A 130,843-nucleotide genomic window follows, 5' to 3' on the forward strand; every position below is an offset into this window, starting at 1 on the left:
ACCTCTTTTGAAGTGAAGACGCGCGGTGCGTAAAAGCTTTCCATTTACGCGCGTAGGGGCATCAGCTGGATCAGCATGAGAGACACCGCACAGGGTGTGGGATGGAGAGAGAGAGTGATGGAGAGGGAGGAAGGTGGACACTATGAACCACAAGCCTCTCAACACATGCACGCCCTGCTGACTCAAGTTATATTCTGCCATGTTACAGCGATTAACTTGTCTCAGGTATTCAAACTTTACAAGGAGCCCCATAAAACTTTCTCGCCCCTTAAATCTTTTTTTTTTTCTGCCTATTTATAAAAATAATAATTGAATAATTGATTAACTACATAAGTATAATTTACTTGTACTTTATGTATATATTTCTATTTTTTACTACACTGTTAAAAATGTCCCAGTAAAATAACAGTAAAGAACTGGCAGCAGGGTTGCCTTTATGTTACTGTAAAATTAACATTATTATACTGTAGCTGAAATTTACAGCTTTGTACTGTTAATGAAAAATACAGTTGGAACTGTTTTGTTTTTTCTATTAATTTCACTGTATTTTACAGATAATTTACTGTTTAAAAATACATTATATAGCTGTTTTTCCCCTCTTTTACATTATCTTACTGATTTGTTTTAATGCACTATTTAGGTTGTATTTTTTACATATATTTGAATAAACATTATTTTTTGCCTAGATGAATAGACTTAGCAGGTTATCATGACATGCACATATTCAGTAATATAAACTAACTGGATACATCACTGATAGACTTTGCACAGATTTATTAATTAAATAAAATTACTACTCACCAAATAATCAGTAATAATCTACCGATGCGCATTCATCCCACAGAGGTTCATATGAGACAGCAGAGCAGTTACATCAAATGTCACCTTGATTAGGCTACAGTGTAAATCAACATAAGTTGAGTATAACTGAAAACATATGATTTATTTCTTCCTTTATCTTCTGGTAAATCAACATTTTCCCCATAGCTGGCAATAATGACATAGTATGACAAAAAGAGTTTTCTCCTGAAGTCTTGGCTCATTAAACTGTTTAATTAAGTGCTGACTATCTATGAGGTTATGTTCCGTGATGTCACGTCTGACGTCACGGAGGAGGTTATTGGGCGGTGCTTATGTTTCACGTCATACGTGACGTCATGTGTAACCAAAACCGAGTTTACTTATAGGACCCATTTCTCTCGTTTCTCTAACCCGGGTCTCCCATCTAGGAGACCTGGAGTGCTCTGATTCTGTCAGACGCCAGAGACTTGGTTGTCAGCCTAGGCTACACCTCGCCACGGGCACCATCCTACCTACGGGGTAGGTTTTGTTCCGTGGCGAAACTGCCAGGCATGGACGTGTGCATGGAGCTAGTGCTCCACTGGCACGTAGGCTTCAGGCCACAGCCATGTTTCAGAGTCCAGCTGCCAGGCATGGACGTGTGCATGGAGCACTAGGCTCCACTGGCAGGTGGACTCCGGGCGATATTCAGGGGTTCAGAGCAATTTTTTTTGGGGAGGGGGGTTTCTGTCTCAAATCAAATAAGCTGACACACAGATTATATCTGAACAGTATACTGTGTGTCACAGCTTCATAACTGTCAGCAGTGGTGGAATGTAACTAAGTACATTTACTCAAGTACTAATCAATTCTGAGATGTGAACAGGATTATTACTAGCAGTTCTCACTTTATGTATCATGTTGACTACACTGTAAAAAACAACAAAAAATGTTTACATTTTTTTTCAAGAAATTTTTAATTTTTTGTCTGTATTTCAAAATGACAGAATTTTTTTTTAAAAATTACATGTTTAATTTGTGATTTCTATATAAATGGTCTTAGATTTACAGTATTTTTTGTAATCACAATCGTTATTATCTGTATTTAAGCTTTTCTTGATCATTTTTAAAGATAATTATTCTGTTTTTCAGAGGTTTATGACTCTATTTTAACAATTCATTTATGTTAGAAGAAAAGGATGTCATGGAATTCTAAAAATATTTCTTGTAAAAATAAAGATTTTTTTGCAGAACTTCTGAGTTAATGTAAATATGGGCTTTTGCAACGTAAAATTACATGTTTCATTTGTAATTTACATATTTTTTTACTAATGATGCACTTTATAAAAATGAATTATTTTATACTCAAAGTATATTTTAATCCACTTTTCAGATAACTGTTAACACACTTATAGTATATAAAAAAGACATTTTAAATTCAATTAAAATGTGTGAATAATACACTTTAAACATAATTTATTACAATTGGAATGACTTTGAAGTCTACTTAAAATATAACTGAAATACAATAAAGTATATTCATAAAACGTACTGATCAGTTAAAAAGTTGTACTTAAGTATAGTGAAGTGCATCTTAATGGTGTGTCAATATAGTACACTTAAGTACACTTAAATGTATTTCAGTATACGTATCTTTAGGTCTGTAGATAGAAAGGAGGTCCTCCCCCGAGGAAATATGAGTTTTTTTTTTACTTAAAACTAGAATTTTACACCATTTTACCAGAGACTATAGCCAAAGTTAACTAACGAAGAGGAGTAGGCATAGTTTACATCAGTCTGTAATAAAACAAAATAAAAGGAAAAATAAAAAAAACTGAAACACTACTATAAGTATTTGAGATTGTATTTTAAGTGAACTAAAGTACAACTTAAAACAAACTTCCAATAGTAAAAGCAAGTTAATAGTAATAGTTAAAAAGTACTCCATGTAAGTTTACTACAATACACTTGTAGCAAAATGAATTTCATAAGTACACTAAATTACCACTATACGTATTTGAAATTTAAAACGTTTTTGTAAAGTACACTGAAATACAGCTTAAAATAAACTTACATTAAAATGCAGTTTTTGAAAGTAAAATAAAATACACCTCTAATGAAGTGAAATTAAAGTATACTTTAATAATACATACTAATAGCGTATTACAAAGAACTTGAAGATAATTATACTTTTCATAAGTACACTAAATTCCCCTATTTAGTATGCTTTTTTAAAGTATGCTGAAATACATTGCATCGATACATTACAGCCGTGCGTCGGCTCGTCCGGATGATCTCCACGTAGTTTTTACGCAGCGCAAAAACGCGCTGCAATAGCAGGAACAACTCTGATTTTAGAAAAGCAAACTTGAACATCAACATAGGATACTGTATGTCGAAGCAGCCACAACATAACCAGTCAACAACACGGAGCTAATGCATGAGAACTGCGAGGAGAGGAAGAGGGAGTGAGTTACTGAATGGATCCATAACCACGTTACTATGGTTCATAATAATGCAGGACAGTGAGGATACATCCATTTCATACAGGAGACGAGCAGGAGTCTACCGATGCGCATTCATCCCACAGAGGTTCATATGAGACAGCAGAGCAGTTACATCAAATGTCACCTTGATTAGGCTACAGTGTAAATCAACATAAGTTGAGTATAACTGAAAACATATGATTTATTTCTTCCTTTATCTTCTGGTAAATCAATATTTTCCCCATAGCTGGCAATAATGACATAGTATGACAAAAAGAGTTTTCTCCTGAAGTCTTGGCTCATTAAATTGTTTAATTAAGTGCTGACTATCTATGAGGTTATGTTCCGTGATGTCACGTCTGACGTCACAGAGGAGGTTATTGGGCGGGGCTTATGTTTCACGTCATACGTGACGTCATGTGTAACCAAAACCGAGTTTACTTATAGGACCCATTTCTCTCGTTTCTCTAACCCGGGTCTCCCATCTAGGAGACCTGGAGTGCTCTGATTCTGTCAGACGCCAGAGACTTGGTTGTCAGCCTAGGCTACACCTCGCCACGGGCACCATCCTACCTACGGGGTAGGTTTTGTTCCGTGGCGAAACTGCCAGGCATGGACGTGTGCATGGAGCTAGTGCTCCACTGGCACGTAGGCTTCAGGCCACAGCCATGTTTCAGAGTCCAGCTGCCAGGCATGGACGTGTGCATGGAGCACTAGGCTCCACTGGCAGGTGGACTCCGGGCGATATTCAGGGGTTCAGAGCAATTTTTTTTGGGGAGGGGGTTGGTTTCTGTCTCAAATCAAATAAGCTGACACACAGATTATATCTGAACAGTATACTGTGTGTCACAGCTTCATAACTGTCAGCAGTGGTGGAATGTAACTAAGTACATTTACTCAAGTACTAATCAATTCTGAGATGTGAACAGGATTATTACTAGCAGTTCTCACTTTATGTATCATGTTGACTACACTGTAAAAAACAACAAAAAAAATTTACATTTTTTTTCAAGAAATTTTTAATTTTTTGTCTGTATTTCAAAATGACAGAATTTTTTTTTAAAAATTACATGTTTAATTTGTGATTTCTATATAAATGGTCTTAGATTTACAGTATTTTTTGTAATCACAATCGTTATTATCTGTATTTAAGCTTTTCTTGATCATTTTTAAAGATAATTATTCTGTTTTTCAGAGGTTTATGACTCTATTTTAACAATTCATTTATGTTAGAAGAAAAGGATGTCATGGAATTCTAAAAATATTTCTTGTAAAAATAAAGATTTTTTTGCAGAACTTCTGAGTTAATGTAAATATGGGCTTTTGCAACGTAAAATTACATGTTTCATTTGTAATTTACATATTTTTTTACTAATGATGCACTTTATAAAAATGAATTATTTTATACTCAAAGTATATTTTAATCCACTTTTCAGATAACTGTTAACACACTTATAGTATATAAAAAAGACATTTTAAATTCAATTAAAATGTGTGAATAATACACTTTAAACATAATTTATTACAATTGGAATGACTTTGAAGTCTACTTAAAATATAACTGAAATACAATAAAGTATATTCATAAAACGTACTGATCAGTTAAAAAGTTGTACTTAAGTATAGTGAAGTGCATCTTAATGGTGTGTCAATATAGTACACTTAAGTACACTTAAATGTATTTCAGTATACGTATCTTTAGGTCTGTAGATAGAAAGGAGGTCCTCCCCCGAGGAAATATGAGGGTTTTTTTTACTTAAAACTAGAATTTTACACCATTTTACCAGAGACTATAGCCAAAGTTAACTAACGAAGAGGAGTAGGCATAGTTTACATCAGTCTGTAATAAAACAAAATAAAAGGAAAAATAAAAAAAACTGAAACACTACTATAAGTATTTGAGATTGTATTTTAAGTGAACTAAAGTACAACTTAAAACAAACTTCCAATAGTAAAAGCAAGTTAATAGTAATAGTTAAAAAGTGCTCTTCATGTAAGTTTACTACAATACACTTGTAGCAAAATGAATTTCATAAGTACACTAAATTACCACTATACGTATTTGAAATTTAAAACGTTTTTGTAAAGTACACTGAAATACAGCTTAAAATAAACTTACATTAAAATGCAGTTTTTGAAAGTAAAATAAAATACACCTCTAATGAAGTGAAATTAAAGTATACTTTAATAATACATACTAATAGCGTATTACAAAGAACTTGAAGATAATTATACTTTTCATAAGTACACTAAATTCCCCTATTTAGTATGCTTTTTTAAAGTATGCTGAAATACATTGCATCGATACATTACAGCCGTGCGTCGGCTCGTCCGGATGATCTCCACGTAGTTTTTACGCAGCGCAAAAACGCGCTGCAATAGCAGGAACAACTCTGATTTTAGAAAAGCAAACTTGAACATCAACATAGGATACTGTATGTCGAAGCAGCCACAACATAACCAGTCAACAACACGGAGCTAATGCATGAGAACTGCGAGGAGAGGAAGAGGGAGTGAGTTACTGAATGGATCCATAACCACGTTACTATGGTTCATAATAATGCAGGACAGTGAGGATACATCCATTTCATACAGGAGACGAGCAGGAGTCTACCGATGCGCATTCATCCCACAGAGGTTCATATGAGACAGCAGAGCAGTTACATCAAATGTCACCTTGATTAGGCTACAGTGTAAATCAACATAAGTTGAGTATAACTGAAAACATATGATTTATTTCTTCCTTTATCTTCTGGTAAATCAATATTTTCCCCATAGCTGGCAATAATGACATAGTATGACAAAAAGAGTTTTCTCCTGAAGTCTTGGCTCATTAAATTGTTTAATTAAGTGCTGACTATCTATGAGGTTATGTTCCGTGATGTCACGTCTGACGTCACAGAGGAGGTTATTGGGCGGGGCTTATGTTTCACGTCATACGTGACGTCATGTGTAACCAAAACCGAGTTTACTTATAGGACCCATTTCTCTCGTTTCTCTAACCCGGGTCTCCCATCTAGGAGACCTGGAGTGCTCTGATTCTGTCAGACGCCAGAGACTTGGTTGTCAGCCTAGGCTACACCTCGCCACGGGCACCATCCTACCTACGGGGTAGGTTTTGTTCCGTGGCGAAACTGCCAGGCATGGACGTGTGCATGGAGCTAGTGCTCCACTGGCACGTAGGCTTCAGGCCACAGCCATGTTTCAGAGTCCAGCTGCCAGGCATGGACGTGTGCATGGAGCACTAGGCTCCACTGGCAGGTGGACTCCAGGCGATATTCAGGGGTTCAGAGCAATTTTTTTTTTGGGAGGGGGGTTTCTGTCTCAAATCAAATAAGCTGACACACAGATTATATCTGAACAGTATACTGTGTGTCACAGCTTCATAACTGTCAGCAGTGGTGGAATGTAACTAAGTACATTTACTCAAGTACTAATCAATTCTGAGATGTGAACAGGATTATTATTAGCAGTTCTCACTTTATGTATCATGTTGACTACACTGTAAAAAAACAAACATTTTTTTAAAAATATTTTCAAGAAATTTTACATTTTTTGTCTGTATTTCAAAATGACAGAAAAAAAATGTAAAAATTACATGTTTAATTTGTGATTTCTATATAAATGGTCTTAGATTTACAGTATTTTTTGTAATCACAATCGTTATTAGAGAGAGTGAGTTACTGAATGGATCCATAACCAAGTTACTATGGTTCATAATAATGCAGGACAGTGAGGATACATCCATTTCATACAGGAGACGAGCAGGAGTCTACCGATGCGCATTCATCCCACAGAGGTTCATATGAGACAGCAGAGCAGTCACATTAATGTCACCTTGACTAGGCTACTGTGTAAATCAACATAAGTTGAGTATAACTGAAAACATATGATTTATTTCTTCCTTTATCTTCTGGTAAATCAACATTTTCCCCATAGCTGGCAATAATGACATAGTATGACAAGAAGAGTTTTCTCCTGAAGTCTTGGCTCATTAAACTGTTTAATTAAGTGCTGACTATCTATGAGGTTATGTTCCGTGATGTCACGTCTGACGTCACGGAGGAGGTTATTGGGCGGTGATGAAGAAAAGAACGGATCCAGCCTCACAGGTGCAGATCAGGTGAAATTGCTCTTCCCAGAATTAAAAAAAATACTACATAAAACTGTTACTTATGATATTTTAGACAGTTGATCAGCAGTACTGTGCTGTTTTTTAAGAATACATTATAGTTCAGTTAAAAAACGGCCAATGAGCGTAATTTAACAGATTTTCTTTTTTTTTTAACAGTAAAGCACTGTTTTTAGCAATAACAGGTTGATACTGTCGAAATCCTGCTGTAAATTAACAGCAATTGTTTACAGTGTACTTTACACATTATATATTTATTTATCAGCTTTAGTTGTTGCAGATTAAGATTTCACATGCCAAACATATTATCAAATTAGAAAATATCAGTGGTGGAAGAAGTGTTTAGAATCCCTTCTTAAGTAGCCTAAAAGTAGCTGTACTGCAATATAAAAATGTCAATATTTCAAGTAAAAGTCCTGCACTGAAAATGTCACTTATGTAAAAGTACTGTGTACTTAAATGTACTTAAAGTAAGTACTCATAATGCAAGAAAAATGGCAGTATTATATGTTAGATTATTAGGTTATTATTACTGATGCATTATGTGTAAGTAACATTTGTTGTTGCAGCTGGTGAAGGTGGGGCAAATTTTAACATAATACACAATTGGGTCGTTTAAAATTCAACAACACGTCGTACAGATACATATAGACTCATTTTGTAAAATATATCTCTAAAGCAACTAGTAACTAAATGTAGTGTTGTAAAAAGTCCAATATTTTCCTCTTAAATGTTTTGGAGTATGAATATAAAGTTGCATAAAAAGGAAATACTCAAATACTTATAATATAAGTACTTGTAATATAATAGAAGTACCTAAAATTTGTACTTGAGTAAATATACTTAGTTACATTCCTCCTCTGGAAAATCTGAGGCATGATTGCAGATTAACTACCCAACAGTATATGAAGTAGATTAATGCATCAGCAATAATAATCCAATAATATAATAATATATAAAATATGACAAAAGCGTCAGCTAAATTAATGAAAGTAATATAGCACTCAGTAGGACATTCTAATGAACACTTTTGATACTTAATTTTGCTGATAATATTTATGTACTTTTACTTTTAAGTAAAATAAAACCTGAATACTTTATTCCACCACTTCCAATCAGAGATATTTGAACATTACAGTTTTAGTCGTTCATCCACGACATCATAATGTTAATTTGGTCATTAATCACTTGGATATACTTTTAACATATGGATAAGGCAACGTTTCATTAATGATGATTAAATCCCAATCATCCATATTAGGTGGAAATAATCCAGTCTGACTTTATTTCCCTCACTATTCTTCAGTGAAACAAGGCTCGATGGCACCCTCAACCATGTTTCAACTTTAATTTTGCAGATTATCACGCCATCTAGTGGTGATTTTGGGGAAGCTGCACAAAAGACCCTGAAATTTGTAGGTTTAAAAATGCAGCAACCCTCCAGTTTCAGATTATTTTCCTTAATTTACAGATATCTGACCATAATGTCCCAATAATCAGTGTAAGATAAATATTCATATCTATTATCTATTCAGTTTTCTGATGTGTTTTTTTCTTGGCGCTACAAACCAACAAAGCTCAATCAGATCTGTAAAAACAATGCTGAATGCACTCGAAAATTACAAGCATTTCATTTGACAAATATGATGATAGGGTTTTATATGATTTTATAAACTGATTGACGACACAGGATTGACACAAAATGCTTCTTTTATTAAACCAATTCAGCTAAAGGTATTAAATTAACCTGCTGCGGATGCCAAATAAACTAAGAAATGAATATTGGTCCGTTATAAAGATTATTTTACATCCAATAAATTCCATTGAAGCAGTCAGTGATGCATTTATTCCCTGACGGACATTTTCACCCTCTGGTTAATTCACATCTTATATGCAACAACACTCTAAATGGATTCATACAGTCCTGACTAAATGTCAGCTTGTTGACTTCTTAATGTGAGAACAAACACCACTTTCACAAGTAGTTGCAGATCTGAGGACAGTTTTACATTTAAAGAGCATCTCAATTTACTCTGATCCTTCTTGCTCCCCTTTAGTGGGATCACCAGAGACTTGAAAGTTAAAAGGGATGAGTGTGACACAGTTTGACACGTAAATCTATTGTGTTCCTCTTTGTGTGGTTATTTTTGGACAAGAGAGCCTTCGGTGCTGGAATGCGTTTTATTGTTCACAGTGTGTAGTTTTGTCCACAACAATAAACCTGAAGTCTGAGAAAATATTTAGTTCTTTATTGTAAGAAAAAATAGACACATCATAGGCAAAATGTAAGCAGGGAGAAAGTGAGAAAACGATCACAACTAAACATTCTGTATTACCTAAAGTAAAATATACATTACACGTGATTAAAAACAGGATTATAAACAATAGTGGTTATAAAGTCCAGTCTGACTGAGCGTGTGAAACACCGCCTTCCTCAGTCTTCTTCCCAGCAACCCCCATCCGCTTCCTCTTCTTGAATCATCCGGGGCAGGGCTGACCAGAGCAGTTCTTCAGCTGGCAGCTTTAGCATGTGTACAGGAACATAAAGCTTGCCAGTGAAGAACTGCTGTGTGTCAGCCATTTCGGGCTAAGGGTGAGGGAGCGCTGGGAGTCAGCCAGAGAGCGTGAGAGTTCAAACCAGACAGCCTGGAGTGACGGACAGCCCGCTCACTCCTTCTCCTTCTCCTTTCCTTTTGTCTGCTTTAGGTGCACATACTCCTGCGGAAAGAGAAGAAGAGATTGTTTTAACTTCCCCTCTAAACTCCCTGCTCCGGTAGCGTGGGTATGAGGTGGCCTGCAGCCAGTCACACACGTACAGTAAGTGGGTGCAGTCGAGCCACAGAGTGTGCGATCAGCTGTGAGTAAGTGGGTGAAATGAGCTGATATGTAAGAACGACTGGGGAGATGCACACAAGATCATGCCTCAGATTACCAGGAGGGATACACGCATCAGCTGCTCGGCTCTGCCTCTGCACATTAAGACAGTGCCAGCAAGAAATTTATATTATAATATTCTCTTAGTTATGATGCTCAAAATCACAGGCCGGCCTTTTTTTTTTTATTTCAGTTACCGTGGTTACAAAGCATGAGCGAGAGGCGATGAAGAGGAGTAGACAGCCTCTACATGAAAGCAGAGCTCTTGGACTCCTTGCAGAAGTCATAAGGCCTATTTGGTTTTGAAGTCCTAATTAATAAAGTGAATGTTTGGGTGTTTCCTAGAGAGAAAAACCTGTACCTGATCTATGTTGTCTACATGTTGAAGCTGCTAAATGGTCCAAAAACACACTTTGCATAAAGTCTGACTAAGTTTACATGTGAAAAAAGTAGAATAGCTACTAGTAGCTATAGAGGAGCTAGTTTCTAGCAGCTTAATCTGAAGTTTGGGGGTGTGTTTAGTTCTGTTTTAGACAGGCAGCTTTCTCCAACTGAACGTGATGTTCACATCAAAACGATAATTAAATATATGTAAGATGAATTGTGTCTAAATTAAAGCATCTATATATTGTTGGAGCTGAAACAGTTCCCTGATAACTGCATGTGGAAAAATAAATAAAACGTGCAGAGTGAGATTAAACATAGGCTGGCTAAAAGTTTAAAAAGTGACCACAACCAAAAGCTAAAGCAGGCCTGTGCTCTTCTTGCCTTCAAAAGAATGTAATCTTGTGGTGATCTTGAGATATTGAGGACGTGCTCCACTTCATCTGGTTGACGATGAGTAACACATGCAGTGCATTCCTGCAGTAAGGAGAACCAGAATAATCTCAGGTATTTGAGTGTCCCACGGCTGGTAGACTGTGCACAGCAGGGGAGGGGGGGGGGGTGCGGTCAACAAGACTTATGAACATTTCAGACACCGCTGCAGGCACAAATCATTTGGATTTTACTTTCAGAATCATTCTGAGAGGACAAAGAGTCATTTTCTATTCAGACATATAACTCATCACTATGGAAAATACGCAGGTTGTACATGGAAAAACACTAATGAGATTTTCCTCCACCTCCTGGCAAATGTATCTACATGACAAACGTCAGTGTGAGTAAGCATGCGGAGGCCTGTTCAGACTTGTGACGCACTGAAAAAAAAACATCCATAGTCAAATCTACTACTCTTATCTTTTTTTAAAACCACTTCAAGAAATACTGGGCCGTTTACACTTGTTCTCAAGGTCTCAAATTTTCTACAATCAAGTGTTTATGTTTTTAATTAGTGAGTCGTGTAACCGATTACTGGACTAAAAAATTGCGCCCATTAATTCCAATGAAAGTTGTTGTTCCGTCCCTTCTGCTCTGCCTGCAGGATTTCACCTCGCCTCTCTTCAAGGAGTCCCAGCTGAGGCTCGTTATGTTCGTTATGTTAGCCCAGTGTGCTGGTACGTCGACCAGGCCTGTTGAAGCCAGCCTGCTCTCTCTCCTACGGGCTCTACATCCCTAGTATTTGGTTTGTTTCACATTTTTGCTGCTTTACACTAGTGAAGCAGCCGACCTCCACACCCCATGCTTATCTTTTGTAAATAGTTAAGTTTGTTTATTTAAAAAGGCAACGTACATTGGCACTTAAACTTGGCTGGTGCCACGCACTTTGAGCCGCTTTCTCGAAGTTACTCACCGGTGAGTATGGCAAAGGGTTTGTCTTTTCCTGGTTTGCTTCCACTTTTCGTGGCCCGCTGCACATGTGTATTATAGTGTCTCGTCTCAAGGAGTCATAATAGGTAAAGGTAGGTAAGTCTTGACTTTTTGAAAAGTTTTACAAATATTAAAATTCATAATGTGATGTGTAGTACATGAGGGGAATGGAGGATTTTTAATTGTTGCAGTACCGCTGCTGACCACCAGGAAACAAGATTAAAGAGAGTCTGTAGCCACGCTAGCGCCTCTGTGAGGCTGTTGCTATACACTACAGCGTTGGAGGCGGGCGCACATTCATTACTATTGAGAGTTGATCAGTGGAGCACGAAGCCAAAATGGTTCAACTGCCGAGTGATAAAGTACCCGGATCATCCGGCGATCCTACGCATCCATTGGGCCCATAGAGAAGGCGCAGTAGTGTTTCCTTTAACCCCGCCTCCCAGCCCTATGTCTGGGTCTCATTCACATGAACGGAGGAAGGGAAATAACTCTGGATTCGGCTATTAATGCATTTTACAGTATTTAGGACCTAATTATTTAAATAAGGGCTATTAAAGTGTTCATACTGGGAAGTTGACTTACCTCAAAATAAAAGTATCCGCTGAGTTACAGACGTCTTTTTCCCAATTTAAGTCTATGGGAAAAAGTATTTTTGGGCCAAATGGCATCACGTGACGGACACGGAAGTTGTAGTACCGACGTTTGGCCACTACGAAAATTCGCTTCAAAGCCCGGAGCCCTTCCTGAGAGCTTGCTACTTACGCACAGCGGTAATAAGAGCTAAATGCTGATGTCAAATAAGAAATAATAAGACACACACACACCAGTGTCCGATAGGATGGGTGCTAGGTCAAAGAAATATCTTGCAGAATTAAAACGGATAGATCTGCATACCAAGTAGCTCCCGTTGGAAGGATTGTTATTTGCTGTGTAATGCATTGGGCCCATAGAGCAGTCGAGCCATTTTGGCTTCATGCGCCACTGATCAACTCTCATAGTGGGAGCCCGTCTACAACGCTGTATCCAGTTCTCTTTATACATCCATGGCTTGCATACGGCAAAATGTGACCGGATGTAGTAGGATATCCTGGTATTTTTGGCACACTGCTTTTGACATACTAAGTATTGGGACATACTAAATGTATTTCTGGCACACTAAACAGTATGGTACTACGGGTATTGGAACTCAGTTTCTTTTGTAGTGTGCATTGCGAGAAAAAAAAAAGTAGATCTTTAGCAAAAGAAGGTATCATAAAGTGAACCACCGTCATCCTCCCCCACACAGGCCTGCACACTGCCAGTGTTGGTCTGAATGAAGTCAGGGAGGAGGACGTACAGTACAAGTCCTCGGGCCACACACAGGACCGCTGACTGTCATAACTATGGCTGCCACAACCTCAAACTGCAGCTGAATAAGTTATTTGTTCCATAGCGTGCCACTCCTTCCACAAACAGTGACTCTGTATCTTTATGTTCACAATGACGGGTAGTGTGTTGAGCCCCCGACTCTTTTGCTGTGCCACTCTTTCCCATATCTCTTCTTCTTTTTCTTCCTGATTCGTCTGTCCTCTCCACCCTCTCTCTCTCTCTCTCTCTCTCTCTCTTGGTCAGATCAGACTGTCCTGCATTCCTGACATTCCTGCTGCGTATGTTAGAAATTCCATCCGGCTGCTGTGGGCTCGCACAGTCTCTTCCACTCCTCCTTTTCCATCCCTCTATCCTTCACCTCCTCTCTATCTACTCGTCTACATCTGGTCTGCACCGGACGAGGCAGACGTGGCTTCACTGTCAGGTTCACCCTCACCTCCCCTCTGCCTTTTTCTACCTCCTTCTCTTTCTTTCTCTGGCTTTATCCGAGCGAGGGAGTCAGACTGAGCCACATGACAGCCAGTGTGGAAGGCCTTGAGACAGGCTTTTATACACGGGGCGACGGTGTAAAAAGAGATAACACACAGTCTAATACACAAAAGACTGAGCTTATCTGGGACGTGCATTCTCTGCCACAACAGGGAGGATAAGAAAAGAGGAAAGACGCGGAGGAGTTGAGCGGGCAGGATGTGCGTGTCAGAGAGAAATAGGTACGACGGTGTGCAAACAGGAGGGTATGAATGCGCAACGCAAAGAGGAATTATTGACATTATTGAGCCTTAGCTGCAAGTGCAAGAGCAGATTTATTCATCTACAGAGCTTGAATATTACAGAAAAAAGATGAATAATAAAAGACGGATGCGATGCGAACAGGTAGAAGCAGCACTTCTGTTGAACAGAAAATAAAAAAGGGCGTTAAGTTAAGACGGAGAGTCTCCCCATGCTACGAGCCCACTCATTGGACCTTTTCATACGTGCCGTTGTGCGAGAATCCCACATGAAGTGACGAGATACGATACCTCAGCGATGAAACTGCGCATGAAAATATGTGAAGAATTGCAAAAAAAAGAGCACATGAAATGACAAGCGTTAACAGCATTTGCATACTGCTGCTACAGCTCTGTGGAAGATAATTAAATGTTTTACATATATCACTCCAGGTGCATTCCTCCGCTGTGGGTGTGGCCCAGTTGGAGAGCGTTTACTGCCCCAGATTGTAGTCTGCAATATAGACTGATCATTTCAGACTGGGAATCGGGACAAAGACAGGGAAAGGGCGGTGGCTTTGGCAACACACTGATCATAGTGCAGAGAGCCTCTTCTTATGCTCTGCTGCTCGCTGTTTGCAGGACTTTAAAGGCTATCTGACTTTAACCCTGAGATTAGTACAAAATAAAGGGCGTGGGATGTTTTACTTGCTAAGAGGAATAGCTGAATGCCATTCTGAATTCATGACATCTGGGAGATGGTAATGTGCGGTATGAGGCCTGTAAGCCTGTCCTCAGGCAGTCCGTGCCATTTTGTTTGAAAGAACTGGATTTTTTTTTTTTTCTAAATGAAACCTACATAACACATCCCTTCTTGCCCCATCCTCCCTTGACAAGGCACGCAATAGGAATGAAGGGTGTAACCCAAGTTGAGCAAGATGGCTTCACTTCTGCAAATGTAGGCAATAAACCCCAGCACTGCTTTTTTTTTTTGCCTGGATGCAGGGCAAACAGCACATGTAAGTCAAGATGAGTCGCTTTTTAACAGACACCCTGTCATTGCCATGTGATCCTCATTGACAGGGCGGCTTATGTCACGCTCCGGGTGTGCAATGGCACAAATGCAGCTCGTGACACAGCCTATTGCGCATTCCTACCGGCACACTGAACTCTGGCTGTACAATTATGTAAGACCATCGATATACACTACAGCAAGCTTTCCCCTCCTAACGTTATCCCAGAGAAACACTACTTATACTATACATGACTGCACTTTGCTTTTAAAATGTTTTATGTAGAAGCGTAAAAGACTATAAAGTATAGCATATAAATTAGTTGAGGAGGACATGGAGGCCTAAATACTTTGTTACGTCACATGCTTTAGGAATGTTTTACTGGTCCTGTAATATAATTGTGTTTATATCTTTAATCTGAAGAAAGATATTGCCAGATGAGTTCTGGTGTCACTGCATTTCTGAGAAGCGACTCAGCCCCAGTCATCTTCCTGATTTTCACCTATCCCCTACTTGAGCACAGGCTTTTTCCTTGGCCTGTTATGAACTCAGCAAATTTTGAAGGGGCTGACACTTTTAAACCCATTTGGATTAAATAAATGCAGATTTCACGTCTCCCTATAGCTTATAATACAACATTTGACAGTTAAGTGCTTACAAATGATTAAATTAATGCAGGCTGGAGCACAAGTTTCCTGATTTTCTAAAATGTACTAGTCATTACACTTAATAGGTTTAAATATAATGTAATAAGACATCTGTACATCTTTAAGCACTGATAACACGCTGTCTGTGTGTTTTCTGTCCCCTTCTGTGTTCATTTAGACATAATTCTGACTTTTTCTTAGCACACTTCAAGCATCATTTAGCTGCTATATCACCCTGCAATGTGCAGATACTCCATACTGTGTCAACCATCTAAATGTTGATTACATGTTTGCAGGGAGCTGGTGGAGGTTGTGGTCAGATTTCTATATGGTTGCCCATAATAATTCATATCAGCTCCTCTGGTGTCAGTGGGCCTGGACATGGATATGATATGTGACACACACACAGACAGGCCTTCAAGCCAGAACTCCTATAACATGAAATCTGACGACGCCTAGATTGTGCAGAAAGCTGCAGAAACCAGACCTTTGGAGAGGTGAATTTAACTTGGAATAATGTTAAAGGCTGGGTAAAGGCTTAAACTGGGTCATCAAGCCGCCACGGGCTAAATCAGGCTGACAGGAAGAAGCGTTTAGCCAGCAGAAACACACACAGACAGACAGACATACAGACTCACAGCCAGTAACACGCCCCACCTTGATGACCGCCGGCCGGCCGGGTCGCTCCTTTGCTCGGCCTGACTGACCCATCTGGAGGTCTCCAGCTCCAGCTCCAGCTCCAGCTCCAGCGGAGTTCAGGCTGCCTCGCCCACACTGCTGCTCCGGCTCCGGCGGAGTCCTGGACACCTTCACCGGCTGGGTGTGTCGTTGTCTGTTTGTTTTACATCCGTGATATAAAACGGTTTAGCAGCATTTATATATCTGGAGGTGGAGGTGGAGGTGGAGGAGGACTACTTTTCTTAGTAGCAGCAGCAGCAGTGGAGGACGCAGCAGCAGGACTTCAGCCCCTTTTACAGAAACTCTCCTGCCCCAGTCCTCCCCCTCTCTCTCTCTCTCTTTCTCTGTCTCTCTCTCTCTCTCTCTCTACACACACCCGGTTTCCCACTCCGATCAGCTGGCTGCGTGATGACGTAGAAGCCACGAGAAGCGGCGGACGTCAGGATCTGCACGGATCTGACGTGTGCACGCTGTGTGCACGCAGCAGGCAGATTAACCTGTTAATAATAATAATAATAATCACAAAGAGAAAAGAGTTTTTATTTATTAGCAGCAGCAGGACGTGTCTGTCTGTCTTTTAAGGTTTTCACTTAAAGTATCTTGAAAAAAAATAGTTTATGAGATTAAGAAACTGCAGGATAGTGAGGTTTTGAAAAGAAACGCTATAGGATATAGCATCACAAACATCTCAAATATGGTAAACATGGTAATGTGTCTGTCTATATGAACAGGTTTTTATTATGAATATATGGGTCATTTCTAAACTTTTAAAGGGACTGTTTGTAAGAATCAGAAATTGGTTGTAACAGCGACACCTGTGGCCGTTAAGTCAACGAAAGTCAGCGTCCTGTTGCTTGTTTGTGTTGGAGTCTGAGTCTGAACAGCGTAGCCATATGCGATCGTGCATGGGACACCGACCCAGATTGATTTATACGTGTAAGAAGTTACAGTTTAAAACGAGAAACAGTTCAGTACATTAAAGCTGCACTGGGTAGAAATGGAGCATCTATGATTTTAAAAAGTTATTTTTATAAAACGGTCACTATATCCTGACAGTAGTGAATGAGACAGGTAATCTAAAAAAAAAGTCATGTGCCTCTGTGTCCTCCGGTGCTCCTAATGGCATCTGCGAGATTTCACAGATCGGAGGAAAACAACCGATCAGAGCCGAGCTGGAGCCTTGCCGTCTCTGAGCAGCTGTCAATCACTCGTGAACTCTGATCAAACGGTCAAACTAGGCAGCGCTGATCAAATATTAATCAATATTCTGTTACTGTAATGCCTATTTCTCGCCTTAGATGTTTTCAGAAACATCTTGTAGTGCACTGTTTAGCTGTAAAATGAGAAAGATGGTGACCCGGCAGCCATGTCGAGATCAGTTGAGGAAATACCAAGCCCCCCATCCGGAGCACAGCCAATAGGAACGCCCTCTCTGAAATGACCTGTGATTGGTCAAAGTCTCCCGTCATGGGAGAGCAGAGCCATGAGGAGGTACAGAAGTCTATTTTTCTCTTAGAGCACTTGAATTACAATATGCTGAAAGGTTATTATGGAATTTTTGCCCAATGAAGCCAAAAATATTCTGCCTACTGAAGCTTTAAGTTTGGCCAAATAGCTCACTCATTTGTTTTGCTTTCATGCACGTTACAACACTCACCCTCTCACATTCTTCACGCATGCATCACCCACACTACCGCTGATTTCCACACCCCTACTTTAACATTCAGTTACCTCTTTAATTTGGTTTAATTAGTTAATTAAAGCTGATTTCCACACCCGTACTTTGACATTCAGTTACCTCTTTAATGTGGTTTAATTAGTTAATTAAAGCTTCTTTTGTTAAATGTGCATATGGTGTGTCTCCCTTTTTTCATTATGGCCACTTCAACCGTCGTACACCCTCTGTGCCAAAACCTAGTTTTAAGGCTTTCATTATTTCAGTTTTGTGCTTTTGAATCGATGTGTTTAATCAGCCCGTTCTCATTCCCAGGGCATCAAATACAGAGGCTTTGTCACGGCCGTCAGCATTTGATACCGCCGCACAAGGCACCCCTTAGCGCCGCTATGAAACGCACCGGGCATTCCATTAACAACAATGTAGACCCGCCGGGATTGCAGTGATGTAGTTTAAAGAGCAAAAAGACATAATAAGGGCGGGTGGAAGGTAGATGGGTCCAACAAACACAAGACTGTCTTCCAGGTGACCGCTGTTTGTGTCCCGTGCGTCACGTTACAATCAGCTGTTCGTTTGTGTCCTGTGTTCACAACAGTCATTTTCACTGTACAAACGTAGTAGTTTTAAAACCAACTATGTAGTTTTGTTGCCTAAACCTAAAGTGAGTCCATAGGGCCAGAGGCCACGGGGCATGAGGCCCGGGACGTGAGGCCAAGAGGTGTGACAAAGCGGCGATATTTGATGAGTTTGGCTGAGAACGTGTTGGTTTAATTCATTTTTGCATGTGTTTATGTGAGCTCCGGGGGCCCCCCACCATATTTATCTAGCCATGTTCACAAACCTGGATGACCTGGTCAACATCCATGTTAGATATTACATGTGCAGCTTAAATGCTACTCTGCCTCTGACTTCTTCTCAGGGAGAATTAAAATCATGAATTGTCAACATTTAAAAGATTCAGGATGAGTTTTCCGCGTTAAGGTTTCAGTTTGAACCTGCAGCTAACCGCACAAACATTACGTTGTGTTAATGAGTCTGTGAACGGCCTCCAGAGACATCAGCAGGTCAAGATGGACGTGTTACCCTCTTAACACTGATGCACACGGACAGTCACGCAGCAAAGACTGTGAGGCCGGTCTCCTTTGTTCTGTCTCTCTCTCTTCTCTGTGAACGTGCAGCTTGTCACTCTGCAGCTTTAAGGTTTGCTGCAGTTTGAGAAGCTGCTTCTTTACTGTCACCTGACACACTGAGCACACACAGCAAATCCTCACGAGACCAAAACTGCTGTGTCATTCTCCTTCCTCTGCCTGTTTTGTAACTACTTTACTACTACTATTTATTTCTCAAAGAATATATGAGATTTTGAATATGATTTAGTGGAAACCACCAGTCTGACGGATGTGGATGCTAATTTGTCAATCCATTTTCACTAACCTTCATTGCCTTCTGATTCAACCACTATGTCCTTTTTAGGTTCTTGTTGAGGTGGAAGTCATTATGAATCAGTGATCATCCTTATAGCTCTAATAGGCAACATTATGTAGGCTCAGTATTGAAAATAAAGGAAAGACAAATCATCATATCACTCAGTGTTGTTTTGTATGCATATAGCTTGTTGCCTATAAAAATGTGCCCTTTACTTTTTCACATAGCCTGCTGTGTACATGTTTGTGAACCTTTTTTTAAGAGCTCACCAGTCAAATAGTTGGTTAGGACACTGGTTCCCAACCTGGGGGTCCCGCCCCCCATTAGGGGTCGCCAAAGCTTCACGGGGGGTCGCGAGGCCTTATGATTTTAAGGAGTGTAGGACTAATTTTTTTTTTTTTTAAATATACAGTTGTCTTTTATCTCAGTATTTCATTGCCTTCTGTGAAGAAAACTAAATGAAATTGTTATTTTTAAAGTTTGGATTATTATTTAAGATATAAACAGGATAAGGGGACAGTGGAGACCTGAACACAAGACCCTCTCTGCTAAACAGCCTACATTAGAAAAGTATGCAGTTATTGGCCAAGCGGAGAAGAAAACACTGAAGAGGCCAACTAAGTGTGACTGATTGTTAAAAAAAAAAACATTATACAGAGAATTGTATTAAAAGTTCCTAGGAATAACAGGGAAATTCTTTTTTGTTGCAATATTTACAGGAAATAATCTGCTCAAAATGAATCAAAATCGCATGTGCATCTCATTGTGGACTTTGTCACTGCTGCGAATGTGACGTTCCTCTCTGACTCAGCATCATGGTTTTTCTTCCTGTAGTTCTTACGGGAAGAGCTCAGATATGTGGGGAGGAAATGCAGAAGCAGGACCGACTTGTTTGAGCTCAAAGATTGAGACTATTCGTAGCACTGGTGGGTGTATGTTTTAATAGCATACAGAGCAGATCATCCAACTTTAGTAGCCTGGTAATTATTAGAAAGGTTACATTGAGTTTAATTCTTTAAAAGGGTTTCTGCTTCAAAGGGCCAGATATATTAATGTTGTTTCTGTGTGTACATGCATGTGACTTAGTGCTGAGGAACCAGTGGGGGACTGGATTCTATGGGACAGGAATAGGATGGAAACTCCCCGGGAAATACCAGGCTGCGTGCTGTGCATGTTGTCAGAGGCGACATATAAAATCCCCATGCAGCAATTTAAAAGGACATGGTTTCACAAATAGCATTAAGTTCCTTGAACATCAGTAACACACGTTAGCACATAGCCTTTCTTCCCCTTCAACAAATCAGTGCAGATGTTTTTTTTTTCTTTTGATACAAAAACAAAGATACTAATTCCTAATAATAAAGAGATTAAACAGTCCGTCAACAGTACAAGGTTTAGCAATACTTTCTAAAAATGAGGGTGGTATATACTGTATGCCATGAAATTGCTTTTAAAGCTGCTATAATCAATATTTTTATATTAACAATGGATCATGTGACTACGTGTATGCCAAAAAGGGTCGCTCGTAGTGACTAACCAAGATTATTTATCACCCGACTTTACAGTTGTCCTCAGCTCTCTTCTTGTGAGTTTCAGCTTGTTTTTGGTTTTCTGGCCGAAAACTTTACTGTTTTGGTTCACTCTCACTGCTCTCATAGTGTCGCTTTCAGCTGCAGAAGACAGCTCTAAAAACACACTATTCACTACCTGCTCAGCACCAAATATCAGACAGACACAGTCAGGAACTAGCTGGTAAACGTATTGGAGCATTTAGCAGCCAGATATTTGCCTCTGGAGCTGGTGGACCAGAATAGAGCGAAAAGGAGAGGGAATATCGAACTTAAATTCATCAGGTGGCCAGAAACATGACTCCAAATGTATGCTCAATTTGTTCCGTATCTGATGGATCTGTAAATAGGCAACAGTTAATAGGTTACGGTAGGTCACTATTGCTTTTACAGTTTGTTTTTACTGCACCCAAGTGGCCAAAGAATCAGCTATTGCAGGTTTAAATGTGATTAAAAGTGAATAAAAGTGTTTACGTGTGGTTATTGTGACCAGGCCGGCTTAAGGCATAGGCCATATAGGTGCTCACCTAGGGCGCCACCTTCTGGGGGGTGCTGGTTGCCCTCTAAAAAAAATAATAATAATAATAATAAAAAAATAAAATGTCCACGCTTCCCATTCATCATTTATGTAAGCAGCCAAGCAATGCATTCTGGTAGCGTAAAGGCGCGATTCGAAAGACAGACCATCACGTCGGCCGCTTCTTATTTGCCTTAAGTTGAGGTGCAGGCTACTTTATGCAAATCAAGGGCGTCCGACGTGACTTGCCGCCTCTGGAAACTCCCAAGAAATATTTAAACTAAACGTTGTCGATCCAAAATAAAGCAACTGCATGGCTTTCTTATCACGTAAAATGTTTTCAGAAACACACACCGGTGAACTATTTTCGTGATATAAGAGAAGAAAGTTTCCAAACGAGCCGCCATGTTGGTTCCGATTCGAAAGCTGGGAGTAGCAGCCCATGAGGGAAAGTGTTCGTCCAATCAGGTGCCTTGTGTCTAGTGGCAGCCGATCAAGCGTCCAATGTTGGGAAGTGAGGTGATCCCAATATCAGGGACCCATTGTTTATTTATATTATAATAAATACAGTTATTTATGAAAATACAAATCTTAAAGGTCCCATATTATAAAAAAGTGAGATTTTCATGTTTTTCTATTATAATGCAGGCTTAAGTCCTATATAAATACTGTGAAAGTATCGAAACACTCAATCCACAGGGAAATACACACAGCCCGTATTCAAAAACTCTGCATTTGAAACAAGCTGTCAGGATTTCTGCCCATTCGTGATGTCACAAATATACATTATTTAGACCCTTTACACAATTTTAAATGTAAACATTCTAAATGTGTCCCAGTTTATTACTGGTTGCAGTGTATGTGAATGTCATCAGCTGACAGGAAGTACACATGGACCCAAGCTGTTGCCAAGCAACGCAATTCTGTTGCAATTTCGTCAAAATGCGCTAAAATGGAGCATTTCAGACAGAGGGTAAATACAGGCATATTCAGGCCGACAGTATGAGGAAAAAGAAAGGATTTTTTGAAAATGACAGCATGTAAACATGTTCTAGTAGAAACTCAAAATACAAGTATGAACCTGAAAATGAGCATAATATCGGACCTTTAAATTTTGTCTTAAAACCATTGTAATGTGTGCATTTCTCTCTCTCTCTCTCTCTCTCTCTCTCTCTCTCACTCTCTCTCACTCCCTCTCTATCTTTCTATCCCCCCAGCCGGTCTCGGCAGATGGCCGCCCGCCCTGAGCCCGGTTCTGCTCCAGGTTTCTTCCCAGTAATCGGGGAGTTTTTCCTGGCCACAGCGCGCTTGGTGGATCTTGTTGGGTCTCTAAACTATGGTGTACGGTCTAAGACCTGCTCTATATATAAAGCGTCTTGAAATAACTTCTGTTGTGATTTGACGCTATACAAAAATAAATTGAATTGAATTGAATTGAATTGAATTGAATTAAGAAGGCTATCCAAATCTGGATGTCACCTAGGGCACCAAAAAGGGTATGGTCGGTCCTGATTTTATTATTTGCACAGGACCTCGTGGCGCAACGGTAGCGCGTCTGACTCCAGATCAGAAGGTTGCGTGTTCAAATCACGTCGGGGTCAAGTCTTTACTTTGACCTGATATACAGCGGGGATGGATAATAGGCAATATCCCTGCATTGTATACCACAAAGGATGTTGCTGTTATTGTGTCCAAATTAGGTATTTGCTCAACCTGTTAAGCCATCTTTCCTAAAAGTGCAGAAATTCGTACAGACTAACCATTGCTATAGTTTGTAAAGCGGCTTCCGATTATCTAAAGTGGTCTTGTGTTTGCTTTTATCCGTCTCTAAACATTTAATCTGAACTAGACTTCTGTCTGTGCTTGCCAATTTACACTGGCTGCCCGTTACGTTCAGAATTGATTTTAAAATTTGAATGATCACTTTTAAAGCATTAAACGGCCTTGCCCCAAATTACATCAAGGATCTATTGACCCCCTACGAGCCTGGGCGTTCCCTTAGTCCCTTCTAAAAGGTGGAATTTCATTCATTCATTCATTTTCACTGTGCAATATCATTTTCCACTTGTGCAATTTTGTTAATAGACTGTTTATTGTCAATACTGTATATACTGCTCCTATTTTTATACTTCCTTCTATTTAAATGGTTCATATTTTGTTACACTTTGTTTAGTTCTTTTTTTTACTGTGTTAGCTGATGCATCTTGTTTTTTGCACTATCCCCAATGCTGCTGTACACTGCAAATGTCCCCACTGCGGGACTAATAAAGGAATATCTTATCTTATCTTAAAAACGTTCTTTTATAGGAAAGTGTTTTTGAGTGATTAATATGATGCTGGCTTTTATCATCCCTCTCAGCCATTTTATTTTGCTTTCTAAATTGTATTTCCCCCCAGATATTTCTTGTTTTTTATGATCCCTCTGTTGATTGTATTTTATTCTTTGCTGATTTATTGGGGTTTTTTTCGGTTTTTTTCTGAAAAGCACTTTGTAACCTTGTTTAGAAAAGTGCTATATAAATAAAGTTTATTAAAGTTTATTTGTCTGAAGAGTTAGTCAGGACATTCACAACCTTTGTATACTTACTTTATTTACCAGGAAACAAAACACCCTCAGAGATTTGTAAAACTCTTAAGAAAAGTGAGAGTTACCCGGATGTAAAAGTGAGAGTTACCCGGATGTAAATCTTCATATTTTGAGGAGGTGGGTCCTGTTGTCATGGAGATGCGTCACCGGGCAACACGGCGGTGAAGCGTGTGGAAATGCTCTCAAAGGTAGTTTAGCAATGTAGTATCCAGCATTTCACCACTTCATGCTGCCCTTTTTGTGCAACCATAAAAAGTGTGAAACCACGGATAATAAAGCAGCTTCTCCCCGGGAATAAAGCTGTCCATACTCTACTGTAACAGCCCTGCTTCTTGTGAGTAAACAGACCTGTTCATCAGCAGTGTGTGTACCCAGACTATACAGTACACCATGCCAGAAGACAAACAGTGTAAGCTGCTGCAGCCATCCAGGACCTCTGACAAGAAAAAGAACAAGAACAAGAAGAAGAAAAGAAAAAAAGCCACTCCAGCCTCCTCCACCACTCCTCCAGAGAGTTCAGGTAAATACACCTTTAGATCCATTACTTCAGTACAAGTACACACCTATATGTGAAAAATAACATATAGCATATAGAAGTAAAAGTCTGGCATTCAACATAGTAGATAGATAGATAGATAGATAGAGAGATAGAGAGATAGAGAGATAGAGAGATAGATAGATAGATAGATAGATAGATAGATAGAGAGATAGAGAGATAGAGAGAGAGATAGAGAGATAGAGAGATAGAGAGATAGATAGATAGATAGATAGATAGATAGATAGAGAGATAGAGAGATAGATAGATAGATAGATAGATAGATAGATAGAGAGATAGAGAGATAGAGAGATAGATAGATAGATGGATGGATAGATAGATAGATAGATAGATAGAGAGATAGAGAGATAGAGAGATAGATGGATAGATAGATAGAGAGATAGAGAGATAGAGAGATAGATAGATAGATGGATGGATAGATAGATAGATAGAGAGATAGAGAGATAGAGAGATAGAGAGATAGATGGATGGATAGATAGATAGATAGATAGATAGAGAGATAGAGAGATAGAGAGATAGATAGATAGATGGATGGATAGATAGATAGATAGATAGATAGATAGATAGATAGATAGAGAGATAGTAACTTTATTAATCCCGAGGGAAATTCAAGTTTCCAGCATCACAGTTCCATAGTGCAAAACATGTTAGTAAAAAGGCAGTAAAAAAGTTAGTAGTGCAAAGTACAAAGTACAACAAAATATACCAGATATAAAAATACCAGGAGATGAAGAAAAATGTTAAAACTGAAAAAGTGAATATAGTGCAGAAGAGATCTCTTCTGCACTATATTCACTTTTTTTAATAGTCGTGTATCACAGCTGTTACCCTGCACTATATTCAGTTTTAACAGTTTTCTTCATCTCCTTGTATTTTTATATCTGGTATATTTTGTTGTACTTTGTACTTTGCACTACTAACGTTTTTACTGCCTTTTTACTAACATGTTTTGCACTATGGAACTGTGATGCTATAAACTTGAAATTTCCCTCGGGATCAATAAAGTTACTATCTATCTATCTATCTATCTATCTATAAATACAATGATTGAGATACTGAAATGAGTAGTGATTAATTGATTAGTCAATTGGCAGAAAAGTAATCTGCAACCAATTTGATATCAATTGAATTATTTTGACATTTGGAACTAAACCTGTGATTTTCCATTATTTCCTGACATTTTAAAAACTGAGAGGTTCATTGATTGATCAAGAAATAATCAACAGATTTACCAATGATGAAAAGAATTATTAGTTGCTGTCCTAAATGGCACTTCTTCCAAGTATTTCCATTTATACTTTCAGAGAAATATTGTTGTTTATATCCCTATTATACATGCAAAACATACTGTACAACTCATAAATAACATGATGCTTGAATAGGTTTAAAATACCCAACAGCATGGCCAACTCAAGTACCAATCTGCCGAGGTATCGACAATAATTAGCAATAAAAAAAGGGATGATTCTTCAAAATTAATTACTTTTCAGAGCCTGCAAAAGGACATTTTAATGGTCTGTAAAAGTAAAAATTTGAATGCAGGAATATTATCTTTAATGGTGTATTTATACTTTTTTTGTGTATTATACTGAAGTATAGTAAAGGAAGTAGAATTTATTTATTTATTTAATTTAATTGTATTTAATTTTATTTAATGGTATTTAATTGTATTTATTTTCCTCATGCATGCCCCTCACAAAAATGGAGGATTGAAAAATAGATTTGGGACTTGAGGCTTTGTTACAGTAAAGAAAGTCATATTATTGTGCCAAATTCTTTATCAAAAACAGATCATAAGCAGACCATGAAATACATATTAATACACATAATGATAAACCCTCCCAAATCCTTCTCACAGCATGCATTTATAATTAGTCATACTACAGAGTCAAGGAACATCGACTGAACAAAGTTGGAGTTGGAAAAACAATCATTTGAACTGATCCTGATGTGTCATTACCTTCGCAGTTCAAACCAAGGTCACTGTAACTGTACACAATGTAAACACAAGTATAAGGATCATGTGGTGGTGGTAGAGGATCCCTACAGGGTTGAATAGGTCAATAGAGAATAGGCCCCCAGTGTCGCTTCCCATCACTGGCGTATTATAGCTCATTACTGTAAACCAAGCCATTAGCCCTCCAACTCCAGAGGGAGTCATTAGTAATCTAAACCCTCAGCTTTGTTTGACAGTGTGCATGAGCCTACATGTTTATGTTGCCCCCCTACAGAGACACCTCCGGCTGTATCTTTGCCCCCTGAGACCTCGCCTGTGTCCCTGCTGCCCCCACAGAGTCCAGGCCAGCCTAGAGCCCAGCTGCCCAAGCTCAGAGCTCCCAGTAAGAAGGACAGAAAGCGGCTCGCTGGCAGCGGCAAGGGGAGCAAAAAACACCCCAAGGATTCCACGCCCCTGCTGACAGCGACCATCAAACCCAGTGGTGGTGGAGAGCTCAATGCCCAGGCCAGGGAGAGCCTAAGGTGGGAGGGAGTGCTGGAGGACCCCCAGGCTGAGGAGAAGAGGTTGGAGCTGTACAGGGTCAACAGGCGGCAGCGTTACATTACACACAGAGACGCTCTGGTAAAAGAAACCAAGGGTGCTTTGAGACAGACTTTTCCTAAAGAGAGCAAAGAGAAAAAGGCTGAATCTGACCAACGGGAGTCATTACTGCATTTGAGCACAGACTGAAGTAAAGAAGCAAGTGAGAGGTGTTCATCTCAGGCTGTATTTGTGGACAGTTTTAAAACAGACTGTGAGCCACAGAGTGAAGGTCTTCGGGCGCCGTTAAGACGTTGGACTGAGGAGAAACTGAGCATGTTGCCAATTCAATACCCGTTAAAGCATCAGATAGAAATGCTTTCAATGTCAGGTACAAAACAAACACATATCCAAAGTGCCATGACTGTCCGTGGACGAAGACAGGACCATAGACTGTATATAAATATGGACGACATGACAGCTCCCCAAAAGTGAGGCGAAAACATCTGGATTGCCCCCTGATGGCTGGCTGCAGTATAGGGCATAAATCCCGCCTCCTCCATGTTAGTGGATGGGACATGAGACAAACTAAAAAGTCAAAGTAAACGTCAAATAACTTTTTCCCAAAGATGGTTTCTGTCATTTTAGGTGGTTCTTATCATGCTGATGTATGTTCAAGTGTTATTTTTCTAATAAATTTGGTTTTATTTAGTTATTTGATGCTATAAAAATGGGGTTAGACGTCATGATTGGCAGCTGTGAGTCTCTCTCGCTGACAAGCTATGGCCGTGCTCGGCTCGCAATTGGTTCAGACGAGTGACCTCGATACTGCGGCTGCACCGCTCGATCACTACTGCGCAGACTCTGGCGCCAAATGACGTCAAAATCTCAAGTTGGCATCTCCCGTATCCAGGATATTTTGGATTCTCCTCTACAGTGGGAGTAAGTCGAGACGCGACGTCTATCTTTATATACAATCTGTTGACAGGACCTGCTCCTGGTCGATGGGCCTGTTAGAAACTTAAAGGAACAGTGTGTAGGATTTGGCGGCATCTAGCGGTGAGGTTGCAGATTACAACCAATAATTATCAATAAGACCTTTAGCTACATCTTCGAAAAGACTAAAAACTACATTTTATAAACACTACATTACCACAGCTGGATGCTAGATGGCAGAAAAGTCATGATGTCTCTGAGCGAATCAGATGCTCCAACACTGATAAGTCAATGAATGCAAAAAGAGACGGTACTGTTGTGCCTGAGATTTTTTTTTAATGCATGAACAAAGTGAAACACAAGACAAGAAAAAGTTAAAATGACAAGTACATCCCTGTTATGTCTCCCTAGGCATCAGGGTTCACTTTGCACTGATAACAAAGCTGTTACTAACAAGAGGACTGATATTCAGCATCGAGGCAAAGAACATCTTTCACTTAAAATCCTAAGGAGAACAAAGGTGATATTTTTCTTACCTCAAGAATACATAATATGCTATATTACTTATTGTAGCAATTTGTTTGGGTGCAAAGTGAGGCTTCCAGCTGTTCCTGGTAGCGTTAACATTTTAAGCTGTTACTTATAGTACAATTTTGATATGATTTGCAATATTAGAGGAAATTATCATTTTTAAATAAATATTCTAATTTTCGTTGAAAAACACATTAAAATGATTATGGTCTGATTTTTGCAGGGATCTGTACCAAACAAAGATGTTTTCCTAAGTTTGTCGAATATGATGTGTAGGCCAACGAGGGTGAAAAGAAGAAATGTCACGCTTCATCAACGCATCATATCTTTGGGGTACAAAAACATGCGCAGTAAAATCTGGTCGGTACTCGCCGAAATTGAGCCAATTGCAACTCAGCTCCAGTTACACTGCGCATGTGTTATACCCCATACCCCAAGACCCGTGTCCCAGCCTATTTCAATAGGCCTTGGTGTAGGCCGGGACATCTCTGCAGCACCACAATACTTAATTTAAAATGGTATTTTGACACACATTTCACCTTTAACAAATATCGCAATTTCCTCCTCATCCTGCAATTAGAAAATTGCAGTAGGCCATATTGCGATTATGATACAATTTTGATTAATTATGCATTCCTATACGGTATTGGCCTTGAAAAGTGTGCACCTTGGATACAATGAACCGAGGCATGCTGTTGACAGGAAGGGAGAGTGAAGCTAAAAGGAAATGTGGAGGTGTGAAGTAAAGACGGTGATAAACCAGCAGAGAGACAGACGGGGGGGAAGAGAGAGAGAAAAACGCAGCATTTCTTTTGTGAAGGTTTTGTCACACTGCATTTGCGTGCTGTTTGTCGAGGGCCTATTGTTCCCTGTTGGTGTGTTTATTGTTACCGTTGCCTATTTCAGCATCTCTGCTTCAAAGAGCCGAGCACTCCCCCTCTGTTCTCATAATCCCCCCTCCGACTCACTGACTGGACCACGCACATGGCCGTGGCGGGCACCAATGCCGCTTTCTAGCAGCCCCATCCAAGTAAAAGGCATCGTACACCGCCTTTTAGAGATTAACAGCAGAGAATATACCGAGACATCTTAAATGTGATATCTCTGAAATACCCCTTGAGACATAAAGCCATGAAATAAAATTTAAAAAAACTCTAAAGAAATAATAAAACATATTGAGATTATAAAAGAAGTCCCTAAAGCTGCATTTATCTGAGGTATCTGTTGTTTGCATGGTGGAGTCCCCCTCACCTGAACACTAAGTGTATGACATACAGTTTAAATTCCAACACTGTAAATACAAATTTCACTGTGGATTGTGTGAAATCTGTCTCTTCTGAATCAAACACTTTAATCCAAGTTTCCAAACTCTCTGTCCTGGGTGAGAGAGGTGGTGACGAAGACACAGATGAATGACATCCATGGCTGCATGTCAACATTGTACAGGTGACGCGTTGAGAGTGGAGGAAAGTGTCGACCGGGGCAACTTCAGCCAGCTCAGGTCATCGGATCTGTCAGGGAGAGGAAAAAGAGAGGACACGCTTTTATATGGAGCCCCAGTTTGTTCCTCTCGTGTATTGCCATTACATTCGAGTCACAGAGTGAAGAATCCGATTGTCTGAAATATAGTTACCAGACGGGCAATTTCACCTTCAATAACTGATTTCATAGCCACTTGGGGGCAGCGGAAACACTGTGAGAGGTCCATGAACAATATAAAGCCAGGTATCCACCAAAACCTCTGGGACTTTTAGTCTCTCTTTAGTCTCTCTCTTTCTCTCTGTCAGAGCAGAGCCTAACTTTACTTTCAATGATATCAAAGAAAGAGAAATGTACCCTCCTCATCCTAAAATGGTCCTAAATCGATACTTAGTTCTTCCTTGTTTATGAATGAAGCGGTACACGAGTTGAAGCCGTTGAAGCAGTGGCGCTGTGTGTGTTTCACCAACCAGCGAAGGTCATCCCTGCAAACTCCACCCTGAAAGTTCTGGTACTTTCAGAAAGTACTACCCCCTGACCAGGGCATTTTTTTGGGGGGGTAAAAAGGACCCGTAAAATGTCCCCAGAACTTAATTTAGACCCTGGTCCCTGCAGTCGAAACGCAAAGAGTTCCTCAAAAAGTTCTTAGTTCCGGTGGAAACGGGGCATAAGATGCTTTGTTCCCCTTTGTTTGTTCACTGTAAATAAAACTCGACATCTCTGCGATCATACCCAGTCATCCGTCATTTAGATGATGTTATTATCCAAAGATAAAAAGAAAGAAGAACAGAAAGATTTTGCGTACTCAGCCTCTTTCTTCGTAATGACTTTTCCTGCTGCGAACCTCTCAGCCACTGCAGACACCGCTGGGTCGTAGTTTAGGCTCGCTGCTGCTATGACCTCATCATTCCTACAGGTTAAATGTTTATTTATTTTTTTAAATCAAACATACATATTTGAACATATATTCATTAAAGGAGTTACATGTTTCTCAACTTACTTGATGTAAAATGCCAGGAACTTCTTGTCTTCAAACTTTCCTTTCACTACAATGTCAGTGTATCCCTCCCCATAGCCTGCACACAACCACAATAAAAACACGATTACACTTAATGGTTATAAAATCGGAAATGTATCAGTATAGTTTGTAGGGGTGTAACGACACATTGGATCGATATATCGATTCAATGATCAACGATCCAATATCATCGATGCAAAGTTAAAACACTGATACGTATACGTCCTTATTTAGAATTTCTTAACTGATAAAAAACATTTGTGCTTAAACATGAGAAAATGTAATTGTCAAATCATAATGTAGTCGCTTTTTGTAAGTTGATATAAATGTAAATGTCTGTAAATATATATGAAATGTGATATTGTCTCATATCGATCGCAGGCCCCTGAATTGAATCGGATCAAAATCCTATCATAGCAGACTTTGTGATATTAGCATTATTACACGGCTTTGTTGAATACTCGATTCTGATTGGTCAATCACGGTGTTCTATGGTCTGTTATGTCTTCATAACAGACCGTTGCTATGGGCGCAGTTCTGATGTCGGACTCTGGCGGACCGTTTTTCTGTCAAATTTATGATTTCTTAAGTAAGTAGCCGTGTAATAAGCGGGATAATGTACAGCTAGCAGCTAGCTTCGTGTCAGGGTCTTGCATCGCCCTGAAGGGGTTTATTTCACAATAATGACCAGCTCGCTGTACATTATCCCTTACATATCGTATCGTCCAAAGAATCACTATAATATCGTATCGTGATGAAACTGGTGATTTACAACCCTAATAGTTTGTGCATACAGTGGGATTGTCACTGTTGCTCTTTTATTAAAGGGTCCAGTTAGTGAGTTAATTCTTGACTTAAATATTAAAATGCAAACATATAAAAAACATAACATGATACATACTTTTTCTTTTTGAATTAGGTCCAAACAATACTAAGAACTACATCTGGTGTTCTACGTGTGTGTGTGTGTGTGTGTGTGTGTGTGTGTGTGTGTGTGTGTGTGTGTGTGTGTGTGCGCGCACCTGCATATCGGATGGTTTTACCCAGTAGGACGGTCCAGTAGAAAGGAACTGAGCTGAGTTCAGTCGCTTTTCCCAGCATGTTCAGAGCTGCTATCCTCCCTAAACAACAATAAAAAAATGTTTTTAGATTTAACTGGAAATAAAAAAAATATTGTCTGTTCTTCTAGTGACTAAATATACATTGTTACAACATTACCGTGTGCTTGTGCCATCTGCCAGTGTCCGATGTTGACCAGCTGGTATTTGGCCATCGCCAGGGGGAAGGTGGTCAGGTCGCCCCCACAGTACACACCGGGGACACTGGTGCACATGTACTGCAAGAGGGAGATACTGTCATGTCCTGCTCTGCTCTAAGGTTCGGTTTTCCTTGTTTCCAATTATTATTTCCTGTTTTATTTTGGTAAACTCACATTTGTCTCTCAGTTCAGATACTTCACTTCCTGCCCCGCCCTGATTGTTTTCACCTGTCCCTGGTTATCACCCTCCTTTCATTGTGTATTAGTCTGTATGCTCCCCTTTGTCTGGGCCTGTTCCCTTTTTCTGTTATAGTGAGCGTTGCACCTTTTTTGTTCCTAGTGATTTCCCAGTGTTTTTCAGACCAATCTTCAGTAGTGTTTTTGGATACCTTTGCCTGTTTCTGGACTGACTTCCCGTGTAACAAACCCTTGACTAACTAAAACAAACAAAAACATATGTGGATGAGCTATAAAAAGGCTTGCCTATAAAGATGGGGTTTTGTTTCTTAAAGCAGTCCAAAGATTCAGCAGCTCTGATAGATTGGGGAGGTGATTCCAGAGGGTTGGGTCTAATGGTACTGACACACCAAGCCGACGGTCGGCCGTCGGACAGTTTAGGGCTGTCGGTGAACGTCTGCCAGCCTAGTTTTTTGCGGTGTGTCCTGCACCGTCTGCTCTAGTCTGCCCGTGTTGGAGGTTTTTTGGCCGATTCAGCATGTTGTGTTGCTAAGTAGTGAGTGAGAGTGGTGTGAAAATGGCCGGCAAACGCCGCTTTGTTTCATGTACGTATCATAACATCAGGTTGTATATCCGCAGTCCTCGGTTTTCCCCTCTTTGAATGACGAATACAGACTTCCGCCGCCTGCTGGTGTGGAGAGTTATTTCATCTCACACAGGCGCAGGATGTATGTGGTAGTTTGCCGTAGGCTGTTATCTTTGTGGTGTGTTCGAGTGCAGTTTTTTGGCCAAGACACAGGCGACGTGAGGCGACATAACGGTCGGCCTTCATCGCCGCTAGTTCTTCGATGTTGGTTTGGTGTGTCTGGCCCTTGAGACAGAAAAGGCCCAATCACCTTTTGTTTTGCAGTTAGAGCGGTGAATGGATAAAAGGCCGGGATTTTGAGGATCAGAGTGGTCGAGAGGTAGAATATGGAACAAGAAGATCAGAAATGTAACTGGGGGTGAGGTCATGCAGTGCCTTATATGTAATTAACAAGATCTTATAGTTTATTATGAATTTTAAAGGAAGCCAATGGAGGGATGCCAGAACAGGGGTAACGTGAGATTGACGGCCAGTTCTGGTTAATAACCTGGCAGCTGCATTTTGAACCAACTGTAGGCTGTATTTATTTACTGTATTCAAAGCAGTTTGACTGAGACAGGTGTAGAGTAAAGACTTCTCATTCTACCTGCTCTGTGTTTTCAAGTCTTGCATTTGAATCCATATTCTGTTTGTACCAACTGTGATAGATACAGGCAGAGAACTGGTGAGTAATGGTGCACAATATACAGATTAACATGGATTAACAGGAGGCACATGTTTATTACCACTACTGGTATGTTTGGGGTCCTGGAAAACTTGTGAGAGTCTGTGAGACCCCAAACAATGAGGTTTAAGAGTCGATGAGAGGTTATGTGTTGAGAATGAAGGCAGAGAATGAGCTCTAGATAATCAGGTGAAAAGCTGGTTATTAGCTCACCTTGTCGACTGTTACAAAGTTTTTTGAGTCCATCAGTATTTTGCTGCCCCGCAGGAACTCCGAGTTCGGTTTGATGCCTGGTGGGAGAAAGAGGACAAAAATGTTTTGTTAGTGTTGTTGAGTTGTTTATTTCTCTGAAAACATAAAATCTATCAGAGCTGTTTGTGTGTCATTAAGAAATATAATTCAAAAGTTTGACTTTTGGGGAAATACACTTGTTTTTTTTCTCGTGGAAAGTTAGAAAAGAAGGCCGATACCTCTCTCATATCTGTCCAGAAACTACAGCCGATTAGCTTAGCTCAGCACAAAGACTGGAAACAGTGTTAAACAGCTAGCCTGGCTCTGTCCAGACTCAGAGGTAACAAAATCTGCCTACCAGCACCTCAAATATAATTACTGAATTAACATACAGTTTACTGGTAATATAATTTACTATAAGAATTGTGTTTTTAATCACAAATTAATCGCACATTTTTTATCTGTTCAAAATGTACCTTAAAGGGAGATTTGTCAAATACTTAATAGTCTAATCAACATGGGAGTGGGCAAATATGCTGCTTAATGTAAATGTATGTATATATTGATTATTGGAAATCAATTAACAACACAAAACAAAGAAAAATATTGTCCAGAAACCCTCCCAGGTACTGCATTTAGCATAAAAAATATGCTCAAATCATAACATGGCAAACTGCAGCCCAACAGACAACAACAGCTGTCAGTGTGTCAGTGTGCTGACTTGACTATGACTTGCCCCAAACTGCATGTGATTATCATAAAGTGTGCATGTCTGTAAAGGGGAGACTCGTTGGTACCAGTAGAACCATTTTCATTCACATATCTTGAGGTCAGAGGTCAAAGGACCCCTTTGAAAATGGCCAGTTTGGTGTTTTATTTAACCTTCTTTCTGACAACTATATAACATGGTTGGTACCAATGGATTCCTTAGGTTTCGTAGTTTCATATGATACCAGTATCTCACTCTAGCTTTAAAACTATAAAAGTAATCGCGTTATATTTGACAGTCTAATTTGTATTAATGTGTTACGGCGTTAACTTTAACAGCCTTAATTTTTATATGAAGTGTGCATTAAAGAAATGTCTGATAATGTAAAGATGTTCAAGAGTTATAAAGGGAATGAGTAGAAACCTGAATACATATATTGTATGGAGATGTGTATAAATGTCTGCAGTGCACTCACCAATACCAACAATCAAAACATCCGCTGGGATGACTTTTCCACTCTTAAGCACAACCTCCTTCACCTTGAGGAAGAACGGACAATGAGACAGAGGACAGGAAGAACTGAGTGTTTATATTTTCATATGTCACTCTGTTAACTAATGTTCTAGTATGAATTTGAAGTGATTAAACAAAATGTCCCACTGTACCTTGCCATCTACACCTTTGACCTCCGTCACATTATCATTCATGTAGAATTTCACATTTTTCTCTGACAGCATCTGCAACAGAATAACAGAGTTTAAACTACAAGTAGCTGGAAGGAGAAATCATGTGAGGATACAAACAGGACTCTCTCTCTCTGTCTTTCTTACCTTCATGGTGATTTTGCCAATTTCCCGACCCAGTGTGTTCTGGTACGGCAGCTCACTGCTGCCGATCACTGTGATACTGGAGGCTTTGCCTATCAAATAAGATGCTACTTCCATACCTGAAAACATAATGTGTTAATGAAGGTGCATGAAATAAAGAATATTCAAATGAGAATAACTAGAAGGGTATGGAGCCCCAAAACTGACAAAAAACTCTTAACACAGTACCAACAAAAGAGGTTCCCACAAGGACGACGTTGCAGCCCAGACAGGCTGTGTGAATTTGCCGGGCGTCCTCTGGTGTCTCCAGCATCCTGACGTTGTCCAACTTCATGCCGGGCATATCCAGTCCCTTCGCTCTAAAGGACACGACATGACTCTGTTTAGAAGCAATGCAGTGCAGTGTAGTGTCGCTGCAACAACGACCACTCTCCTTGTTATAGTACAGTTATCACATCTGCTGTCGGTCGTCGTTGATTGAGTAAAATATTTTGGCCGAAATTGTTGCAGTCAAGAATGAAAGATTTTGTAATTTCTTCATTACATGTTTACCAAAGCAGCATTGAAGAGCGAGTGCACACCGTTATGAGCCCCTTAACTCTCTGTAAGCTGTCATGTGCTATATATTAAAAATATATCACAATGCGTAAGTATTGTAATAGACAGAAATGTTTCATACTTGGAGTTGTTCAGCTTGAAAAGTAAGCTTAATGTGCAGTAAACCGTCTCCGGCTTTACAATTCATGTTAGAAGAAGCTGCTCGGCGCCCCTCAGCCACAAGGGGGCCCCCAAACAAATTGCAACTGTGAACTCTGTTTTTCTTTCTGTTCATGTTTTTGTTATTATTCAAATATTTAATGATACACTCCTGGAATTTTGTTTAAACGCCACTAATTTCTTTGACGCATTAACAAAACTTGTGATATTGATCTTTCGGAGGTTGTAGCAGGCTCAGTTTTAAAGCTAGAAGATGATTATATATTTGTTATTAATTTTTTATTTGTTAGTTTTTTTATTATAGTGATTTTAATTGTCCTAAATTCTACTTAATTATTGGTGTGCACATTTGTGCGATAACTGCCTGGGGGCCCCAGAAAGGCCTGATCTGGCCCTGGTTACCTCTGCCTAGGAAGGAGGTTATGTTTTCACCGGCGTTGGTTTGTTGGTTTATCTGTTAGCAGGATTACTCCAAAAGTCCGTGATGGATTTGAATGACATTTTGTGAAGGGGTGGGGTGTGACACAATGAACAAGCCATTAGATTTTGGTGGCGATCATTATCTGGTTTTGGGAATTTTTTTCATAACTCCGCTCAGCCTGTGCATTAACACCACAGGCTTCAAGACATGCGCAGTGTAACTGATGACGCGTTCATGACATGTCACCCTGCCTCTTTCCGTCTGCCAGAAGAGAGAGGGACAGAGAGAGAGCTGCGGAGGTCGAGGGAGAGGGGGGACACCTGTAGATTCGGCGTTTTTTCACATTCAAATTGGTGAAATTACAGTTGAGTTCGACCACAGCACATTTGGTGACTGTTGGAAAGAGTAACGATGACGGTTTAGGTGAGTTCTCAACATAAACAAAAATACACGTGGATGATGGTGCAAGCTGCACGGAGAGGGGGGCAGAGGTCTGCGCTCTCCAAGTGCCATTCTAGTTTCAAATGAAATGCTTGCACACATACATACAGTGTGTGTTTGTGTGTGTTTGTACCTGCAGCCGGTTGAGATGAGGAGATGGTCATAGCTCTGGACTGAACCATCATCAAATGTGACAGTCTTCTTGTCCGTGTCCACAGACACCACCTGTAATGTGTTGTACAGTTCAAAATACCACAAGTATCAAGAGTAGACTGTAGTCGCAAGTAAGCTGATGAAGTATACAACAAAACTGAAGACGTAAACTCACTTCTTTCCTGAGCCACACCTCGATGTCGTGCTCATGGAAGAACTCCATCCTCCTCAGCAGAATAGTGTCGCTCTCCACATTCATTACCTGTAAGATGGGTGACGGCAACAGTTAAAACACATATTCATCACTAAAATGTTCATGTTCTAATCGTGTCATTTACTCCGCGGCACCTTGCTGAGTCGTGTTTTGTCGTAAGGTAAAAGTTCATCTCTGGTGACCATGATGATTCTGCCGCCGAAGTGTTCCTGCCGCAGAGTCTCGGCACAGATCAGCGACGCAGCTCCTGCGCTTACAGAGAGTTAACACACCATCACACACCCTGAGAAAACACATTACTGACATACATTAATCCATGACATCTGTTATATTATTTATTTAGTTCATCCAGTGATGTTTCCTATCCACCTGCACGTTCAAATTACAACCATAACTATGAATTTCTGTTTATTCTTCATATTATCTTACTGTTGATCTATGTAGTATACCCAATAGTTGTACATACATTACTGTATTTTACATATTTGTACATAACTATATGTATATATACTGTAGATGCTTTGTAAAGTTATTCCCAATGCACCTCACTATATCAATTCAAGACAACATCTACCCGACGTGCACTTACTACATCCATAATATTAACATAATTATATATATTTACAGTTATAGTACGGTCCTAGTTTCTAGGTTTACTCCAGTTTGTAGTTATTTATGCTTATGAAAAGTTAATAAAGTGGTATAACCCAAACCTATAAACACTTTACAATTTCCCAGAGGTCAAAGCAACGTCTTCAAATGTCTTGTTTTATCCAACCAACAGTCCAAAACCCCAAAATACTCAATTTACAACGAAATGAAGAAGCAAATCCTGGCATTTTAGCCTCGAAAGTGATTTAAACGTTTATATTATCAAAATAGTTGCTGATTAAATTCTGGTCGGTTCATTCATCGATTAATAAACTAATTGTTTCAGTTTTAAATGACACTATCACACACTCATCAGACATATAGAGAGGTCCACACTCACCTCCTCCCAGCAGCAGTATAGTGTGAGTAACTCCTGGTACTGCAGCTCCCATACGCTTTACTCTCTTTTCCTCACTCAGAGTCTGAATCATGTAGAAAACACAAAACATCATAAAAACTCATCAACAGAAAGAATTAAAGAATTATAAATTATTTATTTCAGAGGGGAATTTTGATAGCAGCTGATGATCTAAAATGTTTTAGAGGACTTGTCTTGAACCAGTCTATATTATTGAATACAAACACTAAATTAAATTCAATAAAATACACAAATATTAACCCTCACAAAGCCATTTATCAAATGTGCTTATTTCCACACTGAGCAGAGTTTTAATTCACAATGATGTGATGAGACAGGAAACACAATGACATCAACTGAAAGAGAGAAGTTTAACTTACTTACCTTTTTGTTTACAGACACGTACACTTTGTTGTTTTGAACTTTGACCTTCAAAAGAGAAGAAGACAAATTACATTAAAATTAGAGTAAATGACAGTGAACATCTGTCTGTCTCTCTGTCTGTCTGGTTTGTACCTTGTGGCAGGGTAAACAATCCATGCCGGGGAACTCCTCCAGATCTCCCGTATGGACGTTGAAACAGGCGCCGTGCCACGGGCAGCGCACTGTGTGGCCTGAAATAACCCCTGAACACACACACATCTTATTTACATACTCGATGCTAGTGTTAAGAAAGGAAGTAATAATTTAAGACAAACTATTAAACTGCAGAACATATTGAAAAAGCTGTATTTCCATGAAACCATTTCCATATTTCAAACTATGTGTACTACAGCTTTACATTAAAGCTGTTTCATCTTCTTAAATGACAACGTATAGTTTCAACAGATGAAAGCATCCCGACTCGTTGTGTTTGTCCAAATGTTGAATGAAGTTGTGTCACTTTTTTCCTCAGAAAACAGCAGTGTGATGGATAAACTCTTTACCTTTGCTGAGTGGAGCTCCATAGTGTGTACACTGGTTACCAATGGCACTGTATTTGCCCTCACTGCGTGCCAACAGCACACTGTGATGTCCCACTTCAACCTCCATCATCCTGAGGTAACACACACACACACACATACAGATACTGCAATAAGTTTTACACCCAAATGATATTTTTATTCCTGTGGATTTTTATATTACTCAAAACATTTTGTACCTGTGATCTTTGTTTCGTAAAACTGTGCATTAGATTTGTACCTGTGAACTGTATTTAAAGCTTTTATCCATGCTAGAATCATCATGTCTCAAGGGATTTGAATGTCGGTCCGTCTGTCGGTCCGTCTGTCGGTCAGTCCACCACTTTGGTCCAGACTGAAATATCTTAACAACTATTGCATGGATTGGCATGAAATTTTGTACAGACATTGCAGCACGTTCTCATCCCAACTCGTCACATACTGACGCATTGTCAGACCGCTCGGCGTCACTTTTTCCATTGCACTGCACACATGCTTCACGACCTGTTCTGCGTCACTTTTCGGTCGCAGTAAATACATGCTGTATTTTTTTTACAGTGCAAATGTGACCTGACATTGTGAACACGGGACATGACAGCTGTTTGTCATGTTAAAGTGAAACGTAACACACGGGACACGAACAATGGTCTCCTGGATGAAAGACAGCACTTTCCCTGAGCGTTTGTTGCCGCGGATGGGTTTACATTGTAGTTATAATGGAAGGCACGGTGCGTCCCCTACCACCGCGAATGGGGGGCCTTGTACGTCTGTATCGTGATCAGAATGAGAACGGGCTGGACATTCATGTCCCACTAAGGATGAATCCTACTGACACCAAAGAACGTATGATGCCAAGAATTGTTGGTTCCATTGCAACATCAGCGCCAAGCAGCGAAGCTACACTTCACTGCGTCATTTTGGAATGAAAGCGACTACCGGACGCGAGTAAAACATCCGCCTAAAAAGTGGCGTACAAAAGTAAAACAAAATTACATCTATTCTATGGTCATATTCTACCGAAATGGCCTGTGCTGAACAATAAAATATTATAAATGCTAAAGCATTTTCAGTGGCTGTTGTCAAAAAAACATAGAACACCGGATTTTCGTCTTTTTGCTTCTACACTCTTTACACCGGAGAATCCCTGACTTTTCCACTTTTCCATTTGGCATCATAGAGCTGCTAGCATGGCTTAAGACTTAACCATGATTTTATCAACAATAGGTAATAATGTGTGAATTAAAACCAGGTTGTCGGGTTGTTTTGTTTGTCAGAGAGACTAGTTAGTCTACATATTTGTGTGGATGTCATAATTTGTTGATTAGAGGGGCATAAATCATTTTATTTTATTTTATTTGAATAAAGTAGGCCTACTAATGTATGAATAAAAACAGATGTTAGGTTGCCAGGTTGTGAACACCTCCCCTCCTCCTTACTGTCCATCCTGCAGGTCTGACTCCAGACACACCACCTCCGTCAGCTCCTCTGGCGACTCCTCTGGGTCAGGGTCCGGAAACTCCTCATGGGCTGAACACATGCACGAATATGCACACCCATGAGCGCGCACGTATGCACACACATTTCAAAGGAATTAAACAAACTACATCAGTAGTTTTAATGTAGTTTTCCTCAACACAGATCATTACTTGCATTTCAGACACTCATAAAGCACACAGCTGCTGTTGGGTTCAGTGAAATAGCGATAAAATATTTGCAATCATTAAGTATTCAGTCAGGTTACTCACATGGTTTGGTCCCAGACATGTCTCTGATTCAGCTGTAACAACACAAAGATACACAAAACCTCCAGAAACATTCAAAGTTAGTCAGATGCTCCGTTGGGAGAAGTTTTTCAACAGTCCAGTGTTCCCAGTTAGTTTTCTGCTCATCAGCTCAATGATGGGATAGGGGTCCATTTCCACGGTAACAGGTCCATCCCCAACCCTCATCCCTTGATCCTGGGAGACAAAGTGAAAAAGTGGAAGTTTCTGGGGGGGTTATATGATAAGACGAGCAAAAATCAAGCAAAAAGTTTTCTTTTGGGACTCCGGTGAGTGAACAGTTTGAGTGATGTCAGTGGTCATGTTCAGCCCCGTTATTGTTCCAGAGAAAGGCGATGGTGGTCTTTTGTGTTACACAACGGCAGCATAGAGAAAGGCTGACGAGGCAGCAGCAGCACACACTGAATGGACAGGCGACAAAGCACAACTTACAAAACCGGAGGTACTATTCACATATCGTTTCAAGTTTCAAGATTCATCACTGCAAAGCTCAAGGATTTAAAATCACTCACTTATTTAATGCAAAGAAAACTGAGACTATTAATGGGCAGTGGTGGAAGAAATAGCCTACTCACATCTTTTACTTAAAGGTCTTATTGATAACAATTTTTATTAGGGCTGACAATCGATTAAAACATTTAATCGCATGATTGTCCATAATATATCACGATTAATCCCAAATTAATTGCACTATTTTATCTGTTCAAAATGTACCTTAAAGGGAGATTTGAAAAGTGTATTTCTTTATTTATTTGTTTATTTGTAACCTCAATGCAGAAAATGAGGAAGGGCACCCACCAGCATTTTTTAAATTTTTTTATTATTTTGTTATATCTTTTTTATAGGGCGACCTGCGCCCCCTAAAAGGTGGCGCCCTAGGCGACCGCCTATATGGCCTAAGCCGTAAGCCGACCCTGTGTCTAACTGTTAACCATGTTGCTTTACTTTCCACTTGTTGTCACCTGTGGCTGTTTACTCCATTTTCTCCTGAATATGAACACATAGTTGCTTTAAAGGCTTTTATGACCAGACAACTGTTTCTTATTGTCATCGTATTGATGCTTATTTTATGCTGAGTGAAGCAACAGTGAATGTCAAATAAACAGTGTGGTTTCTTTGCCAGAAAGGGAACCATATCATGATGACATGTCATGTTATCATGTGACCGTGACCCTTTACCCTTTACCCTTTACCCTTTACCCGTGCTCAGTGATCAGTTTGTCACTTAAAGTGAGGGGAGGTCTGTGTGTTAAAGGGCAGGGATCGTGTGTTTAAGAGAGTTCATTTCTCTCGATCCTCGAAACGTGCCCTGAACACAGGAGGAGCACATGGGATCTGAAGTGAACTCAGGGCACCAGGCTCTGTGGAAAAGATTATGGATTTAAAGTCAACACTTCTAGTGGTTGGAGGATCTGCGTGCTCTTTCAAACTGCTGAACACGATCATCAGATTCCTTCCAACACCAGAGCTGGCATGCAAGAAACCCTGGAGGTGGAGGAATATCTGCACTTCTTTAGCTCACAGCTCGCTGACCGGAGCATGGGCTGTTTTATGGTGCGTAAAGACACAGGAATCAGGGTTGGTGTTGTTATTTATTTTCATTTTTTACTCTCTCTTTCTATCTCATGCTACGCAGTTTCTACCTTCAACCTCAGATGTTGGAGGACCTGATCTCCTCTCACTCCTTGCTCTCCCACAGTCTCGTAGCTGTGTCTTCAGGTGACGACCTCGCACACAACACACAGACAGTCACACGTTTACACATTAGCAGAAGGCAGCCATTAGGGTTTGAGATCAACTGTCATTGTCACCCACCAAAACCCCCTTTCTGCAAGAATTAATAAACGGTTTGAACTAGGGTCATCAAAGTTAACATAATAATAACGCGTTAATCCACGCCACTAATTTTTTTAATTAATTACGATTAAATATTTTAATTAATTGACAGCCCTAGTTTGAACAAACTTTAACCAGAACAGTGAACTATTTAGACATTTCGTGATGTTTTGTGTATTAATGTAGGCTATACAGTGTTGCATGCTTTCATACAGCTCGTGTGCTTTCTCCTCTATAGGTTATTTTATCCATGACTTCTTGGACGTGGCCTTGAACCAGCCATGTAAACAGTCCTGGGAGGTGCTCCTCCACCACTCTGTGGTAGTAAACTTTACACCTCGTGTTTGTGTGTGTACATGTGTGTATAGTACGGTGGCCGAGAGATAGCTCAACACACTGCAAATACATAAAACACAAGAAAATTCATCAGTTTTTAATGTCCCACTGGAAACTGCTTGTGTTTTCTGTATTTGCAGTGCATATCGTAACGTCTGTGCTGTCAATTTGTGTTTTATTTATTTGCATTTTTTTTTTTAATGTGACATATTTGTTGTATTCTTTATTTGCTTGTGTTTTGTCTATTTGTATATGTTCTCTTAAGATGAAGTGTGCTGAGGTCTAAGGGCCCACCACATATAAGATGTGTGTGTGTGTGTGTGTGTGTGTGTGTGTGTGTGTGTGTGTGTGTGTGTGTGTGTGTGTGTGTGTGTGTGTGTGTGTGTGTGTGTGTGTGTGTGTCTGTGTGTGTGTGTGTGTGTGTGTGTGTGTGTGTGTGTGTGTGTGTGTGTGCACGTGCGTGCTTATGGCTGTGCAGCTCTTTTAAGTTGCTGATTTAACAGGAGACGTAGTAAAACATCTATCTCTACATGCTGAACACCACTATTTCCTCATGGCTCAAGGTCTGCTCTAATAAAGCATAAGACTTTATGGTTGCCAGATTACAATCAAGATATCCTCCTCCAACATGTCTTTTTTTTTAATCTAGATTTTTATTTCATCAGGACAACACCTCAAATGGAGAGTTTGATCACTTACCTTTTACACAACATCTGTACCAAAATCTACTTATCAGTTTATTAACATTTTCAACTGCAGAAGACTTCCTGATGAATAAAAGAGATCAAATATGAAACAAGTTATACTGGAGGACATTATACATACATTTACATAACAAACATATTTGCCCAATCCCATGTTGATAATAGTAAGAAATCTCCCTTTAAGGTACAGTTTGAACAGATAAGAAATGTGTGATTAATTTGCGATAAATCATGATTAACTATGGACAATCATGCAATTAATCATGATTAAATATTTATTTTATTTAATTCAATTTGAATGTGTGATTGAGAGTGTGAATGGACCTTTGCTGCATGTTTCTGCTTGTGTGTGTTAACCTTTTATTCTTCTGTTCATCTCTCAGGTGCTCTCCTGCTTCAGTCTGGCGGTAACGTCCCGCCTTTATGTGGGCTACTCTGTGGTGTCTTTGCTGGTTGAGATCAACTCCGTTTTCCTTCACATCAGACAGCTCCTCCTCCTGTCAGGACGGAGGAACAGGCCGGGGAATGACATCACAGCCCCTCACCCCTCTGTGACCTTCAGCGTGACCAGCTGGCTCAACCTGGGAACGTAGGTGGCGCGCTGATTCTCCTCTGGAGGTTTCACACATGTGAAAATCAATAGTCCTACTGCCTCTTGGACAAGAAAGTGTTCATATGTGAGCGTGTGAAAGTTTCCTAACCATATCAAATGTCCCACTTTTATACGCCTATTTGTCTGTAGATGTTTAGTTTAGATTTAAGGTTATTGAAGGTTGAAAAGTGAAAGTTTAGTAGACGTCTAGTCTTAACCGAGGTGTTGTTTCAATCTGTGAATCTGTGACCAAAAAAAACAGTTATACTGTAAATGCCGCTGATTGTTTTTATGCATTTTCAAAATGGTGTTTTTAAAATATAGTCTAAAACTGGGCTATATGTAGCCAATAAATCCTGTGGTAAATATCAGGGCTAAAGCATAGAGGCGATGTTGAAAAGACGTCTATTGCTCAGTGGGGTGACCTATGCATGTGTGTATTTTCACACAAAGAACATCATGAGAATCACATTTTATGTTGATTTTCATTATAGGTTAAATGTCATATGCTGCTAGAGTATGTATTTACATGAATGATTCATTTATGAATCTTTCCTCAACCTACCTTAATAAGCTGCTAGTTCATCTAGAAGAAGTTTAAAGGAATAGTTAGACATTTTAGGAAATAAGCTTATTTATTATAGATTCAGATGAAAAGATCGATATCATATCAGTCAGTTCAATATGAAAGCTGGAGCCAGGAGACTGACAGCTAGCCTGGCTATGTTCAACAATAATTACATCTGCCTTTCAGCACCTTTAAAAAGCACTAACTTCACTAATTATACCTTTTATTCAAAAGTATTTTGGTCTTCACACTGGTTTTCTGTCTGGCCTGCAGGTTATTGGTGTTTCGGGTCTGCACGCTGGCTTGGATGACGCGCTGGCTGGCAGCTCACAGTGAATGTATACCTCGCTACGTGCTGATGATGGGGACGGTAGGCCTGAGTCTCGTCTCCATTATGAACATGGTGCTGTTTTACAGGCTGCTCAGGGCAGACATCCTCAGCAGCACACAAAACACCATCAGAGACCACTAGAGCAGGGGTTCCCAACCTGGAGGGGTCGCGAAGCCTTTCTTGATTTGAATTTTTTTTTTTTTTTTAAATATACCGTTGGCTGATATCTCAGTATTTCATTCATTTCTGTGAAGGAAACTAAATGAAATTTTTATTTTTAAAGTTTGGATTATTATTTAAGATATAAACAGGATAATGGCACAGTGAAAACCTGAACACAAGTTATATTCACAGAGCCTTCCCTCTCTGCTAAACAGCCTATATGTCACAAAAGAAGCCTATTAAGTATGTATGATTGTTAAAAAATAATGCATAATACAAAGAATTGTATTAAAAGTCCCTAAAAATAACTTGCATCTAACAATAACTCATCTCTGATGCAATATTCACAAGAAATAATTTGCTCAAAATTCATCCAAATTGCTCATTTTACACAAACGTCCTGCAGTTATTGCGTTCACTATTTTTTATTAATTGTACAGTTTATCAGGTGTTCTGTACTGTTATTGTTATGCATTGAATATAATAATGACATATCCATAAAATCTGTCACTTAGTCAGGGGTCGTCAGTTTACTCAATGATAGAAAAGGGGGTCCCTAAGGAAAAAGGTTGGGAACTACTGCACTAGAGGAAGCCAGTTTCTCCTGGTCAAAAATGACTCCACTGGTCCAGTTGAACACTGGTTGAAGAACCTGAGGACCACTGTAACTTATAGTGTTTGTTTGAAGCACTGTTATTTTGATGCTTGGGCTACATGTTGCCTAGCGTCTGCGTCGGAAAATTCTCCTATCACACAAGGGCAGCTTTCACCTCCAATATAAGCTGTGTTTATCTACGAAGTAATTTACACATCTTCATTTTCTATGTAACACCAACTATTTAATATCATATTGTCAGTTCAACTTAATAACTTCACTGTTGTGTGAAATAATACACTACTTGTCAAAGGGACACTGTTGAAAACTCAAGTATTTATTCATGTTGTTTTATTGTAAAAAGTTATATTCAGTTTCTACAAAGACAATTAGTGACTGCATTTCAGATGTAAAGATGCTCCTTATTTGTTCTTAATTAATTAAAGTAATTAAATCACTCTGGTTTCACTTCGTTTTTTTTGTTTTTCATGGCTTTTTTTCTCCTTTATTTTTAACTGACTGTGGACGTCAGGAACAGTCAACAAGAGAGCAACATGCAACTAGCTCCCTATTTTATAAAAACAGATTAAAGCAGCATACGCTACATCATGATCCTCTTCTGCTGGAACAAGGTGACCAGAGTGGGGCCTTTGCAGCTTGTCTTGGTTCGGACTTCTTCCTCTCTGATACGCGGCAGACAAATCTTCTCTGTCCTGGACTGTGTCTCATAGCAGGGACACACCTTTAGGTGCTCTGACATGGACGGCACGTTTCGGAAGCACCAAGCGTCCACGGGAGAGAACAAATTGCTGAACTGCCATACCTGAAGTCACAGAGAAGAGAGAAATGAATATTCAGTCCTGATTTCCACAGGAGATGAGGAGATGAGGAGACATTGTCATTGTCATATCCCTATTTTATATTTTCAGCTTGATTTACTCACTAAAAACTCTCTAAGCAGTATCTGTTAACTGTCCAACTGATGAGAGAAGTTGAAGAAGTTGAAAGCCTACACTCTTACTTGATTCTATCTTGCATTGTACTGTACTCTCACCTTAATTTGACCTTCTTTTCTTCTATTAAAGGTCAATTTATTTATAGCCTACATGACATACTTTACATGACATACCTACCCCCTACCCTCCAGATGATTTATGAGCAGTCTGTCATCAGACAGGCACAGAAAATTTGTCAGACCCAACTCACATCTTACACCAGGAGTACCAACTTTTACCTTCCAGTAGGAGATATAGAGTCCCACGGTGCAGATTGAACTGTTACAAACATTCTCGCCGATGTCTATTAAACTTCTCAACAAATCGTAACATAAAGCTATCATAAGGACAGTGCAATATGTTAAATTGGGACAGTGCAATATGTTGCATCTGTGTAATATGTGGCTATTGTCTGTGCAATATGGGCAAGACGGTAGACGGTGCAGTGCACTACCTGGGTGCAATACCTGCCATGGTGTGTGTGATAGTATGTGCCATTATGTACGTGGTCTGTGTGTGCCATTATGTACGTGGTCTGTGTATGTGTTGAAACATCTGTTTCTGTGAAACTGTTTCCCTGTCTTGTGTGTAATCGTTTATGTCCCACAGGGACAATAAAAATATATCTTATCTTTTAACTGCCCAGATGTTGCTGATGAAAGCTCAAATATACAGAATATACTCTATATAATCCACTGACAGACTTCTCTTACCGCCTGCTTCACCCTCCACTTGGCTCCTCCATGTGAGTAGGTCTTCCTCTCCCAGTGGAGGCTGACCATCCCTCTCTCCTGCAGCAGAGAGGAGCACACCTGCCTCATCAGCTGGGACACCAGAGCCAGCTGGGACAGGGACAGACTGTCCAGGAAACTGGCCATGTGGCACAGCACCTCGTAGGGCAGCGAGCTCAGAGAGTCCTCCCCTCCTCTGGCCAGACGTCCTCTCTTCCTCTGAGCAGTGGAGGAGTCCTCTGAGCTCCTGGACGGCTGGGAGGCCTCACTCAGAGGGATAGGGATGGTGGGATGCAGGCTAAAGCAGCCCAGATCCTCACTGAAAGCAAAGTTGAAACTGTGGTCTTTAAGGGTGCATTAGATTTTTACTGCGTTGCATGACTTTAATTTATCTGCAGCTTGTTGAACAATAACAGTAAAAGTAAAGACATTAAAACAAGTTAGTTCCTAATAAAGTTGGATGACCCTTATGAAAAAGTAGTATACTTCAAGTTTATTTTATGAAGTAAAATTAAGTTCAAGTATATTTCCCAAATATACTTTATGTAATACTACTATCATTGTACTGGTAGTATACTTTAAAGTGTACTACTTCAATACTTTTTGGGACTAAATTGGCCCACTTTTTAGTTTATAAAAGTATAATTTTAGGTGTACTTTAAGTGTAAGAATAGTAAACTTTGAGTACACAACTAGTTTACATCTAAGTTGTATTTTGTACTGCAACTACAGTATATTATGAAGTGAACTATACTACAAGCGATCTTATAGGTATGCTGTTAGTTTACTAGTTATGTACTTGTAGCCCACTTTTTACTTTATATGAAAGTACACTTTAAAGTATACTCTCAGTAAACTACTATTTTATTCATTTTTCTGCAAGTATAGTTGTAAGTTTTTTTTAACTTATAGTACTTAGTCAATTTATGCATTACATAAAGAGACTTTTGCTATTTGACTTGATTTTGTGACAAGATAAAAAAAAAAGTCTATCAAAAAGTAAGCATAAGCCAAATATACTTTTCTGTATACTTGTCAGTAGAAGCCAAGTATACTTAAGAATAGTAGTAGTAGTAGTATAGTAGTATTTGTTAAGTATATCTCTGATAAGTACATAAAAAGTAAACTAAAGCATACTCTCTTATTTTAAGTTTAAAAGAAGTATACTGATAGCACCAAAGGAAACCAAACCCAAACAGCCCATCATTCCAGTCTAAAGTTAGTTATATCAACTAGTATCGGGGTGCTACAAAAGAAAGAAAGGTGCATCAGTACCACACAATAATAAAGATGAACTGCTAGTATTATCTTACTTGTAGGAGACAGTGGCTTCATGTGTGGAGGGCTGCAACCTTTTCTGGCTGTAGGTGCATCCCAGGTACGCCAGGGGGCATCTCTGCTCAAACCATCCATTTACAGCCATCTGGATGTCACTGTGGATGTTCCTGCATGTGAGAGCATATTGATTATTAGAAAATAAAATGTGATTTTGTGCATTTAATTGGCACAATACAATAATTTAACATTAAACCAGAGCATACTATTGACATGAAGGTTTGTTTTGATTTAGTGCATTAGGACAAATCAGATTAGGTCAATGAATTCCTACAGAATAGATTAAAATAAATGGCTGAATTTCAGTTACTACAGCTCTGCTAACTGATTCATCCTGGCAAAGTAGTCTCTTCTGGTGGCGGGGAGGACGAAAAGAAAATATGAGTCGATTTAATCCAATAAACAGTGGCCCAGTAAACACAATATAGGCCAACGCCACACATAAAGATTATAAGATAGCAGTGTTATTTTGAATGTCTCCCAGAGTTTCAGCAGTTAGTTCAAATTTTGCGTATTCTTGCCCTGCCGTTAATTAGTAGTTGGCTTCTTTTTTAATTATTATATAACCGATGACTGTAAATTAAGATTGTGGACCCAGTGGTACAGGTGAAATGCTGACCCCTTATTTGTTTGTGGCCATATCTTACACATTGCACCTTTTAAAACTATGAAGAAACTAAATATTGTGTGACTTTGATGGAATTTGTTATCTCCTTGCAGGCAGGAATTTAAGAAATATGGATTCCAAAGGATATTTGGATTGAAAAAAAACAAAAAACAATCAAAACGGTAAACCTACTTATAATGTTTGCCATATTCTCTGCGCTGGAAGGTGTGTCCACAGAGGAAGGTGAAGGCAGAGCTGGCCTTGTGGTGCCGGCTGGTGACGCTCTCCACCTGCAGCTGAAGGTGGAGCTCCAGCGGTTTTGCAGCGGTCAGGTCAGCCAGCGAGGTTTTTCTCCGGAAAGGAGCGTACAGGAAGTTGTAGGTCTGTGTGCCTTCATCTTGTAACAGACAATCTGTGGACACGCTCTCTGCAATGAGGTGACCCCTCAGCTCCTTCTCCAGGGAGCACAGCAGAGAGGCCTGAGAGACACATCAAACACACCATGTGATAAAGATTCAGTATATCTGTGCTCACTTTCTTCAGGCCTTATTAAGAGTGAAACATTATGTTTCTGCTGCACCTAAAAGTAGACCAAAAGGAGGACATAGATTTAAAAGATTATAAGGAGGATGAATTTGTCTCTCTCACCTGGACTTCCTCCCACACTGGCATGTCCTCTGGCCCCACCCCCAGGTCACTGGTATCCACAGCTCGATTCTCCCTCTTGTAGAAACCGGGGTTGCGGATGCGGCCCTGCCTGGCATGGAAGCTGGTCGGGGTTTTAAAGGGACGCACAGTGATAATCTTCATCGGCTCCACATGTCCGGACACAAATTCCTTCTTCACTTTCCCAGCGAGACAAGAGGAGGAGGATGTGGTGGAAGCACTGCTCCCCTGTTGGCAGGTGTTTGATGCTGTGGCACCCATACAGGTATCTGCTGCATCTTCCTCTGTCAGAGTGCCCAGGTTTTTTCCTCTCCCTTTAGCCAGTCCCTGGCCTCGGCCTGCCACAGCTTCCTCTCCAGCTTCCCTGCAGCCACCCATCTCCATAGTGAACATGCGCTCCCAGGCGTTGTAGTTTTCTAACATATCAGCATGCACTTGTGTGTCCCAGGCAATAGCCTCTCTCTCCTCCTGGGTTAGCTCCTGCTCATATTCAACCTCATCTTCATCCTCATCTTCTTTTTCATGAGGGTTATGTTCAAGTATGCTAAACACGTTAAAGGACTCCCGGGTGCGATTGGCCAACTTTGCAGATGCCTTTTTTGCTGCCTCCTTTTTCTGCTTCTGCCGCTCCTTCCTCTTCTCCTCCTCCCTCCTCTCTTCCTCTTTCTCCTCCTCCTCCACACTCTGGATCAGCTCTGGGAACAGTTTCTTCATCTTCATGGAGTGAAACAGGAGGTCCTGGTCTTTCAGGGCCATGGCCAGGTCCAGACATCCTCCCTGCTCTCTTTCCCTGATCAGGTTTTCATGCAGCTCTGTGTTCGGATAAGAATGGGCGTCATTGGTCGGCCATCGGTTCCACTCCATGGAGCAACACACCACGCTGGCCGGACACACCTGGAGGTGAGCTGCCTGCGAGGAGCGAGGCAGGTGGAGCGGGCAGCCGTACTCGGCGTTGAGGCAGGGTACCCTCACGTTAGGGCAGAGCAGCAGGTGATCCTCCTCTTTGCACAGGTGGAAGAGAGCTCCACAGAGCAGGCGGCAGGGGATGACGGCACAGCACACAGAGACCTCCACCCGAGCCCTGCAGCGCCGGCTGTAGCAGGAATCACAGTGGACATGCTGTCGCACTTTGGAGGCTCGAGGACGCTGACTCTGAAAAGAATCAGAATCAAGCAAAGTCACTAAATCAGCATTTTTTTTTTCATTTAAAAGCATCATGAGGCTTTAACCTCTATTTACCCCAATGACCCCAACAAGTGCTGTGGGGGTCAAACTTGTGCTGTGCAGCCAACCATTGTTCAAACCAACTGAACTTTATTCTTAATTCTGGAGGATACCAAATATGATGCAAAAACTTCTAAAATATTTCTTTTAACACCCTCAAAGGTACTTAAGGGGAAATACATGTGGAAAACTGAATCTTAGAGTTGCAAAATAAAACCATACCATGCTTCAGATCCTCTGGCACCAGTTTTGTATCTGAAGCTGTACGTCAGTCCTGCAAACAAAGAGGAAACTATGAATCTCGAAGTCTCCCATGTAAACACACAATGAGAGCAGCAGTGTCCTGTTGCATTACAGTCAATGGGAACAGTGAAGTAGAGACTTTAGCCTACCGCTGTTAGAGAATGGAAAGGAGAGGAACATACTGTACTCCGTCTTTCAAGACCAAGTGTCTCTGTGAGTGTGTGTGTCTGTGCTATATGTGTGTGTGTGTGTTATTAATAGAGCTGAGCACTGACTGAGAAATGTTACACAGGTGGTCATAAACATGGTTTGGGTTACCAGCCCCCTCAGAGACTTACATGAGGAAATCTCTCTCACCTTCTTCCCTCTGATTCATAATGTGGTGCTGCGTGCAATTGATTTCTACCTGCAGAGAGCAAAATGAGTCTTATTAAATATCCAAACAGTGTCCTCTAGTGGAGATTTAATCAAAACATTGCCGGTGTGTATTTTATTTCAGTCATTCCAGCAGAAGATTAACTATTTATTCTGTACTGGAAACAGGTGCAAATTGATTCGACCCCAGAATGAAGAGATAGAAAGTATTTAATAAAGTTTGGTGGCTGTGACTTGAATCCACTGCAGAAACTGAGGGGGGAGTTATTCCTCCTGCTGAACCTGCTTGTTTCTCCTTGGCTAATTTTAACCTGGCAGTGCCAAGAGCACAGGGGCCGAAAGCAACGTTATAAAACGAGGAGGAAGCAACACATTGGCGTTTCGGTAAGACCTTTCACTAGATAAAGTTTGATCACGTTGTGAATGTGTTGAAATACTTTGGTAAATATCTATTTTTGTTGATCTTAGAAGCAGTACAGTGAAACTACTCAGACAAGTTATAAAACCGTAGAAGTTAAACATGACAGTTGCTTTTAGAGCTCGATCATTTACTTTGAATATCAGCTCTTCATTTAGACAGAACACGAACATGGAATAAGTACACTTTAATGCATTTTTGTGTGCTGAGTGCTTTGTAGCCAAGCTTAGTGCATGAAGAACAAAAGTTGTTTAATCAATGAGAGATGCTTCCCATAACTGTCTTTTTGTGCTGTTGATTTGTTGTGTGTTTGTTGTTTTCCAGTATGACATTGGTTCCCAACTTGAAAGGTTAATAAATCTGAGGGGTCATGAGATAACCAGATAGAAAAACAAAAAAACAAAACCATTAATGCTTTCTAAAACTATTGAGAATCACTGTTTGGTTGACCTGGTCATAATAACATGACATAATGCGACTGGTGATGATGGATCACAAACAAACATTGCTTTGTTTTCAGGTGTCACAAGCCCAAAAGGTTGAGGATCGCTGACATATTTGATTCACTATTTAGGGCGGATGTTACAGATTAAAGTCTGTGCATCAATTTTCTGTATTTTTCTTGCAGGATTAGAAATCCTCTGATTCAACGTCCTGTAGATATGGTGAGTCACAGATTTTCCAGATATAATTCTTGTTGAATTAAAACTTTACATCCTTGATGCACCATGTTTAATATGCAGTATTCCTATGTTGCAAATCTTCATCTTTCACCCTCTCTTTTTCTCTCTCATCAATCAGAGTCAGCGTTCTCGAGCCTCCAAGGTTCGACAGCATGTCCACTGTGATTCCTGCTACAGCCGGCGCTGCAGGGCTCGGGTGGAGGTCTCTGTGTGCTGTGCCGTCATCCCCTGCCGCCTGCTCTGTGGAGCTCTCTTCCACCTGTGCAAAGAGGAGGATCACCTGCTGCTCTGCCCTAACGTGAGGGTGCCCTGCCTCAACGCCCAGTATGGCTGCCCTTTACACCTACTTCGCTCCTCACGGGCAGCTCACCTCCAGGTGTGTCCGGCCAGCTTGGTGTGTTGCTCCATGGAGTGGCTCCGGTGGCCGACTGATGAGACAAACCCAAACGACAACTTAGCCCTGCAGGAGAACGTGCTGAAGGAAAATGAGGGTCAGGAGGAGCCTCTGGATCTCGCCATGGCCCTGGTGGATCAGTCCGACCTTTATGACCGCCTGAAAATGAAGCCTATCTTTCCAGAGCTGATCAAAGAAGAAGAGGAGGAAATAAAGAATGAGAAGAAAGAGGAGACGGCAATGGGAGGGTTTGTCAATGGTGTCGCAGACAAAGGTAAAACATATCTATATTTTAAACGCAAAATAATGTGTTGTGTTTCTGGTCTTTTTCTGTCCTTGTCTGTTGTCTTTACATTTCTCCTGTTGGTCTCCACACATCTGTTCCTGCAGAAAACAGCTTGTGTGAGACTAGTGTTGTTGAAGGGGCTGTAGAGAACAGTGTGGGGCAAAGCTCAGGCATCGACGTAGGGAAATACAACATGTGGGAGAAGATGTTCAGCATGGAGAAAGGTGGCTGTGATGCTGCTCAGGCAAACCAAGACAATCCCAAACAAAATCCAAAGCTCGATGAGAAGGTGAAGGACAAAGACACAGGGAAAGATGATGCGGCTGCAGACACAAGTGAGACCGGTCTGGCCCCGTGGCACGAGGGGGTGCTGGAGCGTCTGGGGCAGCAGCTCACCCCGCAGGAGTACAACATGTATGTGGCGCATCACGGGCGCATGCTGCTCACTTTCGGCCACATACAGGCCTGTACGCCGAGGGAGTTGGATTTTGTCTACGGCAGCTTGGAACCTATCCCAGTCCAGACTCTGCACTCTTTCAAGGTGATGACTTCAAGCTACCTTTATTTACTTTTAACAGTTTTATCAACCTTATAAGGCGTCAGTGTGCATCAACCGGAGTGATGAACTAGTTCATACCAGGCCTTAAATCTCACAGTGGGCTCTAGCAGTAGCATAACTCCAAATGTTTAGACTAGGGGTATAATAGTTGACAAAATTCATGGTTCGGCATGTTTTCGGTAGAGCAGGGAAAACAAAAAAGTATAAAAAATATATTTTTTCATTTATTTAAAAAAAATGTAAACATTCAACGGTGGCTCATTGGCCATAATTCTTACTGTAAAGAGTGAAGGAAGTGAACAGGAAGTGAAAAATCATATACAGAGGGAGCTAATACAAACTACAGCAGTTAGGAAGCGCTCCATCCAGATAAAAACTGCACTCAACTTCATTAAAGCCCAAAGTTGCCTAATACAGCTTTAAAATAAAGATAAACAAAACATACTGCTGTCAACCTGACCTAATAATATTTTACAAAAGATGTATTAAATGTACTCTCTTGGCTTCTCTTATTTATTTCTTCCCGTAAGGTCCCTGTCAGCTATCACTACAGCGGGCGTCGGATTCATCACTACGACACAACTCGACCTCCGAGCGAGCCTCGCAGTGTGGACACATCCGACCTCGTCGTCAACGAAGAGGACTGGTTCGGTGATGAAGCAGCAGCCACCCTGCTGGGCTATGCTGAGGAGGAGGTCAGGGGTCACAAGGTCAGTCAGATATATATGACAGAATAATTTAAATATATAAACATGATGGTTTATAAGCTAAATAAAATAATAACAGTAACAGCCACGATATTTATGCTCTTGATAAAAAAATTATCTTAATTTTAAAAAGTTTTTTTTACTAAACCAGTTTCATGTTACTGCAAGTTGATTTTCACATCATGTGGAAAAGTGATAAATCAGCTCCTGCATACTGTTAACACTTTGTAAGGCGTCATAGAAATGAGTGGAAAATAATGGCCTCATGCTTTAACTAGAATTAATCAGGTGTTGTGATTGATCGGTTTCCATGCAGATCAGTGAGTCTGTTGCATCCGATGGGCTTTACGTCGACGTGGGAACACAGACGCACTCGTTCCGCACGGCTCCGTTTAAAGCGAAGACGACCCTGGCGGAGGTGATGGTGGACAGACCACTGAAGATTCGTCTTCAGCTACAGTCAGAGAGAGTGAACAGCAGGAACACCAGAGCCAACTGCGTCTTCACCTTCCTCTGCGGTCACACCTTCCACCGCAAAGAGTTTGCCGCACATTTCAGGTGTCTGTGAATACTACTGACGTGGGTGTGTTTGACTGAGTTTGTGGTGTGACCCCCGCTGACCTCCTCTTATATCACATTTGTTGTTTTTCAGCAGTTTGTCTCTCTTATGGCAAAGAACTAACATTAAATGTTGATTTGTCATCTCCCTTCCAGGAACGTCCACAGTGACATCCAGACGAGTCTGAGTGGATGGTTCGAGCAGAGATGCCCCCTATCATATCTGGGATGCACCTACAGCCAGAGGAGGTTTCAGCCCTCCACACATAAAGCGACCGTCTCCTACAAGTGAGCACATTTCACATTCAACGGTCCAGATTCCAGTATTTGGGTCAACCATTTGTTTTTTAATTTTTTCATGAATCTTTAAAGGGGCCATTTGTTTAAGAGAATAAAAACCTATATTTTCTTCCCTACAGTCAGCACCTGAGGATTTTCAACTTGCGTCCAACACTTGAAGCCTCAGTAGTTGACGCCTCCCAGCCGTCCAGGAGCTCAGAGGACTCCTCCACCGCTCAGAGGAAGAGAGGACGTCTGGCCAGAGGAGGGGAGGACTCTCTGAGCTTGCTGCCCTACGAGGTGCTGTGCCACATGGCCAGTTTCCTGGACAGTCTGTCCCTGTCCCAGCTGGCTCTGGTGTCCCAGCTGATGAGGCAGGTGTGCTCCTCTCTGCTGCAGGCGAGAGGGATGGTCACCCTCTGCTGGGAGAAGAAGACCTACTCACATGGAGGAGCCAAGTGGAGGGCCAAACCTGTGAGATATACATACTACATCATCCAATCCATCATTTTAGTGTTTTACTACCTGTGATCCATATTTTCCTCCTGTTTCTCTCCAGGTGTGGGAGTTCAGTCACCTCTTCTCCTCAGTGGATTCGTGGCATATGTCAGACGTCCCTCCCATATCCACTCATTTAAAAGTCTGTCCTTACTACGAGACCTCTCTGCACAGTGAGCGTGTTGCCCTCCCCAGCATGGCTGACACACAGGAGTGCAGCCAGGAGAGGCTCAGCCTCATCAACCAATTCACAAGAAATAGATGTCAGCAATGAAAAAAAATCTTTTAATTCTACCTGCTGTGTCAGTATGTATTTGTGTATTATTGAAACTGATGGCAGATTACATTGCACAAGAATAGGAATGATGTCTTAAAATCGGTATGTCACTAAGTACTAAACAAAGCAAATAAAATCAACCTGAACTTGTGCAGTTGTTCTTCTGTTTAATCTATCTAATATTCAATATTAGGGAATTAATGGTTTATGTATCCCGCTTTAATTTATTTACTGTAATATTTTATATGAAAAAAAAGATAAATGATTCTATTTTTAAAAAGATATGACAGAATTAGTGCTGCAACGATTAATCAATTTGTTGATAGACTGATGACACTACAACTTCCCAACTCCGCTCCACCTCACAAGAAATATTGTACTTTTTACTCAACTACATTTATTTGACAGCTATAGTTACAAGTTACTTTGTAAATTATTACATTTACATACAAAATCTATAATCACTTTATAAAATAGAGTGAATCATTATTGATTGAAATACCAAAATATATAAGTAGTTAAAACTGGCCCACCTTAAAATGCTGTTAATACTTAATAACATACTAATTTTTAACACTGCAATGGGCCACTCTTCATAATGAGTAGGTTACTTCTACTTCTGATGTTTTTAAACACACAATATGTAATTTTTTTTCCGCTAGGTGGCTCTCAATCAAAATAACAAAAGGAGTAGTTTGATGACGTTGTGAAGTAGCATGGGATCATGGGAGTTGCCGTGTTTTTGTAGAAAAAAAATCTATCTGATATGACTCAGGCAGAAATCATGTTCACAGACAAGGGTATAAAAGTTTTATTCATGTTACGTTTATTCACATTATGAATCTATTGGCATCAACCATGTCATACTAGCTTGTCACGAAGGAGGTTAAATAACGCTACAAACTCGCGCTAAATTTTGGCGAGGAAAAACTGGCATGGCCATTTTCAAAGGGGTCCCTTGACCTCTGACCTCAAGATATGTGATGAGAATGGGTTCTATTGGTACCCACGAGTCTCCCCTTTACAGACATGCCCACTTTATGATAATCACATGCAGTTTGGGGCAAGTCATAGATAAGTCAGCACACTGAAACACTGACAGCTGTGTCCTAACGGCATCTGCAAGATTTCATAGAACGGAGGAAAACAACCAGTCAGAGCTGATCTGACGTCTGCTGTCCAGCTGCCGTCTATGAGACCCAGCTGTCACTCGCGAACTCCGACCAAACAGTCAAACTAGGCAGCGCTGAACAAATATTAATCAATATTCAGTTGCTGTAATGCTTATTTCTCGCTTCAAATGTTTTCACAATCATCTTGTAGTGAACAGTTTAGCTGAAAAATAAGAAAGTTTGTGACGCCGCCGTCATTGCGAAAATCTGGTAAAGGAACGGCAAGTTCCGGTCACATGACCGGAGCACAGCCAATAGAAACGCTCTCTCAATGAAATGACCTGTGATTGGTCAAAGTCTCCCGTCACGGGCTAGATTTTTTAAAGCCTGAAAACAGAACCATGATGAGGTGCAGAAGTCTAGTTATCTCTTAGAACACTTGAATTACAATATGATGAAGGGTTATTATGGAATATCCAATGATGCCAAAAACATATTGCTTACTGCCCCTTTAAGGTACTTTCTGAGCAGATAAAAAATGTGCAATTAATTTGCGATTAATCGTGAGCAACTATGGACCATCATGCCATTAATCGCAATTAAATATTTTAATTGATTGACAGACAGTATTTTAACATTATTTTTTACATCATTTTCAGTACTTTTACGTAAAGCATCAGAATTATTCTGCCAATGAAAATATATGAATATCCTTGTGATGCAAAAGCTTTTCCAAAAGATTGATAAAAAACAAATCTAGGCTTTATATTGTCGCCCAGAGGTGGGATGATATGATACTTTAGCTGTCTATCATTTTAAGGAATTAAAACTATTATCCTTTCTTGTTTGCAGCAGCTGGTAGCATCACTTCCATGGAGCTCCTCCTCCTCCTCCTGCTGCTGCTGCTTGGTGGCACTGATCACCCCTCATACAGGGCTGCTTTGTTGTGAATAGCCTACAGCAGAGGCACCGCACTGGCACGTACAACCAGAAGGTTATGAGGAGGTTATTTCCACTCAGACTGCAGCAGGATTCATTCATCACTGCAAGGAAAACTGCTGGCCTGCTGCAGCAACAGTGAAACGGCTCACCTGAGAGCGCAGAGAGAAACGCGTCAAGTGTGCGTTTTTGCACGCTGAACGTGTTTGCACGGCTCTTTTGTTTTTCTCCATCTCTGCTGCATCAAAGACAGAGATAGCACGGCGATACGAGGATCCATGAGAGACGCTTTGAATAGGATACCGCCTCAGTATCACGGTAGGCCAGAGGATGCATGTTACAGGTAGACACTATAGTGAGCACTATAGTGAGCAACGGTGCAGAAACCAGAGAGCCTTTATGGGGCCACAAATCAAACTAAATGAGATTAAATAAGAGTGTAGACATTTTGCATGAAAGAATTACCTAATAAATCTCTTAAATGTTGCAGAAAATCTCTCTAAGAGAGAATATTGATTGGAATAACATCACTCTATCTTAATAAATGAAATATTTGTTTGCCATTATATATATCCAAGCATTGCATTCTATCAGATCTCAAATTGGGACCCTAAACACCCCTTATCCTAAGACATACAGCTACCTGCATGTGTGTGTGTGTGCAGGTTGTGTGGGGGTGCAGCCATGGATGCTGGGAAGCTGGAGCAGCAGGTGGCCAGTGTGGAGAGAGGCATCACCTTCCTGAAGCAGGAGCACCTGGCCATGCTGACAGGTCTGCAGCTGGAGATCACACACCTGAAGAGGCGCTGTCATGGTCAGTCTATACCGGTGTGACCTGCTGCTCTCCATCTCTTTCTGTGTCACTGAAGTGTCACTTGACTACCCGTCTATCTGTCTGTCTGTCACCTTGTCTTATCTTTCTCTGTCTTGTCTGCCTGCCTGTTCTGCTTCTACTCCTCTTGGCTGCAGAACTAAGCTGTGAGCTGGACTCCAGGTTTCCTGACAGAAGCACAGAAGGTAAGACATTACAACTCCTTGCTGACAAAGGTGGCATTTACCTTTTGATATGTTTGCATTACTATAAACTTCATTTATAATAATGTAACAGATTTTAAATTTGGGAAAAGAGACTTTGTATTGGCACATTCCCTGATTTCAGGTATATATGAGAGAGAGAAAGATACATAAAAACTTAGATATAGCAACACTTTTCAAAGTCTTCCTACAGCACTGCACATGTATTTCGTTTTGCATATTTTTGTTCAGAGTGGCGTGTATTGCAAGCGATATTGATTCATCCATGTCTGTAAAAAGCTTTAGTCCAGAAAGTCCTTGGTAAAATCAACTAGAGACCATCTTACGATGGGATCACACCAGCCGCGACGCCAAATCGGACCAGAGGTGTAATGTGGTTGGGGCCAATGGCCCCTTCCCAGTGGGCTACCTCCGGGTCTGAGAAGTGAAGTCAATGCCGAAGTGCCTTAAACTTGCATTCTTTCTAATAGCCAGCAGGGAACGACTCCTCTGGTTGCAAAAAGAAGTCAGATTGTATAGAAGTCTATGAGAAAATGACCCTACTTCTCACTTGATTTATTACCTTAGTAAACATTGTAAACATGAGTTTATGGTCTCAATCGCTAGTTTCAAGTCTTCTTCAATACAGCATGATGTTCATTTAGTAAATTATGGTCCCATTCAAAGTCAAATAGACCATAAAGCAGGGGATGCTTTAGGGCGTGGCTACCTTGTGATTGACAAGTCGCTACTGTGGCGTTGTCCGGTCTGGGAGTTGTCCGTGTTTTCATCTTACAACTTTAACCCTTTCACAGTTTGTTTTCAGTTCATGAAAGTTAATTATAAATTTTGGGTTGCACTTAGCTCCACCCTCTCGTGTCACTTCTGGTTGCAAAAAAACAAGATGGCAACAGCCAAAATGCCAAACTCGAGGCTCCACAAACCAACGGGTGACGTCACGGTGACTACGTCCACTTCTTATACAGTATACACTCTATGACCCTTCCTCACTTCCTACCCCTCTACTTCTGCCCCCCTTGCTCGGACCACACCCATCTTCAAACTCGGTCTTCATTTTGATTTCAACTGCACACCTGTAAAGTTTTGTGACTGCATCTTGCAGCTGTGATGCTATTGCTGGGACAAAATCGGTCTACAGACATGTAAACACCAAAGTACTCAAAACCTCTTCTGTGGTAGCTCCCGCTACAGTAGGCGTCTCCAGGACCACATTTTGCCATGATGACACACTCACAAGGTAAAAGTAGCACTACATGAGGCCTTCGTTTTATGAGAATATTCAAGCACTTTGATCTCGAACTCATTCTGCAACAGACTTGTTCTAAATCATACAGAACAATGGTGGTTCTAAAGCGGGGCCAGTACCCCGTAATATTAAACCTGAACCCCCCTCTGGCCCTCCTAACTAAGATTTTCATACATGTTTCATCCCACATCTATGCTCAGAGAGGGGAGATTGTAATTATTCACGGGAAGTGATAAATAAATGTATGTTAACGCTGAATGAGTATTCTTGTGTTTATTGTTATATGTGTATCATTAGTCATTAGGAGAACCAAACCTATAGGGGTGGTGGTGGTGGTATGTAACAGTTGTGCTTCATATATTTGGTACCCATAAAATAAACCCTGACGCTAAGCTTGCATCGCGTCAGGTTTCTTTCACAACAATGACACGCTAGCTGTACATTATCCCGCTCATTATGTAGCTAATTACTTAAAGGGACTATTTATAACTTTCAGAAATGCTTGTTAACAGCGACACCTGTGGCTGTGAAATCAACGAAAGTCAGCATCGGGCTCGCGCTTGCTCGCTCTAAATATACCTGAACGAGCATTGCTCAAAACAGTGAGGCGACACACGTCAGCTAAAAGCACAATATCACTCTATATTTCAGCTGCTTGGCAGTAATGTTAGCTGACCAGACGAAGGTCTCTCCATGAACATGATTTAGATCTGATCCTAGGGTTGGCTTTTCCTGCATCAGCGCAGGATGAGGCAGCGGGGCTCTGCAGCATGTCTCCCTGCTCTCTCCGCCCGCAGCCAGAGAGAGCAGGAAGACACCGGCACCCGGTCGGTAACGAGACAAGAATGTAACTCGTTGCAGAGCGCCATCACTTCACAAGACACGGGAAACCTCTGTTGGTCTGGAGGAGCTGCAGCATTTATTTCTGCCCAAACGTCCACTTCACTAGATATTCTCAGAGCTAAACTAACTCTTCTGCAGTGTGGAGTGAGCGCGCGTTCACGTCTAGAGGTGGAGCGAGCTGAGCGAGAACGCACGCTCTGTCTGAGTGAAGGCGAGCAGGCAGAGGAGGAGAGACAGCGGCTACACGCGAACGTGCATATGCGAGTGCGCATGTGTTCCAACACGGTACATTTATATGCTTAAAAAGTTACAAACAGTCCCTTTAAGAAATCAATAATTTGACACAAAAAAGGTCCGCCAGAGTCCGACATCAGAACTGCGCCCATAGCAACGGTCTGCTATAAAGAAATAACACACCGTAGAACGCCGTGATTGACCAATCAGAATCGAGTATTCAACAGAGCCCTTTAATAAGTAAAATGACTGTATATTTGTACATTATTTATTTATCCAGCCAGGTTGCATTGAGTGATAAAGCAAGTGAAAAGCAAAGTAAAAAGAAAAATGAATTATGAGGAAAAAAATGATCAAGCAGATGAAATGAAAGTGTATCTATATGTATTTCAGTCCATACTGTGTGTTTATGTTTCTCAGAGCAGGAAGCAGATCTGGCAGCACGCTTTGATGCTGCAGAGCGTCTCCTAGAGGATCAACAGTGCATTATGGTCGCTGCACGCGGTGAGCTGCGGGCCGGCCGGGCACGGGCATCAGCTCTGGGAAGGAGCCTCAGGGAAGAAGAGCGGCACTTCCTGGAGGAACTGAAACGCCGCAGCCACAAGATCACGCTGCTGAGTCGCGAGCTGCAACGCCAAAATGTCACCACGACGACCCTCTGCCACGAGCTCCACGCCGCACGCTTAAAACTGTTCCAGCAGCGACAGAGCACAGAGTCTGGTGCAGAGGGAGAGGAGCAGCCCAGAGGAAAGGAGGAAGAAGAAGAAGAGGATGATGATGAAGAAGAAGGTGAGGATGATGAAGATTATGAAGGGGAGGGCTCAGATTGGCTTCTGTCTCCACCTCCTCCAGCCTCTCCCAGCCAACCAGAAGCGAGACACAAGAGGCGTGTCAGCGTGAGGGAGGAGAGGGTCAGAGCTTGTGTCCCCCAGGAGAGGGTGACATCACCGCAGCGGCCACACCCCATGCCTGACCCCGCCCTCTTCTTGGTGCCGCTTAGGTACCGCCTCCTTCGCTTGAACCAACCAATCAGAACGCAGGATGGAGAGGGGCTGGAGGACGAGTGGGAGGATATAGAGGACAGCAAGGTGCACAGGAGGGTGGACATGGGAGCAGGAGAGGGAGAAACTGCTCTGTGATGAAGATATAAAAGACAAAGTTGTCTTCCAGCAGGTCTCAGCCACGATCAACCAACATCAGTTATTCTAGAAAAGGCTCAAGACGAGAGAGAGAGATGTAACCTTGTGATTGTCTGTAGATTTCGGGAAGTGAGTTAGATATTTAGAAGTTAGCTGCACAAGAGCGCGTGATCAAACCTACACAACAACATATTACACATTGATGGTACAACAATGGTCAATGTGCTTTGAAAATGTGAAGTGGGTTTAAAAAAAAAGACTGAGTAGTGGTACTGTTTCATATGGATGCCTTTTGATTTTAACACTGATGATCACGGCTTTTGCCTGTAATTAGTAGCCTTGCCTCGTCGTCTGTGAACACTTTTACACCGTGCTGTTCAACGTGGCAACCTGCTTTATCACTGCACTAGCTGCATTCCAGGTTTCGGAAAGTCACTCTAGAAGGCTTAGGGACATTTTGTATGATTTGCACTTTATTAAATTCATGCAATGTGCCTAGTAATGGCAGAGAAGTATTTCTGGTGTCTTCTTGTCTGTTTTCAGACATCACTTCTGGCTTTAGAAAATTGTGCTAGGCATTATTTTTAAACTAATTTTCGATGTTTTATAGATCGATTAATCAAGAATAATCTGCCCTTAATTGTACATACTACAAACATTAACCAGTATTAAATATCAGCATTAACCCTGTCTGAATGGTTCACAGCCCATATCTGGATCTCGCGTTTTATGTCAAGTCCTACACTGGGTTCGCCTGGTTCCAGTCCTTTGAATCCACCCACTCCACGGAGCCAAACACTGGGTGGCAGTACAACCAAAACCTTGACTAGGATTAAAATAAGGGCAGATCTGTGTGCGTTGCTGAAGGTGCCAAAGAAGTAAAACACCTACACATAGAGTACAAAAACACACTGAATCTTCTAGGCTTGTATTAAACACTGAAAGAGAGAGGGGGGTGGAGAGTTGAGAGGTCTCTGAGGAGGTGTGCAGGAAGATTGTGATGACTCACAGTCTCACTGTCCTTCATCTGCAATCTGCATCCTTTTTCTACTATACAGATTTATTCGCAACATGCCATAGCAGCCCACTGAAGGATGCAGACATTTGTGGAGGTGAACACACACAAACAAGGCCAAATGAAAGCTGTAATTATTATTATTATTAACATGGGCCGCTAGTTTTCCTGTGATCAAATGTAGTGGCCTAAGCTGAAAATGTAAATGATACAGTGAACTAATGAATCTAAATGACCCCCCCCATGCAAAAAAGGTTAAAAATGAATAAAATTGATAATAATAAATAAAATCAACTTTAATGACAGTAATAGCAATTATAAGATAGATACAAAAATACAAATAAAAAAGTTTGGACAACTTCACATCACATACTCAGTGCTCCAAACAAGATGCATTCAGTCATAAAGGACATAAAGCACCTTGTACATGTGAACTGTTAGTAGTCATTTCTGTTTATATAGTCACACTTTATGCTGTCATACATTTTAGCAATTAAAATGAAAACATAATGCAAGTGCTCTTAATCGTAGAGAAGCACATTCATTTTTGATTGATTAGTTTATTGACAATCATAAGGCGATATTGAGTCATTCAACTACTACAAACGACTCTTTTTTTCATAATTTATTTAGAAAGTTCAATAGTAATTACATATACATGTTCAGATTTTCCATTACAAAAATATATATTTCACAGTATAAAAATAATGTAAAAATAACAAAAATTATAAAACAAATGAAATGTAAGGAAAGGAAAAGATGTATAAAAAGAAAAAAAACTATCTTGGTCTGTTAAACAACTGGAATAAATTTTAAATGTCTAAATAATCTAATAGTTTTTGCCAATTTAGCTTTTTTGACTTTTCAATAGTAGTCAAATATGTTTTAAAGTCAGTGTCTTTAAAAGTATAAAAGGATGGTATTATTTTAAGCCACATCATTTTATGGACACAATATTTTGCTAAGATATTAATCAAATTAATTATGTAAATTGCATCTGCCGAAAAACTTGGAATTGTTAAAAGTGAGTAATATCTCAATCTTTGTTAGTGTGATATCTTTTTCAAAATGTTTTGAAAAGTTCTTCTGTAAATTAAATCAAAAAGAAGTAGCATTAAAACAATCTACAAACACGTTAACATGTTTTAACATTTTTAAATGATTTATTTATTGACAGTCATGAGGAGATATTGAGTCATTCAATCGCTGCAAACGACGGTATCTTTATTTTTTTCATACTTTATTTAGAAAGTTCAACACAGTAGTTACATATACATGTTCAGAAGAATATATTTCACAGTTTAAAAATAAAATAAATTATAAAACAAATAAAATGTAAGGAAAGGAAAAGATTAATAAAAAGAAAAATAAATAAATAATCTAATAGTTTTTGCCAATTTAGCTTTTTGAGTTTTAAGTTTTCAATTGTAGGCAAATATGTTTTAAAATCCGTATCTTCAAAAGTATAAAAGGATGGTATTATTTTAAGCTACATCATTTTATGGATATAATATTTTGCTAAGATATTAATCAAATTAATTGATTATGTTAACATGTTGTGATTGATTAATTTATTGACAATCATGAGGAGATATTGAGTCATTCAACCGCTACAAACGACTGTATCGCTCACATGGTAATGTCAGTCGGTGTAACTTGTCTCCTAGCAAACGTCCCGTTCTAGAATGTTCCCACAGTTGTCTTGGAGACCGTGCTCAGAATGTTAATGTCTCCCTGCAGCGCTGCCATGGCAACCAGAGGGCTGCGTTCAGAGAGCTTCTGTGTGAAGAGGAGCAGAGACAAAATACTGGAGGCTTGTTTTTGTGTTTTTGGGGGAGAGGTTTGCTGTGTCATGCTTTGTGTTTAGTTTCCAAAAAATAAAGAGGAGCCTCGTCCTGATGCTGCTTATTTATACACCTCCTGCACGTGCTCACATTCAAGGTTGATAGAGAGTGCATGGACCGGTCTGAATACAGGAAGTTACATCATGAACGGCAGAGAGGTTGCCCTCTTCTGGACTTGGATGGGTACTAGTCTGTGGGTGTGCATGTGTGTGTGAATAGAGGGGCCTACATGCTCTCTCTCACAGCTCCTCTCCACCCATGAAGGACACACACACACATAACACACAGTTTGTGTAACGTGTTTTTCGCAGCAAGGACGGGGGAGCATCCTGCTGTAGAGGAAAGACTGGGAGCTCTCTGATTTCAGCAGGATGAACAGCAGAGGAGTCTGGAGAAGATGACACAGACTGGCAGCCTCTCCCTCTCTCTACACTGGCTGGTAGGGCCCATAGACTGATTACACTAATGTCATATCCATGCTGTTTTATTCTTCTGTTGTTTGAGATGCATGCACATGTTTCCTGCTTCACCTTTGTGTTCTCATGAGCTTGAATAAGATGCATTACTTTTATAAAAACTCTTAATTAGGATTAGGATTCACTACATCAAGTCTATTTAGAATATCCTGCTGTTTTGATTTAGACACTTTTATGTAGCCAAACAACTTATAGGCATTTAAATTGTGCTCAGCGTTCCCTCTCCTCTGTGTTCCAGGATTCCCACACATCCAACATCATTCCAGGGTTCATCTGATGAGATTTAGCCGCCGAGGTTTTTCAGTCCTCTCCTCTGTAAGGTGACACCACTGCAGGAACACTTCATAATCTCCCTGTCATCAGCTTTTGTCTAAGGCTCTTAGCTGCTTGTTCTCACACATGCAAACACAAACAGGCACACACATGTGACAGTGACAAACTTAAAGGGGCACTACGTAAGAATCAGAAATTGCTTAACAGTGACACCTGTGGCCGTTAAGTCAACGACAGTCAGCGTCCTGTTGCTCGCGCTTGTGCTCGCACTACGTAGACGAGAGCAAGCATCGGTCAAAACAGTGAGGCGACACACACGAGACTGAACGTTATTGACAGCTAAAACCAGAATATCACTATATATTACACATGCGCACACGTGGGTCAAGTGCAGGTTAACCTCTCACCGTCTTTACTACGCTATGCCCAACGGAGAAAATTGCGAGTCACCGCAAAGTCACAAGCTATGCAGATTTAGGTGGAATATGATGGAAACTACCACAAAGAAAAGGAAGAGCAGCTACAACAAAGACTGTGAAACTACTTATAAGTATTTATAAGCCGGTGGAAGGCCATTCTCAGAGTTCTTTGTGAAATTTGCCAGTTATTTTTCTATTTCACACAGGGGGAATACGACATGAGAAGCATAGAGATGTTACAAGACAAGGGGCAGAATAGAAATGTTTATTTCAGTTTATTGGGATCTGGTCACCCTACTGTTGTGGTGGGGGCTGGTCATTTGTTGGCATTAGCGGACTCCATTTCTAACCGAACGTTAGCTATCGTTTCACACTGTGATGTCATGACGTAACGTTCGTTGGATTTTCCTGGTAATAACGGCCTGCATTCTTTACATAAAAAGCAGTCTACAGGCTGATAGAGGAAACCCAGAAAGTCGCAGAAGGTCTCATTTTTTAGGTTAGGTTACAACCTGCTCACACATACTGTATGCAATAAAAAAAAAAATTGAAACATGTTTTTACATGTAAAAACGTACATACAGTCCCTTTAAACTTAAACTTTGTTTATTTATATAGCGCCTTTTGTGCAAAATTACAATACAAGGTGCTTAACAGTACAATGAAAATACAACAATACAATGAACATAACACAGTAAGAAAGGGTAAATACAGAAAGCTTAAATGTCTAAATGTGTTTTTAATGGATTAAGAGAATGTTAAACTATAGAGATATGTTTTACGATTTATTTTAAAGGTCAAAGCCTTTTGCAGTTTATACTTAGCAGCCTTTAATATTTAACGAGTAAATTAACATCAGGCTGGAAAGCAGAATTTCATTGCAAATCATTTGGCAAAACTTAAATTATAACCAATAGAACCGCTGGCTGAAGCTGCAAAAATAAAACCCATTTTTGATTCATCAACTGTGGTCTTTTCTCCCTTAGGCCACCTGCACAGTTGTATTGCTGTTTTGGTGCACTGAGGCATCATGGGAAACATAGTCCAGTGCTGTCACACACTGTCAAACTACTTCAAGTGTAAGGATACACCGGTCCAGGGTGAGGCGGAAAGATCCCCTCTGCTATCCAGCGAAGAGAGTGAATGCGAATCACCGAGCCTGCCGGACGACTCAGAGGACGATCTGTCAACCGTCTCCAACGGCGTGACAAACCCCACCCTCGAACCAGAGCACTTCCTGTTTCCTGACATCATCCTAAGCAGCAACCCGGGAGGAGAAGTGACTCTGGTGGAGCCGATGGTGTGTCTGCTGGTGTCTGAGGAGGATGAGGGAGCGAGGGCGGATGAGCTAGGAGATGAAGGGAGCAACAGGTGGAGGTTTAGGGGGTTTTCAGAGGTGGAGACGCAGACCGAAATGGAGACACACATGGGGGTGCAGACTCAGACAGAGTCACAGGCAGAAGTTCAGGCACGAGCAGAAATACTTGAGACTGTGGAGAGAGAAGTAAACTCACTAACAAATGCTGGCACTACTAAAGAGATGGTTGTGGAAGAACGTGAAATACTAAGAGAGGTGGATGTGCTCTTGGAGGCACAAACATCACGAGAGAGACACTCTGGGACCTGGGCTGAAGTTTCTGAGAGACAGACAGAGAAAAACAAACTGTCCTTCAGAGACAGAGACAAGCAAGCTGAACCGGAAGAACTGAAAGGGAATCACATCCATGAGGAACCGACCACCAAGTCAACGAAACATACATTTCAAACCGAACAAAATGCAGAGCTAATAGAGGAGCTAAACACTGATGAAGAGAAACAGAATACTGCTCAGGAAAATACAGACTTTGCCTGGACAGAGCCGATACAGGACAAAGAGCAAAACACTGAGTGCACCTCAGTGATGCAGACTCAACACAACAATATGGATGAGAAGTCACAGAAGGACGTTCAGCTGACAAAATGCAGCATCAACAGCACTGCAGTTGTGGAGACCTTTGACCCTGCTGAGTGTCGTGTGGACCTGACACACCAGAGTAATCAGGATAATGAGCAGATGGGACAGGCCACTGTGGTGTCACATCAGAATGTAAATGAAAAGGGCACAAAAACAAACACAAATCTGTCTGAGGACCATATAAATGGAGATCACATTCAATGCCAGGACCCAGCAAAGATGGAGGAGAACGACAACAAGACAGCTGTGCCACATGTGGAGGAGGAAGAGGCTGAGATGAAGCAAACCTTGTTTTTAGTGGACAGGCTGTTTCTGGCAGCACCAAATGTCAAAGGTGAGTGTTATTTGAGGTTAGCTTTGCTTTTATTTTCTTTGTCCAAAATAATTTAAATAAGTGAAAAATAAATATAAATATAAATACGTTTATTTAAAAGTTAATAACAAATAATACATGAATAAATTTGTACAATTTAATGATGAATGAATGAATTTAAAATTTATTTAAGAAATGCATAAATTAATTAACTTTAAAAGTTAATAAAAAAAATGCTTTCAATTTGAGCATTTTCCATTTAAGGGATGGAAATTTCACTTTTATTTTTCAAATAGTCATTTATTAATATACATTTATCATGTCAGTATACCGTTTCCATTTCTTTTTAACATTTAATTATCGCATGATTATCCTGCATTGAAATACAATAATAGTTTATTTTCCATTTTCCCTTTTAATTTCTATTCTGGGGAAAATGATCCTCCATATCACGCAGCCAGTTTTGATCTTCACGCCTTTATTTTGTCTCTCTTCTGTTGGCAACAGCGCCTCCGAGTCAAATTGAGGATGATCGCCAACAGGAGTCTGATGCTGAAAAGAGGAAACTCAGTGACGTAGTTGATCTCCAAGAGACCGACTTCACTGTCAGAATTCAGCCTCCTGGAACAGAAAGTTTTGAGCTTCAGGTTCTGTGTACCTCTGTCTCATTATTTTCTCAAAGATACTTCACTGTATCGTCATGTCTTTCTGAATCACTCCAATCCAACTCTCCTCCGCTCTCAGGTGTCGGGCCAGATGTTGGTGGCGGAGCTGCACCAGGTGCTGATGGAGCATGAGATCACCTGCCACCGCACATGCTTCTCCCTCCAGCTGGGAGGCATCGCACTCGACAGCCTCACAGACCTGAGCGCCATCCTGGGCATCCGGGATGGAGCGCCGATCAAGGTGGTGGAGGGTAACTGCCTCGTCCTTTTCTTTCTTCATTAGATCTTGCCTTTTTGTGATAACTAAGTGTGTTGTTCACTTGTGACATATTATCACAGGAAGGCCCTTTTTAGCCTGATGTTGACCTCTCATCCACATAGTGATTAACGTACTAGGAGGTAGGCTCTCAGAGCCTAAAAACCTTACCTGTTGGTGTCCCTCAAAGAAACATAATTGGTCCTTTATTGTTTTTAATGTATATAAATGACATGGAGGCAGCTTGCTCATGTCCTATATTTTTGTATGCAGATGATTCAGCTTTGTTAGTAAGTGGAGAGTACTTCGAAACAGTTAGAATATCACTTGGTAAAGAGCTCCACAAAGTAAGCAGCTGGTTATGAATTACAGGGAGAAGCACATTTCTCTCCACAGGATGGGAATAAAATCCCAAACGAAATTTAATCTGTTTAAAAAAAACAGCTGAAAAAATGGATGCTGAATAAGTTATTATAGAGGAACATCTTATCCAGGACTGTTTTAAGCTTTGGTCTGTTTTCTGAATTTGTTTCCTTTTTAAATAATTTTTTAGGTGTATTACCATAAAATAGGATATTGTTAGTAGCATATACACATCATCCCCTTCCCTTGCCTGCCTCCTAGCCTGATTACAGGACCACAGTGGAAATAAGTCCTGTGACTTAATTGAGAAATCCTGATGAATTATGAAATAGTACTGAATGCACATTTTTGTACTGTATTTGAATTCATTAAATAGAATCAATCAGTCGATCTCTTTATGTCTCAAAACTGCACACTCTCATCAATCAAAAACTTTCTAAGCATCTCTTCTGATCTTGTTGCAGGTTCTTACACGGTGCGTGATGCTCGTCTTCATCTCAGACACGTTCGTGATCTTCTGAGGAGCCTCGACCCCGCAGACGCATTCAATGGAGTGAACTGCAGCTCACTCTCTTACCTCACCTTTTACACCAGAGGAGACAAAGGTAATAATGCTCTCTCATTTACCTCCTTAGGTTTGGTCTGAGCATTTCTGCCAGTAATCGTTCAACCCTTTAACCTCTATTATCATCCCTTTAGACGGTGAAAGTGTGGGGAACAGGCGAGCTTCTGAAAAGGAGTCTGTTGACTGCAGCCCTCCAGAATACGTCCTCCCTGGATGTAAGGACCGACCACTAACTCCACTGCAGCCACTCAGAGATGACTGGAAGGTGAGAGATCAGCTTTTGTAATTGGAGATATGAGCAACATTCAATGAAATGTGTATTAATTATTGTGAAGCAACAGTGGCACTTTATCATTACAGCCATTACAGTGCCTGCGGGTTCTGACCATGAGCAGCTGGAACCCTCCTCCAGGAAACAGGAAGATGCATGGGGACTTGATGTACCTCAATGCCCTGACCATGGAGGACAGAGAAGTCAACATTACATCCTCTACACGCGGTTTCTACCTCAACCAGTGAGTGCTAAACTGTTTGCAAGTTTGCTAAGCTATGAAAATTTGAGAGTTTGTGGCAATGTCAGTCGGTTAGTCCACCACTTTTGTCCAGACTGAAATATCTCAACAACTATTGGAGGGATTGCAATGAAATTTAGTTCGAACATTTTGGTGCGTTCAAATGGAGTTGTGTTTACCGTGTTCATGAGAAGAGTCCATATGAACCCCCCCCTGCCCCCCCCCCTCTTGTGGTATTCACAACCTCGTAAGTGGAAAGTTTCTGAAAGCTCCTAGTTCACGAGTTGCGACATGTTTATTGGCGTCAGAAATGGCGGAGGCCTTGGAAGTTAATTTTTTCGGTACATAATTAGTGAAAATATTGTAATTTTAGTCGCATATTGTTTTTCGTCTTAATTTTATAGTATGTCTGAGGAAAATGTTGACATTCCCAACAGCCTCATCTTTCTCCTCTGTCATTATGCCTTTGCATTTCCTGCATTATGTTACCCGCTTGCTAGCTTGCTAAATTGTTAGCCTCTGTGGCTTCTAGACGCCGACAGTAACGTTAATATTGCCGTTGCTTAACCACTTGAACGCCAAGCATGCTGTGTATATACCTTCTTATACCGGCTGTGCTGCAGCATCTCTTTTCACCATCTGTCTGAAACGCTCAACGTCTGCTGTGATTGGTCAACCGAACCAAACTCTTCGGACTCTGCTCCAGCTCCTCTCTAACTAGCTTTGTTTGAGGGCGTGCCAAGCTAGCCATTAAGACAATGTGTTACTTGGTGACATCACCACGTAACGGAAAGAAAAGGCGGGACTTCAAGCGAGGCGTTTCAGGCAGTTCAGAAGCAATGTTTCTGTGGGGGAGAGTAACTCCCTTTGGCCTGGACATTGGGTTTTGTAACTTTGCAGACCTTTTACACGCACAAAAAAACTATATAACACACTAAAGGAAAGTGAAAAAGCACAGAAGCATCATAGGTCCTCTTTAACATTGTGAGGATGTTAGGTGCTGTGCCTAAGTACAGCCTCACCGAGCCGCTGGCATGGCTCTAGACTCTCGGTTTCCCTCTCATGTTGTATTTTTTCCAAGCTCCACAACTAAGCAAGTGCAACACCGACCCCAGAGAGCAGTAAAACGACATCAATTATGTACACTGAGGACAGTAGAAACTTACCTGGATTCAACTTGTGTTATGCTCTGCTCCAGGTCAACTGCCTTCAACTTCAACCCTAAACCTGCACTTCCCAAAATCCTTTGCCACTCTCTAGTTGAGCTGCTGAGTCAAGTCAGCCCTGCTTTCAGGAAAACCTTCAGTGCCCTGCAGAAGAAGAGGTGAGTAAACTGTCTGTAATCAAGCTGGGGACTACATGATAATACAAGAAGTGACATGTGACACTGTTCATGTTACAGTAGGCCGAACGTCAGTCATCTAAACTTCTTCGAGTTTACATTAGGCTTAGTAATACCTTGATAAAAACCTTACTAATAGAAAAATGTTTTCTGTCACTTGCTGTGAACCAGAGTCCAGCAACACCCTTATGAGCGGATCAGAGCACCTTTCCAGGTGTTCACCTGGACCGCCCGTCATAGAGACCACACCCTCGACTGTGTCAGAGCGGAGGAGACGCACACCAGTCGCATGGGCCAGGACGAGCACACAGCTGGGCAGGTTGCAGACATGAAATAGGAAAATATAACATTCCAGTAAACTTATGGCAGATGCATGTATATACATGGTGACGGTGGTGCATCTGAAGCTGACTGACGTTGATGCTGATGCTGATTTGTGTGTCATGACCACAGAGTCGGGACTGGAATGAGGAGCTGCAGGGATGCAGGGAACTCAGCAGGAACTCCCTTCAGGAGCGCCTACAAAGAGAGAGGAGCATATTCAAGGTGAGACCACAGATTTCTTAACATCTTCTCTCTCTGATTAATGGTTAGAGAAGCAGACTTGTGACTGTGAGACCATCCCTGAAGCAGTGACCCGGAGTACAGATGTGTAAGATCTCTTGTCCTGCTGTTCCTCTTAAAATCAAGGACTGTGTTATTTAATCCTCCATCCAGACAAACAGTGACTTTGTTGCCGCTGCAACACGAGGCGCCGTTGCCGTTATCGACGGTAACATCATGGCTTTGAACCCGGGGGAGGCGCCTCATATGCAGATGTTCATCTGGAATAACCTGTTCTTCAGCCTGGGGTTCGATATATCTGAGCACTACCAGCCACTAGGGGGCAACGCTGCTGCTCATGCTGCTGCCATCTGTGACCTGAGGGGAGCACAGGTAGATCCTCACAGCAATACCTGAATGAGTTGTGAGGTGTTTTGCAATGCATTTACTGTTTCATCTGTCCCGTTTGAAAATATATTTGTTCCAGAAAGGACAGTGTTACATTCAATAGTTCTGTAAGGGTACGATTGTGTGGACTTTGCATTTTTTTTCAATTGCTAACACACTAAAATGACACATAAAGCACAATTATTGAAACTGACACTCAGAGAACAAAAACCTCAGCTCAAGTCTCCAAAACTCGAAACACATTTTCTGCTTTGCATCCAATTTGAAATTCAACACTTTTTGCAAAACACTACACACGGTTCTCTACATAAGACACAGGAATCTGACATCAAATCACTTGTTTGCCATTTCAAAACACTGCCATTCAAAATGCCACACCCACGGACCAATAAGCCAATACACAAACCAACTGGCTTAACATCTAAATACTTGATTGTCAAATCATCAATCAGGATCTAAGCACTATATATCCTCTTGCATTTTCTCTTTCAAATATACTGTATGTAATTTAACCCCTTCATGTTCTTGCCATCAAAACAAAAATACCTCTGCTACAGGCATACGCATCTGTGGACATAGAGGGGCTTCACACACTTGGAACAGCCGTGGTGGATTATCGTGGCATCCGTGTTATCGCTCAGACCATCGTTCCTGGAATACTGGAGAAAAATCAGGAGCAGAGTGTAGTCTACGGCTCTAATGACTATGGAAGAACTGTTTCCACACACCCCAGGTAAAAATATATATATATATATTTTAGGTATTTAGAGTAGAATAAAGTATTAAACATGCAACAATCTTTCATTTTCTCAACATTGTTCCAGGTTTCTGGAGCTTCTGGATAAAACCAGTAAACCGCTAAGAATCCAGCGTCACCAGGTGCTCGACCTCAGCAACAGCCCAGTGGAGCTCTACTCTGGCATCGAGACCAAAGGGATCCTGGGTAATGACGGACGACCCTACATCTTGGACCTCCTCCGGACCTTCCCCCCCGACCTTAACTATCAGTTCTCTGAGACAGAGGAGAGGAGGAGGGAGGCGCCGAAGGAGTGTCAGAGCTTTGGTTACCCACGGCGACACCATCACAGACTGGCCAGCCTGAGACCAGAGCTGATAGAGGCCTTCGTCCAGCACAGGTGAGGAAGAGGAGATGTGGAGTATGAATGCAGCCACCATGAAACTGTATCTAATTCCTTTGACCTTGTGTATTCTGTTGCAGGTATGAACTTTATGTCAAGATGGTGTCCCAGGGGCTCGTCCAACCGGAAGAGCAAGACAACGTCACGGAGCAGAGTGAAGACCCGGTCTGTGAGCCGAGAACTGGAGACGGTGAGACCAGCTAAATGAAGTCGCATGATAAACCAGGAGATTTTGTGTTACTGCAAAGAGAAATCAGCTATAGGCAGTTTGCAAATTAAGATTTTACACGCAAAACATGAGATGAGTTCTTAAAATGGGATGCTTTGTTATAAATTAAACTACCCAACAGTGTAAAACCTCATTAGTATTTGTTCCACCTCAACTAACTACAACATGAAAATGCTGCTTACACGTTAATGCATCAATAATAATGAACCAGTGACATAATAAATACTAATATAACTCTGACAGGGATCATTCTGCTGCATAATGGCTTTTCATACTTTAAGTACATTTTGCTTAATTATATACTTGTTGCACTTAAGTAAGATTTTGAATGCAGTACTTTTAGTTTTAAGTGAGTGAACAGTTGAGAAAACAATCTCACCACATGTTCATCCATTTAGTAGCTGCAAATAAACTTTAAACCTCAGTTTTTAAGCCAACGTTGACGACCTTCAAATGAGGCCAAGGAAAGTTTGATTGTGCCGATTAATAATGCATTCATGTTTTCATTTTGTAGAATTTCAGAGAAGAAATGTGATAATGAAAGCTTGTGAGGCTGTCGGATCAGTAAGTGACTCCTGCTTTGACATCCGCTTCAACCCTGATGTTTGCTCTCCAGGTACTGAACACATACACACACACACACACACACACACACACACACACACACACACACACACACACACACGGTCATGTATATAGAGTTTTTTAAAAAATCAACTGTGTGTCTTTGCTGCAGGTGTTCGTTTCCCCTCTGAGTGTGTCGAGGAGGTTCAGAGGCAGAGACAGCTGTTATGGGACGCGGCTGCTTTTCTGCTGACCAATCAGATTCCCGCAGTGGTGAGTCTTATGTGGATCAATAACGTTCTGATCCGACATATGCATGAAGTTTAATATAATATCTATAATTCTATTGCTGCTCCTGTGTGTGTGTGTGTGTGTGTGTGTGTGTGTGTGTGTGTGTGGTAGCTGAGGGACTGTCTCGACCACGCAGCGGTGCCGATGGATGGAGCGACCCTGACCTCGGTGCTACACCAGCGGGGTGTGAACGTGCGATACCTGGGCATCCTACTGAAGGAGCTGGACAGGGAGGAGGAGAGAGGAAGACTCAGCCACATACAGGTACTTAATACAGCTGTTATTAACCACACGACGAAAAAGAATAGTCTTTGGTGATCTTTCTTCTGGATGATGGTGGAGTTTCAGGGAGGACATTGTAGTGCCCATTGTGGTGCACTCTCTTTACCGCCTGGTTGTTGACGACCAGCAGTAGTAGCTCTCCCTGGTTTCTACGGGGAGTCCACCACAAGTTCCTTTGTTTTGTTGATGTTAAGTTCCATATTGTTATTGCTGCACCAGTCGACCAGAGAGGAGACCTCATTCCTTTAAGCTGTCTCATCATTACAGGAAATCAGTCCCACCAGAGTTGTATCATCAGCAACCCTAGTCGTCTTTACAGTGTCAGGGTGGGAAATGCAGTCATTGGTGTATAATGAGTAGAGCAGTGGTGAGAGGACACACGTAGAAAACAACTTTGTGAACATGAAAAAAATAAAGGATGCCAACTGTCTGTCTTCCTGATCACATAACTGATCAAATGTTCCCTCACAGAGAATTTCTATCGGTGAAGTCATCATCAGAAGTGCAAAACACATTTTCAGGACCTTTCTACAGGTGGAGTGCTCAAATAATGTTATTAAGTAAAATATTAAAATAACATTTTGCAATCTAGCATACAATTTCTAATATCAACATATATCTTATTTACTCCCAGGATGTGGAAGCAGCAGCTTTCTCCGCTGCTGTCAGTCACTTCCTAAACTGCCTCCTGAGCTCCTCCTCCTCCTGTTTCCCCGACTCCTGCTCCGATGAGCTTCTCTCTCGCCGCAGGAGCCGGCGGCGACGGAGCCACGGGGGTCGAGTCGCCTTGTTGACAGACAGTGTGTGGGCCAGACTGACCCCCAGTGAGCTGTGGGGCCGGATCAGGACTGAAGCTGGAGATTATTACCACTACACAATAGACAGGTATGTGTGTGTGTCTGTGTTTGTGGTTGAATATGTGCTACAGGATTTGACTCTGCCATCCTCTCTGTGTCCAGTGAAAGTATAGATGAAGTAATAGAAAAGCACAGCCTTCAGAGGATCTCCCTGCTGAGAGAGATGGCCATCAAGACGGGCATCCAGGTCAGACATCTACCATGCTTCTCTTCACAACACATTTACCTATGAAATTAAATTCATTCTGTCTGTTTCGAAGCTGCACTAGACAATAATTGTAGGTGAAACCAAACATTTTGTATCATTAAAAATCATATCTTGAGCTGGAAGAGTTAAACGTTGAGCAATAAGGACTAGAGAGAGAAATCAAAAATGTTCTTCTACACAACAGATTCTCTCTTGATTGAAAACTGGGCTCACCAATAATCTTTTTTCTACCATTTCACCCCTTCCAGAAGCCAAGATCACATTTAGGTATATTTTGGCCACATATTTGTCTCATATTTGATGCTTAATAAAACAACATCTGGCTACATAAGTTCAGGGCCAACACTATACTACAGGATTTGTGGATACTGAAGTCCAACAAGTCCTTAAAGGCGTAGTGTTTAGGATTTGGCGGCGTCTAGTGGTGTGGTTGCAGATTGCAACCAACTAAGTACCCCCCCGCTCAGTCCTCCCTTTCTAAGACTGCGGTAACGTGAGCAGCTGAGTGAAAAACCGTGGCAACGCCGTTCACACTGTTCTTTTACAAATGGAAATTATCTCCAGCACTGACTTGGGGGCAGCCAAAATGCAAAGTTATCTAGTACAGCTGCTCCTCTTCTTCCTTTTCTCCGTGTTTAGGTGCAGCTGAGGGAGTATGTGTTTGAGTCTCGACACAGGCCAGTGTTCAGTGAGGAAGATGTTGTCAACATGTTCCCCGTGGTCAAACATCTCAAACCTACAGCAACGGATGCCACGTGGCTCGTGCAACACGCACAGGTGGCGATGCAGCAGGGTGAGAGACACGGACATGAATATAAACACTTAAAATACAGTTTAGAGTAGCGTGTGACTGACCATTACCCGGAGACAACCATCTGGATTCAGTGTACTTCATGTGAAGAGCAGATGTTATTATTTTTTGCACATTCAAGGCTCATTGGTAGTGTCCTATGATTGCTTTTAGGGCTTCTCAAAGATGGCTATGAGTTGATTAGCCAGGCCCTGACTCTGTTCAGCAGCGTATGTGGGGTCCTGCACGATGACGTGTGCATGTGCCTGCGTCTCCTGGGACGGATCTGCTACATCCTGGGGGAATATGCAGATGTAAATATGCATTAAGATTCATTTCCACCATGACCTTTTAGCTAGCCTGGATCCAGACTTCTGAATCATCATCTGCAACAATTTGTGAGCTTTCATAAAGTAATGTCTCCCTCATTTCTCCCTCTCTCACAGGCCCTCAGCCACCAGGAAAAGGCTGTTATGAGTAGTGAGAGAATCCAAGGTATAGACCATCCACAGACCATACAAGACTATGTGAGTTCCTTTACCTTTTCATCGATCCACAAACAGATTGTTGGACCACACTGTGTTAACCCTGTTGTTCTCTTAAAAACACCTTACTCAACTCTATTAATGTCATATTTCTATCAATGATTCAGACTTTCCTGGCCCTGTACTGCTTTGCTGGAGGCCGAATTTCGACCTCCCTGCAGCTGCTGTATCGCGCCCGGTACCTCGCCCTGCTGGTGAGCGGAGAAGACCATCCACAAGTGGCACTGCTGGATGTAAGTGGGACCTCACCTGCCACGTGTTGCTCTCTGTCTTTCTACTTTATTTTGCACAAAAAGCATCTATTTAGATATTATCTATCTATTTTAGACATTAAAGGTAGTTTTTACATATTCATTAGATGCAAAGGATAACCTTTTACTGCAACCTCTCCCTCCAGAGGCACACTGCCATCAGTTGCAACCCATTTCAAAATAATGGAATAATAATAATGGAAATATTCTTTTCAGAAAAAAGAACTTCAGGTAGATACTGAGAAATGCAAACAGGCAATGGCATCTTGAAGCCTTGCCAGATCGTAAGAAAATACTGAACGCATCCTGAGAAAGCGACTTGATAACTAGTTGGTATTCGGACAAGGCTTCTGTTAATATCCCTGTTGTGCTCCACTACATTAGAGTATGCTGGGTCTAGTACTTCATGGACTGATGGAGTATGACCTTTCCCTGAAGTTCCTAAAGAATGCCTTAATTTCAACCTCAAAATATCACGGTGCCACGTCACTGAAGCACGCACACAGGTAAGACAGATTGTCGTCATGTTCCTCTGTTTTCTTACATTCTTCTATTCAGAAGCAGACGGAAAGACAACAGATTGCAACACATTACAATGACCTTTTCATTATGACGAAATAAAATGTGAAAATGCTAGATATCTGTGCCTCTTGACATCTGTCCATCTAACGATCTTACATCCTGACCCGTACTCAGGTGCATGGCACGGCGTGCAAGAGAGAAAGAGCTACAGGGGTGAAAAGTGTATTTATTTATTTATTTATTTATGTGTTCATTTGTTAACCGTAATGCAGAAAAGGAGGGGTCCAGCGGCGTTTTTTTTAGAGGGCGACCAGCGTCCCCCAGAAGGTGGCACCCTTGGCATCCGCCTTTATGGCCTATGCCTTGAACCGGACGTGAATTACAGAAAATCTGAGAAAATGATAGACATGCTTTGAATTTACTGTGGTCATCCTATACTGCTCCCTTCTTCCATCACCATTATTTCAAAGTTTTCATTACCTCGCTGCCTCTCTGTGTCTATTTTCTGTGCAGTCACCATCTGCTCGCCACTGTGTACGAGAGTAAAGGAGAGTTTCGATCCGCTCTGCAACACGAGAAAGAGGCATATTCGCTATATAAGAGCCAGGTATGCTTTAAAATACTGTTGTTATTTGTATGTCATATGCTCATAATTTTAACTGAGAGACTTCACTGTTGCACATGTGAAGGTTGGGGAGAACCACGATAGTACGAAGGAAAGCTCCGAGTACCTGAAGAGCCTCACTCAGCAGGCTGTGATCCTTCAGAAAGCCATCAACCATATCTACAGTAACACACCTAGTGCCTGTATTCCACCTCCAAAGGTTTGTACAGTTTTGCAGCACATGAACACATGAATACAAGGGTGTACAATTTCCAATTTATTTCATCTGCGTTTCTCTCCAGTTTGCCACACCGAGCCTTCCCAGAATCCTTCAGCAGCTCAACCTGACATGTGGAATCATTCTCATTCCCCTCAGGTGAACGCTGTTATGGTATCAAAAATAAAAAACGCTAATGTGTTGGTTGTAATGTTCATCTCACTTATTGTGTCTTTCTAGTGAAAAAGAAATTGCAGACCTGAGGACTGAATTGAAAGGAAACGTAAAAGTTCAAATGGAAGAGCTGGAAAAAAAGACTTAAGAACTGCAGACTACAACCCTGAACTATGGACCAAACGGACAGTTACGATAGAACATCTGTGTAGTCAGTCAGACTCCTGAAAATGGCTGCAGACAATGTGCAACTTGCAAATTGCTGGTGATGACAAGTAGGTCAGCCTACTTTGGACAACAAATCCAAGTAACAGACAGGTGCAGCCATCTCCTTTTGGGAGAGGAGTTTGTTCTGCTGTTGTCTGTAGAGGAATACTGGATGTTGAAGAGAGCCTTATCTTATGACAAAGCTCTTTTTAAAATATATGGGATCCATGAATAAACTCTGCAGGTTCTAACTTTGATGGCAAATATGTATAACTCTCCTCCTTTTTTCAGATACATGTATAAACCTTACAAATTAAATAAAAGTATACTGCTAGATGAAAATACAAGCACAGTATGTCTAGGCCTACTTCTACTGAGAACAAAAAAATACAGCAAAAGTGTACTAAAAATCCAAATTTCTTAGATTTTTAAATGACATCTTGCAGTCCCCTGTGTGTCCACTGGGTTTCACACTTGTGCCATGGACACTTTTCACAACATGATATTCCTGAATATTTAAAAAAACTCTTTATGATTGTTTTGGATGTGTATAAGCTGATATCATTTAATCCACATTGTTGTTTATTAATATCCAGGTGATTGTAGAGAAATAAATATCTGAGCGTCTTATGTCTTCAATCTACCAGAACAAGTCACATAAGTGTGCTGGAAATGAGAGCATTACACTTTATAAACTGGTATTGTTGTCAAGTGAAATTTACTTTTACTGGCACCAAATTTTATTGACTGAGATTAATGAATTAAATTTGAGATATTACCCCCAAATAACTGCTATTTCATTACATGGCTTACAACTTTTAATCTGAAAATGTACCCATAAAGTAAGTGTAAATTATTATAGTTTTTGTTTTTTTTAACAATGTCTTTATTGTTTTTTTTGTTAAACAAACATCAGCATTGTTATGCAATATATTCAATACAGGATTTACTTTAACAAACATAACATACCCCACACACCCACCCCGTTCTCTCTTAACCTTTCCCTTTCTTACAGGGCCAAAATCAATATACAGCTTCACAGTATCAATCATACAATTATACAGTTAAATGGCACCTCTAACAAAATGAAGATACACATAAACAGAAAATAAATAATAAATAAAATAAAAAGATTTTCAAAAACAAGAATCCATTCTCTTCTGAGGGTCTACCACTATTGTGAATTTTTACGTATATAGTTTTTTTGTTATAGTTTCCTGGGCGTTGTTCCATTATTCACCATCTATGGAGCTGCATGATTTGTCTCAAATAAGTGACATGTTCAGTACAGTCTGTCCTTCTGCTGCTCATCTCAATGAGAAACTTGTTTACAGTTCAAATTAACACTTGGATGTACATAATAATAATAATAAATAAAGTATAACTAATTTATGGTGTGTTTTCCCTTTAATTATAAGAGTGACAGACAGTGCACGCTGCGCGTCTCCGCTCACCTCGACGTGCGCGCCGCCGATATCCGAATCGCGACCGTTAGCTGTGTGTCCGGCTGAACGCTGCGCTGCGGTGAGGAGGTACCAAAGAGGAGAACGATCTGACCGAGAGACCGGCTGCCGGCTGATGCGAGAAAAGTCACAATACCACATCAAAAACAAGCTGTCCCGTCGTGTGTTTGGACCAGTCAAGGAGATATGAGAATGAGCATTTGTCAGAGGGTAAGTTAGTGGTTTTAACACGCCTCTACATGTATGTTTTGTCACTTAACAATACTTGTTATTTTTGACGACTGCGCTTTCACCGTTCCGATCTCAAAATGGCGGAGAGGCCGAAAGCTAAGCTAAGCTAAGTGGCAACATTCACAAAAGCATCGATTTAACTGACTCGAACGTCAAGATTAATGTAGCTGTGGTATTATTGAACTGTGCTGTCATCTTAAAACCAGTTGGGCGCTTATCAGTCAACGCGTGATTTGTATGGAGACACTTGTTGTGAACATTTGGCTAAACGTTAGCGACGTCTATTTATGGGAGTTCTTTGGGGGATGATGAGCAAGGCCTATGGAAGAAGGCTAAGAAACGCGTCATATATGTAGGGGCTACCGCGCATGCGCAGTAGAATCTGGTCTGAAATTGAGCCAATCAAAACGCAGGACTGCAGCTTCAGTCACACTGCGCATGCGTTACACCCCACACCACTAAGACCCTTTCCCTATCCTCCTTCCATAGGCCTTGGTGGATGAGCTAACGTGGTAGGTTAGCCGGCTAAGCTAACTTAGGTTGCTGTCAGCTTGCTGCCATATTTTTCTACCGCCCCGGTGCAAACATCCTGATGTTGCTAGAAAAATGCATTAATGCTTTAATTTGAAACCTTCTTATATAGTGTGAATAACACAGTGTTGTCTTGTACTTGGGGAATAACAGCTAATGGCTCCTATAATGGGTAAACTTGGGTTACATATCACATTTAACTGTTATTTTATTTTCAGCAAAGGGACTATGTAGCTGAGCTGTTTGTTGGCGTAGACCAACGCCCTTTGTGTGTGTGTTTTGGTCTGGTGGCAGTGTGGTAGTGTACATCTAGTCTGCTCAGACTGACAGCTCCAGTTATAACAGTCTACGTTGTCGTGCTAAGCTAACGTTAGCTGGAAAGGGCGTTGCTGTGCTGAGCCATTGCTGCAACTTTGCCCTTGTGGCCATCGAAGCTTGGAAAGACGTCACTCGAGCCAGATTTTGAACTGAGCACTGTTCTCTAAAATATTAAAGCAGTCTTTAGCCAATTTGGGGTTATTTTCCACATATAATGCAAGTTCCCTAAAGACAATATACTCTGAGGAATCCCAATCAGGATGGAGACTAAAAGAAGGATCAGGAAATCTGATAATCAACAAGGCTGTACAGATTTCATTTGAGATGTACGTTACTGTCTCATGAGCTGAATTTCACTACCCAATTGATGCCTTCTTCAGTAGCTGCTATGGCATAGCATTAAATGTAAGGGCCTATGCCTGTAGAGTAGGTTATGAAGTACTCCAGTATCATAAGGTTTTTGAACTGAGAACTGCTCTCTAAAATATTAAAGCAGTCTTGGGTTGTTTTCACATATAATGCAAGTTCCCCTAAAGACAATATACTAAGGTCTGAGGAATCCCAATCAGGGTGGAGACTAAAAAAAGGATCAGGAAATCTGATAATCAACAAGGCTGTACAGATTTCACTTGAGATGTACGTAACTGTCTCATGAGCTGAACTTCACTACCTAATTGACGCCTTAGTAATTCTTCAGTAGCTGCTGTGGGCATAGCATTAAATGTAAGGGCCTATGCCTGTAGAGTAGGTTATGAAAGTACTCCAGTATCATAAGGTTTTACCTATTACATGTTTTAAATTCAAGTAGGTGATAAGGTGTTTTTGAATATATATTTTAATTCTGCTAAATTTCATCCTGTAGGCCCTATCCCCACTTATTGATTTTGTCCTTGGTATGAGAAGAATTACACTTATTAAAGTACAATACTTATTAATTAAGTGGAAAATCAAAGATTATTGGTATTATGTTTTGATCTATTTCTATTGTTTTGATAATCCGTCAAAATGTTTAGATACTCTGTCACTGTCTTGTAGGGGTGAGAGAAAAAAATGAATTTTTAATTATTTTTTTTTAATCGATTTTTTTAATGTCAGAATCAATATATTTGCTTCATTTGAGTCTATGCGGAGGTAGAAGGAAGTTACTGTTATTGTTGTAGTCTGAATAACTTGACGTCATATCCGTTCCGTATCCGTCAACCAAAACAAACAGCAGTGAGCCGAAACAAGAAAGTAGAAAACGGCGGAGGGTCCGCGTGGATATAACCTGCAACTTCAAATTTGAAATTCAAAGCCTACGCATACAGTAAAGTATGGAAACACTGTGGGCTTCACACATTGCCAGGAAAAGCAGAGCTAGACTTCATGGCTAAAGCTGCATGCTAACTGATGGACAGGAAATGTTATCGTATTGCAGTAAGGTGCGGTCAAGCCAGCCACCACTCTCATCTCCGTGGTCCAATCAGCCGACACTACAACTGCAGAGCACCCATATACTGACATTTATGTTAAATACAGTCAAACGGCCCCGATGGAGCTGACCATGGATGTATAAAGAGAACAGAGCTGACATGACGATGGTTTTGGCGAAGTTAGCGGAAGTATACACGTGTGATTACGTCCGTTTTTCCAAATAATGTGTTAACAAAGGGAACTGTATAAACAAAATACATATATGGAAATAACATTGATTGGATTTTATTCACCAGAAGTATCAAACACCACATTTCTCTTATAAATAAATAAAAAATACCCTTAATTTGTGAGAGAAATTTCTTTATATTTCTTTGATTTTTGGTTTGCAGGAAAATATGTAATCAATAATGCCTGACAATTAGTGATATATTTGACTTCAGAACATCTCTGACTACATATATGCTGAAAATCAAACATTTTTACTGTATTAATTTAGATATTTTCAAAAGTAAAAGTCCCTAGAAGTGTATGATTCAACTTTTTCCCATGGACTAGTGTTAAAAAAAGTGAACAAAAATCATAATAATTCGCAATAAATCGCAATATCGAATCGAAAACTTAAAAATCGCAATATATATCGAATTGGCACCCAAGTATCGTGATAGTTTCGAATCAGGCGATAGGTGTATCGTCCTAGGCCTACTGTCTTGTCATATTTAAATATTGGACTGTTGACGTTGATAACACATGCAGTATGTTTTAGATAAAGGTTGAGTAACGTTTGAACTGTGTGTTTTAATTGTAGGGCAGTAGACTTACATTACTGTGAATCCTGCTATAATCAAACATTGCCTTGTGGTTCAGTTTGTGCCAGCAGGGACTTGTTTGGCTTGAAGGTCACCAGTAAGGAGGGGCATTGTACAACAGCATGACACAAACAGAGCATGATGACTGAAAGCTGGATATGCGACCAGAATTAATGCCTGTGGCTGGTTTCATTGCCTTTTGGGTTTGTTAGATTGACATTAATTCTCTCTGCTTTTTTGGTAATCACTCCTGCTTTTAAAAATAACATTGAAATTGCTAGGGCTGTCCGGCATGCCATTTTTTGGGCTTCGAAGCTTCGGTGAGAAATAGTCGAAGCTTCACGGAGCAGTGCGGTGCAGCATCCTGACCATGTCAGTGACGCTGCCGCGCTACTGTACACACACATCTACACATACCAAACAGCGATATCCATCTGAGAATAACTAATAATAATTCATTTTGAATAAGAATAATGAATAATGATGTGGGATTATTCCTTATTTCATGGTCTGTTTTGGATTTATACATTTATTATTTCTGTAATATTATTTATTCTTACATACTTGTATATGAAAAATGTAAAACGAAGCATTCGAATAGTGATTTGGATGTCGAATGCCGTGGCAACAGTCGAAGCTTTGAAGCATTCGGGTCAGCCCTAGAAATTGTAAACAATTATGTTATTCATTAAGGCAGGATTGACTTGAGATTTGATTTTCATAAAAGCGAGTCAGGACATGTTTACCTCCTGACTATATGTAAAAATGGTTTCCCCACCCAAGGGGCTAAAACTATTATTTAAATTATCAATGTATATGGCATTAAGTGCCCATAGAACAATTATTTGATTGACAGAAAATAAATCAACAGTTTTAAGTAATCAATTGTTTAATTATCAAGCGAGAATGACAACCATTCTCTGGTTCCAGCTTCTCCAGTGTGAGAATTTGCTGCTTTTTCTGTTTATACAGTGTCTATTGAATATCTTTGGGTTTTGGATTGTTACTGGGACAAAACAACCTTGGGCTTTAGGAAAGTGTGATGGATATATTTCAATATTTTCTGACATTTTATAGACTAATCGATTAATTGAAAGTTTATATAATTTCTAGTTGTTGTTGACAAAGTGTCCATCTTATACCATAGCCCAAAGAGATGTTGTACCACTTGCTTCATGTTACTAATCGTCAAAACACCCAAATACAGTTTATAAGGATATGTAACTCAGGAAGGAAGTCTTGAGCCCATCATGATCAAAAATCCCGATGGAGAGCCCGGTAGATGGAGTCAAATTGTCCTCATGTCATAAAAGGATCACACCATTACACTTAGTAAATATATTTTTACATAGATTTAGAGAATGCTTCATTTATAGCAGGATAGAAAATGTTGTTCATTTGGAGAAGAGAGGTAAAGTCTGTGTCACATCACAGCTGGACATGGCTCAAATTTTGATTGCTCTGAGAAAGACAAATGACATAAACTGATATCATAGTCGGATATTGTAGCTCAATGGAAGCTTAATCAGGTCATTCATTCACTTTTTTACATTTCACTGTTTAAACCAAGAAGTTATGGTCTGGTAACATTTGGTAGTTCTTGAGAGAGCAAAGAGGCATTTAAGTTATTATGTCTGTGTTGTGATTATGAGTGGATGCTGAGAGATGGAAGGCTGCTCCATCTCCCAGTGAAGTCCTAATTTTCTTCAGTGGCAGATAAATTAAATGTGGTCGTCATGCTGCCTATGCACTTAGTGGCCTCCACATGGACACGTGTACCTGACATGTACACCTGTCCCTGATCCAGATCGGAGTCCTTAACTATCTGCTTTGACCGGTCTTATTATTTACCTAAATGTTGATTGAATATCTATATTCTCTCCCTGCCACTAGACCATCATTTTATAGAGGGTCTATTTTGGAGACACTTGTCAGGCATTTATGAACATATTTTAGCCCATTAAAAACTTAACACAGGATCAATATCCGTGATGTTGTCAAAAGGCACCTCTTGTGATAGAGAGGTGAAAGTTGTGACTTTGTTCTGAAATAATAAAGCTTATCTAGAGGTTGAAGTCCTAAGGAAAAATATTTGTTTATTTATCACCAGGAAATGACCACAGGCGGTGTCCACACATGAACAGATGCATAATTTGTATTATAACATTGCAAACCTTTTGTTTTTTGTCTTCCTTTGGTAGAATCTGTATGCAAATACATTCAAATCATCAATCGTTTTAAGAGAAATGGAGTGTTTAGATATTCGCACAGGCTGTAACAAATCCCTTCTACATATTGATAAGCCTGATACATAGACAGGACCTTGAACCCTTCCTCTTGATTTATGACTCTGATCATGTTCTCACTGTGTAGCACTAACCCTAGATAACTGTACATTTGCCTCTCAAAGCGATACTGAAAGACTCATGCAAGAGTTAAATACTTTTTGCTGACTGAAACCAGGTCTCATACTATCACGTGTTTATTTGTGTTCCTTTAAAACATTTCTCTCGGATGCAGATGCTCATTTCTCTCAGATACAGTCTCAGGCAGGTGCATAAGCTACAGACATTGTCTTTGTTACGTAATAGTTTGGAGGTTGGTCTGTTTGGTCAAATGGCTATTTTTGAACCGCACTGAGTTTGCTGTTCAACTAAAATCATTAGCTCGGCCCTGTCAGCTCAGAGCGCTCATCTTGTTTGCAGGCAGGAAAGAAGAGTTCTTTCTAGGACACTTCAGACGCATCCCTAGGTATATGTTTTGTTTTCTGCTGCGGGTGCCATGCTTTCACTGCAGCGAAATGCTCAAAAGCTCATCTATAAAATACAGATGTTTGCAACAAAAAGTCTGAATGTTATGACCAGTTTCCAATTGAGCATCATTCAATTGTATATTGTCTTGAAGGAGTCTTTTGTGTTTAGAAGCAGCAACGGACGGTGAAACAGACAATAATGATACACCAGACAATAATGTAGCTGAGGACGGCTTGTTGTCAAGGTCCTCTCTCTGTGTCGGGGGTTAATCCTGTTAGCCACCGTCCCGTCCCTTCTTTACATTGCACTGTCAGCTGTATGGAGGACTTGTGGTCTCTATCACTTAGAAACACGCACACACACACACCCGCACACACACGCACACACATACACTCTAGGTTGTCTGGTCTAGCTGCTAAGCAGCTTAGTGCTATTGTGGCCCCAGGTGCCAGCAGTTGAAGCTCAGGAAGTCTTCTTAGCTTCAGAATCACTGAATGGTGTGTTTTGATTTGTCAGCATGTGCTGTTGATCTGTGCTCTTCTATTGGGATGGTCACATTGACAATTAACATATACCGTAGATCTGTGACAGAGCAGCAAGACCGCTCCTGTCTATATCTTTAACTCACACACTCACTTATGTCAGTTTTTTTTTACCATTGCTAAGCAAATGTACACAGTATGATAACCGGCAACTTTATACCAGGGTATACCTTTATACCGATATACCGTTACAACCCTATAGTCCAGTCTTAAGTTGTACAATACATATTTTTTCTCAATAAATTTGGACATTGATGGAACATAGTAAAGTTTGTGGCAACAATGAAGGGTCTGAAGATATATGTATCAATGCATAAAAAAACGGGGTACAACAATGAGCCCCGAAGATTCTGTTTTTAATAATTTCTTGAGTATATATATTTTAAATGACTTGTCTTGTAACCTAGTTATACGGGTAGCTGTCAACCAATTGTACTCAATAATTTCTCTTTCAATCCTAGAATATATATATATATATGCTTTTCTTTTACTGGCCATCAGTTATTTTTTACCCATTTCTTTTTCCCTTCTCTCTTCATCAGGTGATGGGCACGTCTGATTAGCGAGTAAGATTTGGGCCAGTGAACACTCGTGGAGCCTTGTCCCGACAGTTGACTGACAGCAGCACCTCCAGTTCACCTCCCTCTGCGTGGCACTCTGTTCGCCACCTCCGAGTCTCTGAAGGAAGAACACCGCTGAGGGATTTGACACCACACCGCCACACACGTTTCCCAGCCAGACACCCCCAGAACATCACCTCGCCCTCGCCTCCCCCGAGAGGGAGAGAACAGCAGCCACCATGGTGCTGTCACAGAGACAAAGAGATGAACTGTGAGTGCCTGGATGTAAATGTGTGTGTGCAGGTTTCATTACACGTGCAAACAAGAACAGACATGTAGACGAACACGCATGAAGTGCACGTACATGTAGGCTTTTTAGCAATACCTCGAAGTGTGACCACAGGATGTATGTCACATGATTTCCTCTCTTAATAGAAAGCAGTGGAATATGTTTAGCTGTTTGGGCTAAGTCATCCGGAAGAGGTTAATGCAGATGTTGTTAGGAAGTGCATATTCCTTTACAAGAATGTGTAATCCTTGAGGAAATGTGAATAGATGTGAGCTTCAAGGTGCTTCATTTGATAGCTGCTTAGTGAATATTTCATAACCCGCATGACAGGGGCAAAGAAGTGAGGGGGATGGTGGAGGAACTTATGTGAGCAGCTCTGTGCCTGGCTGATCATACGGTATGCACCCCAATCCAGACAGCACAAAACAGCAGATATTTTATTTTATCATCATGGTTTAACTGTTATTGGCCAAGCAAATCTGGATTGTTTATGTTCTGATGAGTTTAAAAAAAAAGGATTTGATTGGGATAATTTAGGGGAAATCCTTCTGCCAGTGATGGCCTAGTGTTCAAACAGGCCGTTGAATCAGGGTTACAATTATCAGTCGTTCAAAGTGGCCCTGAAGCTGCAGCCTAAATTTAGCACCGTTACTCATGAAATATTCACCCTTCATCTCATAAAAGAGCTGTCCCACTCATTTATATAACTGTGTGTGTGTGTATTTGTGTGTGAGTCTATACCAAAGTTGTGTTTCCATGTGCTTGTGGTTGCCCTGTCCTTGCGTTGTCCATAATCAGTGTTCTGTCTTTGTGGCAAGTCTCTGGTTTCCATAGCAGCACAAAACACAGTTTCCCAGTGATTCGGTCTTTATATTTTGTTTTCTTCACTGGAGGATTGTGGCACTTACTCAGATTTGCTGACATTTAAGGTGGAACTGTGGAACTTGAATCCCACTGCTCCCATCTGTTAGACAGGGTGTGGTCTCCTCTCTTTTTAAGGAGGAACCAGCATTTCTAATATTTAATAAATGACAACCTCACTTTTTGGCATGTAATTCATTTAGCACAATTTTATGCATAATCTAAATGAAACTGCACCGATACCGGCAACCAGTATAATATGCTACAATTTCCTAAAAAACAATGTATAAATTGAAACAAAAATAATCCCTCTGAAGCTTCACTTATGCCCCACTAGAAGTCTGTGATGTGTCTGTTTCTGCAGAGACCCTGCAGCTCTCTGCCTGTATTTTCTTTTTTCCTCTTATTTGATTTACTTGGGACGCTTCTGGGCGTCTGTAAACAGCCTTTGGGGCCCCATGTGGGGGTGTATCCCCCAGTCAATAACAGCGGGCCGGGTGTGCAGCCCGTTCAGGTGGTCAAATACTGCCGCTTCGTCACTCCCCTCGGCTTGTGATACCAAGGCATAAGCATTATTGATGGCCACAAGTGCCCCTTTAGATGCTTTACGGCCGTATTTGACGAATGAGAACGGGTTTGTTACATCGCTGTGAGTTCCCCCGCTCCTCTGTCTCTCCTCTGCTGTGTGCTGCTATCGGTGTGTCAGCTTGGCCAAGTCACACACACACCAGGCAGAGAGGACAGCTCGCCTTTCGGCTGCAAAATCCCTGCAGGGTTGTGTGGAGGTGTTTGGAGTTAGTTGTGTGTTTATTTGTGTTTTAGAACGTAACCGCTGTGAAACAATAAAAAAATAACGTTTTATTTCTCTACACTGCTTTGTTCCCACTTACACCACTCTCTTTCCGTTCGATCTATAGCTCGCTCGACCACCGCTGCTCTCTCTCTCCCTCTCGCTAGTTGAGCTGAGGAGGAGTGGCCAACTTTGAATGCGGTGTTTACAAACACCGACCAACAATTGTTGCATATTATACCTTTTAAGATTAGCATCTGAGGATCAAATCTGTGATTGATAAGTTAACACCTGAAATCAATCTTATTTTATTCCACTTTTTCACAGAAACCGGGCTATAGCCGACTATCTCCGTTCCAATGGATACGAGGAGGCCTATTCCACCTTCAAGAAAGAGGCAGAGATAGATATGGTAAGGAGAGACGGGTGCACAAAAATGACGAAACAAATTTTTACTAAGAAGAATGTGGATCCCTTTCTCAGTGCCTTGTCTTTTCTCCATTCACAGAATGAAGAGGTAGATAAAAAGTATGCAGGGCTTTTGGAAAAGAAATGGACTTCAGTCATCAGATTACAGAAGAAGGTAAGGAATATTTGCAGTAGCTCATAGTGTATTTGAAATTTCCCTGAGATGTTTGATAAAATGCTATACACCTACCTAGAAAAATGTAAATACAACAATAACTTTATTTCAGCTTTTTAGAAATCTAAACTACCAGATGCACAGCATGATAATATAAAATTGTTGCCCGTCTTCTGACTCCTCTTCTCCTTGACTCGCCGTTCTGCCTCAGGTGATGGAGTTGGAGTCGAAGCTGAATGAGGCGAAGGAGGAGATGACACATGGAGGAGGACCTGTGGGTCAGAAGAGAGACCCCAAGGAGTGGATCCCCCGTCCACCAGAGAGATACGCCCTGAGCGGGCACCGCGCTCCGGTCACACGTGTCATATTCCACCCTGTCTTCTCTGTCATGGTCACAGCCTCCGAGGATGCTACCATCAAGGTGTGTGTGTGTGTGTGTTTAGAAACAGGGTCTACACACTAGGCTGCAAGTTTATAAGGTACAGCTGGCTAAATCTGATCTGATTCAATCCAGTACAACATGCCATAAATCTTCACTTTATGAATCTTTTCATATTCAGTTTTTGTTGAAACTGTTTGTCTACAGGGGGATGACAAAGTATTAAAGACACCATTCAATCTATTTTAATATAATCCGCATCAATACACCCTCCAGACTGATCAATGCTTTAGACACAGTGTCAACGAACACTGGGGTTTATTGTGGGGCTGTTATATTAGATTGTGTTGCCCTTAGCTTGGTACACCAAGCAGTACAACTGGCAACCCCTTAACAAATGGGTCAAAGTACACTGGGAGAAATTATTGCATAATAATGTGATAGCATAACATTGATAATTTAGAAAGAGCACGATCTTGACCTACTTTAATAGTGCCCTAAAAAGAGTTATTTTATATCAATCACTGTCAAGAAGTGACAGCATTATCACACCGATGTATTATGCATCAAGAGGTCCCATGTGTACTCGCTGGAACTCCTCTTCTTATGTTCACACAATGTAATATCTTTGAGATGTTGTTTCTAAGGAGAACACTGCTTTGAAAATGTGTCTCCAGCGTGAATATTAAAGTGATGGCTGCATGCAGCAGCATTTATAAGCAAAATCAGTGAGCGTTTCAGCTCACCACAACATAGCCTCTGCAACTCTGACCCTTCAGATCAAAGCTGTACTGCAGATCTGAGCCTGTTCTCCCTTTTTATCCTCACTGCTTCTGCTTCAACACGCTTTTCACCCCCCTGCCTCCTCCCTTTATCCTCCTCCTCCTCCCTCCCTCCCTCCCTGCTTCCCTTCCTTCCTCTCTGTTTCTTTTTTCTGCTTTGTCACTGCTCATCTATGTGGAGATGGGCTGATGCTCGTGTTGTTAGAGGCAACACTCCCAGAGCACAGCACCTTGGGAAACATGCAAATCTGTTTCTCTTTCAACTCGGCCTTCTTTCCTTTTCAGGCTCTTTATTGATAAAATAAACAGTGTCAGCAGATTGTTTAATTTATATTACGGGATTGTAGCTGAAAGGATATTCTCAGCTATTTAAACTGACCTACATGTCTTTAATGTCAAAACACATAACATGCACCACCTACATGTCTTTAATGTCAAAACACATTATCTAACAACCTGCACCCCATCCTGCCTGTTGAATGCTGCAAAAGAGCATTTGTCATTTGATTTTACAGCCACGAAAACTTGACCCATCACTGACTTCCCGTGACTCGACATGGGACTTGACATTCAATTATGTCAATATAGCAGTTTTCTCTGTTAGGCCACTTAATTAAAATGACCAAAATCAGCACTATCATAGTCATATGTAATTTTTGGTAAGATATTCATCTCTGTTTGATAATTGAGTCACACTGAGTGACTGACTATTGCTGTCTGTGTCTGTGATTTTAGGTGTGGGACTATGAGGCGGGGGACTTTGAGCGAACCCTGAAGGGCCACACAGACTCTGTGCAGGACATCTCCTTTGACCAGACGGGAAAGCTGCTGGCTTCATGTTCAGCTGACATGAGCATCAAACTTTGGGACTTTCAGGGGTTTGAGTGCATCCGAACAATGCATGGTAAGAGAGATTTACAGAAACAACAATGCTTACAGTACAGGAGCACTTGTAAAAGTGGTGTAGCTAATACACAGACACAACTTTTGCTATATGTAATCTAATTTAGAAATATTACGATTTCTTAACAACTCAATTGAAATGTTTGATACGGTGTAGTTATGCAAAATTCTTTTTTTTACAAATGGACCCAGCAAATTATTGTAATTGGGTTCCCGCACATTGTAGTTTCACTTCACTAAAGATAAACTTTGGTCACATCTGGCTTGGTGGTTTAAGTATTAAGATGAACTTTGAACATTTACACAACTAAACTCTTGACTGTGTCGTCCAGGCCACGATCACAACGTGTCGTCTGTAGCCATCATGCCAAATGGTGACCACATAGTGTCTGCCTCCAGAGACAAGACCATCAAGATGTGGGAGGTAGCCACTGGGTGAGTATTACAACTCTCACTATCACAAGCTCTTATATACTGACTTAGATTGACATCATTTTTCTTTTCTTTTTTCCCCCATATTTTCCATCTTCCTTCCCATGCTCTTAATTTTATCCCTGATGATATTGCATTAAGCTGCTCTTTCATAATCTAACTTGAAATATTTCCATCCACAGGTACTGTGTGAAGACATTTGCAGGCCACAGGGAGTGGGTGAGGATGGTGCGTCCCAACCAGGACGGCTCGTTGATTGCCAGCTGCTCCAACGACCAGACGGTGCGTGTCTGGGTGGTCGCCTCGAAGGAGTGCAAAGCTGAGTTGCGGGAGCATGAACACGTGGTAGAGTGTATCGCCTGGGCCCCTGACAGTGCTCACCCCACCATCCTGGAGGCCACAGGCTCGGAGGTATGTACAGCTGCCGCAGGATCTGACATTTACCTACAGAGGATGTTTGTGTATGTTTGGTTCGGCTGGAGGGTTTCCCACAGTTGTTTATAGCATGTGCATTGAAGTAATGACTGCCTCATAAGACATTAATGCACCTTTATTGAATATAACTGAAACATAACAGAAGAAGCACTATTTCAGTGAAGCCAGTGAGGCTTTTTTGAAGACGGTCGTCTAACTAGTAATTGAGTTTATCACAAAAGATTAGATTCCGTCAAGGTCTTTCAGCATGTTACAGCAACTGGTCAGGTTTTCACATCACATGTTTGCTTGCTTTACGGTTATTAAAACACAACGTGACAAAGTTGGAAAGTTTGGAGGCAAACTGATCAGTCTGTCACAAACAGTTGGGGATGTGTGAAGAAGAACTCGTCACACTTATATTTATCTTATCTTGTGAGCTTTTTAAAAACATGGTATTTACATATCTGCATTTATGTTTATAGCCTAGTCTACAGACAGGCTAGCGGCCCTGTGAGGCTGTACTTGGGCACAACGGTGCTATGAGCTAAATGCTAACATCAGCATGCTAATATGCTCACTATGACAATGCAAACATGCTATTCAGCAGGTATAATGTTTACCATCTTCACAATCTTTGTTTAATGTGTTGAGCATGCTAACATTTGCTAATCATCAGTAAATACAAAGTACAGCTGAGGCTGATGTGACTATCCATTTCATGTAAGTAATTAGTCATAAAGCAAAGTATTGGACAGATTAAGATTTGAACCTGATGTTGGTGCTCCATGAAAAGTCAGGGAATTCATCTGGACTGACTGACGTTGCCATCCATAGAGAGCCATCCCTGGAGCCAATGCTGAAAGTGACCTCTTCATACCTAAGAAGCATCTTTTTGATGACAAACTGTTGTATTGTCTTTCATGTAGCCAGTCACTGTTTCTTACATCTTCCGTGTGTCTCTGTTGTGCAGAGCAAGAAGAGTGGGAAGCCTGGCCCCTTCCTTCTCTCCGGATCCAGAGATAAAACGATTAAGATGTGGGACGTCAGCATTGGCATTTGCCTTATGACTCTGGTGAGTCTAAGCGATGATTTCTACGACCTTCTCTGTGTTGCAGTTCATGAATGAGGGGAGTGGTGGGTAATCAGTCTTGTCTCTCTTCAGGTGGGACATGACAACTGGGTGCGTGGGGTATTGGTTCATCCTGGAGGAAGATTCATAGTGAGCTGTGCCGATGACAAAACCATTAGGATCTGGGACTACAAGAACAAACGCTGCATGAAGACCCTGTGTGCCCATGAACACTTTGTTACCTCTCTGGGTAAGACACAGCGATCAATGGGATTAATAACAATATCCTGCACTGAACCTGTAAAGATACAGAACCTAAACCCAAGCTGAAAATGCTCACTTTGTACGTCAGATTCAACTTATTTCAGCCTTGTGGTTTACATTATTGAGCAGCGTACCTGAACAAATGTTTACCTCTCTTGCAGATTTCCACAAGACTGCTCCCTACGTGGTGACAGGCAGCGTCGATCAGACAGTCAAAGTCTGGGAGTGCCGCTGAGACTCTCTCCATCTCTTGCCCTGTCCTGCCCCCTTCCCCAACTCCAAAAGCAGCCCCACCCTATCCCACCTCTCTCCTGCACCTCAGCCCTCTTCCTTTTGTCCCGACACCCAGCCCAGACCCTCACCTCTCGCACTCCAAACCATAGTTGACCATGGCGCTTTACCTTCTCCCCGTCCGCTCCCCTCTCCTCCCCTACATCGGTCCAGCCCTATTAAGATGACTATTGTCCTTTTATGTAAATTATTCTGGATGTAGGGTACGCTTAATAAATGTCACGCAATCTCTGACACATAAACACACTCAAAAGATAAGAAGTATTCCTTGCATGGTGAATCAAACAAAAAAAAAAAATTGTATACTGTTAAATTTGCCGAATTTGCATACTGTTGTCATGACTTCCTGTCAGGTCAAAGGGTAAATATCCTTGTGTGCTGGCGCAGGTGGATTCCAGTTAACTGACAGTGCACGAAAACCAATGGCACCCCTTGTTGCGGGTGTTTTAGTTTTGTTTCACTCCATGCTTCCATTGTTGTGGTCTGTCACTGCGTGGATGGCGATAGAGAAGGTGTGAGGAAAGTAAAGCATAAAAAGAAGGAGAATGAGCGGAAGCTGTCCAGGAGAAGATGATAACAAGTCGATGAAGAAATTAAGCAGGATGCAGCTCCCTAGTTGAATCACACGAGGTTCTGTGGGTGAGTGTACATGTGTGTATACATTGTGCGATTGTGTGCGTGTGTTTGTATATTATGACAGGAGAATCTCTCCGCCGTCTCTGCTCTGATGCTCAGAGGAGAGAGAGGAGGCAAAGCTTCTCACCCACTGTGTTCATTCATACTACTTCATCTCTTTTAACAAACTTGCTTTCTAGTAGACACTCACAGGACCTTAACGATCCCTACGCTGCTGAGAGCACAGGCACACGCCCCACAGCAAAAGTGTGTTTTACAGAGGAAAAAAAGTCTGCTCACCTTTTTATGAGGTTTGTGTGTGTGTGTGTATGTCGCCCCAGAGAATCGCCCAGTGCCCTCTTGCTCGCTATCTCTGCCTTGTTAACCCATTGAGGGCCCCCTCACACGGGATTTTCATTCTGCTTTCTGTGGTCTCACTGCTCTCTTTACACACACACATACACATACACTCACAAATGCACATACACGCACAGTAAAAGTTGTGTATCAATATATCTGGATGTCATTGTTTGCAACATAATGAAATAAAATTCTGTAAATATAAGTTATCTATTTGTATGCTTTCTTTGAGGAAAGGAAGTGAAGGAAAGCTTCGGGGAGTCTCACCGAGTTTACCACTGCTGCAGTGTTTCATAGTGAGGTCAGATACTGCAGCACACCTTCCAGTTAATCCCACATTAAATACATGATATGTACCTATTATATGCTTCTCATTCTATTGTTCTTTTAGCTGTAAGCATATTCTCAACCATTTAATCAGTCAATGTAAGATGTTGTGGTGCTGTGATAGTAGATAATACTACATTTTTGAATTAGGAACGGTACTATTTGGTTCAATCAGACAAATATTGTTTTGGGTCATGGAGACCCACAAAATTAAAGGGGCTCTATGTAAGAATCAGAAATTGCTTGTTGACAGTGACACCTGTGGCCGTTAAGTCATCGAGAGTCAGCGTCATGTTGCTCGCGCTTGTGCTCGCACTACGTAGACGTGAGCAAGCATCGGTCAAAACAGTGAGACAACACACACCAGACTGAACGTGATTGACAGCTAAAACCACAATATCACCATATATTACACATGCTTGGCAGTAATGTTAGCTGACCTATCCAATAGAACAGCTCAGAATCTGTTTTAATACCCAAAACCAAACCAAACGAAAGTCGCAGAATATCTAATTTTTTAGGTTAGGTTACAGCCTGTTCACACATCGGCAATAAAAAATATCCAAAAAATCTATGTGTAAAAACTTACTTACAGTCCCTCTAAGTGTTGATTTTAATAAAACAGTTTGGTCTGATAAATTTATAACATCATAGTAAAGCGTTTGGAAATAAATGGGTCACTAGACAAAAACTGGAAAACTGCTGCTCTAGACAGCGAATATTATTTATGTATAACTATCTGGCTCTGGTGCACAGATGTTGGTCTGGTACTACACTGTGGCCTCTTGGCACCTTTAGGTAACTTCCATCTGAGCCGGGGTCAGAAGCTGACCTCCATTGCTGTTATTAATTCAGATAATGGATGAATAAATCAGTCCTGACCTGTTGTAGTATTTCTTTTTTTTTTTTTTTTAAATGAAAGATGAGTTGGGAGATGGCGAGGATGTGGTTGAAGATGTTAAGCGTGATGTGGAGAGAACGGCATAATAAGTTTTGACATTTATTCCTCAGGTACAGCGCGGTTACTTCCACTGTAAGCTCAGACTGGAGAGGCAAAGACATCAGGAGGCAACAGGGACAGTTCAGGCCCCCTTATCAATTATGTACGGTACCCCAGCCTACTTCTGTGCTCGCACACACACCTGCTCACTCACCCACACAGCAATTACTCTTTCTCTGTGCTCTGCGGTATCCTGGCAACAGTTGCCAGCAGGATGGCAAGTGTGCAAGCACCACACCTTCCTCTGTCCTGCAGGTCTGAGGGTGGAGAGGTGGAGTAAAGAAGGATGCAGATGCAAGTTATTACAGCACAATGTTCGTAGTAGTACAGAGTATGGTGGACTGAAACTGGTGAGCTAGATGTGTGTGGCTTCATAGGACTTAATGAAAGGATAATGAACCTGTCTCAGTCTGAAACTCCTGTTTCTCAACAGAGGCACTGGAGTAGAAACATTGGCCTACATCCACCCGCCACCACTCACTCATGCCTTGCACACACTTTCCCCCCTCATGCAAGCTAAAGGCATCAAAACAGGGAAGAAACGGCTCACTTTCTCATTTATAGTTCTTCTAGGTCAGCCGTTTCTCTCCATCATCTCTCCATCTCTCTCATCGATACAGATTTATAGCAAAGAGAGACCGTGAAAGGAGCGACAGACAGGTATAATATAAGCCAGCATTGATTCCGATAAGCTGGCGCGATATGGAGGTGTTGAGAGGTTTCACGGTCAGTGTATACAACAGGCCTGTCTCTGTCAAATGCAGCAGTATTGATTCTCTCAGAGACGATTGATCAATTTAATACACCAGGCTGGATTTTCTTTAACATATGCAAGCAGTAGTTTCAAGTGCAGACCGAGGCACAGACAGCTGCAGGGTCTGTGTTAATATGTAGGTTTGTGTGTCATCCCAGTATAGCGTACGTGAGTCTCACTATAGTTAACGTGACCGGCGTTCTAATCCCTGCAAAGCTTGAGGAGGACGATGGGGATGAGGGTTGGAGCAGCTTTGGACGAGGTATTTTTTTTTACAGGATGTGGCGCTCTCTAGTGGTAACATGTGTTGAGAGGTCCATGTCCCTATAAGGCCCAATAACTGCCTCTTCCCCTGCACTGTGTACAAGTGAGCAGTGGTCACATGGATGTCATGGAAAAGATAATAAATCTGAGCACCTTGTGTCTCAGAGGAGGAACATTTATGTGAATTTGTTTTTGTATCTATTATGTCTTCACAATGACGCTAAGGTCTATAAAAACACTCGTGATGCCATTTTTGTTTGACTCAGTCATGTTTTCCAATTCCAGGACTAGGGTTGCAATTTAAACCTGCAGTAGGCAGAATATTTTTGGCATCATTGGGCAAAAATTCCATAATAACCTTTCAGCATATTGTAATTCAAGTGTTCTGAGAGATGACTAGACTTCTACACCTACTCATGGCTCTGTTTTCAGGCTTTAAAAAAAATCAAATCTTGCCCGTGACGGGAGACTTTGACCAATCACAGGTCATTTCAGAGAGAGAGCGTTCCTATTGGCCGTGCTCCGGCTGGTGGGCGGTGTTCGGTATTTCCTCAACTGATCTCAACATGGCTGCCAGGTCATAATCTTCTCATTTTACAGCTAAACAGTACACTACAAGATGCTTCTAAAAACTTTTGAGGCGAGAAATAGGCATTACAGTAACAGCTTACACTTTTCATCCAAAGGAAATTGACCAAAGAAACAGGCTAGCGGTGACCATATCTACGAAGTTTAGAGTTTGGGATATGGTCACGGTAATGATTAGGTTTGGGGTTATGGAAATAAGGTCCTCCCTATTTTGTGTGTGAGAAATGTTAGAACCATCTGCTAATATTTGTTTACACATTCATCACTTACAATACAAGAAACAAATCCTCAAGTTCAATCAAAGCCAAACAATCAAGGTATTCTTTGTATTCCCCGCCCCCCCTCTTTTCTAAATCCACTTGATCTTTGAACCCTTTCTCTGTTTAAAGTCTCCTGTATTGCTTTGCTGCCTCTTTGTCTCTCCTCTGTAGATCCACTGGTGATGCAGCACTTCTAACTGGGTCAGCCCCGTTCCTGCCTCTCATCCCTCCCACCCTCCCTGTCTCTCCAAGCCACCCCCTCCTCCTTCCCCTTTTCCTCTGTATATGCATAACATCCCTATGGACTTTTTTTTTCATGCAGATCATGTGCTTACCATGTGCAGCAGCTCTCTCTTCCCTATTCTCTCCCTCCTCCCCCTTTTCTTAATTTGCTGTCATCCATCCTGCCTTACAGCCTGTTGCAAAGTGACTCACACACACACACATTTCTCTCCTATAGCCTTGCATCACACTTTTTTTTTTTTTTAGACAAACCTGATCAGCTAATTTGTGGCTTGACAGTCTAAATAGTAATGGTGATAGTAGGTGTGTATGTGCAGGCAGGACGCATGGCCTGGCGGAGGCAGGTCTTATGTACATCTGGGCTGCTGTTTTGATTGGCTGAGACAGTCTGACCCTGTGGTGTGGTAAACGATATATAAGACTGAGCGGTGTCCAATCAAAGACTGTTACCATGCAGCAACGCACACACTACATACATGCATCTGTATGCAATATATGGACAAACAACACTGTGACATAAACCATTAATCATAACACTTAAACAAGACCTCGAGGGAGATATATTGCATATACCACCACTGCTGTTGCGTCACATGTTAAATACTGTATAATCACATCACATATAACGACATTAGTCACAGCATACAATACGCGATATGCAACATAAGAAGTAGACCGCATGCACCATACCATCTGGAAATAATGAGCGAGAAAGAGAAAATCCTTGTGATGCAAAAGATTTTTTTTCAGTGGGTGTAAGATGAAAAAAATCTGGAAAAGAGACGCAGTAAACTGGCAAGAAGGGAAGTGAAATAAAAGAGGGATAATGGTAAAATAATAAATAAGAAACTGCAAGACTTTTAATCAGTTAATACAGTAAATTTATTAGACATATCCGTAAGGTCTTTTGGCTGCCAATTAATATGAATTATTAAATGTAACAATTAATTTATCTATTTGCTTATAGTTTATAATTTTCCATAAAGTGCCAATGACAATTTGGTTGGGGGAAAAAATATATATATATTTTTTAAACATATATTTATTGATTTTATACATGTAACACATTGTACATACAACACAGAACCTTCCCCCAAATTGAACATTTGGCAGTGTATAAAATAATAATAAAAACAAATCTTACTTGAAAGTAAATAGCTTAACATGAAGTTAAAAGGATATATATTTACAATGAAAATATAAAGAAGCTTGCTTGTAGTAGACAACAAAAATATATCGACTTTATGTTTTGTGAATACAGCAGACTATAATCTCATAATAGTTGTTCATCTAAATGTTAATCTCAATATGTGCTTCCAACACATTATCTGTGATAATTCAATAAAATAACTTTATTGTCATTACCCAACACGCCATTTTAATTGTAATAATGCAGTACCTACGGTGTAAAATAAATCCTCATTTGTATTTAATCTATTTAATTAACAGAGGTACAAACAGATACAGTACATAGAGAATTGAAAATAATAATAATAAAAAAAAATAATTACACATACATCCATCTCAGCACTGGAGAGCTCCTTCAGCGACAGGCCGCTCCACCCAAAGTGTGTGAAGGAGCGCTATCGCAGGTCCTTCCTTCCTGCAGCTGTCAGACTCCACAACCAGCACTGCTCCCAGTAGACCACTTACACACCTAAATACTGACAATAACCTGATATTAGTTTATATGCATCATATTATATTCATTTAATAACTTAAAGGTCCTGATTGCTTTTTTGTTTTTAACATTGGGTAAGATGGTGCTAAATTGTCTGAATTCATGAATAAAGTGCAGCGAAAGGATAATAACTGTGGACAAATGTTTGAATCGGGGACAGTGGACATGAATCCGATCCACATACACAATTATTGACTTCATTCGTCATTTAATTCCAAGTGCATTGCCTCAATTTTATTTATGCTTTATCTTTTTTTTAAATGTATTTTCCTTCTTCTTTCTCTTTTATGGACCAGTCTTGTAACGTTATTGTATCATTGCATTGTGGTTTGTATGTTTGTTTGTGTTTGTGTTTAAAATAAAAAGTAAAAAAAAAAAAGTGCAGTGAAAGTTGTCTTGGTTCTTGACCCTTTTTTCTTATGTATATAGAATTTCCCTAAAATAATAAATAATTGTATGATATACAGCATGTTATCTTGACTAAATACATAGCTGCTTGTCCTCAGCATTCACCCTCTCAGACACTACTAAACCCCGCCCCCTATGTCGTTTGATTGACAGCTCCTGATCCCGAGACAGCAGGGTGGCCAGTCACGCTCTCGACATGCAAATGAGGCTTGCTCAGGCCGGGCGGGTGCCCATGTGGACCAGCACCATGCCTTGTTGTTCTGAGCGCTGATTGGCTCCCCGGCGCCTGATTGTTCTTCATGCGCTGCGGGCCAGCGGCGGGAGAGAAAACACGACGGGGATCTAGGTAACACTGGAAGGGACTTCCCTTTTTCCTTTTCCCTGCTTCCCCACAGAGATACCGTCAATACACCGTGAGTACAAGAATACACCGTGAGCCCGTTTGCCTCTGGGAGTTTTTAAAAAAAGACATGATAATTTGAATGTCAAAATTATGATTTGGGAGGGAGTGATGTGTCGGTCGCGAACGAGTCTATTCAATGAGCCGGCTCTTTTAAGTGAACGATAATGGCGCGTGTCCAGAGGGGCGTTTTTTATCGTGAGGGGACGCGACGCTTCCCAACATTGGACGCTTGGTGGTCGTGTCGCTAGGCGGTGACACGTTAGATGATTGACCAATACTAGGCGGTGACGTTTTCCCGGCTTTATTTCAAATACTTCCGGCTGCACCGGATTGGACAAACGCTTTCCCTTGTGGGCTGTCCTCTCCCGGATTTCAAATCAGACCAACATGGAGGCTCGTTTGGAAACTTTCTCTTATTTCACGAAAATAGTTCACCGAAATGTGTTTCTGAAAACATTTGAGGCGAGAAATAAGCCATGCAGTTGCTGAATCTCTCTTTATTTTCGATCAACAACTTTTATTTTAAAAGATTCTCGGGAGTTTCGAGAGGCGGCGAGTCGCGTCGGACGCCCTTGATTTACATAAAGTAGACTAGACCTCAACTATATGCAAATGAGGAGCGGGCGTCGTGACGCTCCGTTTCTCGAATCGCGACGCCACGCTACCAGAATGCATTGCGCGGCTGCTTACATTGATAATGAAAGGGGGGCGTGGAAAGCACGGAGCCTGTGGACACGTACCATTAGAGTCGGCTCCCGTCCGAGAGACGTTTTTTTTTCTTTAATTAATTCAAGGCAGAATGTTAGGACGATGTTCTCCGCACCACGGGCACTCCATGCACTGACTGTGACTGAATGTTGTGTTAATGACGTCCGTGCGACCAATCAGGTGATGACAGACATCAGGTGTAGACTGACAGTCTACAGGTACAGAGTAGGACGAAGAGGAGGAGAGAAAGAGAGAGAAGAGTGCGGTGCGGTGCATGGCGTTGCAGTGCGATGCGTTGCATTGCGTTGAGGTGCGTTGCGGTGTGGTGCAGTGCGATGCGTTGCGGTGCGCTAAGGTGCGGTGCCGTGCGGTGAGGTGCAGTGAGGTGTGGTGCGGTGCGGTGCTCGAATAGCAGAGAAGATGAGTGACAGTCGGAAACGAAACAGCATGAAAAATTATGATATTCTGGAAAGTATAATTATATTGAATAATTTAAGTGATATATGTGCACACATACTAATCATAGGTCAAAACAGCGCTAAATTTGGCTGAATTATAAAAGGCAGAAGTGGTCAAACGAAGAGCCGTTTGGGAGCTGAAAGAGCCGGCTCTTCTTTGGTGAGCTGAGCTTAAATGATCCGGCTCACTAAAAAGAGCCTGAATCCCCCTCACTAGGTGGAAGAGGGAGTGATGCGGTCTCCGGGTTTTACCGGAGCCCGTAGTAACAGGGCGGGGTCATGAATCCGGGAGGGCGGGTCTTAACGAGAACACGACTCGCCTTGTTGTGTGTGTGTGTGTGTGTGTGTGTGTATTCCCGTGCTCTCGCATCGCCATCTTGTTGCAATCCTATTTTTTTTTTTGCGAGGATCTACTTTCCTTTTCGGGCGGATTAAAAATTGCTTCTTTCAGGGACAAAACACACAGGGAGGAGCGGTGTGAACCGTCACCGTCACACACCGGGAACACTACCTACCTACCTACCGACCAGCCTCTCGGTCTCTTCTTTTCCTCCTTCCGTCCCGGGCCACCGGGTCGCCCTGTCTTGAGAGGTTTTTTTACGCGCAATGAGCATCGATACTCTCCTGGAGGCGGCCAGATATCTGGAATGGCAGGCAGCCCAGCAACAACAGATCACACGTGGTGAGTTCAACAGAGCAGAAGCCTGCTGCAGCAGAGGATAACACTGTGTGTGTGTGTGTGTGTGTGTGTGTGTGTGTGTGTGTGCTATACATCCTCTAATGCATTTATTATCACGTTACTGGGCTTTACATGTTTCAACCAACCCGCCTATGATGATGAACGGAAGTTTGTTTATCACCCTGAGTGGGTTCATGCAGGAAAAGGAGGATGAAGTCACTGCAAAACTATCAAGTAAATGTTGCACTAAATGGTGTCTTCCTTTAATGCGGAAACGGGCAAAGTTGTTTCCAGAACTACTTTGCTTTGCGCGCTCTCTCAGTGTGTGTGTGACAGTTTCAACACGGTAGTGACTCCCTCTACATGTGTGTGTGCATAGCAGAGGAGTTCCTGTCTGTCACTAACCCGTGGTGCATTTACGTGTTGTATCTTTTGTTAGGAAGTAACAAGTGTGCAGCTTTATTGCAGTATATATACACCCTAAAAATGCTCAAATAATGCAGCTTTATTGCAGTATATATATATATATATACACCTAAAAAGCTAAAATATATATATAAATATATATTTTTTTTCTAAATTCGGTTATTTACAACAAGAGTTGCATATCTTGTTATAAAATCTGCTCTTTAAGAATCGATTTGCCCCAGTTTTTGTTTGTGTCCGTCGAGCATACCGGGCAGGCAGGGCGGTGGCGAGCAGAGCAGAGAGGAGGCTGCTCTTTACATAATACCCTGACATTGCTCTCAGATATCTCATGACACACACACTGCTGCTGCTGGGGCGTGTTCCTCACGCACTCACCCTGCCTGGCCTTTCTGTTGTGTTGCATACACAATATGTGTGTTTCTAATATTTAAAAAAAAGTTGTCAATCGACATGATGAATCTGTGACTTTGGTAAAAGCAGCTTTTTGTGTGTTTCTCCTCTCTGATGACGTGTCAGACAAATCAACCCCCTCCCCCCTGCATACTTACCCTACCGCGTGCTAGGATCCGCCCACAACTACCACGTGCACACAATCCCCCCCCCCCCCCTCCTTCTCCTGGATACACACCTACGCACACACACAGACGCGCACTCCTCGTCCCCGCCCTTCCCATTCAGAGTCCTGACAGTGGCGGGTCAGAGAGAGAGAGAGGAAGAAAGGGGGGGAAGTAGGGCAACCTCCCTGCTCACCCCCCCTCCACCACCCAAACCCAGCCTCTCTCTCAATGCACGAGTTATGTAATTTACGTTTGCATGCACTTGACTATCCGGAGCATGTGGATTGTGCTACAAAAGCTAAAGAAGAAACGTTGGGATACACCAATATGTCAAGGATAGGAAAACATGCACATTCTCAAAATTGTTTGTGGTGCTGGGAGTAGATCTCCTCCAATATGTACTTTTTCAAAAAATGACTTGTTCCCGCACACACTTTTCTCTGCTTTATTAGTCAACGTTTCGGTCAACAAGGACCTTCATCAGGACATTAAATATACACCAATATGTCAACATATTTTCAGCTCATATCAACTTATAGGTCTGATTGTCAGACATCATTTTTACTTTTGCTGTCTGCTCTGTGGAATTTTGTAATTTGTAATTTTGTTTGTGTCATATTGGCAAAAAAAAAAAAATATATATAACATCAGTGCATCCTTAAAACTAGGGCTGAGCAATATACAGTATTTGTAATTATAATCACGATATTATAAAGGACATTTTCCTAATATTTATAAATATCAACATATGGCTCATATGTATGCAAAATCTAAAGCAATGAACAGTGTCCGTCTGGTATACATGGTTGAAGACCAAACTGGTCATAATTGTAAAACAGAAACTTTAATAACTATTTTGGTTTCTGTCTTCCATACTAACATGCTATTTAGTACGCTAAAACAGTATGTGAGATATTTTAGTATGAAACCAATACTACTATACTATTTCCGGTGAAATATTACAGTATGTAACGCTGGACACTACTGCGGCATAAATATCCCACATGGCAATGCGGTAGTGACAACAACGTCCATGACAGACGTTGACGGATAGTTATGTAACATCGATAACGCTTCAATTTAACTGTAAGTATAAGATTTCACTTTGCTAGGTGTAATATATATTTTTTAATTAATTCACACTTTGTTTCTCACAAACCGTTGTTTTCGTCACATGAGGTTGTCACGGGTTACCATGGTTACACATCTCCAACCATCAAGGAGGCTCTCAGGGAGTGACAATGTAAATTGCAGCTCAGTGCGTCCGAAAAGATACACACTACTGTTTATTCACACAAAAGTATGTTGAACGATAGTACACATATTGAGTATGTAGTGCACAGTGTGATTTCGGAAAGTAAAAAAGGCATGATTCATTTAACAATAAAAGCATGTTTCATTTCAAAACATGTCATTCTTTTTTGTACATTACCATAAAAAAAATGAGTATAAATACATATTGTTTTTATCTTTCAACCCTTTCTTTTTCAACCACAGTTCCCAGTACTGAGTCACTGTATCACACTGAAGCGATAGATTTAAATAGAGCTTTACTAGACTAGAGCCCAGCCTGGATGAAATAAATATCTGGAATGACACAATAAGGGCTGCAATAAATGATTTTTTCTCGATTTAATTGAGTCATTGTTTTTTATAAAATGTCAGAAAATAGTGAAATATGTCCACAATTTATCAGAGCCCAAGATGATTGAACAATAGTCCAACAACATTAATTTGGCTATTATATATATCACAAATCCTCACTAGGGCTGCAGCTAACAATTATTTTCATTGTTGATTATTTTCTCCATTAATCATAAATTGTTTGGTCTATAAATGTATGAAAATGGTGAAAAACGTCGATTTAACAAAGCCCAAGATGACGTCCTCAAATGTCTTGTTTTGTCCACAACTCTAATATATTCAGCTTACTGTTTTTTCTTAAAAATTACTCAAACCGATTAATCGATTATCAAATTAGTTGGTGATTAATTTATATGTTGAAGTAATCGATTAAGCGATTAATCGTTGCAGCTGTTGTCCTCACACTGGAGAATCTGAAACCTCAGAATGACTTGCTTTTTTTAAGCTCTAGATCAGGGGTGTCAAACTCATTTTAGCTCAGGGGCCACATGGAGAAAAATCTATTCTCAAGTGGGCCGGACCGGTAAAATCATGGCATAATAACTTAAAAATAACGACAACTTCAGATTGTTTTCTTTGTTTTACTTTGGTCCAAAATAGTACAAGCACATTCTGAAAATGTACACATCACAAATAATCCTCTTGACAAAACACTTCAAGTTAGTTGAAAATTCTGAGGAAAAAATTGGTGCAATTTCAAGAACACAATGCCTCAGTGATTGGAACTTAAACTTCGTCTCAGTGTATCTACAAAGCCATTAAACTTTAAGTCACAGCCTATCTGGGATTGAACAAAATACGAAATAAATAATAAATAAATAAAACAACTCTTCTAGGTATCAAATACCTCATTTGTCATTTCCACATATTAATCCTGTGCTAACTCAACAAACCATACAAACTGAGGTAGAAACTATTCAAGAGGGTTGAGTTACTCCCTGCCTTGTAGGCTAAACTATTTATTGATAGAAAAATAAAAGCTGTGCAATGCATGAACAATTTCAACAAACCAAACTTATGAATTGAAGTGACTGACATTATTACAGTAAATCACACACTGTTCACTTTCTTTAAATTTCCACAGAAGACAATCATTTTCACAGAACTATATCAGGGTGCAGTGTCTCATGCAGCATTTTAAGTGGGATTACCCATTGTTTATTTCACTCCTGAAACCTGGCATCTTTTAGCTTTCACAAGTGCATCAATATCAGGCGTCACATCCTGAGTGGCAGCCAATTTCAGGATGTTATTCAAGTGCTTGTTCGTGAGCCTTGAGCGCAGATTTGTTTTATTGATGCTCATTGCAGAGAAAACTTGCTCACAAAGATATGTGGTTCCAAACATGCACAACACTTTTGCAGCAAGGGCTGTCAAGTTGGGGTAACGTGGCAAGAGATACTGATAAAATGTGTCCAAGCCAGCTGCAGTAAATTTGCCCTTCAAATCTGAGTCACACTGCAAGTCTATTATTTCAAGTTGGATGTTGACGGGCAGATCAGAGGCATTCGCGGTGAATGGCGAGCAAAAAACTTTGAAGTCTTTCTCCAGTTCACCAAAAATCTGAAAACGTTGCTCAAACTCCCGCAATAGTCCCGTTATTTTATCTTTGAACCGCTTCATGTCTGCGGCATGTTGGGTCGCGCACACATCTTTCAGACAAGGAAAGTGAGCTGCATCACCACCTGCGAGTTGCGTCTCCCACAATGACAGCTTCAACTTGAACGCACATATGCTGTCATAATACTGCGTGACAACTTTGTTGCGCCCTTGCAGCATTTTGTTCAAGTTATTCAAGTGCTCTGTAACATCCACCATAAATGCAAGGTCCTGCATCCATTCTGTGGACTGAAATTCTAACACTGGTTTGCCCTTTTTTTCCATGAACTGTTCAATTTCCTCTCGTAATTCAAAGAAACGCCTCAGCACAGCACCTCGGCTTAACCATCTTACCTCGGTGTGGTATGGCACCCCATAGTTGTGGCCTTTCTCTCTGAAAAGGCTGTCAAACTGACGGTAATTCAGGCCTCTGGATCGGATGAAATTAACAGTTTGGACGACCACCTTCATGACGTTATCCATCTTTAATGACTTGCAACACAAAGCCTCCAGATGCAAAATACAGTGAAAAGTCCAAAAATCACATTCTCCATTTGCAGTCTGCACTTTCTCTCTGAACTTTGTCACAACACCTGCTTTTTTCCCGATCATTGAGGGCGCACCATCTGTAGCCAGGCTGACAGCGCGGGACCAGTCCACTCCGACCCTGTCCAGGGCGCCGACGAGTGCGGTGAAAATATCAGCTGCTGTTGTGGTATCCGTCATTGGCACCAACTCCACGAACTCCTCGGTGACGGTCAAAGTGTCATCAACTCCGCGGATGAATATGGCCAGTTGCGCAACATCTGTAATGTCAGTGCTTTCGTCAATTGCAACTGAAAACGCAATAAATGACTTTACTTTGCGCTTCAATTGGCTGTCCAAATCGCCGAAAGATCAGAAATCCTGTCTGCAACTGTGTTTCTTGTCAGGCTGATATTTGAAAAAGCCTGGTGCTTTTCAGGGCACACAATCTCCGCAGCCTTCAGCATGCATGTTTTCACAAATTCCCCCTCACTAAATGGCTTTGAAGCCACTGCAATTTCATTAGCAATAAGGTAGCTGGCTTTCACTGCAGCGTCACTGATTTCTCGGCTATGAGTAAACACAGACTGCTGTTTCTTCAGACCCGCCAACAATTCATTCACCTTCTCTCTTCTCTGTTGTCCTTGAAAGTTGTTGTATTTGTCGGCATGAAGAGTCTCATAGTGGCGACGAACGTTATATTCTTTCAGCACTGAAACTTGCTGTAAACACAACAAACACACAGCTTTCCCATTCACTTCCGTGAATAAATAGAAGGATGACCATTTTTCTTGGAACAGTCTGCACTCTGCGTCCACTTTTCTCTTTTTTGACAGAGACATTTTGGGGCAATGAGGGTGCCAAAGCACGTAATGTTCAAATCGGGCAGGCAGAATGACAAGCTAGCTCCGGACTAGCTGTAGCCTACTTCCTTAGCCCCGGTATAAACAGTTTGCTTGCTTAACAGAATTGGGATAAAATTGGTTATTTGTCCCCCATAAAAAATTAACAAAAATCAAAATTAAAAGCTGTATTTATTCTTAATCAACTGAATTAAATCATAAAATGCATTTTTTTTAACTCTTTTTGAAATTAAATTCATCAATATATTCATCAACAAAATCGCTTATATTGGTTCCTCTACGCTTGGTCCATTTTTCAAGACATTCCATGTGCTTTCAATACTTTGTGTATGTACTTCTGGGTTGTTTGGATCTACAAAGTTTTTAGAGTGATTTATTGTCCTGTGTATGTACCCCATTTTTTTTAATATTGAAGTAAGATTTCCAGCAATCAGAAATGATTATTGAACCAGGAGCAATATGTTTCTCAATTAAATCCAACAAAGTTTGTTCTTTTCTATCAGGTACATGGACTAAAAATCTCTTTTTTGTTTCCCTGCAAACCCCACCAAACATCCACTCCGTTTTTAGTATTTATCCTCTGTTATACTTTCTACGCGATATAACAGTTTCATCGATCTCGATCCTTGCTGCAGCGGCCCAGGGTTCGAATCCGACCTGTGGCCCTTTCTGCATTGTCATCCCCTCTATCCCCCCTTTCACCACTATCACTGTCAAAATGAAAAAGACCAAAAAAAATAATCTTAAAAAAAAAAAAAAAAAAAATTTTTTTTTTCCTTTTTATGCTTTGCAAAATCATCTCGCGGGCCGGATTAAACCCGTTCGCGGGCCGGGCCGTACGTTTGACACCCCTGCTCTAGATACTATGATAATATCCAGTGCAGTCCTACTTTAAACCAAGCTTAATGCTCGCAATGAAAGAGGCAGTTGTACGTCTTCCTTCCTCTGCTCCGCACGAGTTAGAAGAGATGTGAGCACATGAATAATTGAGGAATAACATTGTTACTCCGAGATAGAACTATTAATAGACAATTGCATTGTCGTTGTCAAATTCCACAAATTCAAATATAATGATTCCAAAAGTGCAGCGAAATATGTTGTCGTCATATTCAGCAGTGCAGGCCTTCTCTGAGGTCAACTGCTAGGTGAGAGGAAATTGCGTCATAAGGGGTTTGCAGTTTCACGTGGAGAAGAAAATGAAAGTGTTACTTAATCGTCAGCCAGGCATGTTGGCATGCGGTGTCTCTATTTTCTCTTATAACGATGGAGATAGCTGAGCTGTGTGTTGGCGGCGTTGTGCAGGTTTGAGGAATCCCTGGGATCTTCTGCTTCTAATGTTGCTGTTTCCATGGTGACGGAGGGCTTTCCACATCGCTTTGAGTCTGCCTGCCACTGTGTGCAATGACTACTCACTCATAACATTTAGTGTGTGTGTGTGCGTCTGAGCACAGCGTGGGAACATTCCCGTCCTACGATGTGGTTTTTTTTAAATGAACATTTTTCGTTTGCAATACAGCGTTGCTTCATTTTAAATGTTGTCATGGTGAAAACTGTGGTTGACCCAGCAGAGTGGCTCCTTGACAACAGTTCGCTGCTGTTGGTCAGACGGCGCTGACGTAACCCAGCATGCTCTGTGCTGGAACGGTCCAATCGCAGCGCAGACAGAGGGGGGTTCTCTCCAGTCAGGAAACGGATGCAGACATGATTTCTGCGATTATTCCCCCCCTCCTCCTCCCTACGACCTGATTCCCTGATGACATCATTCTTAGTGTGTGTTTGTGTGCACGTAGTGTTGAGATGTTCTCTATACAAAAAGAGAGACAACCACTCTGACAAAGCTGATTACCTGAAGGGAACTTACATCATTTGTTGGATGTTGGTTGATAAATTACAAGTTATTAAAGATTTCCAAACTGGAATATGATTAATAAATAACGTTGTGGGATTATTCCTTACTTCATGGGCTATTTTGAGATTTATACTTTATTATTAAATACTTATATAAAAAAACAAAGCATTCAATACTGATTTGGATATTGATTACCGTGGCAACGGCCGAAGCTTCGAGGCATTTGGGTCAGCCATAGTGTTGTCACATACCATATGTTAGGTAGGGCTGCACAATTAATCGAATATCAATCGGGATCACGATTTGGGCTTCCCACAATTAAATGAACATGATCGACTGTGATATTGACGTTTATAATGTGTGCTCCGCTCGTAGAAAACTCTGCTGCATATCAAATTAAGCGCTTCTTAAACTAACAGCGAGCTAACTTCCTGGTTGGCCTACAAAAATACACCATCCCTGGAGCACTCTATATACTGTATATTACTCGTTTTGCCTGTCGAAACGAAAATGCACCGAATGCAGGTGAAGAAGAACCTTATTTTTAGTCTTATTTTGATGGAAAGATTTGTACGTTAGCAGGAATTTAGCAAAATATGGAAGTGAAAGCAGGGATCTGTTTGTTTAAATGTGAAAGTGCGATAAAATGATTTTGTCCCTAAAATCGATGAATATTCGTGATAAATAATCTCTCAATATTGATATAAATAATCGTGTTCATCATTTAGGCCAAAATCGTGCAGCACTAACGTTAGTGAACGAAAGGCAGATTTAACCACCGGAAATTGTCAATCATGAGTTTTCCTCAAATCTGAACCAAGGGCAGGTTGTCCGGTGTTCGACTCTCCCATTTGTCTCGTCTTACATCCACTCTTATCCTCTGTCCCGTTCATCCATTATTTTCCATCGCTCACTCATTTGTGCATCTTCTTTTCCTACCTCCTACAGAAGAGGAGCGCAAAGACAAGGAGCTCATCAGCAGGGAGGCGGAGTCGAGACGTGTGGAACTTGTGGCCTCGTTGTCTCAGCCAATCAGAGCCAACCACGTCACCTGGGGCGATGACACTCACCGTCAACAGCCGCATCACCCTCCGCCCCCCTTTCTCCAACACCCTCAAGTCCCCATCGCCGTCATCCCAATGGTCCCGGTTGTCACCGCGACGCCCTCGGTCCCGCCCCTTCCGCTCACGACGCAGATCGCCGCGGCGGCAACGTTGCTCAACGGTTCGCCACAAGTCAAGAGCGCTTCCTCCCCTCCACAGCAGCAGCAGCCGGTCTCTCCTCACCTGTTGTGCACTCACCAGATTAAGGTAGAGACTAGTCCGCAGCTGATAAGTGTAAAGCCCAGCCAATCACAGCCTCAGGTTCAGATTCAGTACTCAACCTCCATCAGCACTAATGGCTCCGGCTCTCAACATGCACTGGTTCCACATCAAGCGTCACCTTCATCTCAGCCGCGGCCTAATGGAGTGACGATGGAAGACCTGAGGGGGATGGAAGGGAAGAGGAGACCTGGAGGGTCAGTTCATATGTGTGTTAAAGTTGATATAAGAGTGTCGATGGGTTGACGGTTGTATCTGATCATTTATTTTGTGTTTCCAGAGCGGGGACCAGAGAGGTGCACAATAAACTGGAGAAGAACAGGTTAGTCATAATAAACTTCTCATTGTTGTAGTTGGTGTCAACCACAGACTGTATATAAAGATGGACGACGTGTCTCCACTTCCTCCCACTGTACAAAAGTGAAGCCACAGTATCCAAGATACGGGAGCTGCCATCCTGAGATTTTGACGTCATTTGCAGCCAGAGTCTGCACAGTAGTGATCGGGGGGGGGCTGGAGCCAGGTATCGAGGTCCCGCCCACACACCTGCCCGAGCCAATCACGATCAGAGTACTGCTGCAGCTTGTTAGCGTGAGCCACCTAGCTGCTACGTTAGCACCACGGTAGCTGTTTGGCTACAAAGACACAACAACTAACCATTATATCTCTATAACTACATTCATGATCAGATTGACACACGTTCTATTGCACAAACTGGTGACGGGTTATGGAAAGTTAAAGTTACATCTCCCTCTCTTGTACATTTCCTGAGCCTCCGGCGACGACTGCTTCACTCAGAGCAGCTGTCAATCATGACGTCTCGCCTCCTTTTTATAGCATCAAATAACCTATTGGAACCAAACTTATCAGAAAAATGAACACTTCAACAAACAACAGCGTGAAAAGAACTATCTAAAATTACAGAAAAACATCTTTTGGAAAATGATTTGACGTGTTCTTTGACATTTTAGTTTTAGCTCATGTCCGAATCCGCTAACATGGAGGGGTGTGGCGTTTATGACCTATACTGCAGCCAGCCACCAGGGGGCGATCTAGATGTCATGTTCATCTTTATATACAGTCTACGTTGTCAACACATCAGAAATTAAGGAAAGCAGCCCTGTTTGTTTTTAGCTTGACCACCACATACACACAAAGTTTTGTATTTCAGTAAGTACAGTATGTCGTGATAGAGTTTCCTCAGCCTAAATGTCATGTCATTTCCTCAACCTATACAAAACCATGAAATCTTTCCCAAGCGTGCAAAATTGGAGTCATGAGGTCTCCTTAAATGACCACAACTTGTTAAACCTCTCAAACAAATGATCGACTAATAAATGGTAAATATTCTCCAACCGTATCTAAAGTGTGACCCTTTCTCGTTTATGACTCTTGGCCCTTCAGGCGAGCGCACCTCAAAGAGTGTTTTGAGACGCTGAAGAAGAACGTTCCAAATGTTGACGAGAAGAAAACCTCCAACCTCAGTGTCCTCCGCAGCGCTCTGCGTTACATACAGGTAGAGTTTTTTTAATTCATTTTTCTCAGCCTTTCTCTTCCTTAACATACTGGTTTGGCCTTGGGCACTACTCACTTCTTGTTTTTTCATCTTGTAGTTTTCATCCTTCTCCGGGTCTTGAATCGATCGGTTCAGCTCTGGGAACAGCACAGGCTTTGGTCCAGTGTAATTGATATACAATGGCTGTTTGTTGGCCATTTAGCCCTGTTGTGTTGGTTAGTCTTTTGTGACTGTGATATGGCATCTGCCATATACTGTAATGGTGAATCAGCCTATAAGAAAGTGGTGAATAAATCCTATGTTTTCAAAGGGGTTCCTTGACCTCTGACCTCAAGATATGTGAATGAAAATGGGTTCTATGGGTACCCACGAGTCTCCCCTTTACAGACATGCCCACTTTATGATAATCACAAGCAGTTTGGGGCAAGTCATAGTCAAGTCAGCACACTGACACACTGACAGCTGTTGTTGCCTGTTGGGCTGCAGTTTGCCATGTTATGATTTGAGCATATTTTTTATGCTAAATGCAGTACCTGTGAGGGTTTCTGGGCAATACTTGCCATTGTTTTGCTCAGACGCACAGAACAATTGTGAGGTTCTCATCCAGTGTTGTTGTGTAACTCCATCCTGTAGTCATGCAGTGTCTTGAAGTATGTTGTAGAAAAGGAAAAAGAGCTGGTTGTCCTAAGATCTAAATGACTGTAAAGGATGAGAGAGCAACATGTTTGTGGGGAAAGAATTGCAACATATTGTAGTTGTGTAGAGAAGTGCGTTGCTGAGGGGTGGTGTGGGGGAGGGAACTGTGTAGCCTGAAGAGGTGAGTTTTCCGTCTACTAAAGTAGACAGACGAGGGAGGATTTCTGTGGCAGAAATGAATTCCAGCCTGGAGCTAGTTGCACTGGTTCCTTTTTTTTTGTGGAGTAGAAGCTTCATGGTTTTCAGTTCAGTAGAATATGCAACGGGGAGTTGGTGGAAGGGAGCTAGATTAGGCTGCGAGATGGAAGAACCTGTTCAAAACAAGACTGGCTGCAAGATCTTGGGGCCAGCCTTCGGGGGAGCACAACATTCAGGGATTTGAAGCAGTCTTTGACACGAAAGGATGATGGTTTCGATATGAAGCAGAGCCGAGCTGCCGCTGGGGAAATCCCTACTGCACAGCTTACTTAAAACTTTACATGTTTTCAAACACAAATGCCAACAGTAAATATCATGATAGTAGCTACTAGTGCTGACACAGTCAATCAATTAGTCGGTCAACAGAAAGTTAATCAACAACAAATTTGATAACCGATTAATGCTTCATCATCATAATGTCAAAATATTCAGTTTTGGCCTGTCTAAATCGATTAAAATATTTAATCGTGATTAATCGCATGATAATGTCCAGAGTTAATCACGATTAATCGCACATTTTTTTAATATCTGTTCAAGTTGCGTTAACGCGTTATTATCGCGTTAACTTTGACAGCCCTAATTCAGTTACAACAACTCAAATGTGAGGACTCGCTGCTTTTCTTTAGTTTGTATATGTTTGTTAATTGAATCTCTAACGATGCTCCTTCGGGCTCTGGGAATTTATCAAGTGCATTTTTCACTATTTTCTGTGTTTTTATAGACTCAACAATTTATTGATTGATCAAAAATATAATCAGCAGAATAATCGATAGTGCAAAAATAGTTATTAGATGCAGTCCTAGTAGCCACACAGCTACCAGTAGATACTTTCACCCCGGGCCCTTTCTGTGCACCGCCGCAGAGGAAATGCACCTGGCGAGGGCCAGCCAGCCCCACCCGTTTAGAAGTGTAAAAATATCTGAAACCGTTGCGGGACAAATTAGACTAAGGCGAGCCGTCACAGTGTAGGTAATTAATGGGAAACACTGCATATATAATCAGTCTGTTTTATTGTAGACGAGTGCTCCCTCTTTTCCCCTGCCTTCTCTCTCGGTAGCTCTCCTCGTGTAAACCCGCTCAGTCTCTCTCTCTCTCTCTCTCCCTGAGCCATGTGAGATCTGAGCACATGGCTAGCGCAAGCCTGGTGACGTCACCGTAGCTCACCCACTCCGATCTGCTCTGCACCTCTAGACTGCAGAGAGACAGCGATAGGTACCGGGTGCAGCTGTGTTACCATGGTTATAACAGTGGAATAGGTGCAGATTTGCAACAGCTGCATCTTTGTCTTTTAACCCCCGTCTGTTTCGACCTTTTCTTCTCTTCATTCCTGTCCGTCTCACCCTGAGTCTCCCTGCTGTCTCTCGGTAACCATAGCAACAGGCGGCAGGTGGCCAGGGCACTGTAGTCCGTTCCTGTGTGCGTGTGTGTTTATTGGTCTTTTTATCAATGGTTATGGATGATGGAGCACCGATGTGAGCTTTCAGTACTTTCAGCGTGTCCTTTCACTCCTATCACAGAGATCACCTCGTCCTCATATCAACCTTGTGAAGATCACATGTCCGCAGACACATTGTGTGATTACGGCAAAGACACCTGTCAGGCCAAATGTCGTCACACTTTTTCACCTTTTTTCTTAGAGAGGACATCTTGAAAGAGGAAGGATAAAGGAGGCATAGATGAAGCAGAGGAGGAGGAGGAGGAGGGGAAAAGGGGGGGAAGGGTGTCGAGGGAGCGATGGATGCAGGAGTAGGAGAGGGTGTGTGGGATGGAAGTGTAGGGGAGGAGGAGGGGGTTGGGAGTGATCTGAAGCACCCGACTGGCAACCATCCAGTCACATCACTCCTTATATGTAATTACCTCCATGCTTCACCCAATTAGATTGCTCCTTATGTTTTTTACAAACTGCTGCTCAAGCAGCCAAATCCTCACCGATGAGGTTGCCAAGGCAACTGCTATGGGTGACAGCTGTTTCCTTGGTGATTTGCTGCAGGCCTAATGGTGTCTGGGTTTGAAGACCTTGAAGTGATGTTCATGGTTGCACATGCGCAACATACACAAGCAGTTGTAGTTCCTCTGTGGCCACCGGTTTGAGCATAGCAAACGTCCGTTTCAAAGAACGTCTGTCGGCTTGTATGTGTGTGTCAGCAGTGTCACGCTTTGTCTTGATGTAGAGGGAGTATATTCAGTGAGTTTGCATACAATATATGTTATAGTCAGACTTGAAATAACAGACATGAAGCAGCTGGAATAACTTTTCTAGTTAAGACAGAAATGAACAGAAATGTTACAAGGTCTTGATCTGATTTGCTGTCATTTCCAAATCCACCTCCTTTTCACCAGTGTAAATTTGGCAGCTATTTTAGTTTTAGTCTTAGACTTAAAGTGAAAATGCTTATTAGTTTAAGTCACATTTTAGTCATTTTTATCTTTCATAATTTTAGTCTAGTTTTAGTTTAATTTAATCTTATCATTATCTGATGAAAAACACAGGTTGAATGATTTAAGAATGCAGCTTTGCAGTTAGTTTGAGTTCTCCTGACTGCACTCATTAATGATAAGCGGTTCAGTCGCACCCACCGGTCTGTTATGAAGGTCAATCCGCCCACCCAACATGTAAAAATATGCGTTACTCAACCATCCGAACCCCTCCCGCAAACCACCAACTTTATGCATTATAGTAGCACAATTGTCAGGATTGAGATGTGAGACAAGAAGGACAGAGACGGACTGAGCACCGCCGCCGTAGAGCGTTGTGTGTGTGTGAAGAAGAGAAGGTGACAGAAATAAAGTTTTAATGTATTTAAACTACATTTTAGTCTCGTCTTTTTTCGTCATCGGTGTTGCATGTTTGATATCGTCACCGTTGGTGTGTAATGACGTCGATGCTGTCTCATCATCGTCTCGTCTTAATCATGGAAAAAAAGGTTGTTGTCGTCATAGTTATCGAAATTAACACTATTCTTCACTCGTGACCTCTAAAAGTTGTCCCTACAATTATGGCAAAAGGCTGCATGTGTGGAAGCACAAAGTGTTGGTTGGATGTTGAGCAGTTACAAGAAGGCAAAGTTCACCAGGTCTAGACTGGTAGCTGTTGCAAACAGAGCGGTGAATGTGGATGGGAGCGGCATCACATGCCTGCAGAGAGTAAACAGCTTTGCTCACTGAAGTGAGTTTCCTGTAGTAGGATCATGTGTCCCCATGTGCTTTTGCACTCTTTTGCCCTCTCTCTTGTATTTCCATCCTTATTTTCTCCTTTTGGTTGCACCAGTAGGACAGGAAACAGTTTTCTGCCAGTTCTTTTTTTTTTTTCTTTCAGAATTTATGTCAACTATTCAACAAGTCAGCTGGAGTTTTAGGCTACATCCACACTAATACGTTTTAGTTTTAAAACGGCATTTTAAAATGAAAACGAATTTTTGTCCAGGCGAGCGTTTTAGGGCTGTTTCAGAATTATTCTCCATCACGCCTGAAAACACATATCACATAACCATTCACGTACACTGGGCATGTGCGTTGCCGGTGTAAACAGGAAGCAGCGCTGGACACGATGTAAAGTGCTCGAACAATAGCTTTCCTCTTGCTCAGTAGTAGCATTATGAAATGCAGAATTTAACTGCACAACAGCTGCTAGCACGGACAGCAAAAAGGTCAGCAGCGCTTGTAACTCATTATCCATCTTGAAATGAACCACTAACCGCTGGTGGTCGAGGCTGATGTTGTTTGTTTTCTTCCGGAAAAGGTTCATGTGATGAATCAGGGAAGGTCACGTCATGACTGATAAGACCCGATCGAGAAGCGAACGTGGGTCTCTCCGTTTCTGTCCGTCCACCACCCCGGAGTTTTAAAACTAAAACGAGTCAGCAGTGTATTCAAACGTCTCCATTTTTAGGGGCTAGAACACGCCGGAGTAGTGTAGATGTATTAGTGTGTATGTAGCCCTAGTTTCCAGTAATGTAATGACATAACCAGCAGAAACGTATCAACATTTGACTGGTTTCTGTTTCTGGTTACCAACATAATCCTATACCCCCCCCCCCACACCAGTTTCTCTTTACCCACCCATTTCCTCCTGTACCTCCCCTCCCTCCTCCCTCCTCTCCCTCTCCCTCATTCCTCCCTAGTAATCTGTTAATGTCCTTAGTCTGTCATACTGTTTGGTGATCACGCGACCCACGCAGAAACTGGGTCACAGAGACGGCATGGTGGTGGGGCTGGAAAAAAGCTCTTTCTTTTTTCTTTTTATGTCTTCCTGCTGTGTTTCTCTTCCTTGTTTCATTTTGTAGATCTACAAAACACACATGCAGCTCAGCGCATGATGACAGTACCGTGCTCAGAATTAATACAGTCTCATGTGACAGTCTGCACTGTTCAGGCCGCAGTAATCCATTAACATCAGAATTGCTGGGATGATGGTGAACTTTGAGCGATTGGTGGAAATAAAACACCGCAGGACGTTTACTCCCACTCTGACCCCGTTGTCTCGAAAAACAAGCAGGATATCCAGGAAATAGGAGGAGCTTAAGTAGATGACGGCAACGAAAGCAGTGTGAACATGCTTGAATTTGCATACCTGCTGGTGTATGAAACGGAGAGAGCACGGGGAACATTTTGTTTCAGGATTGTGCAATCTGGGAGAAATGTGGGAGTGGCAAAATCTGCACAGAGGAAAAAAAAAAGCTGGTCTTAATTCCCTTTTCTATCGCAATGCCAGTTCTTTGAATGATTTAAAGCTAATTCTAGCTTCATAGCCGGTACATAAGGTATATTCTAGTAGTAAGAGTGGCCGGAGACGGAACACGTTCTTTGTTTCTGTTTCCCCCTGTTTTTAAAAGTATATTTTATTACCCTGTTTCCCTGTTTTTATGATCTGCTCCTGTTTTCCGTGTTAATTTGCTGGTGTTAGTGCAAACTCACACTAATATTCTAACACTTCCTCCATCTGTTTCATATTAACACATGCCCCGTAAGTCAGGGGACATAATCCCTCTACTTCCCTCAAAAGCTTTTGTTGAAAACTTATACAAACTTCTTTAACATCAGCTTAACACAGGAGGAAAAAAAACAACAAAGCTGAATTAATCAGAACAAATTACGTAAGTGAGGATAATATTTATTGTTAAAGAGAAACCCAGAGCGACCGAGGTCGACTATTGAATGACTGACTATTGTTGTACTAGAGCTGCAACAATGAATCGATTAACTGCTTATATGGATCAAAAAGCTTGGGACAGAAAGAATCATTCCTATACAAACGCTGTTTAAATAATTCACTTATAGTAATCGAGTAGTCGGCTTACAGTGTTCATTTTGGGTCTTTTCATACATGATAAGACTAATGTTAATTGAATTTTAGTTTTTTTACTTTACTCTCTTACTGTGCCTCGTGGACCGCCTGCTTTCCGGCTGGATACCTGAGGCTGAGGCTGATGCTGCGTGCATATTGATATCGTGACAGGAAAAGGAGAGTTGTCTCTTAATGAAAAAGGAATGCGCATGGGGAAAGCGCCCTTGTCAAGGAGATTGGTCACGTAACGCCCCCCAGAGTGAAACCTTTTCCGATCCTCAACTGGCGAGGGCCCCAGTAAAGGGGCGCCATTCACCTGTCTGCACAGAGTGCTGCAGAGAGTGCTTTGCATGAGAAATGATGCACAACAACAAAGATTCGGTTATAATAATCATCCGCTCACAGTGATAAATTTGACCCGGACAGACGTGATCACTGTAAGCGGTTTCCACTGTATTAAATTAATCACCAACTATTTTGATAACCAATTAATCGGATGAGTACCATTCACAATTTTTTAATTATACTGTGATAGTCTGTTCTAAGTATTTTCCAGTGTTTTTAGATGTACTAGTAGTGACCCTCATCTACTCTGCTGTCTGTGTCTCCCTCTGAAGACTCTGAAGCGTAAGGAGAAGGAGTTTGAACACGAGATGGAGCGTTTGGCCAGAGAGAAGATCACTACGCAGCAGCGGCTGGCCGAGCTGAAGAACGAGCTCAGCCAGTGCATGGACGTCATCGAGATCGACAGAGTCCTCCGACAGACCATCCAGCCGGAGGACGACCAGGCCTCCACGTCCACCGCCTCAGGTACAGGGATGAGATGCAACAACTTGCGGTAGAGATGCACCGTTCGGTCGTCCACTGGTAGAAACCGGCAGATCAGCTTCGTATATAAATTTACACGCGTGCTGCATGATAGTTTTACGTCGGCACAGACCGTAACGTCGCAGCCACAACATGTTGTTGGTGAGGAAGTTCTTCAGCGTGAGGGAAGAAGATATAAAGCAAATCGTAACCGCTGCATTTCAAAATAAGCCGTGGAGGAAGAACCTTCAAAACAAGGCTTTGACAACAAGAATGTCCTATAACTTGGCGCAGTTTATTATGAACATGTGGACTTTATACTTACTTATTACACGGGTTTGTTGAATACTCTATTCTGATTGGTCAATCACAGCGTTCTATGGTCTGTTATTTCTTTATAGTAGACCGTTGCTATGTACAAAAGACCATTGCTATGGACGCAGTTCTGATGTTGGACTCTGCTGGACCATTTTTGTATCAAATTATTGATTTCTTAAGTAAGTAGCCGTGTAATAAGCGGGATAATGTACAGCTAGCGGGTCATTGTTGTGGAATAAACCCCTTCAGGGCGATGCAAGACACGGTCGGTGTTTATTTATCCCAACAACCGGCTCGCTGTACATTATCCCTTATGTAAGCATTTACACACAGAGTACATACACTTGGCAGTGTTTCTTGGATCGTATCATGATGACTAACTGGTTCCTCTCTGTTACACAGAAGGAGAAGACAACTTTGAGCAGGACATTGACGAGGACGTCCTCACTCCTCCTGCTCTCACGTCCCTCCCCAAACCAACACCTCCCATCTTACAAGCCCAGCCGCTCCTCAGCCCTCACCTGTCAATCCAGCACGCCACCCTGCCTCTTTCTGGAATCTTGACCACGTCCTCTCCCTGCGCTCCTCCTCACGCCATCGCGCCAGCTCCGGCGCCAGGTCCGCCCCTTCCGCAGCCCGCCCATCACATTCAGCCGCCGGCGATGCAGGTCCAGCCCACCGTCATCGCTCACGCCGCCGTCTCCCACCCTTCAGTCATCCAGGCGGTCAATCACGGCCTGCCAGGAAATCACAAGCACCTAACGCACATCGCCCCGTCACCTGGCCCCATCTCCTCCATCCCTCAGTCGATCGCGGCGGCACCAGTTGCCGCCACTCACCAGCCGATGGCCGCCCAGCCCATCGGACACATCACCGTCCACCCGGTGGCTCACCTGGGAGGTCCCCTGGCATCCCACCTCCCGACTCTCTACCCACAGGGCGTGTCTGTCTCCCAGCCCACCATGGTGGGCCACATCACCCACACCTTCACCCATCACGCCCTGCCGCACGTCCAGGCCAATCCTCAAGTTAACACTAACGGAGCCCAGGTGAACAGCGCAGCCGTCATCAGTCAGGGGAGCCCGTCGCTAGGGAAACCCACAGCGGTGCTGGCCCCCCACCCTCAGCTGGTTGGACAGGCTACCGTCCTCAACCCTGTCACAATGGTGACGGTCCCAACTTTCCCCGTCGGCACACTCAAACTGGCCTGAAAGCGTTCAGAAAAAAAGGACGGATGGAAGTCAGTTGAAGGAGAGAAAGATTCAGAGCTTCTGGATGAGTTTTCACACTCCTATCAATAATCAATAGCAGAGAATCTCTGACAGACAAAAATTTACAATAAAAACATCAACTGTTTTTTTGGGACAACATGTGATGAATATCTCCAGAGATAATTCGGTCACAGCTCTGTTAGTTTGTGAACAAGAACATTAAAGCAGAGTCAGTGGGTCAGGCCGTTGATTGTGAAAATAAGACTGTGACATTCGTCTGCGCTGCAAAGACAGTAACTTTACCTTCCTTCCTCTCCTTCCTTCCTCTCCTTCCTCCTTTCCTTCCTCCTTTCCTTTACAACCAGAAGCACTAACATAATAAGCTCAGTTCACACTCAGGCATCAAGGATTTACCTTAACTATTCATCCACTCATTGAGGGAAAAAAACGCACGAGAGAGAGAGAGAGAGAGAGAGTTGTTTGTCGTTAGGCTGTTGCCGTGGTGATACAGTACGTGCCCGTTTTTGTATGCATATAATCATGATGTCACGTGGGACAATAATGTCACGGATGTGTTTGAGAGCGGGAGGAGGGAGCTCGGTGGTCTCACTGATCCAAATGAATTCCAGACAGGTGTGAAGTAGATCACATCTACTGAGTAGAGCTAAAGCGTTCATGCAGTTCTTCACTTTTTCACGACAGGAACACCGACAGGAACGTTGCTCATTATATTGCCTCCAGTTTTTTTGCCTCCGATCTTGCTCCATGAAGTGACCTTTGAGCCAACTTCCTCCAAATGAAGGTTCCTCGCCACTGCACTTGGCACCAAACACCTGATAGAACAGCACACTAATAAGACCAGATCCAATCTGCAGTAAAAAAAAAAAAAAAGAAACAACCTCATCGTCTTTGGTGTTCCATTCAACAGTGGCGTTATTTTATCCACTTTTTAAAATGCGGAGCAACTCCAGAAATGTGGGGGCAGGGTTAAAGAGCAACGATTGCTTGGTTTGCTTAACATACAGAAGCATCTGTTTTTACTGGCCTTGTGGAGAAGCCTAGAGACAACATAACCTTTGCCAAGTCCACCAAATTACAGATTTAAAGGTAGAGCAACAAGTTTGAGATAATCAGTCAGAACGTCCTGAAAAAAGACTTAAAGGTCCAGACACACCAACCCGACGTCAGAGAACTAGTGGCGACGAAGGCCGCCTGTTGAGTCGCCTCACGTTGCACTCGAACACACCGCAAAAACAGCCGACCTCCAACTACCACGTACGTTCTACGACTGCATGAGAGGAAATAACTCTCCACACCAGCAGGCGGTGGCAGTCTGTATTTGTCATTCAAAAAAGGGAAACCGGAAAACCGAGGACTGCGGATATACAAGCCGTTGTTATGATACGTACATGAAACAAAGCAGCGTTTGATGACCATCTTCACACCACTCTTACTCACCACTTAGCTTCATTCCAGATGGCCATGTCGCTGTGAAAATATCCGTGTATTAGAATGATCAGATGAGATGAAGATGGAAAATGAAATATGTTTTTTCCTCTTGACTTTACTCGTTGGCTTACTTTCCTCACGTTCGTTTTCTCTTCTTGTGCACTAATTCATTTAAGCTGAACAGCCAATCAGAGTGATTTCTCTCACCGACGAGCGCGGGTGCCGATTCAACACGCTGAATCGGCCGAAAAAACCTCCGACACGGGCAGACTAGAACCGACGGTTCGGGACACACCAAAAAAACTAGGCCGATGGACGCTCACCGACGGCCCCGAACTGTCTGACCGCTGGCTTGGTGTATCGGGGCCTAAAGAGTTAAATTGGGAAACCAAATTAGGATTACAAATGTTTTGAGTGCAGTCAGTTGAAAGTTTAAAGATGGTGCACTTCACTTTGATCAGCTGCCCCACAGAGAAAGGCTTGGCCAGAATGAAATGTCATGTTTTCAAACCAATCAAAGCCTGTTTGGATATCTTGCTGAACAAGAATCTACATTATCGCAAATGCCTGAAATTTGTGTGGTGAATTTAACTTGTAACGTCAGAAAAGATCCCGTGCAACTGCTCTCAAAAACATCCAGTGACGGTTTTTCCTCTGTAGGGCTACACAGGTTGCCCCCCCCCCCCCCTTCTTCACTCTAATGCAACAGCTCCCTCTGCTGCCTCATCCAAGACCTCATACTGATGTTACTCACACACACACAAACAACACTGGGGCCACAACACTAACTTCCTGCACAGAAAATTGGGAAAAAACAATGAGAGACATGTTGAGTGTAAAAGTTCACTCTTGACCTTGTAGGGCTGATACTACGAAGCTTCAACCGTTGTCATGGTAATCAACCTCCAAATCAGTATTCAAATGCTTTGTTTTTTTTCATATACAAGTATGTTATAATAATGTATAAATCCCCAAATACCTCATGAAATAAGGAATAATCTGACATTATTCATATTCAACATTAATTACTATTAGTTATTCTCAGACGGATATCGCTGTTGGTTGTGTGTAGAGGTGTGTATGGGTGTTCAGTAGTGCGGCAGCGGCATTGAAACGAGATGCAGACAGACAGAAGAACATGCGCCGCGCCACGAAGCTTCAAATACCTGAGAATAACTCATATTATTACACGGCTTTGTTGACTACTCAATTCTGATTGGTCAATCACGGCGTTCTCCGGGTCATTGTTGTGAAATAAACGCCTTCAGGGCGATGAGAGACACTGTTGGGGGTTTATTTCACAATAACCGGTCCGCGTTGGGGTTTATTTCACAACAATGACTGTTTCGCCTTACATAATTCATGTTGAATATGAATAGTGAATAATATTGTGGGATTATTCCTTATTTAATGGGCTATTTGGGGATTTATACCTTATTTTTACATACTTATATATATATATATTAAAAAAACGAAGCATTCGAATACTGATTTAGAGATCGATAACAATGGCAACGGTTGAAGCTTCAAAACACAAAACCTGGTATTCAGGACAGCCCTATGACCTTGAAAACAAAAACTCTTAACTCAAGAAACAGCGTCCTGCATTATATTACATATAAGTATGGGACTGTGGTCATGTGACAACCTCAAACTGCTGAGAAGATTGTGAGCTGTGGATGAAAAGCTCTAGAAAAGCTAGTAAGTGGACCTTGAGTTACTATGAGATAACATTTTTCTCATTTAAAAAAGGTCTTGAAAAGTTTAGATATTGCACAAAAATATTGTCAGAAATATTGTTTAGGCCTAAGATTAGTTTACATTTTATTGCAGTTTTGTGAATTTGGCAGCGACGTGACCTTTTTTTTATTTACAACAAAAAGCGCGCCAAAATCCTCTTCTACTCCAGTCCAGCAATCGGTTTCAAAATGTGTTGTGACGCCCACTTTGTTTTGTGTGTGTGTCTTCTGTGTGCGTACAGTATGTCTGCGTGTGTTTACGTGCACACGCTCATTCATGGCTTCACAGCCTTTCTTGCCAGCCTATACATGTCACACCATGAAATCTCCCATCGTCGTATGTAGTCAGTGTGGCGTGGATGTGCTCCTCGCCTCTTCTGCTGTTTTCCGTATGTTATGTCTGTATACGTGACTGTATTCAATATGTTTTATATTCTGTACTATAGTTAATCCTACTGTACCTGTAGCATGGCTGTTTTTTGGTTTGCCCTGTGCATGATGGAGCGTGTGTGTGTGTGTGAATGTGTGTGCGTGTGCGTGTAGCAAGCAAGCTATTTTTTTACACAGAGGTGATTTATGGTATGAGCCTGTTTGGATGCTATCGTGTGTGCCTACACTCAGTTTTCCTGAACACTGTGACAACTCTGGCAAAACACGAACACATTGAGCGAATGGAAGAGACAAAGATTTACTGTCATGATTGTTTTTTTTTTAATGTTTTTAAGTTTTTTCCATTTTGTGAGTTGGACTGAGACATGGAGTGGAAATAGTAAAAAAACGAAACAAAAAAAAAGTTGTTGCTCTTTTCTTGATAACATAATGTCTAATATTCTATTTGAGTTTTGTAATATTTGTATGTACGTATGAAAGTTTTGTAAATTTGTGATGGTATGCACGTTTCGGCATATGAGTGTATGCATCTTAAAATTTGAAATGCTTGTTTCTTTTTGGTTTTGCATGTAGATTGCCGTTTAGTTTCTTTTTGTTTTTTTCTGTTTATTTTTGGGACCATGTACAATACTGTATAACGTGGGCAGGATCTTGGACCTCATGCTACATTGATATTATATATGAATATAAAAACATGTTTTCCCTATGGAGAAAGTTTTAAGTTATATATCGCCTGTACACTTTGGGCTGCCTTTTAGATCTAACTGTCCACTGTTTAGGATAACAATGATGATAATGGATAAAACATATTAATGATGAAGAATTATGCTGATGAAATAATAAAGATTCTTAATAAATCTTATTACATTTACAACACATCTTGCTCCTGTATTTATTGGTCTTTGTGTAAAAATATAGACATAAACTGCAGTTTAAGCTTTTTATTGATATTTTTTTTACTTTCTTTATCTTACGAAATGGCAAAATTAAAGATTAAAAATACAAAAAAATAAAAATACAGTTGACTCACAAGTAATAAAACATGAAAAATGTAATTTAAAAATGTAACGTTAACATCACTACAACCACCCCTAGATGGAAGTGTTGCATCCTTATCAAGGTGACTAATCAAGGAGCCGTCCTGGAGGACATTAATTAAATTAATGGGATAAAAGTAATTATTGTAGCAGCATCTAGGGACGAAGTAATACCTGAAAATCACAGAATCAATCCACCTGTGACCAGTGGAACATACATCTCCTGGCTGCAGGTAAGAAAAATGCACAGGAGTTTGCGTGGCTGCGTTTACACTTGTAGAGTTTGAGTGTAAAGTTCACTTGTTTTTTTTCCTTTTGTTGTTTCTCATCAGCCTTCTGAGAGGAGCTGGATCAGCCAATCGGCTCGCTTGACACTTGTTGTCTCTGCGTCGACCCACAGAAACGTTAGTGTATCCTCGGAGGACCACGATTCCATCCTCGCTCACTTTAAGATAAGTCCTGGGGAACAGCAATCAGACAATCAATGCTGCTACTTTCCTTTTCGTACAAGTTCCATCTCTTTTTATTCATCATGCATCATAAACGGGGCCTCCTCTGTGTTTGTCTCCTCTTCCAGGGGAGTCCTCAGAAATCAGACACCCTCTCTCTGGCTGTGTTGCATGTGTTCCTGGACTCTCTCCAGCACCTCCTGCATCCTCCTCAGCTACAGAGGGGAACAAATGAAGTGAGTGGCGATCGCCTCTGTGACCTGAGTGAACGAACGAGTGAGTCGGCGAGACAAACGTACCTCTTCGTCCTTCTCAAAGATGAGTCGCTCCGTCTCGGAGTCGGCGGCAGCCAGCGGCAGAGGGAAATCGGCTTCGCTCCGCTCTCGATGCTTCTCGCGCAAACTGAAATCCACATTCACACGAAGAACACAACCTGAGTGAGCATCCCTTTTTTTTATCTGTTCAAAATGTACCTTAAAGGGAAATTTGTCTATTATTGTTTAGTGTTTAATACTCTTATCAAACTGGTACCCATCGAACCCACTTTCATTGTCATATCTTGAGGTCAGAGGTCAACGGACCCCTTTGAAAATGGCCATGTCAGTGTTTCCTCAACAAAATTTTGCGTAACTTTGGAGCGTTATTTAGTCTCCTTCGCAACAAGCTAGTATGGCATGGTTGATACCAATGGATTCCTCACGTTTTCTAGTTTTATATCATGCCAGCATCTTCACTTTAGCTTTAAAACTGAGCCTGCTACAACCTAAAAATCGCACGCTGCGATGCGTTATTATCGCATTTACT

General features: G+C 41.4%; 10 protein-coding genes, 1 long non-coding RNA gene and 1 other non-coding gene across 14 annotated transcripts in view; 8 read left to right on the forward strand and 4 right to left on the reverse strand.

Moving 5' to 3' along the window:
* Nucleotides 1-9,625: 9,625 nt before the first annotated feature.
* Nucleotides 9,626-16,799, reverse strand: LOC141753409 (uncharacterized). Its single transcript, XR_012590449.1, has 2 exons — nt 16,417-16,799; nt 9,626-10,116 (listed from the first exon to the last, which is right to left on the reverse strand). It is a non-coding gene; the product is annotated as an uncharacterized LOC141753409 (long non-coding RNA).
* Nucleotides 16,800-23,151: 6,352 nt separating this feature from the next.
* On the forward strand, nt 23,152-23,223 carry trnaw-cca (transfer RNA tryptophan (anticodon CCA)). The gene has a single exon. It is a non-coding gene; the product is annotated as a tRNA-Trp (tRNA).
* A 1,115-nt stretch (nt 23,224-24,338) lies between these two features.
* liat1 (ligand of ATE1) lies at nt 24,339-27,952 on the forward strand. Its single transcript, XM_074612043.1, has 2 exons — nt 24,339-24,729; nt 26,997-27,952. The coding sequence occupies exons 1-2, from the start codon at nt 24,600-24,602 to the stop codon at nt 27,449-27,451; spliced, it is 585 nt and encodes a 194-aa protein (XP_074468144.1). The 5' UTR covers nt 24,339-24,599; the 3' UTR covers nt 27,452-27,952.
* A 549-nt stretch (nt 27,953-28,501) lies between these two features.
* Nucleotides 28,502-41,150, reverse strand: aifm5 (apoptosis inducing factor mitochondria associated 5). Its single transcript, XM_074610637.1, has 18 exons — nt 41,050-41,150; nt 39,599-39,708; nt 39,189-39,298; nt 39,057-39,101; nt 38,655-38,736; nt 37,798-37,910; nt 37,625-37,711; nt 37,430-37,521; nt 35,946-36,076; nt 35,721-35,836; nt 35,556-35,627; nt 35,366-35,429; nt 34,164-34,240; nt 32,424-32,541; nt 32,228-32,326; nt 31,188-31,263; nt 30,993-31,097; nt 28,502-30,219 (listed from the first exon to the last, which is right to left on the reverse strand). Exons 1-18 carry the CDS (start codon nt 41,148-41,150, stop codon nt 30,141-30,143), a joined length of 1,677 nt encoding a protein of 558 aa, XP_074466738.1. The 3' UTR covers nt 28,502-30,140.
* Nucleotides 39,574-46,990, forward strand: LOC141753407 (TLC domain-containing protein 2-like). The gene is made up of 6 exons (XM_074612042.1): nt 39,574-39,713; nt 42,714-42,948; nt 43,031-43,113; nt 43,469-43,551; nt 44,654-44,859; nt 45,704-46,990. The coding sequence occupies exons 2-6, from the start codon at nt 42,770-42,772 to the stop codon at nt 45,900-45,902; spliced, it is 750 nt and encodes a 249-aa protein (XP_074468143.1). The 5' UTR covers nt 39,574-39,713; nt 42,714-42,769; the 3' UTR covers nt 45,903-46,990.
* Nucleotides 46,963-52,531, reverse strand: LOC141753405 (F-box only protein 40-like). Its single transcript, XM_074612040.1, has 7 exons — nt 52,469-52,531; nt 52,299-52,350; nt 50,835-52,004; nt 50,379-50,665; nt 49,558-49,689; nt 48,227-48,563; nt 46,963-47,341 (listed from the first exon to the last, which is right to left on the reverse strand). Exons 2-7 carry the CDS (start codon nt 52,299-52,301, stop codon nt 47,120-47,122), a joined length of 2,151 nt encoding a protein of 716 aa, XP_074468141.1. The 5' UTR covers nt 52,302-52,350; nt 52,469-52,531; the 3' UTR covers nt 46,963-47,119.
* A 188-nt stretch (nt 52,532-52,719) lies between these two features.
* LOC141753406 (F-box only protein 40-like) lies at nt 52,720-57,503 on the forward strand. Its single transcript, XM_074612041.1, has 9 exons — nt 52,720-53,078; nt 53,741-53,777; nt 53,914-54,463; nt 54,580-55,016; nt 55,565-55,744; nt 56,058-56,299; nt 56,456-56,587; nt 56,719-57,052; nt 57,138-57,503. Exons 2-9 carry the CDS (start codon nt 53,775-53,777, stop codon nt 57,348-57,350), a joined length of 2,091 nt encoding a protein of 696 aa, XP_074468142.1. The 5' UTR covers nt 52,720-53,078; nt 53,741-53,774; the 3' UTR covers nt 57,351-57,503.
* A 1,846-nt stretch (nt 57,504-59,349) lies between these two features.
* On the forward strand, nt 59,350-64,416 carry LOC141753024 (uncharacterized). The gene is made up of 4 exons (XM_074611330.1): nt 59,350-59,722; nt 60,070-60,218; nt 60,374-60,421; nt 63,183-64,416. The coding sequence occupies exons 2-4, from the start codon at nt 60,089-60,091 to the stop codon at nt 63,899-63,901; spliced, it is 897 nt and encodes a 298-aa protein (XP_074467431.1). The 5' UTR covers nt 59,350-59,722; nt 60,070-60,088; the 3' UTR covers nt 63,902-64,416.
* Nucleotides 64,417-66,718: 2,302 nt separating this feature from the next.
* LOC141753338 (clustered mitochondria protein homolog) lies at nt 66,719-83,098 on the forward strand. 2 transcript variants are annotated; one of them, XM_074611904.1, is made up of 30 exons: nt 66,719-67,199; nt 67,475-67,556; nt 68,915-70,216; nt 70,703-70,842; nt 70,940-71,111; nt 71,944-72,084; nt 72,179-72,309; nt 72,405-72,559; nt 73,755-73,880; nt 74,070-74,217; nt 74,352-74,444; nt 74,616-74,834; nt 75,407-75,582; nt 75,674-75,985; nt 76,069-76,178; nt 76,732-76,833; nt 76,954-77,054; nt 77,184-77,336; nt 77,826-77,888; nt 77,989-78,239; nt 78,314-78,398; nt 79,059-79,212; nt 79,384-79,523; nt 79,656-79,736; nt 79,862-79,987; nt 80,390-80,511; nt 81,041-81,134; nt 81,217-81,351; nt 81,434-81,507; nt 81,589-83,098. In XM_074611904.1, the coding sequence occupies exons 3-30, from the start codon at nt 68,959-68,961 to the stop codon at nt 81,668-81,670; spliced, it is 4,944 nt and encodes a 1,647-aa protein (XP_074468005.1). In that variant the 5' UTR covers nt 66,719-67,199; nt 67,475-67,556; nt 68,915-68,958; the 3' UTR covers nt 81,671-83,098. The 2 variants fall into 2 exon arrangements, with proteins under 2 accessions (XP_074468005.1, XP_074468004.1); XM_074611903.1 differs by having other exon boundaries at nt 67,475-67,551.
* A 90-nt stretch (nt 83,099-83,188) lies between these two features.
* On the forward strand, nt 83,189-98,589 carry LOC141753339 (lissencephaly-1 homolog A-like). The gene is made up of 11 exons (XM_074611905.1): nt 83,189-83,402; nt 90,332-90,620; nt 92,617-92,701; nt 92,798-92,872; nt 93,084-93,293; nt 94,769-94,937; nt 95,269-95,371; nt 95,551-95,779; nt 96,756-96,857; nt 96,948-97,104; nt 97,280-98,589. The coding sequence occupies exons 2-11, from the start codon at nt 90,589-90,591 to the stop codon at nt 97,351-97,353; spliced, it is 1,236 nt and encodes a 411-aa protein (XP_074468006.1). The 5' UTR covers nt 83,189-83,402; nt 90,332-90,588; the 3' UTR covers nt 97,354-98,589.
* A 7,191-nt stretch (nt 98,590-105,780) lies between these two features.
* mntb (MAX network transcriptional repressor b) lies at nt 105,781-125,873 on the forward strand. 2 transcript variants are annotated; one of them, XM_074611025.1, is made up of 6 exons: nt 105,781-106,160; nt 114,572-115,142; nt 115,226-115,266; nt 116,340-116,461; nt 123,257-123,449; nt 124,167-125,873. In XM_074611025.1, the coding sequence occupies exons 1-6, from the start codon at nt 106,085-106,087 to the stop codon at nt 124,973-124,975; spliced, it is 1,812 nt and encodes a 603-aa protein (XP_074467126.1). In that variant the 5' UTR covers nt 105,781-106,084; the 3' UTR covers nt 124,976-125,873. The 2 variants fall into 2 exon arrangements, with proteins under 2 accessions (XP_074467126.1, XP_074467128.1); XM_074611027.1 differs by having other exon boundaries at nt 105,783-106,160; nt 115,226-115,267; nt 116,350-116,461.
* Nucleotides 125,874-129,480: 3,607 nt separating this feature from the next.
* LOC141752818 (septin-5-like) overlaps nt 129,481-130,843 on the reverse strand; it is a 9,091-nt gene continuing 7,728 nt past the window's right edge. The window contains exons 12-13 of the mRNA XM_074611030.1: nt 130,339-130,441; nt 129,481-130,254 (exon numbers count right to left, since the gene is read on the reverse strand). Coding sequence (XP_074467131.1) covers nt 130,183-130,254; nt 130,339-130,441 — 175 coding nt within the window. The 3' untranslated portion in view covers nt 129,481-130,182. The remainder of the gene's footprint in view (nt 130,255-130,338; nt 130,442-130,843) is intronic.

The sequence above is a fragment of the Sebastes fasciatus genome, chromosome 16, assembly GCF_043250625.1.
Source record: "Sebastes fasciatus isolate fSebFas1 chromosome 16, fSebFas1.pri, whole genome shotgun sequence".
NCBI lineage: Eukaryota > Metazoa > Chordata > Actinopteri > Perciformes > Sebastidae > Sebastes > Sebastes fasciatus.

Bases quoted from the DNA above. Each gene is read 5' to 3' on its own strand.
- liat1 (XM_074612043.1), top strand. From the start codon at position 24,600: ATGCCAGAAGACAAACAGTGTAAGCTGCTGCAGCCATCCAGGACCTCT. The intron at 24,730-26,996 runs GTAAATACACCT...GCCCCCCTACAG, and splicing joins CACTCCTCCAGAGAGTTCAG to AGACACCTCCGGCTGTATCT.
- LOC141753339 (XM_074611905.1), top strand. From the start codon at position 90,589: ATGGTGCTGTCACAGAGACAAAGAGATGAACT. The intron at 93,294-94,768 runs GTGTGTGTGTGT...CTGTGATTTTAG, and splicing joins CCGAGGATGCTACCATCAAG to GTGTGGGACTATGAGGCGGG. The intron at 95,780-96,755 runs GTATGTACAGCT...TCTGTTGTGCAG, and splicing joins TGGAGGCCACAGGCTCGGAG to AGCAAGAAGAGTGGGAAGCC.
- LOC141753405 (XM_074612040.1), bottom strand. The intron at 49,690-50,378 runs GTAGGTTTACCG...TCTCACATGCAG, and splicing joins GAATATGGCAAACATTATAA to GAACATCCACAGTGACATCC. The intron at 48,564-49,557 runs GTAAGATAATAC...CTTTGCTTTCAG, and splicing joins GAAGCCACTGTCTCCTACAA to TGAGGATCTGGGCTGCTTTA.
- LOC141753407 (XM_074612042.1), top strand. From the start codon at position 42,770: ATGGATTTAAAGTCAACACTTCTAGTGGTTGGAGGATCTGCGTGCTCT. The intron at 42,949-43,030 runs GTGCGTAAAGAC...CATGCTACGCAG, and splicing joins GGAGCATGGGCTGTTTTATG to TTTCTACCTTCAACCTCAGA. The intron at 44,860-45,703 runs GTAGGTGGCGCG...TCTGGCCTGCAG, and splicing joins AGCTGGCTCAACCTGGGAAC to GTTATTGGTGTTTCGGGTCT.
- aifm5 (XM_074610637.1), bottom strand. From the start codon at position 41,150: ATGTGTTCAGCCCATGAGGAGTTTCCGGACCCTGACCCAGAGGAGTCG. The intron at 37,911-38,654 runs GTGAGTGTGGAC...CTGTAAGCGCAG, and splicing joins TATACTGCTGCTGGGAGGAG to GAGCTGCGTCGCTGATCTGT. The intron at 35,837-35,945 runs GTACTGTGTTAA...TTATGTTTTCAG, and splicing joins TGTGGGAACCTCTTTTGTTG to GTATGGAAGTAGCATCTTAT.
- LOC141753024 (XM_074611330.1), top strand. From the start codon at position 60,089: ATGGATGCTGGGAAGCTGGAGCAGCAGGTGGCCAGTGTGGAGAGAGGC. The intron at 60,219-60,373 runs GTCAGTCTATAC...TCTTGGCTGCAG, and splicing joins CCTGAAGAGGCGCTGTCATG to AACTAAGCTGTGAGCTGGAC. The intron at 60,422-63,182 runs GTAAGACATTAC...TATGTTTCTCAG, and splicing joins TCCTGACAGAAGCACAGAAG to AGCAGGAAGCAGATCTGGCA.
- LOC141753406 (XM_074612041.1), top strand. The intron at 54,464-54,579 runs GTAAAACATATC...CTGTTCCTGCAG, and splicing joins CAATGGTGTCGCAGACAAAG to AAAACAGCTTGTGTGAGACT. The intron at 56,588-56,718 runs GTGAGCACATTT...TCTTCCCTACAG, and splicing joins AAAGCGACCGTCTCCTACAA to TCAGCACCTGAGGATTTTCA.
- LOC141753338 (XM_074611904.1), top strand. From the start codon at position 68,959: ATGGGAAACATAGTCCAGTGCTGTCACACACTGTCAAACTACTTCAAG. The intron at 75,583-75,673 runs GTAAAAATATAT...ACATTGTTCCAG, and splicing joins ACTGTTTCCACACACCCCAG to GTTTCTGGAGCTTCTGGATA. The intron at 79,988-80,389 runs GTAAGTGGGACC...CCACTACATTAG, and splicing joins CACAAGTGGCACTGCTGGAT to AGTATGCTGGGTCTAGTACT.
- mntb (XM_074611025.1), top strand. From the start codon at position 106,085: ATGAGCATCGATACTCTCCTGGAGGCGGCCAGATATCTGGAATGGCAG. The intron at 115,267-116,339 runs GGTTAGTCATAA...TTTATGACTCTT, and splicing joins CAATAAACTGGAGAAGAACA to GGCCCTTCAGGCGAGCGCAC. The intron at 116,462-123,256 runs GTAGAGTTTTTT...CTCCCTCTGAAG, and splicing joins GCGCTCTGCGTTACATACAG to ACTCTGAAGCGTAAGGAGAA.